This window comes from Phocoena sinus, chromosome 7 (assembly GCF_008692025.1).
Source record: "Phocoena sinus isolate mPhoSin1 chromosome 7, mPhoSin1.pri, whole genome shotgun sequence".
Taxonomy (NCBI): domain Eukaryota; kingdom Metazoa; phylum Chordata; class Mammalia; order Artiodactyla; family Phocoenidae; genus Phocoena; species Phocoena sinus.
In genome coordinates, this window is record NC_045769.1 from 3,359,099 (window position 1) to 3,503,277 (window position 144,179).

The following is a 144,179-nucleotide window of genomic DNA, read 5'->3' on the forward strand; positions in this document are numbered from 1 at the left end:
GGTTAACATGTTCCCCCAAAGTTACTTATTCAAGGTAAATATAACATTCCTCTTGTTAGGCAATTCTTTGCAAGAATGTGCATTGTTACGAGGTGTTTCCCGTGCACTTAAATTTGAAAACTCTCTTTAGGATGCAAAGCCCTCCCCCATGTCTTGCTGGGTGGAGGCTTTGGAGAATCCACTGAATCTCTAGTTTCCATGGCAGGCTTTTGAGTCCATGTGACACGCAGTGGCAACACTTTCTGTCTGTTTGATTAGAAAAATGGCTTTAAGAAAAATTAAAGAATTAATGGAAAAGAATCTGAAAAAGAATATTTATATATTCAGATATATATCTGAATCACTTTGCTGTAAACCTGAAACTAACAGAACATTGTAATTACATCGGTTATACTTTAATTAAAGAAAAAGAAAAATCAAGGAAAATAAAGATGAGGTACATTTTTATTGCAGCAGACGTAATCATAGAATTGCCATGGTCATTATTGCAACGGACTGACTGATCTGCTAGCCTAGGACTTAAATTAGAAGGTTGCCCTGTGAACAATTTTTATTAGTGCATCAGGCAAGACTCTTTTGGTAGCAAGTCTTGAGATCCTAACTCGAGTTAGGGTAAAAATGAATACGTTTTGGCTCACATAATCAAAGGGAGAGTTGGGATGGGTAGGATGAGACCAAACAAGGGGGTAGGCTCAGTCTTGGGGCATCTGGAGCCAGGAAGCTGATGGCACTCATTCTCCTTCTCTCCTCTCTGCTTCCTTCCCTCTGGCCGCCTTCCTCCCCATGGCAGGAAATGTGGCAGCTCCTGGGATCCTGAGATGGGCTGGCTGTAGGAGCGAGCTGGAAACCCCAGGGAAGGGCTGTTTGGACCGCTTGTGTCACATGCCCATCCCTGCATCAACCAGTGGAGGTGGTGCTGGCAGGTTCTGCAGGAAGAGGGCGGCTCCCTGTTGAAGCACATGATGAAAGCAGGGAAAGGGCCTTTCCCACAATAAGGGAAGTGCCGGTCTAGACAAATGACATAACAGATGTCCCTCCACGACCCGCAGATATTTTCCTTTGTAGCCTGCTATACTTTATTTTTAAAAAATTTTTATTGGAGTATAGTTGATTTACAATGTTGTGTTAGTTTCAAGTGTACAGCAAAGTGAATCAGTTATACATATATCCACTCTTTTTTAGATTCTTTTTCCATATAGGCCATTACAGAGTATTGAGTTCCCTGTGCTATACAGTAGGTCCTTATTAGTTATCTATTTTATATATAGTAGTGTGTGTATGTCAGTCCCAATCTCCCAGTTTATTCCCCCCCACCCCCCTCCCCCTTATTACCTGGTAACCATAAGTTTGTTTTCTACGTCTGTGACTCTACTTCTGTTTTGTAGGTAAGTTCCTTTGTACCATTTTTAGATTTCCACATATAAGCAATATCATATGATATTTGTCTTTCTGTGTCTGACTTACTTCACTCAGTATGACAATCTCTAGGTCCATCCATATTGCTGCAAATGGCATTATTTTGTTCTTTTTTATGGCTGAGTAAGTATATATGTACCACATCTTCTTTAGGTAGCCTGCTATATTTTAGTAATTGGAGGTGAGGTGTCATTTAGCTTTAGACTCAAAAATTGCTGCAACAGCATTATTTGAACAGTAGGCCAGAGTGGTGGGAGGATCGCGTCAATGCACACGTACCAAGTACACGGGGAGCAGGGCGAAGGGCAGTGAGCCCACCATGATTTCCGTCCTTGCCCCTGAGCCTGGGGTTGGGTGGGGCTCAATCTGGAGGTGGAGAGTCCGAGTTTGCAGCCCGGGGGCCAGGGAGGAAATAGAGGCTGGAAATCAGGCCGAGGCAAATGTGCTGATGCAGCCCCAACTCCCCCGGGGCCGATGCTGGATCGTCCTGGACACCTTGGCGCACAGCTGCCCTTGGTCTACAGATGAGGAAGCTGAGCCGCCCTGCCCAAGACCTGCAGTTCATTAGTGGCAGAGAAGGACTAGGGCCTCGTTCCTAGCCGGGTGGCCCACTTCCCACGGTGCTGCTTATGGAGGCTGAAAACCGGCATGGGGATGGAATGAGGAATCCCAGCTGCCCTCCGGCTGCAGGGTCAGTGGAAACCTCAAATCCTCCCCATTGGTTGGACTCACAATCCTTCTTCTCTTGAAATAGTAATGCCTCTGTGAAAATTAATGTGCGGTTGGTGACAATGTGCTTTTCCTTTTAGTTTAGGATTCTTACGATTTTTTAAGATCGGGACATAATTATGCAGAATTGGGATGCTTCTTTTCCCACAATGCTGTAGCCGCCGCGTCTACTTGTTATTTGCCAAAGCTATGGTTGCCTGTTGGGAAGAGCTTTTTGGTCCCAAGCAGCATCCTGGGGGCTGAGGACTCAGGGATGCTGGCTGTGACCCAGAACAGGCCTTTCCAGTGTGGAAGCCATCGAGGCACCTCCCGACTTGTCAAGGGACCGTGAGCTCAGAGGGCCAGGCCCCCGGATCACATATCTCTGAACTGGAGACCAAAGTCACAATGGCAGGCTTCCGGCTCCCGTCAACTCTGTTAGGGCTACCAGTGTCTATTATGGGATGCTGGTTGTTATGACAATGGGGGCTGGGGGTGGCAGTAGGGAACTGATATGAGGGGGGTTATTAAAGATGTAAAGTGGGAAAGGGCTCAGCTCACATGCACTTAGAGAAGCTCACTCCTGTGAGCTGGGTGTGAATCATTCAACCCCTTCCTCCCAAGGCATCTGCCAGGGAAATTTCTTAAGATTCTCATGAGCTCCCCGGGGGTCCTTCTCAATGGAGATACCAGTTACAATTTCAGGGTCATGCGAGTTGTGTTATGTACGTTCTCCTCTCCATCAGCATGGACTTACTATGTTGAATTAAAAGAGAGAGATGGCACTTGAGGAGAAATCATTTCACATTTCTTCTAAAAATGTACTAAAATTCCATTTAAGTGTAGACTTCCACATGTACGATAGTATAGCTGAGACATGACAATTCATTGTAAGAGTCTGTGTCCGTGCGGGCTGACTCCGTGTGTCAGTGTGGTGAAGTCTGCAGATGGCAGAGAGAATTTATCAGCAGTAGTGCCAAGACAGAAGTACAAGAAGAACAATAAAGGCCATCTTCTTTTTTTTGTTTCCTATTTTTTTTTTTTTTGGCCACGCCATGCGGCATGCGGGATCTTAGTTCCCTGACCAGGGATCAAACCCACACCCCGTGTAATGGAAGCATGGTGTCTTAACCACTGGACTGCCAGCGAAGTCCCTAAAAGCTGTCTTCTAGGGAAGAGACTCAAAGGCAGAGAGGCCACCAGTTACAGAATCTATGTATGACTGAGCCAGAGACTAATTAAATACAATATTACATCTACAATCTCATTTGGGCATAGTGCTATTTTCGTTTTGTTCTGTCATATAAAATATATAAGCACAGGCTGTTGGAACTGAAAGAAGCTTTAGAGCTGATGTAATACATCTGTTCCAGTCGGGGTTCCAGGCAGGAAACAGAAACCGCTTTTGCTACTGTGAGCAGAAAGGGATTCTTCGCCAGGAATTATCAGGAAGGGCCAGGGGAGTGGGTTTGAGGCGGGGCCTCCAGTAGTAATTCCCAGGGCATCCCAGCTTGATCCTCTGGCCCATTCTGGGAGGGAGGGAAGCAGGGGGCTGCACTGCAGAGCCTGAGTTTCGGATCACAGCCGGCAATCCAGGGATAAGGGAAGGAAGACGGGGGAGGGTCACTCCCCAGCCACCACCCGGATGCTGGGCTGAGGGGTCTGACTGCCGCTACTGCCTTCACAAATTCCCTTCAACTCACCCTCAGCACCTGGGAAGCTGGCGTCTCCCTTAGACCTACCACACACATCCCAGCCTCTCCAGAAGAGGCAGCTTCCAGCAGGAAAGAGCAGTCCTCCAAAAAGGGTGCTGTGTTCCAGCCTTGGAAGGGGTCTGGGAGGGGCTCCCTTAGGACCCCCGCACTATACTTGCCAGGAGGGAAAAGACCAGCCAAAGTAGTAGAGAAATCGCCATGCCTCTCCCCACCTTCCTATATATCACAGCAGTGCATAGGGAAGCCCTAAGTACAGCGGAGCCTGGGAAACGGGGTTTGTAACTTTCTAACTTGTGCAGAAGGAAATGGGAAGAGGTACCCAGGTTCAACACAGCATTTAAGAAGAAACTGGACTGAGAGATTCTGTAAGGTCCCTTGGGTGGCCAGGCCCAGACCCAGGACCCTTGATGTTGAGGTCAGTTCTCACCTTTGAGATGGTTTCCTCTTGGGACCAGATGGCAGGAGGAACTGGTCGTTTCACCGAGAATCCCAAATCCCGGTGATTGAGAAAATCATAGGAGCCATAATGCTCTCTCTGGTGAGTTCAAGGGAGGATGTGGGAGGTTTTCCACCAACGTCTGCCAGCTTCCAGAAGTTTCTGAGGCCACAGACAGTGTTGGCGAGGGTCTAGATTGTCAATGCTTAGTTACAGTTAAATATTACAGAGAACCATTCCTGCTTGAGCACGGGTTTATATTTCTTTAAGTCTTGTTCTAAACGATGCATCACCCTTGCCATTGAAATAGTAGAAATTCCTAATAGCAAGGAATGTGTATTCCTAGCTATCCTGAAAAGCAATAGTTGTATTGGTATTTGGGAAAAGGAACCACTGAATGGAAGTACATAGGCCACACTTGTTCCATTAACCTCTCTGAGCGGAGCTGCTTGGGACAGAAAGTTGTAATCAAACATTGCCTTCATTTGCAGCAGGCGATGTGCCTTGGAGAAATGGTTCACTTGCAGATGCCAACCGATGAAGTGGCAGCACATGTCCCAGCTCCTCGGGTCCGAGTCCATCCCTGCCACGTGGAGCGGGGACTCTGGTGGGAGACGGGCTGCCCTGCATGAGAACATTGTCTTCCAACACGTCACACGGGCAATGTGGCTCCTACTCAGAGCCTCTGCTCATTTCTTCTTCCTCTACAGGTGATGGACAGGAAAACCCTCAATCCACGTCTCCATCCCCATTCTGGCATTCTTTGAGCTGAACCCCCAGGGTGTAGAGAGGGGGTGAATCTTCCTGTGGATGAGTAAGGGAGTCCTGGAGCTGCAGGAGGGGAGCAGGCACTGTCTCTCCTGTACCATCTCCCCTTCCTCCCTAAACCGGAAGGACATCGTCTGTGCAAAGGAGTTAATGATACCTTTACTCCTCAAACTTGGCTTTGGAAGGATCTCCAAGTCAAAAGTATCCTTCAGATGTCTCTCTCTCTCTTTTTTAAAATTTTTATTGGAGTCTAGCTGATTTACAATGTTGTGTTAGTTTCTGTTGCACACCAAAGTGAATCAGTTATACATATACATATATCCACTCTTTTTTAGATTCCTTTCCCATATAGATCATTATAGAGTATCGGGAAGAGTTCCCTGTGCTATACAGTAGCTCCTTGTTATTCATCTATTTTATATATAGTAATGTGTGTAGGTCAGTCCCAATCTCCCAATTTATCCCTCCCTACCCCTTACCCCCTGGTAACCATAAGTTTGTTTCTTCAGATGTCTCTTGATATCTCACATGAACCGAATTTTCAAGGGGGGGCCGTGTGATGGGTGAGCAGTGAGCAGTTTGGGGGTGTCCACGGTCAGGGTTCTGATCTGAGCTCTGCTACGAACCCAGATTCTTCTCATCTGTAAAATGAGACCATAATCTCACTTAAGAAAACATGACACATATCTCTTTAACAGGTGGAGACGTTCCTGGTGCAAGAGATAACGCATATCGAAGTGCTGGGAAAGGTACAAAGCCTTGCAGAAACACAAATTCTTTCTCAAGAATTTTCCTGTAAATCTGAGCACGATAACCATTCTTGCTCCTCTCGTATGTGTCCTGGAATTGGGACCATTAGCTTCATGATCAGAATCATTATATACAGAATTACAAAAAAAAAAAAAAAAAAAAAAAGCAGTCTTTTTTCCTTGTCTTCTCACCGGCAAACAGAACTTTGGTTAGCAGAATGCCAAGGTGATTTTAATGGCTGGTTTTTTATATTTGAAACGGGAGGTTATTAGGAGAAGTCTCAATTCAGAAACTTCAAGAAGAAATGGGAGGGCGTGGTGAGGGGGGAGGCGGGAGACTGCATTTCCTGTTTTCCTTTCAGATGGTGTTGGAAAACACTGCAGCAAAACCATGGAGACCCACGGAAACATTCCAAAATTCATTCTCTTTGCGGCCAGGGACCCAGCCCCAAAGGTGATGAGTAGAAGGGGTGGATTTTTTTTTTAAGAGTTTTTTTTAAGAGTTTTAAGGTGATGAGTAGAAGGGGTGGATTTTTTTTTTTTAAGAGTTGCAGGCATCCAGCTACGGGCTCGTAGGGTGAAGACAGCCTTCCGAGGTGACATCAGCCCGTGGCTGGGCCAGAAGCAACAGAGTGAGAGTCTGGTTTTCATTTACAGTGTGGGGCAGGCCCGAGTGGGGAGGGGGAGAGGAGGGGCTGGAGGGAGCCTTGACTGTATCCCTGGACACGGTCCAGTTTGGAGCTCAGTCCTCCACCAAAGGCCGCTCAGCTCTCCCGCTCAGCAGCCCCCTGCAAGGACCACAGGGGGAGTTTTCTGCCTGCTCGGGGTCCCCTCTCCTGCAGAAGGAAAAGGAGACGCAGCCAAGTGGGGAAAACATGTGTCAGATTCGCACATAATTGAATATCGAAGCCCAGGGACACACGCTTCTCCAGGTTTGCTCAGGGTAAGTGCCACTTCGCCCCTGTTCCCCCTGTGTTGGGTTTGTGGCCAGAGGGAAATGCTTTAAATCCCGCTGACCATTTCTCGATGGCTCTCAGGTTCGCTCCTGTAGAGTCTGTTTTCTGTACACGCTGCTGGTCTCCGGAAGATCCAGCCGACTTTTCTTTCTCAGTTTGTGCCACCTGGGTTTCCTTAGCTGGGCCGAGGCCCTGGTTGCCCACGAGTTGTGCCGTGTCCCCCGTTACCTCCCCCCCACCCCCATCACCCTCTGCTCTCCTGACTGCGGTGCTTTTCGGCTCACGGTTTATTTATTGGACATAAATAAACTGAAGCTCAGCTGGAATCTGAGAATCTGCTTTGTTCGCAGAAGTGTCTTTCCGAGGATTCGAGAGCTACCTTGGGGAGACTCTGAGTTCTCCCATGTCCCTGGGGCGTGGGCTGGTTGGGTATATCTGTCACCTCCGGGGGATTGCGGTGACCTTGGTGTCCAGGAACAGGACCAAGTCAAGAGTTACTCAGCTATTACCATCAGGGCTCCATCTTTTCAGGAATCTGAAGTTACTTCTGGAGCCTCAGTCCTCTGGGGTTGCTTAAAGGAGCTGCAGGGGTCAGAGGAGGAGAAGGAATTTGGCGTTTGGGCAGCACGCCCAGGGGATAGGGCAGGGCCCCTAGGGCCACGGGCTGGCCTGTGTTGCCCAGAAGTGGAGCAAGTACCAAGTCCGGAGGCCGGGAGCCTGTTCCCCAGCCAGGAGGGTGGAGCTCCGGCCCTCTCGCCCAGAATGGAAAGTGTTATCTGACAGTTGCCAGTCTACTCTGGGGACCTGTTTCAGGGGCTACCGTGTTAGAAAATTAGGACTGAAGCAGGGGTGGGGTCCCTAGGAGGCCCCAGAGGGGTACTGGGGGGTGTAAACAGAAACTGGCATTTCACAGCCTGCCCAAGGAGTGAACTGAAAGGCTGGTCTGGACCCCAAGAACAAGTTGCTGTAGGCGGAGGGGAGTGTCCCCCACAGTGGGGACTCAGAGGATCTGGCCCATGCCGGCCTACACACAGCTGCCTCCACATGAGAACTGCAGGGTCCTAGAGCTGCAGGGCTGCTCAGAGCTCATGCGGATAGACTATTCTCACACTGGGGTCCCCCAACTTCCCAGGGGACCCATTCTTAATACTCCAAAAAACTGAAGTGGCTTTAAAATCAGGTATTTTTTGTTCCTAAGCAAAATGATGTTGAAAACCACCAGTTGGCTGTTGGACATTATTGAAACTTCTGAGTTCTTTGCTGGGCTAAAGATAAAGGAAGAGATTCTTGGTTAGGAGGCACTGAAGTGTGGTTCCCTGGCCTTAAAGATGAAGGTTTAGGGGCTCTGAGATGCTCAATTACTTGCTGAGGCCACAGCACCAGTAGGTGGCTCAGACAGCAGTCAAATCTTTACCATTTCAGGAAAGCAGATGGCCCAGCACTGGAGGATCCTGAGCTAATTTACACCTAGATTTGGAACATACTGTGTGATTGGTTCTCCCAGAAGACAGTGTCCTCCTATCATATTCTATTAAAAGCGATGGGGAAATTGGGTTATGCTTCCCGGGGCCTCTACCAACTAACGGGGAAAGAGGTGCCAGAGAAGAGAGCTGGTCCCCAGGGACCGACACTGGCTCTGTGACCAGAGCAGCTGAGCAGGCATCCCTCATCCAGGCCACCTCTGGGGATGGGGGCCTGGAGGGACGGCACCAGCGTTTTGCTTCATTCTTTTTTTTAATTTAATTTAATTAAATTAAATTATTTTTTATACAGCAGGTTCTTATTAGTTATCTGTTTTATACATATTAGTGTATGGATGTCAGTCCCAACCTTGTGTGGGCTTTGCTGAGGGTAAAGGCAGAAGGGTGGGGAGGTGAGGGGTTTTGTAGGAATTCAAGCTATACGAATTATGGTCTTGTGGTCTTCGTCTCTTCTTCGAGGAGGCATGGGTTTTCCATCACCATAAGGTTTATTTTTCTCTTTCCCTGCTCTCGGCAGTGAGGAAGCCGTTGAGAAGATACTTGGTGGAGAGGAGAACTTGGGGAAGAATCCCATAGCAGGGTGGTGAGCGTGAGTGTTCTGCCCTTTTCCAGTGGGGGAATTGGAGGGTGTAGCTACTCCCACCTTCCTGGGAGGCAGCTGGGGAAGTCTCTAGAATGTTAGCCCTTAGCCCAGGCTCTTCCAGCCCTTGGGAGGGTGTGTGCCCCACCCCACCATGCTTTGTGGTCCTTAGATGACGGAATGTATGGTGAATGTCCAAACTTGGGGTCTTAAGGATACTTCTGATGTAAGGCAAGAAGAATTCCTATCTTTCTGAATAGAATTGTTTTTATTTCTGCACCTCCCTCTATTTTCAAAGCATTGAGGATTCACTGCATCTCATTCTGTCATCATAAGTGCTTTCTGTGATTTTGTGCCTTAGATGATACTGATGATAAAGTAGGAAGAAACCCCTCACTTCAACTGATGATTGATGATGGATTCATGACTCAAGTGAGGCTCCCCACCTGACCTTAGTTTTAGGTTAGGAGGTTACAGATGCCGCCGCTAAAGCCAGCTTGAAATCAGACCTCCTTCCCTTTTGAAAGTTAGTAGACTTTTGCCATGGAGGCTTCATCTGTGCTGTTGCTCAGAGTATTTAGACAAGTGGTTACAGGGGTCTTTGTCATTACACACCTTTTTTAAAAAAAAATTAATTAATTTTTTGACTGTGTTGGGTCTTCGTTCCTGCGCGTGGGTTTTCTCTAGTTGTGGCCAGTGGGGGCTACCCTTTGCGGTGCGTGGGCTTCTCTTTGTTGCAGAGCACAGGCTCTAGGCACACGGGCTCAGTAGTTGCGGCTCGTGGGCTCTAGAGCGCAGGCTCAGTAATTGTGGCGCACAGGCTTAGTTGCTCCACGGCACGTGGGATCTTCCTGGACCAGGGCTCGAACCTGTGTCCCTTGCATTGGCAGGTGGATTGTTAACCACTGTGCCACCAGGGAAGCCCTCATTACCCACTTTTATGTGAAATTCCACATTTAGGGTTTAAAATACACTGGCAGGTCACGAATTCTGTTGCATGAGACTGTCTTGCAGGTATGCTAATCATTTTAGGCAAAAGTTTTATTTGAAAATTAGCTCTTGTCACTGTTCTTTTTGGAAGAAACTGAGGATTTGTTATCTCTTGGAGAAGAATAGTGGGCTGGTTCCTATCTGAAGGGGACTTTGTGTCCCGGGCAGCCTTTCCACGGAAACCCACAGGAGCAAACTTTTCTTGGTGTCTTAGCTGTGGAAAGCAGGCTGTAAAAACCACACCACTGCTACGTAAATAGTTGACGATTTGAGGAGTGACCTGGCATTTAAAAAAATCCTATTAGTAGCTCTCACTGAGGAAAGGAAAGCTCAAAATCATTCAGGTTTTTAAGTAGGGAAGCTTTAAAAATTTCCTGCTTCTTCAGACAGCCTTGAGCGAGACAAGGAAAGGTTCTTTTCATCCACATTTCTAGATATGGATTCCCTCTTTCCAAAACTCTGGGAGATAATCCTACCCTTTCAAGAAAAGACACTGCTTGTCCCCTCTAAACCATGGGTGATGGCCGTGTCACACTCAGGGAGCACCTGCAGCACGCTGATTTACAAAGAGGGGTTCTTTCCAGGAATTCATTATATTAATTTTTGAAAACGTAATTTTAGTACCTTCTGGTCTCATCAGACTATTTTAGGAAGCAGATGAAATTGTGAAGTAGCACCTTTGTCCTGATATAGTCTTTCCCGAAAGTGTAGAGGAAAGATGCATCGTCCTCTAGAGGACGATGCCTCCCTCTGAGCTCCAGAAAAATCTCCGTGAATTGTAGGGAGTCCCTGGGGTGGGGTTTCTGGGACCGCAGGGAATCTGTTGATACACATCTCAGCAGAGCTTGTGGGTCACTTTGGGACTCACCTGGAGACTGCTTCAATACATAATTTTTAAAAATGTGACTGTAATATCTGAAGTAAATGTACATTTAGAATTTTATTTTTTCCCTATGCTCAGGTATGCATGTATTGAGGTGAACTTCTGCTTGCAATGAAGCATTCTGCTTTCTAAAATACGTTCATGACAAGGGCATGAACCAAGTAAGAACTTTTAAAGGAAACATTTTACTGATATCTACTGAGAAAAAAGTTTAAATTGAATGAACACAAAGGTGTTTCAGAACCAGAGCAAGGCTGCCTATTCGTGCAATGCTGTATCCCTGTAGGAGTTTTGAAGTTTACAACTGGAAGAGATGTTAAGATGAACTAATCCAGTAACTCCCAAACTTTTCCTTACCTGCCCTTGGTCTCTGTGTCTCATATTCCTTTAAGCTTAATAAACCCCTTTGTGCTCCAGGGCGTGGAGCTTTGGATCAAGGGAGGGGACAAAAATGACTAAGACTTAGGCCCTGCCCTCTGGTTGGCAAGTATATGATTTCCGTTTGGCTACTGGAAATATCCCCAAATTACTACCTTGGTGGATGGTCTCCCCACGCCCTTGACACCTCAGATGAAGAAATAGAACACAGGGAGGTGAATTGCTGGTTTGAGGTCCCAGTACTAGAAGGAAAGCAAAATCAGCATTTCCTGGGCGCTCCAGCACATGCTCACGTGTTCTCACAGGTACGTGTCTAAGGCCAGGAATATCAAGGGAGTACAAGTCTTCAAGAGTATATTTTGGAGTTTCACGTGAAGAAAGGCACTTTTTGCCATCGACCAGTCTTTTATAGAGTAGCATATTTTAAGTTTGTTTAGCAGAGAGGTAATTGTTGTTTCAAAAAATCTGGAAAGAGAAAGCAAAGCAGAAAAGTAGGACAAATATGAAACGTTCTGCCAAACCCTCTCCCGGAGGCAGGTTGTTAGTCTTTCGTAGGGGTCTGGCTGCGTCTTGCATAGCGTAGTCCTGCTGTTCTCCTGAATTTTAAGACTCGTGAAGTACAGAGAAACATTTGCGAGGTAAGAATGGCTGGGGAAAGGTACAACGGCAAATGTTTCTGTCAAATCCCCCTGGTTTGACCCATACCTTCAGTTTTCAGGGACCCAGAGCATCGAGAATTGGCCGCTAGATGGAAGAGCTCGTGGGTTGGTTGCATTTCAAAATTAAGAACTGAACAGCAGCTGGAGATGACTCAGGTCTCAAGAGAAGCCATTCCAGGAAACTGGTTTTTCTTTTCTGGAATCCTCATCATTTGATTCGGCAGTGCAGTGCCAGCGCCCAGAGCCAGTTCAGCTAAGCCCACAGGCTGCCCCGCCGTGCACTGCGGGCCTCTCTGTCTCTTGTGGGGACAGCAGGAAACCCACCGGTGGTCAGAGCCTAGGGTAATAGATGAAAGAAAGTGGTCACAGAATCACTGCCGGTTAGAGCATCAGGCAATCAGCCTCATTTTACACGTAAAATTAGTGAGTCTGGGAGAGATTAACTGACCTTTACCGATAGAGACAGGAACTAAGTAGAATTTTCCCCAGATATTACACTAAATAAGGTGTGGGTGATACTTCATCTGAGGTTTCAATGTCATTTTTTAAAAAGTCTCTTTTAAATAATTTTCTCTTCTAGACTTGATCACGAATCAGACTAGAAAACAAGATGTTTAGTTTTTCCTTACAAAAGGAGGACACATTAACCACTGTGTTTGAACAGTTCTACAATGGAACACCATGGTTTTGGAGAGGCCAGTAGCCCCAAAAGTCTATGGCCAAGGCAGGAAGGGAAGATAGCGCTGGGATCTACCCTGGAGCCGATGGCCCTGTGTGTGTCACGGGGCAGGAATGGAATGGGTGTTTGTGCAATTCCTTTTGAAGCGTCTTCTAAGGCATTCTCTGCCCTAACATTAAATCTGAACTAATCTCTGCCTAATGTTTATAATTAGCAGGAAAAATGGAGGAAATGCTCTGTGGGGCTGCCTTATATTTAAGAGGGTAAAATGTCTTTTACATGTGCATCGTGGTGTCTAGCTTTTCCAACTATAGCAGATATGGAACTTTCTGCTTCATGTTTATTATCTCGGACCCTAGGAATACATCTTTAAATAAATTTCCAAATATCGGGGCAGTTAATCTGGAGGTTCTTCAAGTTGCCTTTATGGGGAGAAGGAAGGTAACCCCAGATGGTGCTCAGCACATCCTCACGTGACCTCATTCCGGGAGGAGGCTAACTTGCCAAGGCTCAGCCAAACCCTCCCTTTCTGGATTGTTCTGTTCTACTGCATGAGCTGTTGAACCGTCATTGTTTATAAACAAGATAGACACTTAAAAAAAATGGAAGTAGAGTTGATTTAAAATATTGTATTAGTTTCAGTTGTAGGGCAAAGTGATTCAGTTATACGTATGCATATATATATATATTCTTTTTCAGATTCTTTTCCATTATAAGTTATTACAAGATATTGAATATAGTTCCCTGTGCTATACAGTAAATCCTTGTTGGTTATCTATTTTATGTATAGTGGTGTGTATCTGTTAATCCCAAGCTCCTCATTTATCCCCTTTCCCCTGGTAACCATAAGTTTGTTTTTTATGTCTGTGCGTCTGTTTCTGTTTTGTAAATAAGTTCATTTGTATCATTTTTTAAGATTCTCTATATAAGTGATATCATATGGTATTTGTCTTTCTCTGTCTGACTTACTTCACTCAGTATGACAATCTCTAGGTCCATTCGTGCTGCTACAAATGGCATTATTTCATTCTTTTTATGACTGAGTCATATTCCATTGTGTGTATATATGTATATATATACACATACCACAACGTCTTTATTCACTCATCTGTTGATGGATACCAAACGTCTACAAATAATAAATGCTGGAGAAGGTGTGGAGAAAAGGGACCCCTCCTATACTGTTGGTGGGAATACAAATTGGTACAGCCTCTATGGGGAACAGTGTGGAAGGACCTTCAAAAACTAAAAATAGGGCTTCCCTGGTGGCGCAGTGGTTGAGAGTCCGCCTTCCGATGCAGGGGACGCGGGTTCGTGCCCCGGTCTGGGAGGATCCCACATGCTGCAGAGCGGCTGGGCCCGTGAGCCACGGCCGCTGAGCCTGCGCATCCGGAGCCTGTGCTCCGCAACGGGAGAGGCCACAACAGTGAGAGGCCCGCGTACCGCAAAAAAAATCCCAACCCCCCCCCAAAAAAAAAACTAAAAATAGAACTACTACATGACCCAGCAATCCCACACCTGGGCATATATCCAGAAAAGATGAAGACTCTAATTTGAAAAGATACCTGCACCCAATGTTCAGAGCAGCACTATCTATAATAGCCCAGACATGAACAGACACTGTGTTACTTGAGGCAAAGATCTTGGGTCCAGTTCTGAGTGTCTAACGAGGATACCAGTAGGTGGCAGTGAGACCAAGTTGATACACAGGATCAGAAGACTTAAGTTTTGCTCTCACAGAACACACCTTCAGAGCCTGGGTCGAGCAGATAATCGTTTACAGATGTGTACACGTGGCTGCTATTTTCTTCTCTAGCACAATTTCATAGAATGGAAATGCGAGATTCAAGTTGTAAAATAAACTGTAGAAAAGCAGCTTCCGATGCATTTCTTTGGAGGAATCTTCTTAGAGTTGTTCCAAATGGATTGCTTTTGAGGATTCCCCCAAAGCTCTTTCAAGTAGCAATAACATGTTAAATTCCGCTCTCCTCCTTCGCTAAGCTAACCGGAGATTAAGTCCTCTCATAGCTTCCTCTCTGGGGACAAGAATGGGGGCTCTTTTCCCAGGATTCAGGCAGGAAAGAGAAGAAGGGTAAGAAAAAGAGAGAGAACTAGGGTGGCTGCAAGCTAGAGACCCCTAGGGTTTACTGAAATGTGACTTTTCATTTCACGGCAGGTGGACATAGTTCTGTCGCTGCAGTCTTCCACTATTTCTGCAGCTCCCACTTAAAATGGGACAGTTAGGAGTTAACAGAAGTCCTAGAACTTGTTAGGAGGACCAGCCTGATTCTAAAAAGCAGGGCTTGGAGAAGACCAAATAAATGACTTCAAAATGGGAGCTCTGGATGCATTTAAGTCTTTGTTTGAAAAATATTGCCTTGTGTGCATGTGTGTGTCTGTCTTAAAAAAGATTTCCAGACATGGAAAATGAAAAAGCTTCTGAGGAGACTTAATGAAAACTAATTTCATGGAATTGCACAATAGCTGGGGAATGTCACTGGACTCTGAATACAATTTTGAGTTGAAGGCCCATGTAGAGCAGTCTTCATAAGAAGAGATATCTTTTTAAGTTTCAAGTGGACAGCTACAAAAAGGTAAAAGGCATCTCAAATTCTTTTCAGAATGAGGCTGAGTAAAAAAAGGAATGACTAATGCTCAATAGAAAGATAAGAATTTAATGAACTTCTCTGGTTGAATCCATTGCCTTTGGGACAGAATCTGTGACACAAAGCAGCTTGACACCCACCCAACGCGAGGGTCTCAAGCAGCGAATTTTGACTTTTTTCATATTTGAAAGACCAGCAGCAGACCAATGGCGTCTGTTGATACAGAATCTGTGGTTTGTCACCACCAAAGAAATTTAGTGTATTTTTTCCCCGAAAGATGTCGGGAGTTTCCTTGAGATTGGGGCCAAATCTGGCACATCCTCTTAGGGTTTCCTGGGGTTCTTCCCTTGGGCTTTGGAAACACAAACTTTCATTAGGATTCTGGTTCAATTTTTTTTTTTTAATGTGGCAGTGGGCAAAACACTATGCCTCACCTGCTTTCAGTTTCCCAGCAGCTATAAGATGGGGGAAAGTGCAGCCATTGGGCTCCTGGGAGAAGGTCGTGAAATCCCACCCATGAGACAGGGGCCCAGAAGATATGACTTGTGCTCTTTTGTCTCTATTTCTTGGGGGTGGGAGGGAGAGTTAAGGAAGGGTAATGGGAGGGTGACTTGTTCCCCCTTATTAAAATGGACAAACTGGTTGATCATTTGGGGAGATGCTATTTGACGTCTTTTAAATCTAAATGAAAAAAAATCTCCAAGCTTTGTTGCCAGGAACTGCAGTTTTAAAAAGTGGGATGCCATGACATGGTAAACACTAGGAGAGATTTAATTGCAAACAAAAACATTAACAAATATTCACCAGCTGGCCTAGGAATGCTTGAGCCCCATGACTGGCTCCTAAGCCCTGTGGCAGGAAAAGTGTGTGGATCTAAAGGCCTTTTCCCCACCTGGGAATTCAGCTCAACTGAACATGTGAGTCCATTAATCATCAGTGGAGCCTGGATAACTCATCATCCAACAAACATCATTTTCTGTCCTTCACTTTCAGGGTTGAAAGAGCTTCTCCCCTCTGCCCTCCTGCGCCCCGCTCTGCCTTCTCCTCCCCTCCCCCACTTCCCCTCTCCCCTCTTTCCCTTTCCTCAACACCTGGATAGGTTTTAGAAAAGATAATTCCTGTGCACTGAATGTTTTTTCATTACTTTGTGTCCCAATGAGAAGGAATTCATTTAGGGGTCTACTCTTTTATAAGATTAAGATCTTGGAAATAAAAATCTTTACATATAATTTTCAACCAATTTAAAATTCATTTTCCTTAGGGAATAGTTGAAGTAACTCATTAATGCCTCAGAAAGACATTAAGACTTTGTTCTATCATGATTTTGATTTTATTGAGCTCTACCAAAGACTACCAAACTTTGGAATTTGTTAATAGAGATCCCACACAGGGATATAGGGATAGTATAGGGATAGTATAGGGACAGTATAGGGATAGTATAGGGACAGTATAGGGATAGTATAGGGACAGTATAGGGATAGTAAAAACAAAACAAAACCAAAACCAAAACCAAAACCAGTGAAACCTACTCAGTGCACAATTCACCCATGTTCTCTGTCAAGGTTGTCTGCAGAGAAGCCTGAAGCTGGTCCCATCCCACACTCAGCAGTGGTCATGTCCTATTTTTTCCACATGGATTACATTGTCCAATGCTTTGCAGTGAGGTCCTATACTATTTTTTTGCCCTCATTCCAAAACAAAAATACTACTTTAAATCCTGCCTCTTGTGCACGGATCAAATATTTAAAACAATTGAACTGGATCTCCCTGAAGAGTCGCATCAAATCTTTTTCTCGAATGAGTTGTGCTTGAACTTTAGTGGGGAGTTAGAATAGAGGCGGTTAGAATCACATGTGAACTTGGATGCTATCTCCAGAGACTCCCACATACACAGAAACAATGTTGTACACTTTTGGGGGAGGTTGACAGATCCTTTGAAATCTGTGGATCCCATATTAAAAAAAAAATCTGTGGATCCCACATTTAAAAAAAAGTTCTCGACCAATTAGAATATTACAGGCTGTCTTGGAAAGGACAGTATATATTTCTGTAAAGAATCCAGTAAAATTTAAATAATGTGGGCTGACAATTTCCCCACAAAATAGTTTTCTAGTAGGGTGCTTACTGCTGGTAAAGAAACCTGATGCTCAGTTTTAATGGAAAGAATCAAGAATAACGCATGTATGATGTACTTTTACATTACTCTAAAGTGTATATCCTCAATTAAGAAAACTTAAAAAGACCACAAATACTGCATGTGCTTTTCTTTTCTTCAAAAGGCAAACTCAGGAATAGGTCTAGCAGAGTGTGGGGAAGAAAGGTATGACTGGATGGAAAGGCCTAGAAGATTCCTAGAGTAGAGCATGGTCTTGCAGGATTTCTAGAGAGCAATGGGGCAACATTGGGGCGGTGGCTTGGGCATTCATCCTCAGTGAAGAAAACAGACCAACCAGCCAAGTGTGGGTTTCTATACTGCCTGAGGGGACTCCCCTGAGCACTGGCCAGGACTTGGGGGCGCTGTGGAACCAAAGCACGGCGAGCTGAGGACAGCCTTCCTATATCGCGCAGATCCGTGCCTAGCACGTGTTGACCATTTCAAGCCAAGAAGATTGGGCTGTGTTTTTGGAATGGCACCATTATCACCGCTGGCTGTCACTTCACTGTAGGAAGAAATACGTTCTCTTGATGACTGACCTTCTGAACATCAGAAAAACCTTTCCTTCTCACTGTTGATACATTTCCAAGAGAAAGTTGTATTGACAGGTGGTTTTGTATTAGGTGTTGGGGTTGTATCTTCAAGCTTTCAGAATTTGAATAACAGGGTAAATTTGTTTTATCACAGGTGATACTTTTGGTTTGACCTCCCTGGAAAATCCAAAGCAACAGTGGGTCTTGGAATCCATTCTCTTGTTTATGGTTTTGTCTTTTTCTATCCCACCAATTTGGCTGACTGGGCTGGCCTGGGGCCCACAATCTGTTGTCTTGCTGTTCCTCACAGCTGGGCCACAGGATCTGGACCCCAGCTCCTCCCTCCGGGCCTGATCTCTGGCAGGAAAAATCATGGGACTGAGCCCACTTCATCCACGTCCTTGGGTGACACCTTCGATAAGGGGCTCCTTGGCCCTCTGTGCATCTTGCTAAGAAGTCCATCTAGACACTAGTCCCCTGCCAAGGCCAGGTCGCTAATTAACCAGACAGATTTTCCTTTGCTGTCATTATTTCTGTTGCTCTAGATGGAAAGGTTGAGAACCTTAGACCATCCTTAACATTGTCTTCCTTAGCAATGAGGGGAAAATGGGATTCCTGAATTATATATACAACAAACAACCACAAATAGAATCACCAGGCCCATGGAAGGCCTATGGTGAGAGGAAGGTCAAGGTAGGAAGGTCATGCAGGTACAAAAGCCTAGGCCTTAGGCGGATCTGATTTTGTAGCTCTGATGACATTGGTTGGGGTAGAAATAACTTTTGTACCACATCTCAGTGTTCATATCAGATTCTTTTCAGTTTCCTGGGACTGAAGTCCTCTTCCCCAAACCTTAGTATTTTGCTGCCAAATACTGCTTTTCTTCTTCCATTCCAAATATTATTTAGGAGCAAGGACAAATGTTGTGCTATTTAATTATAGGGGCACATACATATGCTTTAAGAAGGTATGTGCTGTTGTATTGTTTTCCCATTTTAGCTCTTAAAGACTCATGCCTCAAAAAACAGATGCCACATTTATACCATTCCTGTTAAACTGATGGCCACATTTTAGGTGTATGGAGTAATCCACACTTTTAAAAATCTCAGGTAACTTTTCCTATCCTTTGAAAGATTGTAATAAAACACACATGACATAGAATTTACACGATTCTAAACTGTATATCCTCAATTAAGAAAACTTACAAAGACCACAAATATTGCATGTGCTTTTTTTTTTTTTTTTTTCCAAAGGACAAACTCAGGAATAGGTCTAGCAGAGTGTGGGGAAGAAAGGTATGACTGGATAGAAAGGCCTGGAAGATTCCCAGAGTAGAGCAAGTGAGCAAATTTAATCATTTTTAAGTGAATAGTACAGTAGCGTTATCCACATGTACCTTGTTGTGTAACTGATCTCTAGAACTTTCTCATCTTGCAGAACTGAACCTCTGTACCCTTTGGACACTAACTCTCCTTCCCACGTCCCCGTCCCTCTAGCGACCACCATTCTATTTTCTGTTTCTAATAGTTTGACTATTTCAGATGCCCCACGTAAGTTGAATCTTGCGGTACGTGTCTATTTGCGACTGGCTCATTTCACTTATCATGATGTCCTCAGGGTTCATTCATGTTGTAGCCTATGACAGAATTTCTTTCTTTTATTTCAGGCTGAATAATATTTCATTGTATGTATATACCACATTTTCTTTATCCATTCGTCCATTGATGGGCATTTATGTTGTTTCCACGTCTTGGCTATTAAGAATAATGCTGCATTAAACTTGGGTGTATATATATAGCTTCAAAATCTTGTTTTCAATTATTTTGGATACGTACCCAGAAGCTGGATTGCTGGCTTATATAGTAATTCTATTTTTAATTTTTGGAGGAACCTCCATACAGTTTTCTAAGTGGTTGCAGTGTTTTACATTCACACCAACAGTGCCTAAGAGTACCAATATTTCTACATCCTCATTAGCACTTCTTGTTTACTCTTTGTTTGATAGTGGCCATCTCAGTGGATGTGAGGCAATATCTCATTGTGGTTTTTGTTTGTTTTTGCTTTTTTTTAAACATCTTTATTGGAATATAATTGCTTTACAATGTTGTGTTAGTTTCTGCTGTATAACAAAGTGAATCAGCTATACATATACATATATCCCCATATCCCCTCCCTCTTGTATCTCCCTCCCTCCCACCCTCCCTATCCCACTCCTCTAGGTGGACACAAAGCACCGAGCTGATCTCCCTGTGCCATGTGGCTGCTTCCCACTAGCTATCTATTTTACATTTGGTAGTGTATATATGTCCATGCCACTCTCTCACTTCATCTCAGCTTTCTGTTCCCCTTCTCCATGTCCTCAAGTCCATTCTCTACGTCTGTGTCTTTATTCCTGTCCTGCCCCTAGTTTCTTCAGAACCACTTTTTTTTTTTTTAGATTCCATGTATATGTGTTAGCATATGGTATTTGTTTTTCTCTTTATGACTTCACTCTGTATGACAGACCCTAGGTCCATCTACCTCACTACAAATAACTCAATTTCGGTTCTTTTCATGGCTGAGTAATATTCCATCGTATATATGTGCCACATCTTCTTTATCCATTCACCTGTCGATGGACACTTAAGTTGCTTCTATGTCCCGGCTTTTGTAAATAGAACTGCAGTGAACATTGTGGCACGTGACTCTTTTTGAATTATCTCATTGTGGTTTTGATTTTCATTTCTCTGATGCTGAGTGTTTTTTCATATGCTTATTGGCCATTCGTATGTCTTCTCTGGAGAAATGTCTATTCAAGTCCTTTACCTATTTTTAAATCAGATCTTGTTGTAAAGTTGTGGGAGTTCTTTATGTGTTCTGATATGAACCCCTTATCAGATATATGGTTTGTGAATATTTTCTCCCATTCTATAGCTTGCTTCTTCACTCTGTTGATTGTTTCCTTTGCTGTGTAGAAGTTTTTAAGTTTGATATAGTACCATTTGTCTGTCCTTGTTTTTGTTGTCTGTGCTTTTGGTGTCATATGGAAGAAATCATTACCAAATCCAATATTATGAAGACTTTCTCCTATATTTTCTTCTAAATGTATAATAGTTTCAGGTCTTACATTTACATTTTTAATCCATTTTGAGTTAGGTCTTTGTAAGTGGTGTAAGGTAAGGGTCCAACTTCATTTTTTGCATGTGCATATACAGTTTTTCCAGCATCATTTGTTGAAGAGACTATCCTGACCCCATCGTGTAGCCTTGGTACTGTTATAGGAGCTTATTTGACCATATACTTGAGGGTTTGTTTCTCGGATCTTTATTTTATTCCATTGGTTGACATGTTTGTCTTTATTCCAGTCCCATATTGTTTTGATTACAGTAGCTTTGTAATATGATTTGAAATCAGGAAATATGAGGTCTCCAGCTCTATTTTTCCTTTCTCAAGTTTGCTTTTGCTCTTCTGGGTCCTTTGAAATTCCGTATGCATTTTAGGATTTGTTTTTCTGATTCTACCAAAAAATGCCCCAGAGCGAGAGGTTTTTGATTTTTATTTATACTGATGATGATTACCTTTTCATGCTGTAATTCTCAAGGCCGCCTTCTTAATCTTCAAACCCTAACAATGAACTTTAAATTATGATGGTAACCCAATCTCTCCAGATGAAAATATTTAGGTTTCTTAAACCAAATGGGATTTCTCGCTTGACTGTAGTCTATACTACATAATTTTCAATATTAAATAGTACTTCTTGAAACTAAGGACAAGAAAAAATAACCAATAATTTTGACCGGCACACCCCTCCTCTCTGATGCTGTTACCCAAGGCTCTGATCAGGGAACCCCTGCCAAGTCTGGGTAAGGGTAAGAAGAGTCATTGATACACATGCACAGCTGTAGCCAGGACCAGCTCCAGAACCTGTGGGCTCCATGCAAAATGAACATGAAGGGTCCTTGTCCAAAAGTTATTAAGAATGTTAAGACAGCAACAACAAATCATTAGATCAAGCATGGGGTCTAGTGGGTCTGCACAGGTCATATACCCAAGACCTAAGAAAGAGTTGGGGGAAACCAGAGCCTTGGATCAAGGGGAAGAGAAAAGAGGTGATGTCCTGCAAGGGGACCTAAGCCCAGGTGGAGAAGACCTAGGCCGGCTCTCTGGAGGGTCATAAGGAAGAGCCCAGACTCTCAAGTCACTGGAGACTGGAGGGTGAAGATGCTGACCTGAAGGTTTGGTGTGGGTCAGGGTGCTTTCAGATGTGGCATGGGGAGAAAGTGGTGTTTGCTTGAAGGGAAAAGTGATGGTGACACAGCCCACTGCTCCCATCCAGACTTGAGCCCGGCTGGCTGGCAGTTAAATTTGCATGGGAGACCACGCTATGTGGCCGTCAGCCCTCATGACTGGCTTCGGTCTTGCTAATTCAGTATCCCAGGGTGTGCTCCATCCTGTGATTGGCGTTGGACACACAGCAGGTTTTTGGTGGAGGAAAAGTGCTAAATATTAACAGAGAATGAGGGCAAGATTCGAAATGGTCCCAGCTGCCATGGTTGTGTTGGCACACGTTGTGATTTGGATGAAGCCCGTTCCCTCCCTGAACGGAAGCTTCCCTGCGGGATTCCTTTAGACACGATTGACAGTTAGGCTGGGTGCCACCAACCTGCCCCTTTGTGCCTCTGAGCACCTTTTCTCCTGACCCTTTTTCATTCTGCCATTTGTTTTGTGATATACTATTTTTGCCTGCCTCAATTTGAGAGGAAAGAAAGTTGAGCTGCACAATTTTTAGCTATGGCCAAAGTCCTACAATCACTAGATTCAAAGATTCTCCTGTCTATGTTTAGTCAAAACTATTTTTCATAAAAGGGATAAATCCTTGATTCATTCGTTAGTAATTGGGGAGTCAATGCCTGATCATTCTCCTTTGTCCTGTTTTCTCTCGTAGGTTCTCACTTGGTGCTTAGACAAAATCAAAATGAGGAAGCATCGGCATTTGCCTTTAGTGGCCATCTTTTGCCTTTTTTTCTCAGGCTTTTCCTTTACTTGCGCGCAACAACAAGCAGGTAAGATCCAGAAACATCTCTTCATTTCATTAAAAGGAACAGTATTCTCTGATTTTAGATCTTAGGCATCATGTACTGAATATAGAGCTTAGATAAGCTTTGAAGAGAGAGCCAAGCCATTGACTACAGGATGTTCATTTATTTTACAGACTCTTTGCTCCTCTTTATCCAGTGAGAGAGAGGTTCTTTTTACTGAAACTTGAGTTTGATATCTTGGCGGTGGTTGGCAAGTGGTTTGTTTTTACCTTGGGTGTGAGCAGAAAGTTTGTGTTGAGAATGTTTTACCATCTGAAGAGCTTTTCCATATTTCTGGCACTGGTTGATGTCTGAGCACATAAAACCCAGGGAAGACAATGGTTGACAGCAAAAAATTATTTTCCCTGAAAAAACAACAAAAACAAACACAAATGTCGCCATTTCTTTCTCACTCTGGACAGGAAAAGACATTTTTCATCTAGAATCATCAAATCTTTAAATATCAGTTTCCCCAAACTACTTAAAAATGGATCCCAACTAATTCTATTAAGAACTTGCTTGCAGAGTTTTAGAAAAATGAGAAATGGTTCGTGTATTATGAGCTGGGAAGGATTGACTTGGGTCCCTCTCCTTTGCTTGGAGAGCTGAGCTTCTGATGGGGATTCTCCCTCCAGACCTGGTAGTTCTTAGATGGCGGCCTGGTGAGGACCACCTCAATGCCAGGGGAGCATGGCTTGGGGCATCGGGTCAGCCCCAGGTGAGTAGAGTCCAGGGGTCTGCTGTGCACAGCCAGCCTGGCCCAGTGCAGAAGGGTACTTCCCAGCCACCCACAGCCTGGCACCCGGAGCCTCTTGCTCCTACTTTCAAGAGAGAACTGGATTTTCATCTTTGAAAGAGATGAATACCGTTCAGCATCTAAGAGGGCTTAGATGGCTCTGAAGATGTAGTGATGAGTCAGGGTACCTTTCTTCATGCTAAAAAGTCTGAAAACAATGAGACTTTGCCCTTCCCTACAGTTATACAAGTCTTCTTAAGATGTATTTATAATACGTATTTTTCTGGCAAATTACCCAAAGCATGGGAGGTAAAACTGTAGTAGATTTCAGTATTCCATCTTGTCAGGGCCCAGTTTCAGACCCAAAGCTGAGGAAGGAATTTCTAAGATGATGCTTGGTTACCTGTGATAAGATATCCTTCCCACCTGAGCAGGTGGGTCTTGGGGTTCAAACTACCACAAAGAATCATCTAGAGTTAAAGGACATGCCGGGGAATGTTTTTCCCCATTGTGGAACCTGCTACTGGTCCATGTATGGCAGTCATTGCATATGGAACTTGGGTCAATGACTGGGCAGCGGCAGCTGTTGGGTCCATGTGTCCAGGTCCCTGTTTCTCAGGTAAGTCAGCGTCCCCGCCTGTTTCACGCATGAGGTGTAAATTATTTAGTAACAGCAGAGTGGAAATGAATGAGTTGAGGAAGGCTTTGCACTGGTGGGAAGTCATTTCTTGGACAGGAGAAACATCTAAACCAATGTCTTTTTTTAAAGATGTCAAAAATGGTGCTGCTGCCGATATAATATTTCTAGTGGATTCCTCTTGGAGCATTGGAAAGGAACATTTCCAACTTGTTCAAGAGTTTCTGTATGATGTTATAAAATCTTTAGCTGTGGGAGAAAACGATTTCCGTTTTGCTCTGGTCTGGTTCAACGGCAGCCCAGATACCGAGTTCCTGTTAAATACGTATCGTTCTAAACAAGAAGTCCTCTCCCATGTTTCCAACATGTCTTATACTGGGGGAAGCAATCAGACTGGAAAAGGATTAGAATACGTAATGCAAAATCACCTCACTGAGGCCGCCGGAAGCCGGGCCAGTGATGGAGTCCCTCAGGTTATCGTAATGTTAACTGATGGACACTCGAAGGATGCCCTTGCTCTGCCTTCAGCGGAACTTAAATCTGCTGATGTTAACGTGTTTGCAATTGGAGTTGAGGATGCAGATGAAGGAGCGTTAAAAGAAACAGCAAGTGAACCGCTCAATATGCATATTTTCAACCTAGAGAATCTTACCTCACTTCATGACATAGTAGGAAACTTAGTGGCCTGTGTGCATTCATCCATGACTCCAGAAAGGGCTGGAGGCACAGAGACCCTTAAAGACAACACAGGTAATGGCAACATCGCCAAGCTGCTGCCTGCCTCACTCTTCTTTGGAGATAAGCTTGGCAACCGCTGGCATTAAGGCAATATTACGGCTAAAAGATGGTGGGCGGATTAGGGAAGAGATGCCTGTTCACAGGTCTAAAAACAAAGGTTTGAATATTCTCTGTAGACTCCTTCCAAAACAGAGCAATTCATCTCCCTTCAAGAGGAATTCTTTGCTTTTGAGACAATTAATATTCTAACTCTAAAAAAGCACATCCTGATATTATGACCCCACAAGAGGTTGCTTCTACCTTCCTTGGACAAGACAGACTCAGCGTGGCTGGGCAGGTATCTAACAAAAATCCCTTCATTGTTCCTGGGATAGAGAGCCTGTTTCCTTTAAAGAAATCTCCGTGTCTGTCTGAAAGAGCTTGAGTGGAGGGGGAAGGGGGGGTCCACTTTGGGTCCAGTGAAGCAGCATGCAGAGCTCATCTCTTTGACTCAATGGGATTTATTTCAGAGATTTGATGGAATTAGAATTGTGAGAGGCCTTAGAGATGATCCAGTCCAAATCTATTTTGAAGAAATTGAGTTTTAGAGCTGGAGGCCCTTACATGTTGGCTCTGGAGTGGGTTTTCCCACTTCTCCTCCATGCTGTCACCGTGGCTGTGCCCATAGAGATGCTTCTGAGATTCCAATGGTCCTCATCAGTGCCATCGGAAGTACCAATGATGCAGCGACTTTACATGGATGTGTTCATGCATGGTGATGTGCATGGAACTAATTGTCTGGCAAGTCACTTAACCAGTCACGCCTATTAGCTCTCTTGCCAGTGCTAAGTGCCTAAAGACTGACAGGGAAGGAATTCCACAGGTAAATTTCAAATGTATTGCATCACAGCAATTCTGACCAGAGCTAGGCTTCCTCGTCAGGGACGAGCAGGACAGAGGGAACTCCCTGTGCCCCAAAATGAGTCCATGTCGCCAACTGACAGTGGGTAGCAGAGAATTCTAGGAGAATGGGCAGAGAGCTAGGATGGGAGAGCTCAAGGGAGAGATGAGCTCCAGAAGGAGAGACATGTGTCCCACAAGATGAAGGGAAAGGAGGAGAAAGGTATCATATTTCTAAGATACTGAGGTGGAAAGGGGAGACGTTGAGAGTGTTCAGGTTGAGTTGGCATCAATCATCCAATAAGAGAAGATGACAGAGGGAGAGAAGCAGTGGTGCTTGGGAGCTTGGAGGAATCAAAGTTATTTTTGAATAGCTGCAACAGGGCGAGGAGGAAAGGACCACAAAAAAGGATCAAGAAGAAACGGCTGACTTGCAGTGATGTTCAGTTGTCATCAGAGACCACAGGCTGGGGTCTTGTCCATGAGCGTGGCTCCTTGGTGTTCTGAAGGTATCTCAGGCACTCTAGGAAGAAAAAAGCTACCAGGTTGGAGCTTGCAAAGAGGGGATGATAGAGGGACAAGAAGATCTTCTTGGGAAGGAAATTTATCATTGCTAAGATGGTAGCTAGTAAATTCCTGAAATAGCCCGCCCTGGGGACCTGGCTGGGCGGGGAAGCAGATGAGAGCTGGAAGGGGCTGGGAGACTTCTGGAAAGCCAGAGGAGCAGGGACCAAGATGGGGCAGAAGGGACCTAGAGGCAGTTGAGGAGGAGTCCAGAGAAAGGCTTTCTGGGTTATCATCAGAATAATGGTGTTTTTAGGCAAATAGTACTAGACATCAGTTTTTCATAAGAGAGATTCCGAAAACAAGGAGTGGGGAGCAAGATGGGTAGATGTCATTAGATAGGAGCCGGGCAGGCAGATCGTGGTTAAGAGAAGGGTTACAGAACTAACCAACCCCAAGGCATTTTAGGAGATTAAAATGGTTTCCCCAATGGTTATCCGTGATTTCAGCTTTGATAGGGGTGGGAGGGCTCATGACCCTACCAGTGGGTCTACTTCTAAGAGAGGGGTGAGGCACAGTCTGGATTATTTGCATTAAACCTGAATAGCATTCCCTACTTCAAATGATGTGTCTCACCTCTGCATTATGACGCTAGTGTCGATCCTGCCAGATTACAGGAAAAGAAGGTGGACGCTGAGAGCACCCCAAACCAAGCACTGCAGGTTACAAGGAGGTTACAAGATGGCAGCTCTAATGACCTTTACCATTTACTACAATGTTCTCAGCATCAATAATTCACTAATCATTGCCTTTCTGAATATAGGGATAATAACTCATCCATGTCAAAAACAATGAAAGGGATCAGGAGAGACATGGAACATCTTCTCTTTATTGGTGTTTTGGCCAATTCAGGAAAAAGGGTGGATGAGTTTGCCATTATGTTTAACTGTTATATAAATGGATAAATGCTTAGATTACCATATGAATGCTAAATGAGCCTGTCAACATAGTCTGTTTCCACACAAATGACAAAACCTTTGTTTTTATGCCAAGAAAGCATCTCTGTCTTCTAGTGTCCAAGCCGCTAGCAGCACCGGGGTGGGATATTAATCCATTTATGTTGTCTTTTCTAATTAACTTCACTCTGCAATTCTGCCAGTATCATGTCCCACTGCATGTTCCATAGCAAAAAAAAAATAATAATAATAATGAAAATTCTCTGCTTATAGTTTTTGGGAAAGGTAGTCAGGAGGGCATTATGGAGATTGCTAATAAGTTAGGGCCATTTCTTTCCATTTCCTGCCCACTAGGTAGGTAACTTTTCCCCATGAATATATATATGACGGCGCTGTTCTAAATGAACTGTACTGAAGTAATCACTGAAAGTTGTGTTTTTTTAAATCCCTTTTATCAATGGATATAAAATACAAAAGCTTTGCTAAAGCAAGAGCTAAAGGTGACCTATATATCCGTGAGGATGAGCTTTCTTTTCTTTGCAAAATACAAAGATTTAGAAAACTCGCAAAACCTATCTGCAGTTTTGTGTTTGCATAGGAAATACAAATGTGATCTTTAAAATTCTGCTTGGAAAAAGGAAGCATCCCATGAGCTAAGGAAAGCATTGTGCCCACACCAGTGTGCTCAGGAAAGTAGTGTTTCCAACGATGTTGAAGGAACCTATGATTTTTCCATGGATGTTTCGAAACTTTTCCATAGAAATTGCTGCAGATGGTGTGATACATGAGCCATAAAAGCAGAAAACCAGACAACTTCACATTTTGAATTTTAGAAAGATCTGATTCCTCTTAGAGTTAATATCGATCCCTGGTATGCCTTGCTGTACACAGGAACCGGTCTCTCTTGTGTCTGTCTGAGGCTTCGGCTCTCCTGGATAACAGCATGCCCTTGTGTGTCCCATCATTGTGTGCGTAAGAGGACAACGTGGTTTTTTCAGTGATGACAAATTATCCAACATTTTTCTATGACCTGCTGTGGTTCAGCTTTTTAGAAGAGCAATAGTCAAGGGTTTTCCCTCAGTGTTTGTTTATTTTATTTATTCTATTGTGAACCGCAATCAAAAAGTAAGTAATAAATTAATAAGGAATGAGTCATCTGTGATTTAGGGATCGTTCTTCTTTTATTGATCTTAGGTTCAGAGTTAGTCCTTCCTTTAAAGGTCTCGGTTTGCTGAGTAAGGGGCAAATCTTCCTTTGTCCCTCAGGGTCATTGGTTTAGGCCTGGGAAATGTTGAGGAATTTTGTGGTATGGTTTGCTGAACCTGGAGCTCCCGGCACCATGTGGGCTATTTCTATGGCTTGCAACATAATTCACACTGCTGATACCGCACCATCCCACAAGATCCTTCAGGAACCTTACGGTTTGGTTAAAGAGTAGCAAATGCTTTGCAATTCTTAGCAAACGCTAAGTTAATATCTTATAAAACCTTACAAGATATTTTCACATTAGTATCTTTCCCTATGAAAGGAATCCCTCTACAAAATTGCTGTTAGGGGTTTCACGTATGTAAGGGGAGAAAGAGAGCAGTTCTGATTCCAGTAATCCCAACTGCAACCATCCTTGGCTGAGATTCCCCAAGGGGAGAGCTTGGGTAAGAACATCATTTCACTCTAGCAAAATTCCTTAATTCCATGAGACAAGATGTGTATCCTGTTTCCATTGTGGAAATAAAAGCAATTTTGTTGGTACCAGGAAAAATTAATTTTATGTATAAAATGTCCACTGTCATTAAAAATATCAGAATGAATGATTGTACATATAATATTACAATTATACTCCAAACATAGCTTCCTAAAATCCAGAATATAAATACCATATATGCTCACATAAAATCTCTTCCTATTCCTAACATATACTTATGTTATTAAAATATATTTGCTAGAATAATTTTACTTTCCATATCATTTAACTCAGCCAGATTTAAACATTCTAGCAGATGAGGCTTTGAAATATTCCACCCAGGTTCATAGTTTATTGATTGCTATTCCTTGCTCAGTGCTTCCGTGAAACCCCCATTCTCAGTAACAGAATGGAAGTGTCATGTTTGCCATTGTGGGGAGCAAAGAGACCTTGGTCAGCCTTTTTATGTCCATTTGTATAACTCCGGAGCTAATTCTGATTCAGGGTTTACTAGATGCCCATGGGCTTGCCAGGCACTCGGTCTACGATGTCATAAAAATAAGGTTGGATAATTATGTCATGACTGGTTTCATATCACTCTGCTTAACATCATTCTGCATTATGTGACCGAATACAGAGGCAACGGCAAAAATAGATGAAGAGAACATTTAGCTGAATCCCAGACTTGCATTTGAGTTTCACGCAACTAAACGTCATTTGAGAAACGAAAATCAAACCAAAATGTATCAGAGCACTTTGGAATCAAAACTGTAAATGTTGTCTGAGTTCTTCTTTTCGTATTCCCAAAGTGGTAGATACACAGCCACTCTGGTTTTTAAAGTAAAAAAGAAGGAACAACAGTTGCTCAAGGAATCAAGTGTTTAACATACTGGGAGGATGACTCACCAAACCCTAAATCTGGGATGCTGTTTTGTGCTGTGGATTTGGACAAAGAAAATTCTTATAATGACTTGAGGATTATACGAGAAATGTCCTCAAATTAGAAATCATCTTTGGACCTTTGTTAATATACTCCTTTACTTTCTCCTGTAGGTATGGTAATGCATAATTCCATGCAGCTACAGTTCCCTCCAAATTTTGTCGAAAATTTCAGAATATACCCAGAAAGTGAATATGTGTTGAAATTTGACTACAAAGATGGCACAGAAGAAAATTTGATATCAAATGCCCTACTAAACACCATCATTTCTGTTAAGAAATGATGTTAAGAGGTTGCCTCTTATCCATTCAGAATGCAGAGCTAAAAGAGAATTTCACATTCCTTAATCAACGTGTGTTTTGTTTGTCCATATTTCGTGTTTCTTATTGGTTTCCCAAGAAACATGTCAGAACACTGAACGATGCATGTGGTCACTTGTTCTAATGCTTTCACATTTTTTGCATTTCTCTCTTTTAAAGCACAAGACTCTGCTGACATTATTTTCCTAATTGATGGATCAAACAACACCGGAAGTGTCAATTTCGCAGTCATTCTCGACTTCCTTGTAAATCTCCTTGAGAGCCTCTCAGTTGGAACTCAGCAGATCCAAGTGGGGGTGGTCCAGTATAGCGATGAGCCCAGAACGCTGTTCTCCTTAAACAGCTATTCCACCAAGGCTCAGGTTCTGGACGCAGTGAAAGCCCTGGGGTTCATCGGTGGGGAGTTGGCCAATGTCGGCCTGGCCCTTGATTTTGTGCTGGAGAATCACTTCACCCGGGCAGGGGGCAGCCGAGTGGAGGAAGGGGTTCCCCAGGTGCTGGTCCTCATAAGTGCTGGGCCTTCTAGTGATGAAATCCGAGACGCGGTCATAGCACTGAAGCAGGCTAGCATTTTCGCGTTTGGCCTCGGAGCCCAGGCCGCCTCCAAGGCAGAGCTTCAGCACATAGCTACCAATGACAACTTGGTGTTTACTGTCCCGGAATTCCGTACCTTTGGGCTCATCCAGGAGCAATTACTGCCGTACATTGTTGGCGTGGCCCAAAGGCACATTGTCTTGCAACCGCCAACCATTGTCACCCAAGGTACGTATGCTTTTCTCACCATCTGTGTGGTAGTGGGCTGTCTGTGTGTGCTTTTGTAGAAGTCAGGTGGGCACCTTGCAGAATGATTCGCCTCGGGAGAACCTGTAAGTACCCACAGCCGAGTCCTTCCACGATGAGCTAGTTCTTGGATGTGGTGTCTGTGACGGTTGCAGTGTTCCAGAAAAACCAGAGATCTGTGATTGAGTGGAAAGTTCTTTTTAGAGCATGAGTTGTCAAGAAAGTGTGCTTTTAGGGCTAATTTGACAAACCTGTTACGTTGGTTATTAAACATCGTCGTATGATCTACTTAAAATGCAGTCATCCTAAAAATGGATCTCTGGGGATCATTATGGTTCTGAGACAGTTACTCCAGGATGATGGCATTGAGCTCTAAAAGTCAGCCCGATAGAGTGTGCTGACATGTGAGAACTGTCTCCCCAAAGTCAGTTTTGTGATGCATAGCAGGAGTGGCATTTCTGGAGATAAGAAATAACAAAGCACTTGCTTGGGGGGATGTTAATGAAAACCGTTTCTCCTGTGTTTACTGAGTAGTAGAGTAGCTCTGGTGACGGAGAGATTATACACTCAGATGGGAGGCCTTTGGCAAAAGAGCCCGACTGGAGTCATTTTAAAAAAAACATATAAAGCTGATCAAGTCACATAAGAAAATACATTTCACGGACATGGGAGGTGGGACGTGTATTTAAAAATTTCAGTAAGAACCCAGTGGTGCTTGATGCTGTGGCAGGTAAAAATCTGGCAGATCCAGGTGGACCAGGTTACATCACTGGTGATCTCACCCATCCGTCAGGGATTTTATTATTAATGGTTTTAGGCATATTGCTGGGTGGGGTAAATTAAGAATTGATGCAAAATTACATCCAGAAAATTCTCTTGATATTTCCAGACTTCCCTCTGATTGGAATACAATCTATCAATATTAAAGTTTCTCTGGGCTTGCATGCTTTTGGAAACAAAAGAATGACTTCCATAGGTTTTGTAAACACTCAGGGAGCGCCATGGCTGCTGTCCGAAGAGCGGGCCTTTGGTCCTAGGTCTTATGTTAACGAGCTGTGTGATCCTGGGCAGCCCACACAGACTTTCTGGGCTCCAGTTTTTTGAACTGATGACAGAGGATGAAAGGATATTTCTGTTCCAGGAGAAGTTTCAAGTTCATTTTTATGTATGGCAGTCCAGGCCCTTATTTCAGCTTTCCCTAGCTGACTTTCACTCCTCACTTACAAAACCGTCTTTAATCTTTGTGCTTCATCTGTAAATATTCAACAGATATTCTTAGCTATCAGGTATGTGCTGGACACCAGGCCAAGCACTGGGGACCCAGACTGATGTGGCCGCTGGCTCGTTGCAGTATAATGGGGAGATAGATCACGAAAACGTAAACCAACGACCAGAAAACTACTCCCAGAGTGTGACAGATGAGGACACTAAAGGGGGCTGTCATGGAAAGAACGGGGAAAGAGAGCTGTAGGTCAAGTGGCCAGGGAAGGCTGCTGCGAGGAGCTGCAGGACAGAAGCAGAAGGAACAAGGTGCCAGGTGTGGCGGTCAGTCGTGCAGCACGAGGGAACCTGGCCGCACCCAGGACTGTCAGGGGGAGGTGGGCCTGGAGCTCACTGATGCCTGGAAGCCTGGAGAAGCCTCTGGGTTAGGGCGCACGCATCACCAGCTTGGGTGAACTCCTCCAGTGGCTTCTTTCTCAGTGAAGCTGGCGGGGACAGGAGGACCTGCTTTATTGGAGGTCAGGGTCCCCAAGTCACTGAGAAGAATCACCTAGGAGTAGCCTTGAGTCACCCTAAGAGGAGGGTGCAGAGGAAGACAGCAGCGAGGAAGGGCGATGGGGGCTGGACGTTTGCTGGAAGAGATTTTGCCTGGGAACAGGAGCGTGGGAGAGCGAGGACTCTGCCACCGGTCCTGAGCTTGCAGGGGGCTTGGCATCCTGTGGGTCAATAGGGAGGTGAGGGCTACAGTCGACTGGTTACAGGACCTTCAGGGTCACCGTGGTAACGGGGGTTCACACCCAGCCCCAGCAGAACCCTGTGAAAGAGGGGAGACGGCTCTGTTGCCATCTCGCAGCAGGAAGAGGAGAACTCTTACTGGAGGGGGAGGGAGGAGACGGGGTGGGGGTGAGTCAGCCCAGAGACCGGGGGGTGAAAGGGATCTGCCTTCCTCTCCATCTACCCATGTGTTGCATGCACCTTATTGAATTCAGGAAGCTCTGCATTTATCGTTTTCAACTCCTACATCCACAGTATGGAAGGCGCGTTGTGAGGGTGGGTGTTTCCGGGTGAGCTCGCTCTCCTTGTATGTGTCTAGAAAGCACACATGTGGTTAGCTGCACAGCTGTGTATATGGCTTTTAGGTGTATATGGAGAGAGGGAGAGGGAGGAAGCAGGGGGTGCGGCTCTCAGGGTCTCTCAGCAACCCCCGGGTAGGGAGAATCCACGTGTCTGCAGGCTTCGATGGAGAGTTGGAGGACTTGGAACTCACTGTTTACACCACGACTCAATGCCAAAGCAGTGGTCCCCACGTGCCTGTCCCTGAATGCTTTGTATCTATGGTACATTAACATGTTTTCTCTTAAAGAGGAGAGTTTGGGCCAGTGCTGTCAATATAATCAAACATCAAGGGAACTAAAGTGCTACGTGCCATCCATCTGACTGCAGGGGGTAGTGAGGCCTCCTCATATGCAGATGAGCATTCAATAAATCGCAAGCACTCCTGCCTCTGCTTGGACCATTTACGATCTTACGAGTCTCGGAAGCCTCTTCTCCGTTTTCTGGATGGGGTGCTGTGGTCCGATATGAGCCTCGGTTCCCGAGACTCAGGTGTGCTGCCTGGGTGTCGATACAGCAGGTGGACACAAGTTCATAGTCACTTGGAGGCAGTGATCTTGTTAAGGTGTTTTTGCTTCGTGATTTGTCTTTGGATTATCATAACCTTAACATGTGACGTGGGACCTGCACAATGCCTCTCTCTTAAATGCAAATACTTCTGGGCCACTTCCTAGTTTTGACATTGATTTCCTTTTTATAAGTTTATGATGCCAAATAATTGGTGTTTTTTTCCCCTTGCCTGAAAAAATCAAGGCAGGGACAAGAGTACCAAAAGGAATAGAGGCGCTTATGCTTTTTCAAGTTTTGCACTTGGCAGTAGGTGTTCATGAAATCAGGATTGTGAAGCACAGGGCTCTCCGAGCAGACACTGACTGCTTCTTTAATTATTTGAGCTATGGCTTCGTTCTCACCTCTAAAACCCAAGCTATGGGTTTATGGTAGAAAAGAGTTTTCTGACATTTTTAGTGACAATAGGGTAAATAAGTGGTGAATAAACCTACATTGATTTTTGTGCAACTATTTTGTAAAAAGTACTAAGAGAGGGTGGGGGGTTGGGGAGCCCCACCTGCTAGCCGTAGGGAAGCTATAAGTAGCGCAGCTATAACTCATGTGTGTGTTAGGACAAATTCCTCAGGGGCTCCCATGGACTTGACATTGGCCAGGGCAAAGGGAACTCCCCTTGGGTGGTGTTAGCTGGGTAGACAGTCATACTGAACGTGATGCGTAAGGCTATTCTACTCACCTTGTCACGTTGCTACCTACAGTCATTGAAATCAACAAGAGGGACATAGTTTTCCTGGTGGATGGCTCTTCTGCACTGGGACTGGTCAGCTTCAACGCAATCCGCGACTTCGTTGCCAAGGTCATCCAGAGGCTGGAGATCGGACAGGATTATATCCAAGTGGCAGTGGCTCAGTATGCAGACACAGTGAGGCCGGAGTTTTATTTCAATACCTACCCCACCAAGAGGGAGATCATAACTGCCGTGAGGAAGATGAAGCCCATGGATGGCTCGGCCTCGTACACAGGCTCTGCTCTGGACTTTGTTCGGGACAACCTGTTCACGGAGGCGGCCGGTTATCGGGCCGCCGAGGGGGTCCCTAAGCTTTTGGTGCTGATTACAGGTGGTAAGTCCTTAGACGAAGTCAGCCAGCCTGCCCAGGAGCTGAAGAGAAGCGGCATCATGGCCTTTGCCGTCGGGAACAAGGTGGCCGACCGGGCTGAGCTGGAAGAGATCGCTTTCGATTCCTCCCTGGTGTTCATTCCTGCCGAGTTCCGAGCCGCCCCTTTGCAGGGCGTGCTGCCTGGCTTGCTGGCGCCTCTCAGGACCCTCTCTGGAACCACTGAAGGTGCGGTGGGGAGGGTGTCAGACACGTGAGGGGGCTGTCTCCAGGCAGAGTCTCTGGGGAAAAAGCCAACCCAAGTTATATTTGTGTTCAGCTGAGAGACACCTTTTAAATGATGGAAACCATAGCAACCAACAAGATTTATTTCGGGTTTCCTTTTACCCCGACTTGGGAAAAATATGACTTAAAACACCATGTGATACAACTGCATGTCTTAAAATGTCATAAAATAAGAATCATGTGACTTAGGCTATAGGGCCAGAGACCACCTGTCTTTGAAGCTTCTGGCCGAGAGATCACCTCTCTGTTCCGATCCCTCTTGAGGTCCTAGTGTTCTGTCTCTACTGGTGACTCCTGTCCAGCCCCCTCCCGCCTCCACCAAGACGAAGCCTGGCTCTTCCTTTCCCAAGTAGACAGTTTACTTCTAAATGGTCCAAACCTGAGCCTTCATCCTCTGTCCTCTCTCTTTAAGGGATTTCCTTCAATGGGGAAGCATAGTGAGGGGATGCTTGTGCAGATAAAAACCCAGTGGTTCCCCAAACCCCTCATTTATTACGGTTATCACTGAACAGTTATTTTTAAAGACAGGATAACAGTCAGTGAGCTTACGAATTGAATCAGTGCAATTCACCGTCCTTAAAGAAGATGGATATCACAGAAACAAGCTTTTCTGCCTCACAAACTTCACCACTGGAAGTTCGGTGCATGACCCACAGTGCGTGGACGCATGCTTTCTCCTCAAGCTCTCTGGTCTTCTAAAATCCTCTCTCTCTCTTCTATTTCCTTAAGACTTCTAATCCACACTTTCAGAGCCAAAGTTCAATTTGACAGAACATAGGATATAAGTAGTTGTTAGGCTTCAATTTTAGTGAAACATCAGGGAAGAGATGGGAAAGAATTTGGTGGCATGTGTTGGGGAAAACACTCTGATTTGAGAATTGTACTTTCGATTCTTTATGAGCACAACCTCAGCCCAGCATAGCAAGGAGTCTCTTTGCATTTTAATGTGTTTCCATGATCCTGTGATCTCACTCAGGAGGAATCCCATGGGCACTGTTGGATTATTGCTTGCCAATGCCGTGACTCTTCTATGGGAGAGTCAGTAGAGAATGACAAGTGGGCCTCCCTAGGAATATTTCAAGATGAGAACGGCCTAATTTTGTTGATTTTTTTTTTAGCCGTAGGGAACTCATGTTCTCAGGTTAACTTGGGCTAACCCTTCTAATCTATCTGTAAGTGGAAATTTATCTGTAAATGTGTAGAGGGAAACCCAGGGAGACCCAGTCTCGCCCAGGTAAACCTGGCTCTGACCGTGGTCGTAAGCCGAGTGATGCAGAAAGGAGCAACACCCTTGCAGAATTCATTTCCAGGGAAGGAATGTTCTGTTTCAAGGATTCTGATCACTTTTGTTGGTTGTAAACATTCTAGCTTTTGGCACTGTATCTCTCTGTGAGCCAACTTGGTTTCGTAACGTTGGCTATCAATACTCCTCACAAACACCAGCCCCCACTGGAGGAAAATATGCAGCTTTCTGCCATATTTTATGAGACGGACGTGCTTGGCCTCACTGATGTTCTCTGTGTTCTACATGTTGGCATGTGTGCCTGGGCTGTGGGCACACATGAGGAAGCCCTCTGCGGTTGTGTATGTCTCACTTTGTTTTCTGTGCTCCACTGCAGTTCACGTAAACAAAAGGGATATCATCTTTCTTTTGGATGGATCGTTCAACGTTGGAAAGACCAATTTCCCTTACGTGCGGGACTTTGTCATGAATGTAGTTGACAGCCTTGATGTTGGAAGCGACCATATTCGTGTCGGTTTAGTGCAATTCAGTGACACTCCGGTGACGGAGTTCTCTCTAAACACCTACCAGACCAAGTCAGAATTGCTAGCTCACCTGAGGCAGCTGCAGCTCAAGGGGGGTTTGGGCCTGAACACGGGCGCAGCCCTAAGCTATGTCCATGACAACCACTTCACCAAAGCTGGCGGCAGCAGGATCCGGGACCGTGTGCCGCAACTCCTGCTCTTGTTCACAGCCGGGCAGTCTGAGGACTCTTATTTGCAAGCTGCCAACGCCCTAGCACGCGCAGGCATCCTGACCTTTTGTGTGGGCGCTAGCCAGGCCAATAAGGCAGAGCTTGAGCAGATAGCTTTTAACCCGAGTCTGGTATATCTCATGGATGATTTCAGCTCCCTGCCTGCTTTGCCTCACCAGCTGATTCAGCCCCTAACCACTTATGTTAGTGGAGGTGTGGAGGAAGTGCCACTCGCCCAGCCAGGTAACGCTCTCCGACTGTTCCGGGCTCCCTCTTCCCCCCTGACACCACTTTGGCAGGCAGATGGCCCGATCTGAACTCCAGAGCGTGGCAATAAGCTATAGAAAGATGATGGGCTCTCTTTAGTTGAAGGATTTTGAAGGGGGGCTTGAGACACTCTACCAGCAAGCTCAGATGCTCTGTCTAAAGTCTAGAAAATCCAGTTTACGTTCTGTCCTGGTTGTCCCACTCTTGATTCAGAAGCTTTACTTATTTATTTTTTTTGCCCCAATACCCCTGAAGATTCTGGTGAGCAAATCCAGATGGAGATGGGAGAAAAACAGAGAAAGAGAGAGAGATGGATTCCCTTTCATACATGAGTATGAATTGGGAGCATTTAAAAATGGAAAGGATTTTCCTGATATGATATTTTTATGCTCCAAATCTGCTGTATCTAGAAAATTATTTGTCATAAACCCAATGAAGGCTGTATTTTTATGTGATGGCAAAATGGAAAATGGTTTCCAAAGGAAGTCTGGATGATGATGATGACGCAGATTACTAGGGTGATGAGATACAGACTCTTAGATCTACCAGTCGCTGACATCACAGATGGGTAGCAAGATAGATCCCACTGAAACATAATCAAAATAGTTCTAAGAACCGTGTGTGCCGAAAATAATGTTCACATGACATGCCGTAGCCCCCTATGTCCGTGTTTTCTGTTGTCTGATCACAGCAGATTGGAAATCACTGACAGAGATCCTGACCCACAGACCGATAATGGACACTATTTTGGGTTCTAACCCATAAGCTCAAATTTAATGAAAAGAGGATCTAATTAGAGCATGTCTATGTGTCAGGTGGATAACCCATATCAGCCTTTGTCACTAGAGACAGATCAATTTTTAAGCAGAAGAACAACAGGACCATATTTTCAATAGTTCTGTTTATAACAATTTGAAAACACTGTCTGTTCTCCTAGAGTGGTTGCCACCTGATATAAGAACAGGACCCTCTGGGCTTTTCCTTGGCCTGCTTTGTTGAGGAAGCATGATGTTAGGTTGGGCAGACCGATCTAGTTGTCCTGATCCTGTGCATGGATGAGAGGGGGCATTTGAAAGACACCTGGTGTGGGTTTTCTCTTCCCTTGCTGGTGCAGTGATACCAGATGAATTTTGTGAATTCCCATTACCAAAAGCTGGTGGTTCTGGGCTGAGGTCAGTTTGGTGCTTGTTGTGTTCTTGTCCCTCACTGTGTCCTAACTCTCCTTCGTTGTAGAGAGCAAGCGAGACGTCCTGTTCCTCTTTGATGGCTCAGCCAATCTTGTGGGCCAGTTCCCTGCTGTCCGCGACTTCCTCTACAAGGTCATTGATGAGCTGGACGTGAAACCTGACAGGACCCGGATTGCGGTGGCTCAGTACAGTGACGATGTCAGGGTGGAGTCTCGTTTTGATGAGCACCAGAACAAGCCTGAGATCCTGAATCTCGTGAAGAGAATGAAGATCAAGACGGGCAAAGCCCTCAACCTGGGCTATGCCCTGGACTACGCGCAGAGGTACATCTTTGTGAAGTCCACTGGAAGCCGGGTCGAGGATGGAGTGCTTCAGTTCCTGGTGCTGCTGGTGGCAGGAAGGTCATCCGATCGTGTGGACGGGCCAGCTCTCAACCTGAAACAGAGCGGTGTGGTGCCCTTCATCCTCCAGGCCAAGAACGCAGACCCTGCCGAGTTGGAGCAGATGGTACCATCCCCTGCCTTTATCCTGGTTGCGGAGTCTCTTCCCAAGATTGGAGACCTTCAACCACAGATTGTAAACCTCTTAAAATCGGTGCAAAATGGGGCGCCAGCAGCAGGTAAGGCATAGAACTTCTGGTTGCTTCTGCAGCCCAGTTGTCCCATGCTTGAGTCGATGGTAGGCGGCTGGCTCCTGGTCTCCGGGTAGAAGCCCTCCTTGGGTTTCCAAGAAAGATAGGTGATTTCTGCAGGAACAATGGAATATGGCTTTTCTTTCCCCCGAGGTGACTCTCTAACTGCTCTCTAGGGCAAAACAGGAGAGTCAGGGTGATTATTTTTAAGGACATTATAAAATTTAGCTATATCAGTGGTTAAAAATAATCCTTTTCTTAAAAAAGAACACAGTTTTTACTATATATATAATAAAAGCCATATAACACGGTCACATTAGAGCTAACACAGTTTTCATCTTCATATATTTCCCCAATTTCTTATTTTAAGTGGGTATCACTGTGTCATAATTCATTCTCTGCATTCATGAAAACCATAAAGCATGAAGAGAGGCAGGCACATTCCCATTATAAACGCTGCATTAAAGTTTCTCGGTACTCATCTTCGTTACCATGACTTCATGCTCAACCACTTTGCATTTGGTGATAAAACTGCAGCAAAAAGAGTAATTAATTTCACATATAATCCCTTTGATTGAAAATAGAACAGCTAGAGCTTCTCTACATTGACTGTTGAGCACGTTCGCTGTGGGTTTTGGGTTGTAACCTGGACATCTGGGTCACGTTTTCCCCCATTTATCCGCTGTGACTTGCAGTACATCATTTGAAACCCCTCATCTATAAAGTGCTAACGGTTGTGCAGACTCCGCCGACCATGTCTCTCTCCCTGCCCCCAACATTCCTTCTTGAGGACAACGTTGAAACTTAACAATACTGTTCAAACGTGGAAAAGTTCTAAAGTAAAAGGGCTATCTGTATGTATTGGTGCATCAGTTTCCTAATCCTGCTTTAATAAATTACGATAAATTTAGTGGCTTAAAGCAGAATGAATTTACTATCTTAAGTTTTAGCGGTCGGAAATCCAAAACCTGTTCTACTGGGCTAAGATCAAGGTGTCAGCATTGCTTTCCTTCTGCAGTTTCTGGCCGATTACCCACTTCCTTATCTTTTCCAGTGTCTAGGGGCTGCCTGCATCCTTGGTCCACGGCCCCCTCCTCCATCTTCAAAGCCAGCAGATCCATGGCCCCCTCCTCCATCTTCAAAGCCAGCAGATCTTCAAAGCAGATCTTCTCATATCTCTGGCCTCTTGTTTCCATCCTTACCTCTTCTCCCTCTAACTCTAATCCTCTTATCTCCCTTTTATAAGGACACAAGATTGATTACACTGGATCTACCTGGATAATCCAGGGCAATCTCCCCATGCCTCTAATCCTTAATTTAATCACAACTGCAGATTTTCTTCCATATAAATTCCAGGGATTAGGGGTTGGATATCTTAGGAGTTATTCGGTCCACCACAGATTGGTATGAAATTATCCCTATTGTGTCCCGTGTGAGCCACAGAGGCTGTCTTCCTTCTAGTTTCAGGTGAAAAGGATGTGGTGTTTCTGATCGACGGCTCCGACGGTGTCAGGAACGGCTTCCCGCTGTTGAAGGAGTTTGTCCAGAGAGTGGTGGAGAGCCTGGACGTGGGTGCGGACCGGGTGCGCGTAGCTGTGGTGCAGTACAGCGACCGGACCAGGCCCGAGTTCTACCTGAATTCCTACATGGACCAGCAGAGCATCGTCAGTGCTATCCGCGGGCTGACGCTGCTGGGCGGGCCAACCCCCAACACCGGGGCCGCCCTGGACTTCGTCCTGAGGAACATCCTGATTGGCTCCGCCGGGAGCCGCATAGCAGAAGGCATCCCCCAGCTCCTGGTCGTCCTCACGGCCGGCAGGTCTGGGGATGATGTGAGAGGTCCCTCCGTGGTCCTGAAGAGGGGAGGAGCCGTGCCCATCGGCATCGGCATTGGGAACGCTGACATCACGGAGATGCAGACCATCTCCCTCATCCCGGACTTCGCAGTGGCCATTCCCACCTTCCGGCAGCTGGGGACCATCCAACAGGTCATCTCCGAAAGGGTGACCCAGCTCAGCCGCGAGGAGCTGAGCAGGTTGCGGGTGTCTGTGGTCCCTGTAACGAGCCCGGGTAAGGAGCGGATTCTTTGGCTCTTCATTCCTTGAAATATCTGGGGCTACTTGTTTGGACTGTGTGTTACAAAGTATTCTCAGTTTTGTTTCCTCAGCTGTAGGGAGTGAAAACCAGAGTTACGCGAAGAATCAGGAACCACGTGGGCTTGGTGCCAGAAATGGCTTGCGAAGATGCTAAGATTCATGTTTTTGGCCAAATTCAAGTCTCAAAGATGGGCGTAGGCTTGGCTTTCAGCCCAGACCCCTAATTCTGCATAAAGGCTCTGTATAACCAACCGAAAAGAGAGGCCATCTAATTGATAGTTCCAGTTCAATGCCGGGTCCAGACTTCCCCTGGTCGGTCCAGCTGGCTGTCTCCTGTGATCGAGGAGGGAGTTTGACCACAGGTGGCCTATCAGGCTAGAGCACAGTCTCTGAAACATTGTTATCTCCAGACCCAATGTGTCAAGATTGCTTTTTTTTTTTTTTTACATCTTTATTGGAGCATAATTGCTTTACAATGGTGTATTAGTTTCTGCTTTATAACAAAGTGAATCAGTTGTACATATACATATGTTCCCATATCTCTTCCCTCTTGCGTCTCCCTCCCTCCCACCCTCCCTATCCCACCCCTCTAGGTGGTCACAAAGCACCGAGCTGATCTCCCTGTGCTATGCGGCTTCTTCCCACTAGCTAGCTATTTTACGTTTGGTAGTGTATATATGTCCATGCCACTCTCTCACTTTGTCACAGCTTACCCTTCTCCCACCCCGTATCCTCAAGTCTATTCTCTCGTAGGTCTGTGTCTTTGCTTGGTTCAGAGAAGTAAGTGTCTTAACTGGCAGGAAGGCCACCTGGCTGTTATGACCTCGGCTTATTCTATCTCCTCCTTCCTGTTCCCCTTTCCTAGGCCTGATACAATGAACTGGAAAGTGGAGGGAACCTTACTTGCTCAGAAGGAAGGGGGCTCAGATAGACCCACCCTTCCCAAAATGCCCACAGAGCGCCTGCCCTCCCTGGACACTCGGGTGGGGAGGGCACAGCGGTGAACAGGCACATGCATCCTCACTCCCGTGTGGTTCACATTCTACAGAACCGTCCACATCAAGGCTTGGGGAGCGGAAACTAGGAAGGGCTCGCGGGGAAGGGGGAGGGAAGAGTAAAAGCAAGTGAGAGGAAAGTCGACGTAGGACACAGTGCTGTTTGGGTGGGTGAGGGAGGGAGGGTGACTGGCACGGTGCTGCACAGAGGGATTGCTTCCCTCGCTGATGTCCATGCAGAGTGCGGCTCTCCCTGCAAGGCTTCCCTGGAATGTTCTAGAGGGCTTGCCATCAAATAAATTTGAGAAGGCAGTGGGATAAATGAAGTGAGGGTCTTTTTGGTTTTGGTTGGGCCCTAATTGATATGTGTTGTGTATCCCCAGTACAATAAGGGAACACAGCATTTCCCAAACTTGTTTGGCTGCAGCAGTCCTTTTTCTTTCTTTCTTTCTTTTTTTTTTTTTTTACTTTATACTGGAGTCTAGTTGATTTACAATGTTGTGTTTGCTTCAGGTGTGCAGCAAAGTGATTCAGTTTTACATGCACATATATCTATTATTTTAAAAATTCTTTTCCCATTTAGGTTATTATAGAATATTGAGTAGAGTTCCCTGTGCTATACAGTAGGTCCTTGTTGGTTATCTATTTTAAATACAGTAGCATGTCTATGTCAATCCCAAACTCCCAATTTATCCCCCCCGCCATCTTTTTTTACGGTGCATTGCAGGTACTGGTACTCCCAAGAAGGCACTTCAGAAATGCTGTCATCGTGTGTGTGCAGCTCACTTATACACAAAAGCCTATGTTTCTACAACAGTATGACTCCTGGTCTATCAGCTCTCCCGCTCTTCAAGATGACTGTTTTCTACCTTCTCCTTCTCCTGCTTCTTCTACACTTCTCCTCCCACAGCTTACTCTGAGCTGGTGATCTTGATTCCCATTTCACTGAGAAAATATAAGTAAATTGGAAAAGAACTTCCAGAAGCCTTACTGTCTGTCCCAGCATCAGTGTCCATGTCTTGGCTTCCTCCCGTTACTTGGATGAACTGTCCCTGCTTCCCTGGGCAGCCTCACCACTTACCTACTCAAGGGTGTCACCTGCAACTCTCTTCCTCTCTCCTGCGTCATCAGTTCTCTGACGTACTGGGTGATTCCTTTCATGATACAAACGCAATGCCTTTTCTTTTCTCGTAAAAACTCTCCCTTGATGCCCTGCTCCCACCTGCAGCAGTGCTCCAGGCTCCTTTATAAAGTGTTGCTGTCTACAATTCTTCTCTGGACACACCCTAACCTGTTGTTTGCTCTCCCTGCTCCACAGAAGGTGCTCTGGTCAAGGTCCCTCCATCTGGCAAATCCCAGTAGTCAGTTGTCGGGCACTGTCCCACTTGACCTATGAGTGTCATCTGTCACAGGTTCGATCCCCTCCTTCCCAAAACCCCATCCCCACTCGGTCTAGACCTGGCTCCTGTGTGTCTAGGTTCTTCCTCCCGCTGACTTACTTTTCCTTGCCCTTTGCTGCTTCCTCCTCTTCCCTCTGACTTTTAATCACTGAAATGCCCAGGACTCTCTCCTGGGACTGGTATTCTAACTCAAATAGCCTGAATTAGGATACCTTACCAGTCAGGTGGTAATTCTCTGACAAATTGGGAGACTGTTCATTAACACTAAGAATTTGGTGTCAGTGAAGCTGAAGCCCTATGATAACGTTTGATTCACAGGTGTCAGCGGCAAGAGGGATGTGGTCTTTCTCATCGATGGGTCCCAAAGTGCCGGCCCAGAGTTTCAGTACATCCGTACCCTCATCGAGAGGCTGGTTGACTACCTGGATGTGGGCTTCGACATGACCCGGGTGGCCGTCATCCAGTTCAGCGAGGACCCCAGGGTGGAGTTCCTGCTGAACGCCCACTCCAGCAAGGACGAGGTGCAGAACGCGGTGAGGCGGCTACGGCCCAAAGGCGGGAGGCAGATCAACATTGGGGCCGCCCTGGAGTACGTGTCAAAGAATATCTTCAAGAGGCCTCTGGGGAGCCGGATTGAAGAGGGTGTCCCTCAGTTCCTGGTCCTCATTTCTTCCGGGAAGTCTGATGATGAGGTAGATGAATCGGCAGTAGAGCTCAAGCAGTTTGGCGTGGCGCCACTTACAATCGCAAGGAACGCAGACCAGGAGCAGTTGGTGAAGATCTCCCTGAGCCCTGAATACGTGTTCTCAGTGAGCACCTTCCGGGAGTTGCCCAGCCTGGAGCAGAAACTGCTGACACCCATCACAACCCTAACCTCCGAGCAGATTCAGCAGCTCCTGGCCAGCACGCGCTACCCTCCTCCAGGTAAGATTGGGCGTTTCTTGTTCTTTGTTGTGTCTTTTCAAAAAAATATAAAAAATAACAGGCTCTAAGGCCATGGTGCTCACAAGTAAAATTAAAATAACGGGACACCTGAGATTGAACCGGCTGGGTCTATTGCTTGTGGCAGGGAGGAAGGACACACATGCTGGTGAGCCACAGGGCATCTCAGCGAGAGGGTGTTAGGAAGGACTTATGATAGGATTTGAACTCATCATAGATGATTTTGTGGAAGGCTTGAGGAAATGGGACTTTGCCCCGGATCGAATGCTGTCGAGAAGGAGTAATTTTATGATTGGATATCTTACCAAATCTCACAGCTAAAGCTGAAATTGATACAGAAGCAGTGGTCACGCCTATGATCCAGGATGGGGAGTGTCTGGTGATTTTTGTTTTCTTTTTGTCAGTGTTCCGATATGATCAGGGCATGGCTGTCTCTGATACTGATGTTCTGTGAAATCTTTTATGTGCCACTGGAGAATCCAAGTCCTAGCTGTGTATGCCTGGCCAGCTTTTCTCTCTCTCAAGATAAATGGTTCAATTCCATGACCTGCTCAGCTTTTGCTGTGCTATGTTTCCACTATAAGTAGCCAGTGATTTATGAGGCAAATGTCGAATTTGTTGAGAGGCAAGGTATGAGCTATTTAATAAATGGCATCCAAGAAGTACCTAGAATTCTAATTAATAGGAAGCCATGGCTCATCTTTCCTAAGACTTTTGATTAATTTTATAGTTAAAAATGGATTCATGCAAAGAAAATAGGGGTATAATAGTGAAAATAAAAACTTTGCATAAATGCTAGAGATATGTGAGAAAAAGAAATACTATGAATCAAACACGAGGAATGATGGTGTGGCCTGCTGGAGCGAGCTGGGATTCTCCGGGCCGTCACTAGCTAAGTGGTGGCCTTGGATGAAGTGAGGGCCTTTGTCCTCAGCTATCTCTTTTCTTGCACAACAAAGATGTTGATGCTGGTGATCTCAATACCTTCTGGTAGTAACAATTCATGATTCATAGATTATGGTAACCCAGGATTCGTTTCTAAGTGCTGTTTATATTTTTGAAATGAGTTGTAACCCAGACACCAAAGCCAAATTAAAATTGAGTAAACTCAGAAAGAGAAAGTTTTGGAGAACTTAAAATATTTCAAGAAGCAGAAATTGTTTTGATGCAAAAGGCCCAATGTGTAATGATTGATTAAAAAAAGCCAAAGAGTTAAACACATACACATCGGCTTATAATTTTCATGTCAGTTGATATTCTGGTGCAACATGGAGCGAAGTTCAGAAACGAAACCAAATGTGTGCCAGTCTTGTCCTGAGTTTTCTTTTTTCCTTTTCATCCGCAGCCGTGGAGAGTGATGCTGCAGACATCGTCTTCCTAATCGACAGCTCTGACAGTGTGAGGCCGGACGGAATTGCACACATTCGGGACTTTGTTAGCGGGATTGTGCGGAGACTTAACGTTGGCCCTAATAAAGTGAGAATTGGGGTCGTGCAGTTCAGCAATGATGTCTTCCCAGAGTTTTACCTGAAGACCTATAAATCCCAGGCCAGTGTGCTGGATGCCATACGTCGCCTGAGGTTCAAAGGGGGGTCTCCGCTGAACGCTGGCAAAGCCCTGGAATTCGTGGCAAGGAATTTCTTTGTCAAGTCTGCCGGGAGCCGGATAGAAGACGGGGTGCCCCAACACCTGGTTCTGTTTCTGGGTGGCAAATCCCAGGACGATGTTTCCAGGTATTCCCAGGTGATAAGCTCCTCGGGGATTGTGAGTTTAGGGATAGGAGACCGAAACATCGACAGAACGGAGCTGCAGACCATCACCAATGACTCCAGACTAGTCTTCACGGTTCGGGAGTTCAGAGAGCTCCCCAACATAGAAGAAAGGGTCATGAACTCCTTTGGACCCTCCAAGGTCACCCCTGCACCTCCGGGAGTGGACATGCCCTCTCCCTCACGGCCAGGTATGAGCTGTGATACCCGTGACTGCAGAGCGGGACACCAATTATTTTTTTTTTTAATTGAAAAAAAGCAGTTAGCATTCATTTTAATAATTTTCTTCTCTCAGGGTTGTGGCTGCCATACAGTTAGAAACTAAATGCGAGAAAAATAATTGAGTTGAAATTGTAGGAGGAATAGAAGGAAACGCATCTCAGAAAGCATATGGTCATTGATTCTTCCATGAGCTTCCACGAGGCTAATCATAGCCCCATTGAAAGGTTCTATAAAGGTGCATTGAGGGTTAGCCACAGACTCATTGGCTCTCAGAATAAAATGGCATCTTTGAAGTTGTTCAATCTACGCCCCTCCGAACATGATTGGAAGTCAGCCTCTCTCCTTGGTGGGGTCATGGTCCAGTCAACCCTCTTCCTTTGGACTGGTATCATCGGGAATTTAGAGCTGTCCGCCTATAGCTTTGACCTCATGCTCCTGGGTCTGACCTTTGGGGCTGCCAAGAGCAAAGTGAGTCCCTCCACCAACCCACGTCTTTCTTAGCTCCTACCCCAGGTGATAGCCCCTCAGACACCTGGAGCAAATGATTAGGGTTGGTTTTCCATGGGGCATCTGCACTCCGCTTAGCTCTTTCATGTCTTCCTTCTGTGCTGGTGGTGGAACATCTCACACTGCTCCGGATTCCCTTCTCTCTACTCCAGTCTTGATCCCTTGATTGGAGTCAGGGAATTATCTCCAAATGTCATTGAGTGTCACAGGCTCCAACAAAGCTCTCAGCATGCTGGCTGGTGATCCTCCAAAGGTGCACGGAGTCTGCTTCCCATTTTCCAATCTGTTTCTCCCAGCCCTCCCTTTCCCTGTCTCTAGCACACCTCTCCCAACTCCTTCCAGACACTATCATTTATTTTTGACCAGGAGGAAAGTGTGCAGTGGCATTTCCTAAAACCCCTGATATCACGGACTGTTGAATCCATGGCACAATCTCATTTTGCACGGGATAACTGGGACTCAGTTCTGCTGAGCTTTCATGTCTCCTTTCCTTTTGTTTAGGTGATTTATCATTTATCACCTAAACATGTTTTGAGGACTGTGAATTCAGGAACTCTAGAGTCATGGAACAGAGTCCAAGGTGTCCACTGTGAATGAATTACAGGAATGCCTTATTTTAATCATTTTACGTTTTGTGTTTTTGCTCTGGATATAGAAACCAGATTTATCCTTTTTTCTTTTTTTCATTGTAATCATCTTTAGAGAAAAAGAAAGCAGACATCGTGTTCCTGTTGGATGGTTCCATCAATTTCCAGAGGGACAGTTTCCAGGAAGTGCTCCGTTTCGTGTCTGAAATTGTGGACACGGTTTATGAAGGGGGAGACTCCATCCAAGTGGGGCTGGTCCAGTACAACTCTGACCCCACCGACGAATTCTTCCTGAAGGACTTTTCCACCAAGGAGCAGATTATTGATGCCATCAACAAGGTGGTCTACAAAGGGGGGAGGCACGCAAACACCAACGTGGGCCTGGAGCACCTGCGGCTGAATCACTTCATACCAGAGGCAGGCAGCCGCCTGGATCAGAGAGTCCCACAGATTGCCTTTGTGATCACCGGAGGAAGGTCAGTGGAGGATGCCCAGGAGGCGAGCCTGGCACTCACCCAGAGAGGCGTCAAAGTGTTCGTGGTGGGCGTGAGGAACATCGACTCAGAGGAGGTTGGGAAGATCGCGTCCAACAGTGCCACGGCGTTCCGAGTGGGGAGCGTCCAGGAGCTGTCGGAATTGAGCGAGCAGGTTTTGGAAACTCTGCATGATGCGATGCATGAAACCTTATGTCCTGGTGTGCCTGATGTTTCCAAAGGTAATGCCCTTTAGGTGCATATTTTCAACCATGTCCTGTCGATGTTGGTGAGTTACCTGTTTACCCAGATCCCCAGCGCTGGCCTCTGGGCTCCTATAGCATCTGGTGTGTCAGGCATTGACTTATATCCACGTGGGTTGGGTCCTGGTTGTCACCTACCACTGTGATCGGATGTGGTGCCAGGATAGGAGTGGATGTCTGTCTTTTCTTGCTCTTACCAGATTTACTCCCCATCCCTTACTCTTTAATCCCCTAAATAATTCAGACTGATTGATGCCTGTTTCTGTTTGTAGGTTTATCAGATCAATTATTTGAGATCAGAGGGTTTGCGTTCTCAAGTGTGTTTAGTCTAAAGCACAAACTCGGGATGCACTTAGATAGACACTGACTGTATACGTTGCCAAAGTTGATTAATATCAGGAAAGCAAACGTACTGAATGGCCAACAATTTTGGCTCCGAAGAGTCAGTGTGAGTTCTCCCAGTGAGAGAGGTAGATCTAACTGCTTCTCAGAGCTCATACACAGAAGGCCCCATTTTGCATTTGAGCGTGGTGTCCTGGTCCACGCCCCGAGCTGTGCCTGTAGGTTGAACACATCTCGGCAGCTCGACTTTGAGCTCACGGCCTGCTTTTCCCTTTACAGTCTGTGACCTGGATGTGATTCTGGGCTTTGATGGTTCAAAAGATCAGAACATATTTGTGGCTCAGAGGGGCTTTGAGTCCAAGGTGGACACCATCCTGAATAGAGTCAGCCAAATGCAGAGAATCAGCTGCAGCGGCAGCCAGCTGCCCACAGTGCGGGTGTCCGTGGTGGCCAACACGCCCTCAGGCCCCGTGGAGGCCTTTGACTTTGCTGAGTACCAGCCAGAGCTGTTTGAGAAGTTCCAGAACATGCGCACCCAGCACCCCTACATCCTCACTGCGGACACGCTGAAGCTCTACCAGAACAAGTTCCGGCAGGCCTCACCAGACAGTGTGAAGGTGAGGATGGCCGCCTCGTTTCCGCTTCCTGTGTCATCTCTGGGTTTTACTGGGCAGGGGCAAACCTCAATGCCTGGAAACCCCCTCCCCAAACTGTTCTTCTATAGATGCTCTTCATGTTTGATGGGGTTGGTGATGCCTGTATGTAAGAGTCCTTTATTATCAACTGGGCTGAAATGGAATATCTTCTTCTAGTTTTACTAAAGCTCTAAAAAAAATCTTGGAAATCAGTAATTAAGCTTGAATGCATTGAATTTTTGAGTAATTCATGTTTAATCATAGTCCTGACCATTAAGTGCATTATGTTCTCTATTTGTATTTACTTTTATCTCTCTCTTTCTCTGTATTGGTTCATACACACACACACACACACACACACACACACACACACACACACACACACATCAGTTTGCTAGGGCTGCCATAACAAAGTTCCACAGGTTGGGTGGCTTAAACAACAGGAATTTATTCTCTCACAGTCCTGGAGGCTGGAAGTCTGAGATCAGAGCGGCGTCAGGGTTGTTTTTCTGGAGGTCTCTCCACTTGGCTTGGAAACGGCGCCTTCTCCTTCTGTCGCCACGTGTTTTTCCCTCTGTGTGTGTCCTAATCGCCTCATCTTAGAAGGACACCAGTCGTATTGGATGAGGACCCACTCTAATGACCTCAGTTAACTTATTTGCCTCTTTAAAAGTCCTATTGCCAAACATGGTCACACTCTGAGGCACTGAGGGTTAGGACTTCAAAATATGAATTTTGGAGCACGGGCTACACAAACACACACGCACACATGTACACGCCCACACATACGCATGATTTCTAGAAACTACATCTCCTAAATAAGAGAATGAGATAAACTTTTTATTTCCATTGTTGATTGTGCTTTTTAATAAATCAAGTCCTACCCTATACCCATTTATTTTATACCTCATTTATTGCATAGTATCAAGGAACTATGAACATGGGGTGATTGTTTCTCAGCCTTGGCCCCCAGTTTCCTCTGCTGTAAAGTGGAGGCTTTGAACTGGCTAATCCTTCTCTCAAGGGTCTGTGATGTTTCTTTTACTTTTGGCTGGCGCTTGACGTATCTTTTATCTTCAGGTGGTCATTCATTTTACTGATGGGGTGGATGGAGATCTGGCTGATTTACAAAGAGCATCGGAGGAACTCCGACAAGAAGGTGGGTTCTGGGGCTTTCTATGGGAGAAGTAAACCTGGGTGAGGCAGGCGCACTGCTGGGCTAGAGAGAAACAACTCCACTAAGGGACCCTCTGGGATAGCGGCTTCTCTTGGAGGACACCTCATCCCAGCATTTTGGTCCTCTGTCGCCTGCCTGGGGCTACAGGATGGGGCAGCAAGGATCCCATACTTACACAGACAGCTCTATTACCAAGTCCTGGCACAGACCCCATGGGGTCTCAGGCTCATTCCTGTGGTAGGACATCTAGAAAGCATGATGCTTTTGTAAAAGAACATGAAGTTTTGACTCATTTGGCTGTATTATATAAGCTAGGAATTAATTTTATAGCAAAAAATCTTGCTGTATTTTCCGTTTGCTGTTATCACAGCTCAAAAATACTCCAACGTTAAGAAAAGATACACTTTTCACATAAAATTTGGAAAGCATACTTTACAAATTTAAGGTGACTGGTTTGCAATGATACCTGTTATCAGATGTACTATTTGTTCATCTGCTTTGGAATTTGGTAGCACTGGCTATCAAAAAAGTGGATGTCAACACTAGAGGTTTAAGGAGAATTTGTTGAAGCAAATTTATCATAAGAATGTTGTATTTATTAGCTTGCTTTTCCAGAGCAATGGAGATGAGACTGCTATCATCTGACTTGGGAGATGTGGGATTTCAATTCTTCCCACAGCATACCTGTGTTACGTAAGACCAGAGCTTGAGAATTTATGTATGAATAAACTTCATGGTGGTGTTTCCTAGAGTTACATGAATTCACTTACTTACTGACAAATCAGAAACAATTGCTCGGAGGAGTCCAGAGTTCCAGTGTTTCAACTCTTCGGAGCAGCTAATCAGTGTGATTACGCAAGTTTCAGTTAAAGGCCAAATTTTATACTGAAGTTTTCTTTAAAAAATAAAAGAGAGTCAGGAGGAAAAGTACTGAGGCTCTTGAATGCCTAGGTGAGGCTTCTTACGTGTACCTGTCCCCGCAGGCGTCCGAGCTCTGATATTGGTGGGCCTTGAACGTGTCGCCAACTTGGAGCAGCTGATGCAGCTGGAGTTTGGGCGAGGATTCACGTACAACCGGCCCCTGAGACTGAACTTGCTGGACCTAGACTATGAACTAGCGGAGCAACTTGTGAGTGTTTTATGTATCTACACACAAACTGGTTTAGATAGCACAATATTGGGCATCTCAGGATAACGCAGTCCGTTATCACCAGGCAGATGGAGGAGAGACCGCTGGGTGGGCAATTTAATTCACGTACTTTACTTGGGACCTACTTTGTTGCCATGACATGAGTCCTGGAAATGGAGCTATCTGAGAACTGGAAAGACAGCCACCCGGGCATGGGTGTCGAGGCAGCTGTCGCCTTAGAGTTTCCTCTGCTCCCTTTAAAGAGACTTCTTTTCGTTTATAAGATTGTTGAGAAGCCATAACATTGAGATTTGACCCTTCCCTCTGTAAACAGGAAACAGGGAAAACAAGAATATGCAGGAAACGAAAGACCATTTCTGGGTGGAAAGGGGCTTCCGTTGTCTTCTCTTCTAGTTTCCTTTGGAGCAAATGAGGGCTCCCCATAGGCTTCCTAATCCTCTTGGGTTCAGCCTCTCAGCAGGTGGGGTTAACGCCTGGGTTTGGGGGTGAGGCTGGGGGCTTTTGGGACATGAGGGTGCTGAGCATTCAACTCAGAGGTTCTTTGGAGGAGGCAGCGGTGCCCCGTGGGATGAGCTGGCTCCCTCCGGTCCTCCGACCTTCTTCCCAGGGCTGCAATTCGGATTTTTTTATTGAGTGGAAGGAAGTTGAGTTAATTGACAAACCTAGGACATGGGAGAAAGTGCAAGCTCTAGGAAATTCACTGCAAGGGAAAGCATTGGCCATCATGAGTTTGGCAGGTAGAAATGTACTTTGGGTGTACGCTTTCCTGCATGAGGCCAGGGGCTGGGATGGGAGGGAATGTCCAGGGTGTCTGATGGGTGCTGGAGTCATTGGTGACTGGCGGTGCGGTGCTTGAGGCTCAGAGGCAGGGATCCCACCCCGCAGCTGCTCCCAGGCTTCCTCCAGGCTGGCGCCATGTTCCGTGACTCTGACCGGGGTTCTGGGGAAGGGCATATGGTCTCTGCTCTGAAACCACCTTCCATCCTGGCCATCTGCAATGGTTTGTTAGGTTTTGCTTTCTGGAGCTTAAAAATATGTAAGCTGGGCTTCCCTGGTGGCACAGTGGTTGAGAGTCCGCCTGCCGATGCAGGGGACGTGGGCCCGTGCCCCGGTCCGGGAAGATCCCACATGCCGCGGAGCGGCTGGGCCCGTGAGCCGTGGCCACTGAGCCTGCGTGTCTGGAGCCTGTGCTCTGCGACGGGAGAGGCCACAGCAGTGAGAGGCCCGCGTACCGCAAAAAAAAAAAAAAAAAAAAAAGTAAGCTATACTTAACATCTGAAGCTTGAATATCTATGTTGGAAACTTCTAGAAATAAGGCCCAGCCTGAGCTGACATTGTGAATAAGATGCATTGTCTTTGGTGGTTCTTCAGAGTCCATTTGTGACACTGTATCGCCCACCCATGGCTAAGCCTTCAAGGGAGTGCCGTAGGAGGTGACTATCTCTTGCTGTGGACGCCGCAGTCCTCAGACGGCACATTTATGCCTTTTTTCTAGACATTTATTGAGATCTGAACTTCGTTTTCTGTCTTGGTAGGACAACATTGCCGAGAAAGCCTGCTGTGGGGTTCCCTGCAAATGCTCTGGACAAAGAGGAGACCGAGGGCCCATTGGCAGCATTGGGCCGAAGGTACGGTGGTTTTACCCTTTTATTATGCCTGAGACTAGATTTCAGAGACGTCATTACTTCGGCTGGGGAATTTCTCTGCTATGATGGTGGGGAGATGGAAAAGGGAGGAGAAGGAACTAGCTGTGCTGTAGGACAGATCTGAGGTGCAGACCTTGTCCCTGTGTCTGCTCCCTCCTCCCTTTCCACTGGGTTCTTTTATGCATTGGTTCTTCATTTTATAAAATTATGTTAAGACCAGTGGCATCATTGACTGGCAGCCTCACTAGGACGGCCAGCAGGGATGCTTCCCATTTGCCTCTAAGTTATAGGAAATGCACAGGATTTCTTGGTAGATCAAGAGCCTTAAAGATCCTGATAGAACAATTGCACTGAAATAATGAGTAGGAAACCGTCACGTTCCAGGGACACCGAAAGCACCGCTCTACCAAATGAAGAGGGGTGAAGAGATGCTTAAATAGGAAACAGAGAAAACCACAGCATTTAACCAAGGAAACGATTTACTTTCTTCTAGGGTATTCCTGGAGAAGATGGTTATCGAGGTTATCCTGGTGACGAGGGTGGACCTGTAAGTAAAGGTTGTTTTATTCCTTAAATCTTTACTCCCTCCTTGTTCTTTACATGTTGGGATTGAATTGTGCGGTTCCTCATCTGTTCCGTTTCCAGTCTTTTCCACCAGAAAAAAATTACTTTCTAACTTTCTTAACAACTTGACTTAGATTTCTACACTACGGAGACCAGTCTGAGAATCTGAGGATGACAAGTGTGGGTAGGAAGTGCAGGTTTTTACGTGTTCCATCTCAGAGGGCGGGACTAAATGTCTCCTGAGACAGAGGACCACTGAGGATGGCAAACCCAGCATCTACCAAATTCAGACTTCCAGGCAGAGATGAGAGGCCGCTGGAGCCGGGGTGCAGGGGAAACCCAGTCAGGATTGTAGCGGTGACGCCCTTTGAGGGCAGCCTCCCAGAGGGCGGTTGCCGGTATGGGTTATCAGTCACCAAGGGGTCCATTTGGGGGTGGGTAGAGCCTGAAGCAGGGCCTTCGGGAAGCAGAATCCTGCCCAGAAGTGGTTTGAGAACTTCTGAGACACTAGAACAAGGCCCAGCCCTGGGGTGGGGAGAGAGGGCCCCAGTGGGAGGAGTTGAAGCCCCCAGGGTCCCGTCAGGCAGTGCCAGGTGTCAGGGTTGAGCCTGGACCCCATAGAAGAGCTGGGAGCCCAGGACCATATGGAGAAGCAGCCAGCCCGAGGGGTCTCCACGGGCCCAGCCCCCACCCAGACCCAGCACCCTGAGGCCTGCTTATCCTCCGCCCACCAGGAGGCGCCCTCTGTGCTGCAGACACTCCCAGACCCCACTCCCTCCAGGGGAGGGAACTGCAGGTTCAAGGCCCTGTGCAGAGGTTGGCCTGCGGGGCCCGCAGGCGGGGATGCTGGAGGCCTCGCCTGGCACATCAGCCCGCCAGCCAGTGGACTGCTTCCTAATGCACGCCTTTCACAGGGCTCCCTACTCAGTGGAGACACGTGACATGAAGCTCCAACTCGCAAAATGCCTCTGTTTCTCCTGACAGGGTGAGCGCGGCCCGCCTGGTGTGAACGGCACTCAAGGTTTCCAGGGCTGCCCCGGGCAGAGGGGCATAAAGGTACAGTGACCCCCATGTGTGGGGAGGGGACCGTGGCACCGGGCCCCAGCGGGGAGAGGGCGGTCGGTGGCGCGTACAGGAGGGGGACACTTTCTCCAGTGCCTCCTGGGGAAGGAAGATGTCTGCCCCAGCTTCTCTGCTCAGCGCTGGCAGCCAGTGGCCTCTCACAGAGGCAGCCCAGGGCCTGGCGGGTTCAGGAGCGCACACCGTGACGGGAAGGGAGCCTGAGGTTGGAGAAACAGTTTCGTATGGCAGTGTGAAGCAGTCAGGACACACTGATGAGGACAGACAGGATGTGGGCCAGGGCAGAGAGAAGGCCGGTGCCCCGCAGCTTCAGCCCCTGGACCTGGGAGGAGTGAGGGAAGTGGAGGGGGCCAGAGACAGAGGGAAAGGACTCATGTGCTGGAAGGTTCTGTGTGTGACATACTTGGAGTCAAGGGCTGATGAACTTTCTCCTCAATCTGCTGCCGTTTGAGAGACAGGCCACTGCAATGTTATAAAGGGGCCTCCTCGGAGCCCCTGTCCCGGGCCTTCACGGCCCAGCCCTCATGCCAGAGAGCCAACACTACCCAAGTGCTCAGGTCCAGGCAAGTTAGTTTTATGATCCCCTCATGACAGAGAGAGAGCTAGCCAAACAGACGAATCTCTAACACTGAATTTTCAGACACTGACTTTTCTTTAATATAAATTTATTTTATTTTTGGCTGCGTTGGGTTTCTGCTGCTGTGTACAGGCTTTTCTCTTGTTGTGGTTTGCGGGGCTACTCTTCGACGCGGTGCGCGGGCTTCTCACTGCAGTGGCTTCTCTCGTTGCAGAGCACGGGCTCTAGGCGCACATGCTTCAGTAGTTGCAGCACACGGGCTCAGTAGTTGTGGCTCGCAGGCTCTAGAGCTCAGGCTCAGTAGTTGTGGTACACGGGCTTAGTTGCTCCGCGGCACGTGGGATCTTCCTGGACCGGGGATAGAACCCATGTCCCCTGCATTGGCAGGCGGATTCTTTTTTTTTTTTTTTTTTTAATAAATTTATTTATTTATTTATTTTTGGCTGTGTTGGGTCTTCATTTCTGTGCGAGGGCTTTCCCCAGTTGTGGCAAGTGGGGGCCACTCTTCATCGCGGTGCGTGGGCCTCTCACTGTCGCGGCCTCTCTTGTTGCGGAGCACAGGCTCCAGATGCGCAGGCTCAGTAGTTGTGGCTCACGGGCCTAGCTTCTCCGCGGCATGTGGGATCTTCCCAGACCAGGGCTCGAACCCGTGTCCCCTGCATTGGCAGGCGGATTCTCAACCACTGCGCCACCAGGGAAGCCCGGCAGGCGGATTCTTAACCAGTGAGCCAGAGGGAAGCCCTAGACACTGACTTTTAAGTTGGGGACGGGGAGAGGGGAGCCCTTAGCCTATTCTAGCCTATTCTATTCAGCCTCCGGGAAGGAGCTAATGTTTCTTCTTTCCCTTCCCTTTTAGGGCTCTCGTGGATTCCCAGGAGAGAAGGTACTTAAGCTTGCTTTTCTTTTTATATTTAAAACTTTCCCAGTGTTTTGCCATATTTTATACTCACCTGTGTGTCTTGTCCCCTCACAGGGTGAATTAGGAGAAATTGGACTCGATGGTCTTGACGGTGAAGATGTAAGTGATTTTGGACTCTGAGTGCAAATTGCTTTTGGTCCTGAAGACTCCAGTGACTAACACCTCAGTCTGTGGTAGAAATTGTGCCAGGAATGACATTTTATCATTGTCTTTGGCAGGGAGACAAAGGATTGCCCGGTATTTCTGGAGAGAAAGGGAATGCAGGAAGAAGGGTAAGTATATTTCTGCATTGTTACTGTCATGGAAAAACTATGAACATTTCACTTAGGGATTATTTCTTTTACTTGTGTATGTTAAGACCGCTTCCTCCAGGCAGCCTTCCCTGACCTCCTCCTGGGGTGCATCCTTGGCATCTCCTATGTCCCTTGTCAGCTGTGACATATTTACATTATATTTTCTTGTTTGGAGAGTCCCATTGGGCAAGGACTGAGTGCGTTTTGTTGAAATAAATCCCCAGCGCCTGGCACAGAATGGGTCCCCAATAAATACTTGTGGGTTACCTGAAGTATCTGGAAATAATTTTACCTTCATGGAAAATGAGTAAATGGCAGATGCTGAAGCACTGTTCTTTTTAAGATTTGTGATTGGAAGAATGCAATGTTGAGGGTGAGATAAATATGTGAAACTCATCTAATTCTCAGTCTCTGCTTGTGGTTTTTATTTAGGGTGACAAAGGACCCAAAGGAGACAAAGGAGAAAGAGGGGATGTTGGGATCAGAGGTGACCCGGTAAGGGGAAATCCTTGTCACCGATTTGAGACTTGAGTCCGGGAAAGGGGTTTGTGGGGAGAAGTGGGTTGAAAGGAAGAATTTTATTCTTGAAATTGCTTTAAAACATGTTGGCAAAATATGTGGTTTGCCCTTTTCTTAGAATTTTGGGGTGGCTGGAGATGTCTTTGCCCTCTCGCTGCAAAGAGTAGTCTTTGCAAAGCCTCTTATGTGAAGACCCGAGAAGTTTCCCTAAAATGTGGTCTCAGGACACTTTAAGTTCGCTTTAGGAAAAGGGAAGAGTTTGCAGTTTTTCTTCCTTTATGGGTCTATAAAACCTGTCAACAAGTGACCATCGCTGGGCCAGCCTCTTCTGGCCCAGACCAGGACAAGGCAAGAGCGAGCCTGGCCACCATCCTCCCGGGGGGAGGAAGAGCCATCTCCCCCACCCTGTTTGGGGTTCAGAATGATTGCTGACCCCACGGCAGGCATTATCTGGAGATGGGATGTGGCCAAAGCGACTGGCATTCAGACCACCACTAATATTTTCCTGGTCACTGACCCAGCGGCAGTGGCTTTCCCTGCACACGTGGCTTATTCCCCGACCTGTTCTCTTTTCAGGGTAACTCAGGACAGGACAGCCAGCAGAGAGGACCCAAAGGAGAAACCGGAGACATCGGCCCCATGGTACAGCACTCTGTGTACCTAGACTCCCCCTGTGCCGAGAGCCCGAGAAACTAAAGTCAAGCTGGTTCACTGCCAGCCCCGGAGGCCACAACGTGGTCTTTAAGGCTGTGGATGTACAAGGCTGAGGTTGGGAGCAGAAAGCCGCGGGAAGCCAGTGTGCACACTCGCAAAGGAGTCTCCAAGAGGAACAGCAACAGCCTCTCCCAAGAGGGGCTTCCTCTCGGCAGAGTTGTGCCCCATAGATATTTCCAGAAAGTGCTCATCAAGCCTGAGCCTTGTGGGGGGCAGAGTGCACCTGGGTCTAAGGCACCCCCAGAGTGTGCGACTGGCCCTGTGTGTATCCATTCCTTTTCCCCAGCGTCTTGTGCAATATTTGAGTTACAAGTTCTTCTTTGCAGACGAGAATCTTACGTTAATTTTCTTTCCCATGACAGGGTCTCCCTGGGACAGATGGGGTGTCTGGCGGGCCTGGAGAACCCGGGAAAAGCGTGAGTGCCTCTTGGGGTTTGCGGGGGCTCTGTGGTGATATTTACTTAACTCTGCTAGACACCTTTTGGGGCAGAGCTGCTCAGCAACGTTTTATTTAGGGAATTTAAGGCCATTTCGGAAACCATTGTCCCCCATGTGCTGCTGCTTCTGCAGACCCTTCATTCTTATCATTCACTCTGGACTCCCCCAGCCTGCTTCCCTCCCCTTCTAAAACATACTGAATAGACGCTTTTAAAAGTAATATCTTTGCTGCTTTCGAATATTTGGCTGGGCTTTATCCCACTGAATGTTTAAAAAAATCTAAACAGAAACACAAATACAGAGGGAGCGAGGGGGCAAAGGGCGGGGAGGCTGATGGGGTGTATGCTTGTTTTGTTTGATAGTTGTTTTTCTCGTACTGCTGTAACTCCAGCAGTGAAACCAGAGTCAATTTTCTAGTGAATTGCATCTCGCAATTGCTTTTTCAAGACGTTTCAGAAATGCCTGTTGTAGACCGCTCAGTGCATGCCTTGTCTTTGTGTCTTGTTGAAGAATTGCTGAAGCCAAAGGAAGATGAATGATCTTTGGGAAGCTGTTTGAGTGCTTCCAGGGCCCAGGGTTACACAGAGCTCAGACCTCCTAGCTGGGAGAAGATGTGTCTGGAAGTCTGTAAATTCTCACGGCTAGTTCAGGGCGCTGGTGGGTGCCTGAGAAAGGTGTCTGCTCAGCATCTGGCTGGGGAAGGGGGCCAGATCGGGGCCCCCTCAACCCTTTCTCCCGTGGCAGTCGCATGGTTAGGGATCTTCAGTGGACGATCAGAGGGTGTGTGCTGACAAGGGCTTTTAAAAGAAACGGCTCTCGGCCCTAGGCACGTGATATACTATGGGCATAACCTTGCTTTGAAAATTCAGAAGAAAACTTAAATTTTGAAAATGCTATCTTAAAAGCTTTTGAGTATTATTTTTGAATAATGTTGTTGATTTCTACAATGAAAAAAGAACATGAGGAAAGCACTCCATTGTTATAACGTGCTGAACAAGTTAGCTTGTCCGTAGAGCCAAAGCTTGTTTCCATGAAGAGACTTAAAATACAGTCAGACACACAGTTTGTGTTAATTCTATGCTCAGGGTGTCAGTTTGGGTTTGAAATCAGTGTGGTCAAGTTAGGGCTGTCTTCCCTTAGGATATCACTAAGCCAGGCTCACGCCCAGATGAAAGGCCTCCTTCCCCTGGGCTACCTCACTCCTCACGTGGCCTGAGCACAGGTGGCCTCTGGTCATACTCGGTGAGGTCCCCTTTGGAAGCGGCAGGCAGATTGCTACTCTGTGGAGAGTGGCCTGGCTGCGCCCCTCCCCCTCTTGTCCATGTGTCATCCCTGGAAGGAGGCCAAGGTCTTCCATGAAAGAAGCTGCCATTACAGTGAATCAGGGCAGAGTGGTGGCCCCAGAAGATCATGGGGCTTGTTCCCTGGGAGAAGAAAAGCTGGTTCTTGGGTTGATGCAGGAGATAGGCCAAGCCTGTAACAGGCTGGTGCGTTACAGGCTCCAGAATTCAACCCCTAACCTTGCGAAGTTATATCCAGGATGGATTCCCACCCCAAACCTTTCCACTGAAGAGGAAGCCATCTTGAGGTGGGAATTCATGGATTACTTAAGAGCGAGCCCACGTTTATTTGAACTAAGGTTCACTTCTGGAGCATGGGGGAAGATATTGCCAAGTCATGAGCCCAGACCAAGTGCAGCCAGGATTTTAGGTTCACATACGCCCACGCTGAATACTTTACTTAACCGAGTGTGTGTTATATTTGGCCGGGACAGTGTGGAGAGTCTGGGACTCCCTTCCATTATAATTAAGGTCTTACCTCTCCCTCCAGTTAGGAAAATGGAAGAAAAATAGACAGGTCGACCTTCCTGTTTCACATTCCTTACTTGAAACTGTCTGGGGCCATGCAGCCCGAGGGGTCCTTATTTTGGTTGGCAGGTCTGAAGTCATCCTCAAACCTTCCATGTGGATGATTGACAAGGGCAGCGTGGAAGGGCTGGGCAGGAGGGGAGTGCAGGAGGAAAGGTGTCCCTTCACGAGAGTTTCCTCTGGGCGGGGTAGGCACAGTGTCTGGGGCCCAGCGGGTGTCGTGAAGGTGCGGGTTAAGTCCCAGGGAGCCTGGCCTCCCCCAGCCTCCCCGCCTCCCTTTCACCGTTGGTGTCATTTCTTCCTCAGGGCGGCTTTGGCCGAAGGGGACCAGCAGGGGCTAAGGTAAGCCTCAAAGTCACCATCTCTTTGCTCTCATCACAATGTCAGTCACTGTGTGCTCTCGAGAGAGGGTCCCCACCCCACCCACAAGTTAAAAATTACTCTCTCCTTCACCATCAAAGCTTGTAGCTCCCATCTTTTCTACCATCTCCTTAAATGTAGCCTCTTCTATAAGACTTGCAGAAACGATGATGGCGGTGGAAATGATTATCAAAATGAAAGTGACGGTGGGGAGGGGAGAAGGGAAGGGAGATGATTGGGGAGGCAGCGTCCTGGGGACCTCTTGCCCGCGATATGCCCACTTACCTGGTCATCAGCAAGTCACATGTCTTGGTGGCTCTGTCCTCTCACCTGTGCGAGACAGGTTTGGGTCCCAAATAGCTTCATGTCATGAAGTCATCCTGAGGAAAAGGTGAGGGAAGAGTGAGAATCGATGCTAAGAGTGCAAAGTGGCTCCAAGTATTGAATGTCTGTCCCTGGAGTTATGGCGCTCTCCCTTCTGACCCCTGGTACAGCTGTGACTATCTCCCTGCACCCTTGTGCAGATATGACTGTAGAACAGAGGGCTGACCCTTCCCTACATCTTCTCTTGTTTCAAAGGGCAACAAGGGCGGTCCTGGCCAGCAGGGCTCTGTGGGAGAGCAGGGGACCAGAGGTGCACAGGTCAGTACCCCCGGTGTGGTTACGTGCCTTGTGACATGTTCCCAGATGCCCTACCATTTTTAAAAAATTGAGGTGACCATTGCTTCTACAAAATTGAGCACAAAATTAATCTTTTAAGGTGGCGTTTAGCACATCCCCAATGTTGCATGACTGTCATCTCTATCTAGTTTTGAAACATTTTCACCGTCCCCCAAAGGAGACCCTGTACCCATTAGGCAGTCATGCCCCTCCCCCAGCTCCTGATAACCAACTAACTTCCTTTCTGTCTTTGTGGATTTGCGTATTCTAGACCTTTCGTATGAATGGAATCATTTAATAGGTTTTGTGTCTGGCTTTTTCACTCAGCACCAGGTTTTTGAGGTATATCTATGCTGTAGCCGGTGTCAGTGTTTAGTTCCTTTCCATGGTGGAATGATATTCTGTTGTGTAGATACTATGGCAGTCACGGTGTGTCACCTCCACACGGCACTTCTGTTGGCATTTTACTTTTTCAGGGTCCTCCTGGTCCCATCGGTCCTCCAGGCCTGATCGGTGAACAAGGCATTCTCGGACCTCGGGTAAGTCTTGATCCCACCCCTCTCTTTAGCTAAATGGATAGCATGTTGCCCCAGCAGGCTGAGAGTTCCATGTTTCGTGAAGGGAGGAACAGGAGACAGACCCCTCAGCCCGACTCTGGCAGCACAAACCTGGGGCCAACCTCAGTCCTGGGAGCAACTGGCTCATTCACCCTGAGGAAGTTAGAGGGCGCTTTTCTTGATGCTCCAGGGGCTAAGTCCCAGTGCTGCCCCTTCCAAACACAGGCCACCTGGGAGGTGAGCAAAGGAAGGAGGCGCCTCACTGCAGAAGTCTTAGGGTGGATCTGCAGGAAATCAGATGAATCAACCAAAATTCTCAGATTACTCTGTGTTATTTCATATTTGGCCCCTGGAAATTGCCACTGCGGCCTGGTATTTGTGTAAGGAGTTCCCCATCCTCAAGTTCGACATGCAAGATGTCCCTTAAACTTGCCGTCAATGCAAACATCAACATCTATCTTGGCTGTTATCCATGATGAGCAGAAACATGATGTAGCTGAGCTAGGACCGGGTGCCCATACTCTGGTGTCCCTTGGGTCTACTAGGAACAGGGAGCCATCATATAATTTGTTACAGAAATTAGTAATGACTAATAAACTGGCAATGAACTGGCCTGAGGCTACATAAATGCGCAAAAATGTTTTACAGGGGAAGTAGGAACTTTGTGAGAGCCCCTATTTGCTTGGAAAGTCCTTCCCAAGTTTGAAATCTGATAGATACCTATTTTGTTTTAAATATTTATTTAAGCTCTGCTTAGTCAAGACTTTAAGATGGTGCAGGGATGAGTTGAAGCTCTTCAAATAGTTAACAGTACGAACAGCTGCTGCATCTGTCAGGGTCATTTCTGGGCTCTGTAGGCTGCACTGCATTTGAAGAGCTATGTTCCTTTGTTGACTTATTCACTCACTCGATGAGAAAGTGTGTGTAGGTTTCCAAACCTGTAAAGTCAGGCGCTCGTTGTGGAGGTGTGGAAAGGGAGAGGAGGTAAAGCCATATAAATCCGGGTGTCAGTCCCCTAGTCGGTAACTTAGGAGGTGAACGTTAATTACTGAGACGTGTGCACACCTGTGAAAACTGGTCCCACTCATATTTTAGGTTTGCACAAGCCATCTCCATGCACGTTTGCACTGGGGTCTCCAGGGCTGAGAGTGGCAGAGAGCTGCAGGATCTGACCTCCACTCAGGAGCAGCAGGGGGTGGGGTGGGGCTTGTGGGAGGCGGGCTTCCGCAGCTTTGGCTTGGAGGGTGAATGTTTCACTGACTGTCTCCTCTCCTCATGCTCCAGGGAAGCGGGGGGACCGCAGGTGTTCCTGGAGAACGTGGCAGAACCGGGCCCCTGGGAAGAAAGGTTTGTCTGGAGCTCGTGTTTCCCCAGGCCGGAGCCTGGCCAGACACCATGTCACCGCTCCCTCGTTTGTCAGTCTGTCCAGCTGCTTGGCTTGCATATCCCTTCTCCTCCCCTCTGGTCTTTTCCACTAGGCCTCCCCTGTTAACAGTGGCTGCACCAGTGGGATCACTGTCCCCGCCTTGAGAGCACCCATGGGCTGTGTGCAGTGGGTTGGCCTGCGTTCTCATAACCAGAACTGCCAGCCGCTGCTGAACTGCCCTATCTTTTCGAGCACAGGCTTGTGAGGACAGCTCAGCATCCCCAGGGCCCTTGGAGCACACCAGCGGCACTAGGACCACTTCCGTATTGCACTGAATATTCTCCAGATATTGACGCTGTGCACAGCAGCCCCGATGGCCACGTGCAGCTAATCCAAGGGTCCCAGCGCCTGACTGCTTTGGATAACAGCCGCTTGCTATATGCAGGCTGCCTTTCTGTGAGCCTTGAGAACGACTATTCAGCATAACCAGTCTGAGAGGCAGCATTTTCTTGGGGAAAGCAGTATGTTCATGTGACTCCAGCCTTGCCTCTCCGCCCCTTGTGGGGCCACTGGCTTTCACTGCTGACTCCACGCCTTCCTCTATCCCGTCTCTCTCTCTCCTCCCCGTTGGCACGTCCCCGTGCCATGATTACAAAAAGAACAAACACAAGCCTTCCTGGATTCTCTTCCAGGAGTCCACACGTGGATGTTGCAGTTTAAAAAATCATTAACATCAAAATCTAAAAGGTGAAGTTAGCAGCTTGTGGCAACCCTACCGATGATGTCACCCAGAACAAGTGCAGGGCTTGGAATCACATTTTAAATCGTCCCAGACCCACAGGTGTCTCAGCCCTGTTTCTTATGTCTAGGGCGAGCCCGGAGATCCAGGACCCAAAGGAAGCATCGGGAACCGGGGTCCTCGTGGGGAGACGGTAAGATCAACACGTGCACGGGGCCCAGGCTGCCGCTGACTCCACCGAGATGCTCAGGAAGCAGGGAGATGTGGCCTTGTGCTGGGTTGGGCTTTGTCATTGCAACTTCGGTTGGTTCCACAAAGAGACAGCTTGATAGCTGCTTCTTATATTACTGGGGATGTGATTGAAAATAGTGAAACCTGCTGCTTATGAGTTTCAAAATAATTTTTATTTCACTGGAGGAGGAGTGAATAGAGACATTTTTTCTTGATTTCTTTCTGAGAAGTGAATGTGGTGGTTTACTGACCCTTGAACCACCTTCATTTCAGGCCTTGCAAATGCTTTTGGAGCTCAACTAGATGGAGCTTTTCTGCAAAGAAATAAATGTCCTTGGTTTAAAATGGAATGGGCTTTGATAAGATCTCAATTCAGGTTGAAACGGTTTGTTTTGAATGAGACATCCCAGCAATGGAAATTCTAACTTTGAGAATTCATTTTAAAAAGTTATTTAAAAACACCCTAACTGCTCTCTTGCGGGAAAAAGAAATCTCCAGTACATTGGGAATGTTTCTGTAAAATGAGTCATTACACCTAAAAACTACATTAAGTGGACCAGGTTGATCTGATTCACAATCCCAAAGCTTGAAAATACTTTTCTTGTGTTTGTAATTTCCCTACAGCTAACTGAAATTTAAAAATCCATGGCTATTAATGTCTCAGAAGAAGAGGGGAAAAAAAACCAGACTTTAAAATCTACTCAAACCGTTGAATGAAATCTCTTCCTGATTCTGTTTCTATAAATTTGGGCCAACAGCTCTTTAGCTGTTTAAAACTGTAAATTAACTAAGGAGCATGTTCTGTGAATGTTTTAGAGATATTAATGTATATTTCATGCAAATTCTTTGGATTCTTTTGAAATAATCAACAGTGTCCAGTTTGGAAAGCCCCCCAGGAGAGAGTGATAGGGGCAGATCTCCGAGTACAGGGAAGTGGGTTTGGGGAAGGAAGGCAGGCTAGAGGCATGACCTGGATGGAAGGAAGGGAAGGGGCACCGGGGAGAGGGGAGTAAGGACTGAGCACAGAAGACTCAGGAGGGTGCGAGACTGAGTCTTGCGTTCTTGCTTTGAAGTAGAATCAAAGACTCATATATGCATAGATCAAAGAGTCCTATCAACTCTAAGATTCCCTCGTTCCATGCGTCTTTGATTCTACATCCAAACGGCATCTTTACCAATAGCTCGTAGTAGTTCTTTAGTACAGACACGGTCTTGTTTGCACTGGAGGGTGGGATAGGACTAGGAACTCTTCCTTGAGCTGTACCTTGATCTGGGAACATTCCAGGGACACAAAGACCCACTGCTCAGGGCTTTAGAAAAAGAAGGTCATGGTGTGCCTGACAGGGGCACCTGGAGTAACGCTGTCTTTCCACTCTTAGGGAGATGATGGACGAGATGGAGTTGGCAGTGAAGGACGCAGAGGCAAAAAAGTATGTGTCTGCCGAGGATTCTCGAACTTCTGACATGCTGTATTTTTAAAGAATTATCTCTCAAAATTGAATTGTAATGTAGTGAATTTTTTCTCTTGGCTATATTTTTTTCTGCTCGAGAATAATTTGTTAGATGATTTTAAGTTGGGATCAAATATTGAGTCATTTATTTTTTATAGGGAGAAAGAGGATTTCCCGGATACCCAGGACCAAAGGTAAATATTCCCCTAGGGGTTAAACAGCATCATTGTTTTAGGATGTAGGTCTGATGTGACCATGGACTGAAGGTCACCATAGCTTGGGTCTAGTCTTCAGTCAGACACTTACTAATCAAGTGACCTTGGGAAAGGCCCACCCTCTCCAAGACACTCCCTCATCAGTCACATGGAGATGACAATATGTCCTTGTCATGGTGCTCGTGAGGATTAAATGAAGTGGCACTGCAATAGAGTACTTTATAAACCTTAAGATGCTAGTAGAATCTGTATGATGTTACCATTAATGTAACTGCTAAGTCCAAGCTCAGTAAGCTTAGACTGAGTCTGCAAATGCCACAGCTGTGCCGGTAACTTGGTGGAAAATCCATCAAAATTAGCCATTTGGCCGCTCTGGGAAGTGTGGTCCCGAGGCCCCCAGGGACCCTCAGCTAGACCTGCCTCTCAGAGCTTAATGTGCTGCTTCCTGGCTCTCTTCCCAGGGCAATCCTGGTGACCCGGGGACAGACGGAGCCCTGGGACCCAAAGGCATCAGAGGCCGAAGGGTAAGTTTGCCTGCACCTTCCTGGTAGCAGGTCTGAGCACTGAAGACTCCATTGCTTCTTTGAAAGTTACCCTTCTTCACTTGCAGCCTGGCCAGAGATAGTATGGGGTGGGAGTAGAGGAAACCTAAGCCTTCGACGGGATGTACTCAGGACACCCTGTGGCTGTGTCTGTGCTGTCTTCCTTTGGTCATGCTCCCTTTAGAGGGAGGTCTGGAGGGCCCCCTCGTCTAATACGTCTCAAGGTCACTAGCCCATGGTCCACTCCGCGCATGGTGCCAGGGGACTAAAGTCTCACAATGAATGACATCAGAAGTCTGCGCAGACATATTTGGTCATGCCCGCCAGACGGTGCGGAGACAGGATTTCACGAGCTGCACGAAGTGCTTACTAGGGTTCCAAGTTCAGGGGCGAGCCAGGCTGAGACCATGTATTCTCTCACCTCCCCACCATGAAAAGACTTCTCTTTCTTTTTTTTTTTTTTTTTTTGCGGTACACAGGCCTCTCCCGTTGCGGAGCACAGGCTCTGGACACGCAGGCTCAGCGGCCATGGCTCACGGGCCCAGCCGCTCCGCGGCATGTGGGATCTTCCCAGACCGGGGCACGAACCCGTGTCCCCTGCATCGGCAGGCGGACTCTCAACCACTGCGCCACCAGGGGAAGCCCAGCCTCCTCTTTCTTAAGCTACTTTTCATTCTGGATTATTCTCCGTAGTGGATGTTTACTCATCCTTTTAAGATTGCCCTGAGTCTTGAATTAGCAACTTGGCCTAGAATCGGGTAAAGGCTTCTAACAGTTATATTTAGCTTAAAATATAGTGAAATTCATTGCAATTATCCTGTTAATTTTCTCAGTGAGGACATTCAAACTCGATCATTTATTACTCACGGTAGAGTTTTAAAACATTGGATTGGTTATCTACATTGAAAAGTGAGCTAATTAATTGTCAGTTACTGCTTTCTTATGCATCCATAGTGGTCTTATTAAAGGTTCTCAGGCAAGCATCTATCTCACCTTGACCTGCCAGAGAATAGAGTTGTGGGAGATGCACATCAGTTTTGTCAGGGCCACTTGTCCCTATACCTGAATTTTGGAGACACTTAAGGTCTCTTAAAGTGAGAGATTCCTTGTGGTGATGGGGGACATTAGACAAGATCATCTCCACCACCCCTTCCAACTGCAGAAGCTGAGAAGTCTCCATCTTCTGCCACAATTGAGCAATGTTTGTTCTGCTTCTAGGGAAATTCGGGACCTCCAGGGATAGCTGGACAGAAGGGAGACCCTGGTTACACAGGACCATCTGTGAGTACCTACCCATTTCCAATCAAGCTGCCTGAGGGCTGGGTGCCTTACACATGGTCCTCCTTGAAAACTTTCCACTATCTCTTTTCCTCACGAAAGAGCTGCCTGCATTTTTGTTGTTGTGGTTTCTTTGTTTGTTTTTTAACCACTTCCCTTCTGATACCACAGTGGAGAAAAGAACTTTTGAGCTTTAGTGTACCAAGAAAATTTTAAAGCAAGTTTCACATGGAACTCTATAATCTAGGGTGTATCGTAATTTGCCTTTACAATTTCCTGGTGTAGGTTTGCTTGAGGTTTGTGTTGAGGACAAACTAAAGAGAACACATTTGAATACCTCTTGATTGCATCTTGTGGAAGGAGTATAGTATAGACCTCGGTTTGGGGAAGATTCCCTTTGGTGTATAAAATCCCCAAGGGAGCTACTGATTTGTGGTTGAGCCAGGAGGGCACCTTTCTCCAGCCCTTCCATATCCTTCATCATGAATGCCTTTGTTTCCTTGCTTGAATTTCTTCCTGTACTGTCTCCTGACATTGAAATTGATGAGGTTCACAGAAGAATGGAAAAGATAACTCAGGAAGTGGAAAAATCATCCTTAGAAAGAAAGGTTAGAGGGTTGGATTGGTTGAACCCGGGAGAAGATACTAGAGTCAGGTGTTTAATCTGGAGAGGAGCCTTTAAAGGGAGATGGTTAGTCCAGTTGCAGTGGGGGACAGGTGAGCAGGGGCGACTGGATGGAAAGACGCTGGCTACCCATGAGGTGACAGCTTGACCCTCGGTGGCCACACATTGGGATGAGATGCCGAGGGCAGCCATGAGTGTATCCCTGGGGTGGAATCCTGGGATGTGTAGACCTGGAGCCTCAGGGTAGCTAAGTGACTCCTGGGTGTCCCTCCTCTGACAGGATGTAGGAAGCCAGCAGGGGAAAGGCAGCTTTTCTCTCTGGAGAAGCAGCGTTTAGACTCAAGTTCAAATGTGTGATTTACGTTGATTTGCAATGAGTATCCTGGATTCCAGGGCATGGAGCTATTTATCTTACAGGGGAAACACTTCTGTCCTCAAAGTCTCTCCTTTGCTCTTCGAGCAGTTAAGTCAAATTTATAAGGAGAGCCTGTAAACGATCAAGGTCAGTCAGGGCCCACCTTGTTCTCTCTGTCATGCGTCTGTGGGCCCCGGGCTGTTCCTTGGTGGGAAGCTCCACAGCCCTCACGTCTGCGAGGTCTCAGCCCCCGTCCTTGTTTTGCAGGGTTACAAAGGCCGCAGAGGTGACTCGATGGACGTAAGTTGCATGTGTGCCTCGCGAGCCCTTGCCCTGTGAGCTTTCTTTGTCTGTTCTCTTACATCTTCTTTCCTTTTCCAGCAATGTGCCCTGGTCCAGAGCATCAAAGATAAATGTCGTAAGTACACGATTTTCTGCTGTCTGTGCCTCATTTTTATCCTTATGTGTGAAATTCGCACCTGGTGGACCAGGCTTTCACTCTCTTCTCTGTTCTCTTCTAGCTTGCTGCTATGGTAAGTCATTTCAGTAATTGAACTTCCTTCCAAGGAAAGCAGAAGATCCCTTTTCCAGGAAGTAGTTTGTCTGTGAAAACCCTCTCCCTTCCCACAGGGCCCCTGGAATGCCCTGTCTTCCCAACGGAGCTGGCCTTTGCCTTGGACACCTCTGAGGGAGTCACCCAGGGCACATTCAGCCGGATGAGGGATGTGGTCCTGAAGATCGTGGACGACCTGACCATTGCCGAGAGCAACTGCCCGCGGGGTGCCCGCGTGGCCGTGGTCACCTACAACAATGAGGTCACCACGGAGATCCGCTTTGCTGACTCCAAGAAGAAGTCCGTTCTCCAGGACAAGATCAAGAACCTTCAGGTGGCTCTGACGTCCAAGCAGCAGAGTCTGGAAACTGCCATGTCCTTCCTGGCCAGAAACACGTTTAAGCGGGTGCGGAATGGATTCCTGATGAGGAAGGTGGCGGTTTTCTTCAGCAATAAACCCACGAGAGAGTCCCCGCAGCTCAGGGAGGCCGTGCTCAAGCTCTTGGATGCTGGGATCACACCATTGTTCCTCACGAGCCAAGAGGACCGGCAGCTGGTCAACGCCCTGCAGGTCTGTGCTCTGGGCATCTCTGACTCTGAGAAGGTGCTTGGGTGCAACTGTACCCTCCCTGATGGGTTTGCACCCCTTAGCTTCTAGCTGAGGCTGGTCTCACTTGCGAGACTTCCAGAGCATCCTGATGGCTCTGGCACTAGATGGACATCCAAATGCCCATGACTTATTCCCACTAGGTCCCTCTTTGCTTCTTGGATGAGACTCTCCCAGGCTGACCCTGGAGGCCTACAGTCTCCTTGGGAGGTTCTCCAGATATCAGCCAGCCCAACACCCAAGCTGCATCCCTGTTCAAATATTTCTCAGCCAGACTGGCACCTAACAATGAAACAAGTTATTTAAGCATAGGACAAGGAAGCATTAGCTCCAGCCTATGAAGCAGCTAAGTGTTTCCTTATTCTTTGCTTAAATGACTTGTACAATTGTTATACTACTAATATATATATATATATATATATATATATATATATTAATTAGTCAATTAATATTTACTCAGTGCTGATTGTGGCTTTGCAGTCCAGGATGGGTGGATGATGGGTAGGAAGGGACAGAGCGGGACCAGGAGTGAGGAGGTCTTGGCTCTAGTGCCAGTCCAACCACCTTCTAGCTTTAAGTCACCAAAAGTAACATGGCCCTGTCACTTATGCTCTCTGTGTCTCAGATTTCTCACCTGTAACAGAGGCTGGTGGATGAGATGGTCCCTAGCGTCTTCCTTTCCAAACTGGATGTTCTACAGTTTTATCACTGCCACGTCAGCAAGAGACAGTTGGGTCACTGGCACCATCTCTTAGGGTTTATTCTGCCAAACTCCAGGCCAATTGGAGAACATAGTATTGGGCTTTTGGCTCTGGCTTGGGCTATCAGCCTTATGTTCCTATTAGGGGATCATGTATACATCTCCTCTTGTGAGGGCTGAGTGATCCAGAACCACGCATGTTTCCTAAAAAGCATAGTTTCAGCAAGTTCAAAAAGTCAAATATTCATTCATTTATTCAATTTAATGATGATGTGCCAGGGGCTGTGATGGGCAGGACATTCTGAGTTCTCTGGAAGTGATTTCATAACTTGCTTTGTTGTTAAATCCCTTTCTAGACCTGGGCCCATGGGAGAAGGATGGACTGAATATTTGTTAGTCCCTATTATTGTTGCTAGATAACAATGACATTTAGGTCCCTGCTATTTGGTAGAGGCTATACCAGGTACTTTACATACATTATCCAATTTAATCTTCCAAATAACTTTGTGGGAATTTACCATTATCTCCACTTTGCAGCTAAGGAAACTGAATTCCAGAGAAATTAAATAATTGCGCTTCAGGTCCAGCAGGAGTGGGATTTGAACACCGGTTCATCTCATTGGGAGAAAACCTGTTTTCCTATCATAATCAGTGCCTTCCTTCCTAACCCTGTTTCCCAAGAAAGAGAAGATATTGATCTATTGGGGGTTTATTTAATTGATGTGTTTATTAAATAATTATTTAATTTAATTATTTAATAATTATTAAATAATTATTTAATTGATGTGTTTATTAAATAATTGTGTTTATTTAATTGATGTGTATTCTTTGGCTACATTTTCTAATGGTAACTTACCCTGTGTACTCCTACTAAGGATTTCCTTTTGTTTAAACCAGATCAATAACACAGCGGTGGGTCATGCCCTTGTCCTACCAGCTAGTGGAGACCTCACGGACTTCTTGGAGAAAGTCCTGACTTGTCACGTCTGCTTGGGTAAGGTGCTTCTCTAAGAGAGAAAAAATCTGTCCGGCTGCAATTGCAAAACACACTATCTACAGAGGGACATTTGAGTGAATAATCATCACCTGTACAAAGAGCTTGAGTTAAATGAAGATTCACATAGTCTTATATTTACCAGCGTATATGCTGCGTAAGTAGTTTCCATCCTAAAAGCCGACTGCCCCCAAACAGAGCCTCTCTTCGTTAAGAGAATGATTAGGTCTATAGGTAACAAAGGAGGAAGTGGGCTCTGCTTATATTTTGACCTTGGAGTCCAGAATTTTATTATCTGGTTTTGTTTTTTATTATCTGGTAATGTGTTTCTGGAACATATTTCTTCAAGGAGTGGTAAAGAAGCAAGGTAGTTTTCTTTTCTTTTCTTTTCTTTCATTATGCCAATGCCATAGTATGTTAACAAGGATTTCAGCTTGATTTGTTTCCTCTAGTAAGTGCTAGGTGATAAAAACTGAAATCTGGCCATGATATTGTCAGCAAGGTATACATAGGTTTCTACATTATGTGACAATTCTAATGACCCCAGACTCCCCGCAGACTGATGTGCAGTGTCTCGCCAGGAGAGTCACAGAATAAACGGGCTGCCGTGCTTCTTTCTAGACATCTGCAACATCGACCCATCCTGTGGATTTGGCAACTGGAGGCCTTCCTTCAGGGACCGGAGAGCAGCGGGCAGCGACGTGGATATCGACATGGTTTTCATCTTAGATAGCTCCGAGTCCACCACTCCGTTCCAGTTCAATGAGATGAGGAAGTACATACAGTACCTGGTCCAACAGCTGGACATGAGCCCGGACCCCAAGGCCTCCCAGCACTTCGCCAGAGTGGCGGTCGTGCAGCATGCACCCTATGAGTCCGTGGGCAACGCCAGCGTGCCGCCCGTAAAGATGGAATTCTCCCTGGCTGACTACGGCTCCAAGGAGAAGCTCCTGGCCTTCCTTGGCAGCAGGATGGCACAGCTCCAGGGCACCAGGGCTTTGGGTAGTGCCATCGACTATACCATTGAGAACATCTTTGAAAGTGCACCCAACCCACGGGACCTGAAGCTCCTGGTCCTGATGCTGACGGGCGAGGTGCTGAGCCAGCAGCTGCAGGAGGCCCAGAGAGCCATCCTGCAGGCCAAATGCAAGGGTTACTTCTTCGTGATCCTGGGCATTGGTAGGAAGGTGAACGTCAAGGAGCTGTACAGCTTCGCCAGTGAACCAAACGACATCTTCTTCAAACTCATGGACAAGTCTACTGAGCTCAACGAAGAGCCTCTGATGCGCTTCGGGAGGCTGTTGCCATCCTTCATCAGCAGTAAGTCCTGTGCACACTTGGCCCCCAGGGATGGGGCTGCAGGCATGGGAATGATAGCTAGTGTGCCCATGTTGACCTGTCCATTCATTCAACAAGTATATACTGGCACCTACCACATCCCAGACACACTGTTAGGAGCTGGGGTCGGCAGTTGACACAGACGGGAATCCTGCCCTTGTTCACTCGTTTATTCAACCAGACTTGACTAGACCCCTCCCAGCCATGGACTGTGTCCCTGGGAGTTTATAGTCTAGGTGGGTGAAGGGGTCAAGTGCACATTTATTAGGCATGACATGATATGCTGTTATGTCACATTGAGTGTGCCCTGATGGGGATCAGGGAAGCTTCTAGAAGGAGCAGCATTGATCTGGGCTTAGCCCCCAACCATACACTTGGATACCTCTGAGCCTTTACCCGATATGTCTCTCCCTCTGCTAAATGATCTCCACCCTTGCTTCAGCAACAAACCCGCATTCATCTTCAAAACTTATCTCCAGACCCCCTGCTCACTGCGATGGTCCCCACTCCCAAGGCTCGGGCAGCAGTGTTAATCAGGATGTTGTACTCACTGCATCTATCACATGGCCCGTTGGTCATTCATTTATGGGTATGTGGTCCCAGTAGACTGCACATCCTGGAGGAGGTGTGTCATTCATCACTGCCTTGATGGAGTCAGGCACAGGAAAGCATCTAACAAATGAGGGAGATTTATAAAGTGTGACCTGTCTCCCTAAAGTTTTAGGGGAGAAATGTGAGGCAAGGGTAGGCCAGCGAGTTCACCCAGGAGCCACTATTACCGTCTTTGGAAAATTAAAACAGAAGTTTTGTTAAACAGCACTGAGAAAATGTTCAAAGTAATTCTATTATAATGTGATGTTCTAGAGCTTGGAACTTGGTACATTCTGCACTTGATTTTTCTTCTATTCCTGTCTCCCCTCACATTGAGTAAATGCTACCGTTAACCTAATCACCCAAATATTGCCAAATAGGAGATACTGGCTTAAGGTGTTTTATGGATCAAGCACCATTATGCTTCATGTTTCAAATCACTGGACTTAGATTGTCTGGAAGAATGAATTAATCTGACAAATGTTCACGGACTACCTATACGTGATCCATTTAAGTCCTTAGCAGATTGATTTTAATTTGCATGTGGTTCACATGCCCTTAAATATTTCCTTCTCTCTTTTTCTCTAGGTAAAGATGCTTTTTACCTGACCCCAGATATCAGGAAACAGTGTGATTGGTTCCAAGGGGACCAACCGGCAAAGAATCTTGTGCAGTTTGGTTACAAACAAATGTAAGTGATTATAGTAACTGTCTTAGAAATTAGAGCGCTAGAGGGAATGCAGAGGTCCTTCAGCCAATGCCTAACTTTATGGGGTGAGGATGTTGAAATCCAGAAAACGTGACTTCCCAAATGTCACGTGGAGCATTTCAGAGGAAGAGTCTGTTGTATCCATTAGCTTTTGTTGCGTAACAAATTACCTGAAACTTAGTGGCTTACAATAACAACTGTTTATGTAGTTTGAGATTCTGTGGGCTGGTGGGTTTTGCTTGGGCTCAGCTGGGCAGTTCTTCTGGCCTCTACAGAGCTCATTTTCATGTTTGTGGTCAGCTGCTGGTCAGCTGTGGACTGGTGGTCTAGGGTGGTCTCATGTGGCAAGCCTGGGTTTGTGCACAAGGAGACTGGGAGGGTTCCGTGAGAGAAGGTGGAGGTGAGCAAGTCCTCCTGAGGTCTAGGCTAGAGCTGGCACACTGTTGCCTGTGCCTTATCCTATTGGCCAAAGCGTGTCCAAAGCTGGCCTAGCTAGATTCAAGAGTGGGGAGCTGGGCTTGTTGGGGGAACCTGCCACATCACATCGCAAAGGGTGTGGGTACAGAGAAAGGGGGCCACTGGGGCCATACGTCCCAACAGTCTACTCTAACTGGTGTGCAATGATTTCATACAGAAAGATTGGACACATTAAGCAAAAAATGGACTCCCCTTCTCTCAAAATGATTAATGCTGTAATGACACAGGTGATGGCGTTAGCAAAGGCGGGGGACATGCATGGTCTCCTAGGAAGACCGATGAGATGGATGGGAGGTGGGTGGGGCTGCAGTGCCCATGGTGATGCTGGCTGCTCGGCACATGCTCCATAGCCTTATGTCCAGTGCCGTCGTTGGTGCCAACTCCAAGAGTAGAGAGGAGGCCACTGTGGCTGTGTGACAGAGGACTGGGCAAGGGGGACATGGTGGCAGGAACTGAGGTCAGGCACTGTACCAGCAATTGTGTCCCTCAAGAGAAGGCCACAGAGGATCATGCTTTGGGAGAGGGGGAGGTTCTGTCTGTTGCATTCAGATGAGATGCAGATTCGAATTATCCTTGTAAAGTGACTACCTGCCTTACTCTTGGCTGAGCCCCAGGGTGACCTCTTCCAACTGCCCATGCTTCTCCCTATACCCCTTAACTCCTTCAGCTTTTGCCATTGTCCTCAGAGGGAACGCTTCGCATTTCAGCCTAGTACGTTGAAAATCATTCCCAAGGCAGCAGTGACCCTTCTCTGGTGCTGTGATGCTCATTCTGCGTGATCTAGGTTCACAGGTTCTGTTTTTCTAGCCTTGTATTATCTGTACAATTTCCCTCGAACATTCCGTCAGGTTGGCTCAACTTTATCTTTAGGAAAGCAGAATGAACAAAGCAACCTGGTATCTGAAGTTTTATGACAGCAACTTGCAACTATACTGCCTATGCCATATAGCATGACATTTCTATAAAATAATGAACGTTCATCTCAGGGCAAGTAATGAACAAAATTGGGTCTGCCCTAGCATGTCTGATGGTTATGTTGCTGTTCTCTTTAGGGATTCATAGTAAATCAAGAAATTGTGAGAAAAACAACCACATACACAAAAATTAATACAAACGAAAATACACAACACGCCCTAGGAATGAAAGCGTATGCCGATTTGATCATTTTCCAGCTCAACACAGCAACTTGCTTATTTTTTTATTTAAACGTTTTAATGGAAGTATAGTTAGTTTACAATGTTGTGTTAATTTCTGCTGTACAGTAAAGTGATTCACTTATACATATATACATTTTTTAAAATATTCTTTTCCATTATGGTTTATCACCGGTTATTGAATATGGTTCTCTGTGCTATACAGCAGGACCTTGTTATGTATCCATCCTGTATATGATAGCTTACATCTGATAACCCCCAACCTCCCACTCCATCCCTCCCCCAGCCACCCCCCCTCAGCCGGGGGCAACCACAAGTCTGTTCTCTATGTCTGTCTATTTCGTAGAAAGCTTCATTTAACACAGCATCTTGTTGAGTGGCTACTTTCTTATAACGAGCGTAGCTATTAAATGACCTCAGTTTTTGGTGTATGTGTTTCAGTTGGTCAATTTTTATAATTAGAGCATTATTTAAATATTTTATCTTTACTATTTATTATGAACAATAAGTATTATTATTATGACAATATTTATTTCTGTTTCTTTGCTCTCTTCCAGCTTTCATAAATTGAAAATAAGATTTCAGGTGTATTTATAGTACAATAGAGGCTTCATTTTTGATAATTCTATTTTTTATGTGCTGTTCGATGTCTTTCCGTGGCACAGGTCCTAAAAGGAAGGAATTTAGTATATGCAATGCTATATGTAATAGGTAAAAGCTACTGCATGCATGTTGGTGAGATAGCAAATTTTGTATAGCACATGGAGTTATGTCTTTGTCTATTTTAGATAGCAGGAGAAAATATGTATGAGTTGAAATAATATTTAATATGTTTTAACAGAAATGTTCCAAATAATGTTACTTCAAGTCCTACATCTAAACCGGTGACCACAGCAAAGCCAGTGACCACCACCACCAAACCAATAACAGTGGTAAACCTGCCGGCCTCAAAGCCAGCTTCCACGAGACCTGTGGCCGAGAGACCCGTGGCTGGGAGACCCATGGCCACCAAGCCCGAGGCTGTCAAGTCCACGGCCACCAAACCTGAGGCCGCCAAGCCCGAGGCCGCCAAGTCCTTGGCCAAGCCAGTGGCCACCAAGCCCGAGGTCGCCAAGCCTGTGACCACCAAGCTCGTGGCCACCAAGCCGGAGGTTTCGAAGACAGCCACAGTTAGACCCGCACTGGCCGCGAGGCCCGCAGCAGCAAAGCCGGCCCCTGCCAGACCCCCTGCTGCTGCCAAACCCATGGCCGCAAAGCCCGAGGCCCCCAGGCCCCAGGCAGCCAAACTGGCCACCACCAGGCCAGCCACTGCTAAGCCCATGGGTAAGAAAGCCACCTACCTGGGATGTCTCATTTACTGTGTCCAGGGCTTGTCCCTTGAAGCCTGTTTACAAAGCAATCCAGACACGGTCCTTGATCTGCAATCTGACATCTAGATGATGTATTTTGAAAGGTGCTGGTTTGAGCATGGAATTACCAAAGCATCCCTTTTTATCTATATTAGAAAGCAATCTTTCTCTTCTCCGCCCCCCCACCCCCGCCCGCCGTGAGGCTGGTGAGTTCCAAGCAAAGAGCAGGTGAAATACCCACCCCTCCGCCGCCTCTGCTGCCCGTTTTCCCACTCCCCACTCCAGCCCCAAACCCCCATCGGGGCAAGCATGGGAGCAGCTCATTCTCTCAGGGGTGTCAGTGGGCGGCCACCACCCACCTCTCCTGGAAATGCAACTGTCTTCAGTTAAAGGGATGAGTTCTAAGTAGATGTAGGGTTTTAGACCCCATCGAGGGAGTGAGAGAGAGAGAGAGAAAAAGCCTGTTGTCAGCTCTTAAATGGTGAAGCTTATGCTTCTATGCTTTAGTTCTGGAGCCAGACCCGCCTCCCTTAGAATATGACTCCCGAAGGTCTGGATGGAGCTTTGTAATTGCAGAAGGCTTGTCCCTGCTGGGAAGCATGTACCCATAGAGAAGAGGCCCAAGCCTCGTGCTGTGGCAACATTGGGGCGTTGCGTTTAGCAAATTGAAAAGTTAGAGCCCAGACGATTGTTCCATCCCCACAGACTGAACTACGTGCTGGTACTGCCCCTGGGAAGAATGCATTCCAGGCTGGATTAGATTTGGGGGTTGGGGGTTGGTGGGCTTAATGGGACTCAGACTATGTTATTTTATTTTTCCCGCAAAGAAGATGCTAGAAGTTCCTATAGAGTCACAAACTGTATAGAAAAGTGAAGGCAGGATGTATGTGCTCCTGAGAAAATGGAGATTGTCTTCATTTTATGAAGAGAGAGAAGCAGGGATCCCTTGAAAGAATTTCATGTCATACCCTAAAGTTCCATGATGTATATTTAATATATTTTAAGTTAGGGGCCTCATTCTGTCTTGAACGCTTCAGATTAAGCACCCTGGACCACACATTTTCAAAGTATTTCCTTAATAAGAGAGATTTTCAACAGGAAAAAAAAAGATAATCGTGTACCTGGCCGATGAACAATGAGATTTTTGATTACTGTGAATTTCACGTTTCACATATGCTGGTAGGTTACAAGATCAGTATTTCTCTGGAGCTTGAAAGAGAAACTAGTTGTCTGCCTCACCTAAATTTCAGATCGACCGTCTACTGGTACATCTCTTTTAGAGTTCATCTCCGGCCTGTGTGTTACAGTCATTTAGGGTTTTATTTTCTGTCTCCTGCTCTCAGCACTCCATCTTGCAGTTAAGGCACCCCGAGAGGTCCACGCGTCTGAAATCACAGAGAACAGCGTCAAACTCCACTGGGAGAGGCCCGAGCCCCCCAGCCCTTATTTATACAACCTCACCATCACCTCGGCCCACGATCAGTCCCCGGTTCTGAAGCAGAACCTCACGGTCACGGACCACGTCATCGGGGGCCTGCTCCCTGGGCAGACGTACCATGTCACGGTGATCTGTTACCTAAGGTCTCAGGTCAGAGCCATCTACCAAGGCAGTTTCAGTACAAGTAAGTGCCCTGTCGGTTTAAGGGCGGTTGGCACCTGTCTCTGCATGGGATATCCAACGGCGCCATAAAGGGAACAGTGCTTATTCACTGACCTTTTTCTGAAGCAGCAACAAGGTTAAAGCAAAATCCTGTGTGTTTCGGTTGCACCCAACTTGATAACTTAACGAAATGGAAAATGGGTTCCTTGTGAACTGTTGTCCTGCCTTGGGGGTCCTGGGCTACTTGATGCAGGAAACCAGATCCATGTGGCCTGAGTGCAGCCCCTTCCCAGGGAGGAAGAAATATGGTCATGGAACCTGGCTGGGTCTTGGCTGCCCACCATGTCCCGTGTCGGAAGCATGTCTCCATGGTCATTGAACAGAAAACACCACTGAGTCATGGCTCCTTAGGGATTCTCATCCCAGGGGCCACGGGATGTCCACAGGCACAATCAAAAGGGCACCAGCGTTTCCCTCCCCTGGTCTCATTGTGCTCAGGCTCTGCCCTCTGCTGTGTTGGCCCTGTGGCTCCTTTGCTGCCCCAAGTCCTGGCCGGCATGACTTCCCAGCCCCCTCCCCAAGTTCTCCTGGACCCTCACCCCCACCCCTGACTCTTCTTGACCCCTGCTGTTCCTGGGACGTGGAGGGGAGGCTCCCATTCTTTTCTCTTGGACCAGAGTTATTCATATCAAGGAACTATAATTGAGGAAAGGCAATTCCCATCAGTTACCATACAACCCATGAAGATTTGAGTCCAAAGACCCTTCAACCCTAGGGCTCTACTTCCTTGGACGGAAGCAGAAGATGTTCTGTGGAAAAATGTGAGGATCTCTTCCAGGTTCAGAAATTTCCTCCGTTTGCTTGTTGAGATGAATCAAACGTGCAGACAACAGACATAAGCAGTGTGTGTGGAGACTTCTTGGGTCTCTACGTTTCAGTGGCCCCTCCTTACATAAGACATGACCCAGAACGGCAGGCCTGCCTCAGTCCCATAGGGTTCCTAAGCCTTTCATTTTCTGAGTTACCTATTAGTGGTGTATCTTCTTCTTTTATAGAGAAAATTCAGCCTCCATCTCCACAAACAGCGAGGTCAGCTTCTAGTTCAACCATCAATCTAGTGGTGAGTGCCGAACGGCTGGCTGGGAGTAAAACAGGTGAGCTGTGAAACTATCAGGTCCACTGCAGCACTAAGAAAGCATTCTTCTGAACAGTTTAATCTGCTGGGGTTCTAATTCTCAGACCAGGAGTGACTTGTATGGAGAAAGTTTCAAAGTGGCTCTGTGTGGCCCCTCCTGGGCTTATTCTGCACATTCCAAGTTGCCTGTCCCCAGGATCTTAGAAAAAGTTGAATGGGGGCTGCTTTGGGAGCTGCAGCCAGGAACTCATGTGTCCCTTAGTCATTTCACTGGTGCCTCATCTTGGGACTCGAGTTGATTTGTGGTGTGTGATGCAGTGAAGCATAGGATTTCATCCACTTGGTGATTTAATCTAATAAAAAACTGCTTAGAAGAATACAAGACAATTCAGACTGGAATCCATGAAATAAATGGGTTTGGAAGTGACCCATGGGATCAATGTTCTGGTCCCAATTTCCTAAGCACATGCCCTGGCTTAGTCTAGCCTGCCATTCTCTATGTGTCTGACCCCAAGCATGTGCACATTTTATGTGAAATCCATGATGAGTCAGATGTGTTTCTGGAAGTGACAGTTGTGACTTGCTTTTGTCCTGGGCAGTGGAACTCTGGGGGACCCGTAACCTCTTCTTCAGGGGAACATGAGCTATGATTGTTCATCTGTGGGAAACTGGTTATTGAAATAGCCAATATGCTTTGCTTAAGAGTATTCTGCAAAAGATATTGGTACTAATTCCACAGTCAAGGGTATTTAGATATCTTATTGTTTACAGACCCCAAAGCAAAGGGTTTCCACTAGTTATAGGGACAGTTCATTCGTTTTTGATATATTGGCCACAGTCAGGAGAAGGAAGGCATATCTCTTTACGTTGTTAATTTCTGCAACGGATTATGACGAAAGCCATATATCGAGTGCCCAGCTGCTTTCCTACAGTGCTAGATTTAAAAGCAGCCGTGCTTTCTCGATATGCCCTGCATTGTCAGAAGCAGCAACAAATTACTTTTTGAGCTGTTGGCAAGGACTCCCTATTTTACTCTTTCCAGTTTAAGTTTTAAAGTGACCCTTGTTTCTCCACCTCATCCTTTTTGTAGAGTTTGCATCGTATCTCATCAGTGTTTAAATGAAATTGGGTGGTTTCTGACTCCACACACCCATCTCTTTGGGGCCACTTGGAAATACAGGGCTCTCAATTCTTTTAGTTATTTCTAGAGGGAATCTTCTCTATTACCAGAATAGTATTTTTCTTTAACATCTTTATTGGAGTATAATTGCTTTACATTGTTGTGTTAGTTGCTGCTGTATAACAAAGTGAATCAGCTATACATATACATATATCCCCATATCCCCTCCCTCTTGCGTCTCCCTCCCACCCTCCCTATCCCACCCCTCCAGGTGGTCACAAAGCACCGAGCTGATCTCCCTGTGCTATGCGGCTGCTTCCCACTAGCTATCTGTTTTACATTTGGTAGTGTGTATGTGTCAAGGCCACTCTCTCACTTTGTTCCAGCTTCCCCTTCCCCCTCCCCGTGTCCTCAAGTCCATTCCCTACATCTGCGTCTTTATTCCTGTCCAGCCCCTAGGCTCATCAGAACAAATTTTTTTTTTTTTAGATTCTAGATACATATGTGTTAGCATACGGTATTTGTTTTTCTCTTTCTGACTAGCTTCACTCTGTATGACAGACTCTAGGTCCATCCACCTCACTACAAATAATTCAATTTCGTTTCTTCTTATGGCTGAGTAATATTCCATTGTATATATGTGCCACATCTTCTTTATCCATTCATCTGTTGATGGACACTTAAGTTGCTTCCATGTCCTGGCTATTGTAAATAGTGCTGCAATGAACATTGTGGTACATGACTCTTTTTCAATTATGGTTTTCTCAGGGTATATGCCCAGTAGTGGGATTGCTGGGTCATCTGGTAGTTCTATTTTTAGTTTTTTAAGGAACCTCCATACTGTTCTCCATAGTGGCTGGAATAGTATTTTATTCCATTGATGGACTTTCCCTGTGTCCATGTATACATGGTTTATCTATATCTGTACTTCTACATTTACCTACCTACCTATCTATCTTTTAATTCATCCACAACCCATACTGACATGTGGTATCAGGAGTTACTAGAAAGAAGATGATGAGTCAATGCAGGAATTATGAAACTATTACATACACAGATGTGTGATAAGGGTCAAAAAACCAACTACTTATAGAGCTGCAAAGTGTTTTAAAATGGTTTACTTTTAGAAACAAGTTTAGGAATTGGTCTTTGTTAGAGACAGCCACGTGTTTTATAGACTCCTTTTGCCTTTCCAATGGAAAGACTGACAGAAAAACCAAGAAATTCTCTCCTCTTGACACAAATTTATGGGAACAGTTCAAGAATTCATGGTAGATTGGGTAATTAAGTTTTAACTTAAGAGTTGTATAAAAAGATTTTATAAAAACTTTTAATGCTATGATTTTTAACTCAAACTAAAAAAATGCCAGTATGGATGTGGCATGGTGGTTTGGGATGGAGAAGAAAACAAGTCTCAACCCCTTTGATTTCTTATTTTTTAATTGAAGTATAGTCAATTTACAATGTTGTGTTAGTTTCTGGTGTACAGCAAAGTGACTCAGTTATGCGTATATATATATATATATATATATATATATATATTCTTTTTCATTTTCTTTTCCATTATGGGTTATTACAGGATATTGAATATAGTTCCCTGTGCTATACAGAAGGACTTTGCTGTTTATCTATTTTTTGTATAGTAGTTTGTATCTGCTAATCCCAAACTCCTAATTTATCCCTCCCCTGCCCGTTTTCCCCTTTGGTACCCGTAGGTTTGTTTTTATGTCTGTCAGTGAGTCTGTTTCTGTTTTGTAAATAAGTTCATTTGTGTCATATTTTAGATTCCACATATAAGTGCTATCATAGGGTATTTGTATTTCTCTGGCTTACTTCATTTAGTACGATCATCTCCAGGTCCATCCATGTTGCCGCACATGGCATTATTTCATTCTTTTTTATGGCTGAGTAGCATTCCATTGTGTATATGTACCATGTCTTCCTTATCTATTCATCTGTTGATGGACACTTAGGTTGCTTCCACGTCTTGGCTATTGTAAACAGTGCTGCTATGAACATGGGTGCGTGTATCTTTTTAAATTAGAGTTTTCTCAACTCCTTTGATTTCTGCTCATAATCAAGGGACAATAGATAAGCCTTTGTCCCCTGCACTGGGGGTTCCCTGCAGGCCCTAGTGCACCCCAGCTACCTTCCTGAGTCATCTCCCAACACAACGCTTGAGCTCAGAGAAGCCACAATGGACCACCAAATGGATTTCACCAAAGATATGGGTCAGAACAGATGACATTCTGACTTCAAAGTCCCTGAAATCTGTGCATATCATTTGCCACTTGCTGGTAACTTCACCCCTCACAGAGTGTGGGAAAAGTAAAACTTCTAGCAAATTCAGTGCTTCACTGAGAGAAAATGATTAGGAATTAATTACACAGTGAGATTTGGGGATGTTTTTGGTTCTCTTATATATGGTCCAGAGGGAATAAGAATATATAAACAGTGTTGAGTTAATATAAACAACACAAACTTTAAGCAAGAATCTGGCTGAGCTCTCTTGTTTTTTAAGACTGAGTCACAGATTCAGATGTAGGAAGGTGTTTTCAATCTAGACCTTCAACACTTAGGTCTCCTCTCTTCATGTGACAGACAGAAAAGAGATTTTGAGACTGGGGCTTTTGTGTCCTTCAAGGCGATGGGTGGTAGTTACATACAGATGAGTCCAAAACCTTTCTCCTTCCTTCTGATCAGTACAGAGCCCTCAAACCCAGGACTTGAATGTTCTTTCGCCCTTCCTTTCACGTGTGTGTGCACACACACATGTATATATTTCCCCCCTAGTGATTCAAGTCAGCCTGAAAATATAAATTACTTGCTCTTCTTTATTTTTTTAATTTTTGTTTATTTTATTTATTTTTATTTTTGGCTGCATAGGGTCTTAGTTGTGGCACACGGGCTTCTCACTAGCTGAGGCGTGTGGGCTCAGCAATTATGGCGGCACGTGGCATCTTAGTTCCCCGACCAGGGATCAAGCCCGTGGAAGGTGGATTCTTAACCACTGGACTACCAGGGAAGTCCCTTACTTGCTCTTCTTAAGAACAAGTTTCTGCATAATTCATCTCTAGCCTGCAAGTAACAAAACAGCGCTTTGAAAAAAAAAAATAAAAGCCCAGCACTTTGCCTGGAGAAGTCGCTTAATAAACATCTGCTAAATGAACATATGTAGGTGTACACACACACACACACCATTTTGAATGCTCTTCTTCAATGAAATTAATTGGATATTTACTTTAAAATGTATAAATTGAAAATGGGTAAACAGGATTAGGAGATGGAAGCTTGTTTTCCCTCCTCCCTACCAACCCCTCCCGCATATAATCAAGGCATCTTAGAAATTTTTTCCAGGGGGTGAAACATTTTAATATATTCCTATTTTTGCAGATAGAAAAGGAGTAACAACAAATCATTGTTTATAAGAAACTTTAAAAAATATACTAACTATATTTTTCCTCAGTAGTTTCAGGTATATTTCACGTCTAAATATCAATTGCCACAATATGCATTATTTCTCCAAAGACGTATTTTCTAGACAATTCAGGCAAAAATAAGTTTTAAAACTAGCTTTTATATGTGGACGTGAATGCAGTTTAATTCCAGCACCAGTTCATTACAGTTCATCTCTGTAAGCACAAACACAGTTTGTGCTTACAGAGATGTGTTCCTTTCTTAGTTTTAAATGCTAGATACTATTTTTGTTTATTGACCTTGGCATGCAGCTTGCAGGATCTTAGTTCCCCAACCAGGGATCGAACCTGGGCCCACAGCAGTGAAAGCACCGAGTCCTAACCACTGGACCACCAGGGAATTCCCTAGACACTCTTCTTTGCTTTTTTACCTCTATGAATAAAAGATTTACTGGGTTTTGATTCTGTCTTTAGGAACTGAATTTTGTCATAGTTTACCACTTGGGGTTTAGAAAACATGGTGACCAGTGTTTGAATCTATGCAGGAAATTGTGGGCAAAAATCCTGTGAAATAAAAGGTCTTTGGTCCATGGCATCCAATGAAGGGGGAGAAGATTGAGCAGTCCTAATATTTGAGTTCTCATATGTTAATATTTGCCCCTTTTGAAATTCACATTTAATAGGTACTTCTTTACCAGAAATTTGACACAGGCATGTAATGGGAGGATAGCCTAGTGAGGGGATTCTTTGTCCCCCATCTGAGGCCTGGCCCTGTGTCACATGGAGTGTGAGGTGTGGCAGTAAGGCCTCAGCTTGAGATGAAGGTTGATTACAACAGCAAACCAATAGCATCATTACTAACCATTCAGGATTCCAGACTTTGCAATACTACATGATTCCATTTTAAATGGTTAATACTTGTATTTTCCTCAACAAAACAAGCCCTGCAAAAAGAAAGATCCCACCCCACTTTTTGCTTTCCTCAGCACCTAAGGGCATCACACCCACTTTTCTGAGATACATTTGCTGCCTGAAAATGGCAGTTAGCAGCAATTAAACAAATCTTTTGGTGCTTGTCACAGTCTTAAAGAAGTACCGACTGTGCTAGGCATTTTTGCGGTATGTTTTGTGGCTGCTAGTTTTGAGGATGCTGTATTGTTGCTAATGTTGGTTTTAGGTTTTTGTTACCATCTCTCTCTTTCTCCTTCTTATTTTTGGCCAAAGAAGACTTGGATGAATATTTTACATGCATATGATTAGTAAAGTTAAGACTCTGAAGTTTCTAAACAGCAAAAAAAAAAAAAAAAAAAATTTAACTCAGAAAAGAATGAATCCTAAATTATTGGCCCACCCATGTGTGAAGAAATGTTTCAATGCAGAAGAGAATAAAAATAACTAACACAATGTGTAACATTCTTTTCTACTCACCCTAGAAATTAGCAATCTGTAGAAATGACCATATTTTGTCTGATCAGGCATTCCTGGGTCAGTTACACAGCTCTGAAGGAAATAAGTTCAGCAATGTTTTACTTACTTTGTTGATTCTAAGATGTACAATTTTCCCCATTGTAGTACCTCTGAAATTGAAATATGACTTGAAGTTGATGACATGTCATGGCTTATTGGCAGCATTTTCTCTTACTTAGTGGATTATAAAACGATAGTACATTATAAAATTAAGATGCCTTAGATTTGATGAAATCCAGTATTTGCTTGGCTGTGTTCCACCATGAATATACAGCATTGGCTGCCATAAAACGATGTGATGGGGAAAATATATGACTTTATGTTGATAATAATTTAAAGAACTAACGTAACCCCAGAAGTTGAGGTACATTCAATGGCTACAAATGTTTTCTCTACTTTGAGGAGACGTAGCCGTCTTCAGGGCTGTGTGTTTACTGCTGCATGAGAATGTAGCTAAGTCAGCTACCATGTTTGGGTTATGACGGGTCTCCAAGGGCATTTGGTATTTTTTTATTGTGAGCTATAAAAGTCTTATGAAAGAAAACTCTATTGGTCAAGACCTGAAACTACATTTAAAATGCAACTACAGCTACATTGAAAATAAGGTTAAAAGTACAAAAAAAGTTTCTCTGGTACTTTTTGAGCCAATCCACACTCAAAATGTAGACACGGGAAAGTTTTATTCATTCCTGCCAATTATATCTGCTTCAGAGGTTTGGAAGCACTTTATATCATGTCAACAATGTCTGATCCTAAGGCAATTAAACCTTCTTCTTGTTTTGAAACCATTAAACTAACGAGGAACATATTTACACATATTCACAACTGCAGCCTAAACCCTTTGCCCTCCTCTCAGCTCCCACGATTTTGCTTAAGAAAGAACTTAAATACTGATGACTTGCTGGTTTGGAAAATGTCAAATTGATGTCTTTAAAAAGGCTGCTTTGCTATAGAGACACAGACATAGAGGATAAGCGTATGGACACCAAGGGGGGAAAGCGGGGTGGGATGAACTGGGAGATTGGGATTGACATATATACACTAACTAATATGTGTAAAATAGATAACAATGAGAACCTACTACATAGCACAGGGAACTCTACTTCACTTCGCTGTACGGTAGAAACTAACACAACATTGTAAAGCTACTATACCCCAATTAAAAAAAGAAGTTTAAAGAAATAAATAATGATAATTTTAGAATCACAGAACTAAAAAAAAAAATGCTGCTTTTAGACACTATACAAATCTCAACTGATAAAAAAAGGCAAGATTTTCCAATTCAACATGTTTTTGGTTTCAAACACTTTTTCTAGTAATAACATAATAGATATTCATTGTGAAGAATTCAGGACATACAGAAAAATGTAAGAAAAATATGATTCCCATAATCAAACACTGATGGCCATTTATGGCCACCATTAATGATCCAATGCATATCTTTCCTGTTTTTTTCCCATGAATATTACACGTGCACACACACACGTCTTTCCTACAAAAGTAGGCTGTGTTTCTCTGGGTGCCTTCCACCCCATGGCTGTTGTTCCAGAATGTAGGTTGGCTCCTGTGGTTTCTGTGAGCGTGGGATTCCTTGGACAGGGTTTCTCCAGGCATCACGCTTGCATCACTTTCCTCTCATGTTTGGAAGCTCACTGAAGCCCAGTAACCGTTGACTATTTCACCAGGAAGTTTCACCAGATGGGGATCTGAATCAGGCAGCCTTTCAAGTCTCTCTTTTAAAATGAAACTTATTATTATTTTCTATACATTTATTTATTTATTTTTGGCTGCGTTGGGTCTTCGTTGCTGCGCGCAGGCTTTCTCTAGTTACGGCGAGCGGGGGCTACTCTTTGTTGTAGTGCACGGGCTTCTCATTGCAGTGGCTTCTGCTGTTTTGGAGCACTGGCTCTAGGCACGCGGGCTTCAGTAGTTGTGGCTCGCGGGCTCTAGGGCGCAGGCTCAGTAGTGGTGGTGCACCGGCTTAGCTGCTCCGCGGCATATGGGATCTTCCTGGAGCAGGGCTCGAACCAGTGTCCCCTGCGTTGGCAGGCAGGTTCTTAACCACTGCGCCACCAGGGAAGCCCTAAACTGAAACTTATAAAAAAATTGAAAAAAAATAAAATGAAACTTATTTACATTGTTATTCTAGGCAAAAGTGAACCAGGAAAGGTTGGTGATAATTCTCACTCCCCATGGTCTCTTAGGCTCTGGTTGGGTTCTCAGTATAAGGAGGAGAAAAATCAATGAATGTGTAGCCAGACACTTCTCTTGGATCAAGGACCCCAGGTTCCCCCAGGGCTGGGCCCCAAGGGGAAAACTCTTTCTGGAGGGAAACATAAATAGCTGTCATGTCCAAAGACTTGTTCTAGGGAAAAACTCAGTGAGAGCCAACCATCCTTCTTTGGACCCTAGGACACTTCAATGTTGTAGACTTTGACACCATTGTTCTAGCATATGCAGACATAGCTTGGGTGAGTCCAGCCTGCGTGGGTCTCAGAGATCAAATGACGGGAGTTTAAAACTTTCTCTTCTTAAGAACAGAAAGCCTCCCATTTTCATGCTTTAAAAATGGAGAACCCCAGGCTCTTGTCTTTGTATAAAGTTGAGGCCCACATTAACATATTTCTCTTGGTTCTCCAAGAATTTACGTGTCCAGAGTAGTAGCATCCTCATATTCCATTAGTAAACCTTAAAGGTCTTGGCAGTGACTCCTGCTGGAATAAAGGATGTAGAATGCAAGAGCTGTAGTTTGGTACCGCAGACTGAAGGTGAAAATCAAGGGAAATTGGAAAAGCCAGTTGGTCAGGGAGCAGTGTCCTGCTGCTGGGCTGCCTCCAGGCTGGGTGTCCTTGGGTCTGGGAAGACTTCCGTTGCTTCAGAAGAGCACAGGGGAGTAGGACCCGAAGAGCTAAACACAGATGGCCAGGACTGGGTGCACTTGGAACAAAGTGGAACCAACCTGGGCCACTGGGGGATGCTCTGGGGAAGAAAGGGGAGGGGATGAGGCGACCATTTGGCCAAGTTCCCATGCTAACAGGGGACCCACCGGTAAACAAGGGATGTGTGTTGGTGCTTGAACGATCTTGCCTGGCTCAGTCCCCTCATTCCTTCAAACCAGGCCTTCTCCTCTAGCGTTGGCACATCTGAGAGGAAGCAAGTTGTTTTTGTAAGTTGTCATCATTTTATCCTGGCCTCATTTGGGTCTTCAAAAGCTCTTGGTAGCACTGCTGGCCTTCTGGGCCTCTGAAAGTGTCTGCAACTCAGAGATGCTGTAGGTGTGGGGTCACTTTCCTCCTGGGGGCGGGGATGACAGCCTCCCCAGAGTCACCAGGTAGCGTCTTAGACCAATTCTGAGCCTGAATCCTGTTCCTGGGAGTCTGGTCCATTATGCTTGACCTGAGCTTTGGTTTTCGACCTGAGCTTTGGTTTTCTACCTGAAGACCTAGATTTTCCTTTTACTTCTTGTTACCCACCATCCCTGAAGATGCCTACCACCCCTGCCATCCATGGAGCTGGGGAAAAGGCCCCTGGAAATGTCAGCCCTGTGTGGGGAGGGCCGGTGATTCACGGGTGTTAGTTACGCACATAAACATGTAACATTGTCCACTCCAGGGGTTTGTTTTACGTTTTTCAAACTTTCAGATAACAGTTGATGTTAATGTTTCTCTTTTCCAGCCAGATGTAGAGTTTGCCAGAAAACACTGTAAACAGAAGTTTTACTGTGTGTGAACTGTAAAGTTTTCTTTTTTTCCAGGCGTGGTGGAGAATGTAGCTTTTACTCTGCAGCTGGACTGCATCAGAAGCATGCATTTAAAACATAAACTTCCTTAACTGGAAAAAGAATGCTGTCTTCGGAATAGCTTTGCAATGTGACATTTTTGCTTCTGTGAATTTTGCATCAGTGTTAGCTCTTCTTTTGGCTTGTTAAATTTGACTGGTCACAAAGGTAGTAGCTACACACACACAGACACAACACATGTGTGCATATACACACATTTAAAAATTTTATTTATTTATTTACTTTTGGCTGCATTGGGTCTTTGTTGCTGTGTGTGGGCTTTCTCTAGTTGCGACAAGCGGGGGCTACTCTTCACTGTGGTGCGCGGGCTCTAGGCACTCGGGCTTCAGTAGTTGTGAAACGTGGGCTCAGTAGCTGTGGCTCGCGGGCTCTACAGTGCAGGCTCAGTAGTTGTGGCGCACGGGCTTAGTTGCTCCATGGCATGTGGGATCTTCCCAGACCAGGGCTCAAACCCATGTCCCCTGCATTGGCAGGTGGATTCTTGACCACTGTGCCTCCAGGGAAGTCCCTACACACATATTCATAAAGGATTTTCTTTTTGCACTTTGACTTTTGTTTTTAATCTACCCGGCTTGTAGTGAAATGGAGAGTCTTGTTTTTGAATGGCATTCTGACAGAACTTAATTGTTATTTTGCAAGGAGTAGAAAACTCCAAGGTTTTAAAATTAGGTTTCTTCTCCAGGGGTTGAGCATTGAAAGAACCGGAGACTAAGTGACCCAGTGATTGGAAAGGGGAAAACACAGTTCATTTAATCTGAAATCATCCAATAATAATTGCCAACATTTGGGATTCCAAGTGTAGTTTATGAAGTCCTTTCATCGATAAGATTGTATTTATTGCTCTCAGATCTGTAGGTGATTATTATGTCCACTTGACAGTGAGGAAACTGAAGACTGGGGAGGTAAAGGAAGTTTTCCTCTGGAAACTCTTCTGTTTTCTCTCTCTGACAGCACTGTGATTAGAGCTTCAGCCCCTCACGCTGGGAGCACAGTAACTTACACGTTCTCATTAATCCTCTTTCCCCATCTTGTTCTTCAAGATATATGTAAGTTGCCAAAAGAAGAAGGAACTTGCAGGGACTTTATATTAAAATGGTACTATGATTCCGTTACTGAAAGCTGCGCCAGATTCTGGTACGGAGGCTGTGGTGGAAATGAAAACAGATTTGATTCGCAGGATGAATGTGAAAAGGTTTGCCCTCCTGGTAAGTGATTCTTCTTTTGTGTTGGTGGTTTTTGCAGGTAAGGGATCCAGGCCAATAATTCACCTTTTAAAGATATTTGAATGATAATAATGATGATAGATTTGAAAAAGAAGATAAATTGGATTTTCAGATGAGGAAAGTGTACAAATAAAACACACGGGGTTAATTTTCTGAGTTATTATGGTTTCCTAAAAACATACTTGCATACTTGTATTTTTGCCGATGAGGAAACATACGGTGGACCACTCCTTACCCTTCAGAAATATTACTAAGTTTCTGTTATTCATAAAATACTGTAACAGACATGGTTATTAGGAAAATAATATAATGAACAATTAATAATAACTGCTATATAGTCTATTCAACTTTAAATAATCTTGCTTCCTCTAAATGATAATGTGGACTGCCAGGCCATGCGATATCTCCATTATGCTGGGCAGCGTGATTGGTAATAAAATCAGAACAGCTGCACAGAGATTCTGGGGCTGGTGCGGAATGGGAGCGCTGGGTTTGCTTAAAGGCCAGGCAGGTGATGCCAGGGGAGAGAAAGGGCTCAGATGGCACAGAAAGCCCCAAACCCCAGGCCAAGAAGCTCCAGGGGAGCCACTGAAGGAAATGAACTGAAAAGTGAGATTGGTGATGAAAGCCAGAGGCCATGGATATTTTCATGAGAAATACAGTGTCCTTTTGGGTCAGTAATGTGACTTTCCCCCTCCTCTTCCTTTCCACCCTCACCCGCCGCCCCCGCCATCCATGCTCAGTGCTCATCAAGCCCGGAGTCATTGCTGCGATTGGGACCTAAGCGCGGCTGACCAGTGACACATACCTCTTGAAGAAGAAGGAGTCCGCCATCGCCAGTCGTCTTTGTAGAAGCTCTGGGTATAGATTCCCTTGCACTGTACCATTTCATGCTTTGATTTACACTCGAACTTGGGAGGAAACGTCTGCTGCATGACCTATCAATATGGTGCTAAATGTGTCTGTGGAGTCAACCCTCTTTGTCTCCGGGCAATTACATTGTATACTTTGAACGTTGTGTAATAGTTATCCACTGCTGGTGTTTATGTGAACATTCCTATGAATTCAAATTCCCTCTGGAGTTTCACGTTATGCCTGTTATAGGCAAGTGTAAGATTAGAAAATAACCCCCAATTTCACAGCTACTCTATATACTTCTGCTTGGTTCATTTTTTTCCCCTCTTAATTAAGCATGACTTTAGATGGAAAGCCTGTGTATGGAGAAAAAACAAGAGTCTAACTTTTCCATTTCCCCCCCAATTTCCTGGATTAGATTTTGAGCGAATTTCCTTTTTCTAGAGCTTCTAACAAACAACCTAGCTAGAGGGAAGCAAAATCCCCTAATCTTTGTGCACTGTTGTGGGACCAATGCGTTAATTAAAGGATGTAAAGAAAGTCATAATAGAGATTTTTTTGGCATTCCTCTAATGTTGTGTCTGTGTTGCTTTTTTTGGGGGGGGGGTGTTAATTTTAATTTTAAAATTTTTAGGAAATTTATACAAAGAAACTTTTTAATAAAGTATATTGAAAGTGGTGTGGGTTTGGTGTTCTTGGCTGTGTCGTTTCCCTAGCACCTGTTGTCAGAATCACCCCAGGACAGGGGAATTGGAGCCCGTTCAAGCCCCCAGTCTTGGGTACCACCCTTTGATTTCCAGCGAAGGGGCAAGGGCGCTCTATCGACAGTGGGAAACCCGGTGGATCCAGCTCTCCATGGCCGGGTGGGTCACGTTCCTTGCTTAAGGCCCCTGGAGTCTTCCTAGTCTGAAGAACCAGGCTGGCTTTCATGCTCTCCTTTAACTTCTAGCTGTGTCCCAGAGATGTGGCCTCCTTCCCTGCCCCTTTAAGATAATTGTTTCCTGGGGGTCCCCTTTGCTCCTGCCTACAGTGGCTGAGAGGTGGGATGTCACTGGCCCAGGAATCCCCAGTCCCCTTTCTGGAGTCTCAAAGATGAAGCATAAATTTTCTTTTTTCTTTAAAGACCCTTTTGCTCCTGTCTTCAGAAATAACACAAGAAACAAATAAATACATATTTAGGTGGTACCTGAACTCCACTTGGGAAGGAAAGTGAATTTGTTTGATAAAACACATCTACTCTGACAAGTACTTCCGGCCGAGCTCTAGGGACCTTGGGTGTGGACAGAACTGTTTTATGTAAGATGGGGAAGGATCTGTCAGTTAATCTATTGGTCAGAGGTAGGGAGGAGGAGAGAGAGGGTGTGTAGAGCCATGGAGATGGGTGGGGAGAGGCTGGGAAGTTACAGAGACCACTCCTTGTGATTTCCACCCAGATCTTTGGGTGCAATTTCTAAATTCACAAATGCGCTCAAAATGAGCACATCTGCATAGCAATTGGAGGAAGAACTGAGCTTTGTCCCTGAGTCGGTGTGTCAGACAATGCAGCCAAAGGCAGAGATGGAAGGAAGATGCTGTGGGCAAAGGACCCCTCTGCTGGAATCTGCAGGAATCTGGGGGAGGACTCAGCACTTCACAGTCCAAGACGTTGGGCACCTTGTCGGGATGGAGAGAGCCTGGTTGAATATCAGGGTAGCCCGGGGTAGATTGCATGGCTTTGAGGACTCCTGAGAAGCTCTCACAGTCAGGGGGCCCCTGGACCACGTCTGCCCTCTAGGCCATGCTGACTGCCTCCCCACCTTTGAAGGGCCCCCTTTTTAGCGTGAGGCCAAGCCAATGGAACTACCAAGAGCCCCGTGATGGCTATGAATCCCTTTCAAACAGGTACTCAGCCTGAGTGGGAAATGTTTCTTCTATGACTTTCTTAGAGATTTTTCTCTCCAGCCCCACAGGAGCAGCCCCCTTCCACAGAAACAGGCCTGCGTGCCTCCCCTCAGGCTGTGGGTAGTCAAGCCAAGTGCATCCCATTCCACTGGAGCAGAGAAACATTTGCAGGGGGATTGGGAAAGGCAGCTTCACTGGTGTAGTGGATGGGACAGTCTGTGTGCATTTGTCCTGGGGCTGCCATAACCAAGTGCCACAATCCAGGTGACTTAAAACAATAGAAATGTATTCTCTCGCAGCTCAGGCGGCTGGAAGTCCAAAATCAAGGTGTTGGCAGTGCCATGCTGCCTCGGAAACCTGTAGGGCAGTCCTTCCTTGCTTCTTCCTACTTTCTCGTGATTCCCTGACTTACAGGCATCTGAGTCCAATCTCTGCCTGTTTTCACATGGTCATCTTCTTATAAGGACACCGGTCAAACTGGATTAGGGATCCACCCTGCTCTGGTATAACCTCATCTTATCTAACTATATCTGCAATGACCCTATTTCCAAATAAGGTCACATCCTGAGGTCCTGGGGGTTAAGACTTCAGCACATCTTTTTCGTGGGGGACACAATTCAACCCATAACACAGTTTTAGGGTTTCCAATACCAGTTCCCAACTCTGATCTGTCGATCCACTGTTAACAGCAAGGTAGCAGCTGTAGTTAAGAGATTTCAGTTGAATGCTGCCACTTCCTCACTGGCATTGGTTATTGAAACCATCACTACTGGATCTTCAGGCTGGGTCCTATTTATTTCAAAACTTAAATCCCAGATGCTGAATTTTTGTTTTTAATGTGATGGGGTGAACCGATCCCACGTGAACAGTGCAGGAAGAAAGATGCCCACCATTCTACCCTCTCTCGGGCTGTGGTTTTCCCAGTCGAAGTGCCCCCACCGAGGGGAAGACCTGAAAACTGCTGTAAGGACGGATGCTGTGCAGACCCTTTTCCCTGTAGACCAGCACAGGTACTGGATGATTAGATTGGAGAAGCCCATGGCTTGTTCCCTCCCACCTTCCTTTTTCTCCCCAAGCCTGTGGAGTTCTGGGCTGGAGCTCCTTCCCAGGCTCCATAGGTGAACTTGGAGCTGACTTTCTGTTGGCTTCTGTTCTCTCCTTGACTTCTTTCTGTGGTAGGGTCCCGTGCTGACTCTCTCGGGGTGTATGTCGGTTCTCTGGCGGAAGCTGAGGGGCCCTAGCCTGGCAGTTTTGTGAACCTCTTCCGCCCCTCACAGCCCCTTACTGGGGGTCGTCCTCTTCACAACCCTCGGTGCTGGGGTCTTTGTGCAGGAGAGCATCCCCTTGGAGAGCAGTGTAGGCCAGTTGGCTCAAGTCCAGCCACCTTCTCGGGTCACTTAATCCATAGGAAAGGCTCATGACCTTACCACATCAACTGCCACATCCGTCTCTCCACTAGACCAGGGGTCAGGTGTCCTGCGGGTTCAGGGGTCAGGAACATGGTCAGTTGAGAGCTGGTCTCCAGCCCCTGACTTGGTGGTGGTGGGAAGGAATGATTCAGACCATCATCTCCAACTTTTGAGTGGTTCTTTGTCTTCAGGGACAGGGTCCAGTGGACACCCCTTCCTGATGCCGCAGGGAGTGAGGGAAGAGGGTGGCCTCTTCATAAGCGCTTTGTTGCTCTCGAAAGGCCCCCACCACCTCTCCCTTGGCCCTGTTTTACCTCATTAGTGACTGGCTACTGTGCTCTAAGCTGGGGCCCTTAGCCGTCAACTCTGGGAAAACAGGACCCACCAGGCACCCACCACCAGCCTCTTGTAGGAACTTGATGAGTGGAGAGCTCTGAGCCCCAGATCTCTAGTGCAGGCTGAACACTGCTTTTCCTCCTCTGCCCCTCGATTTCCTAGAAGTGAGCCTCGGCACCCCAAGGCACCCCACTAGTGTGTGTGAGTCTGCCTCACCACACGTTAGTGACTGAAGTCTCCTCGAGGGGATGAGGGAGAAAGCTCATCACATGTTCATGGTTTGGCTTCACACACACCCTTTAACAAGCTCTCTCAGCCCCAAAGTTCCTCTGACCAACAGCGACCTCAAGTCTCCCCTCCTCTTCCTTCCCCCTGCTGTTTAAAATTCCCTCCGTCCTTACAGCAGTTTTCAGGTCTTCCCCTCGGTGGGGGCACTTCGACTGGGAAAACCAAAGCCCGAGAGAGGGTGGAATGGTGGGCATCTTTCTTCCTGCACTGTTCACGTGGGATCGGTTCACCCCATCACATTAAAAACAAAAATTCAACATTACTTACAATAAAACGCATCCACTTCTGTGTGCTGCTTGATGAGTTTTGACAAATGAATACATGCACAGAACCCTCACCACGCTCGTGATGGCCATCAGTCCCTTAGCCCCATCCAGCAATGCGTGCGAGTGAACAGCATTTAAAGTTATCATGACTTTTCTCCCAGTAAATTTATCCTAAGGAAACAATCGGAGATGCACAAAAATTTATGTTTAAGGATATGGCTTTATTTGCAATGACAAAAGTGAATGTGAGATCATCAGAATGGCCAACAAGAAAAGGATGCTTACATACATCCTGCCTCACCAACAAAAGAAAAAACATAGCCATTAATGTGATTGATATATATATACACTACTATGTGTTAAATAGATAACTAATGAGAACCTACTGTATAGCACAGGGAACTCTGCTCAGTGCTCGGTGGTGACCTAAATGGGAAGGAAAACTAAAAAAGAGGGGATATATGTATACAGATAGCTGATTCACTTTGTTGTACAGCAGAAACTAACACAAAATTGTAAAGCAATTATACTCCAATAAAATTTAATTAAAAATTACATCATGTTGCTGGTAAATGGTCGATGCCATTAATCAGTTGATATATATGATATGATGTTAAAAAGATAGAAATCTGTATATTTAATATGATAGTTTCATATATATGTGCACACGCACACACCTGTATTTCCCTTTTGTGAAGGAAAACAACAAAAGCAAATACAACAAAATTTAAGCAGTGGTTGTTTCTGGCGTGGCAATTTAAGTGTTCTTTAAATGTTCCTACACTTAAATTTGTTTCTAAAAGAAACCCGTGTATTACCCTTATCAAACAGTTATTTTCAACTTGAACATATTTTTATATACGAATTGCACTATTCATAAATTTAAATTGTTTTAGAATCTGTGTTGTGTGGATGTACGTAACCACTCATCCTTCCTTCCTTCCTTCCTTCATTCCTTTGTTCCACAAGTGTTTACTGAACATGTGTCATGTGCTAGATCCAGGTCTAGGCACTGGAAATGCAGTTCCGCTGGAACTGACCTACTGGGGGAACCAGACAACACAAATGCATCTATAAAGTATGAAGACGTGGGAAGAGCTGAGGAGAAAAATAACCGCAGCCGCCTTTCCAATTCCCTCGGTTTCTTACTCTGCCCGTATGCAATTAGGCATGTGGTGGTCCCCAGGAAGAGAAAACGTGGACTTTAGGAGAGCTTGAGGGCACACACATCACCTGTGGCCCCAGCTTACATCCACACCCAGGGATGCTCAGATGTGCAGAATCAGACACCACTGGAGGGAGGGTCCTAGAAACCCCACGGCCACCAGACATGTCCCCTACCCAGCTACAGCACTTACCCTTCCCAATGTCTAGGCCCTAATCTTGAAGTTGCATTTTACCCCAATGTTATTTATAAAATAGAGTGGAAGAGTCATTAATGGGTTCATTCCACCCCTGGAAAATCAGGCTGATTTTGCATCTCACACTAAGATCCCATTTCCACATAATTCTGCCTTGTTCAATGGAGACAGATGGTTACACTAATTCATTTGACACCTGAGCACATTGTATGTATTCCTCTGGGCTTTTAGGATAAAGTGTTGAACAAACCAGACAGGGTCCCTGCCCCCGAGGGGCTTACATTCTGCTGGTGGGAGACAGAGAGAATGCAAGGGCCATGAAGAAGAAGCACATGGTAGAAGTGCTTTTGCAGGAAGTGACGAGGCTCTGGGGCAGGGAAGGTGGGGTAAGGGGCAGGCAGTGCTGTGCTGGGGCAGCCACCATGTTTCAGTTGCGCGATCACCGTGGGCCTCGCTGAGAAGGAGACTCTGAGAAACACCTGAAGGTGGTGAGTCAAGGAGGTAACTGAGGAGAGAGCTCAGGGCAGATGGGACCCCTACAGCAGCGTGTTCCTCAGATGGAGGAGAAGGCTCTGGGCTGGGTTCTGTCAAGTGAGGGCAGGGGCCCAGGGGCCACTGGTGGCCTGGGTCGATCTACCGGCTTTTATTCAGTGACGTGGAGCCATCATTCAGCAGCTCCATCAAGGGACTGACAGGAACGTCCTTGAACTCTACAGGATCCACTAGCTGCTCTGTGCGGACAAGACCTCAGAGCAATGAGGTGATGACACCAGTGATGGGGTGGTAACATCGGTGGTGAGGCCCTGGAAGAAATTCAGGTGAGACGCGATGGTGACCAAGACCAGAGCAACAGCAGAGGAAATGAAGTGTGGACTCTGGGTACATTTTGGTCTAAAACATGCAAGAATTGAAGTAATGTCTGTGTACCGTGTTTTACACATTATTTCCACAAAGGAACTAGAACCAAACAGATGTTAGATCATCTGTGCTGACTTTGTGTTCAGCAAAGCGTGGTCTGAGCTGCACTCCTGACCTGAGACAGCTGTGGACCTCTTTCTGAGGCCTGTTCTTTGTCAGACGGTGCCACGGTCTCCACATCCTTGCCTGTGCTGTAGCATGGCCCTGACCCGAGGGTCCACCCAGTGCTTTATGGGGCAACCTCGGACAGCTTCCAGCCTGGCTGTGTGCACGGAGGTGGCTTGCACACCTGTTTTGAATTTTGTGAGCAAAACTAAACTTCTACTCGGGTAATGCACTGAGTTTTTGGGCTGTTCTAGAAGATGGTGTAATCTTAACACAATTTACCTCTACCCAGTAGCAGTTGTCACCCACATTATCTCAGGCAGTGCTGTCTGGTAGCAGTCACTATACTAGTTCTTTAGATGATGAAACAGAGGGTCAGAGTGTTCCAGTTCACCCAGTTCCGACCTAATGGAGGCTGTATGTGAGAAAGTCACCATGACCCAGAAGCACTCCCTGAGCTCCCAAAGGTGTACTGGTTCCTGCGGGATCCTCGCTGTCATTCCCCAGGGGCTGTTTCCCTGGAAGTTGGATCTCATCTCAAGCTCCGTATCTCCTTCCAGCACAAAGCACGCCCTACCCAGTCCCTTTCTAAGACCTTCTGAAACTCTCAGCGGGCAGAAAGTCCCTCTCTCCTTTCCTTTTCCTTTAACGACAGTTTTCCCATCTCGTTTTCATTATCCGGAGCTGCTCAGGGGAGGACTTAGAAAAGCTAGCCATTCTGGGCTTGTGCCTGGTTCTCCGAGGCCAGGTCATTGAGACATCTGTTTGGACTGTACTATTAGCACATTTCGATCCTTTCGTCAGCTTTGCTGGATCTGTGAATATAAGTGCCTTCTACTCCTCCCCCCCACTCCCACCCCCTTTACAACTTTCTACATAATTTTTAAAAAATCACAAGGAGTGTGAATGGGCACCAGTCTTTCTGTAGGAAGCCAATATCCTGAATCCTCAAGATCAGTTTGAGATTTCTCCCCCACGGTGATTCATTTTTAGGGAATGGTTCAGATTTCACTGCCAAAGTTCCCTCGTTGTCACGTTTCCAGTTGGACTTGGCTGTTGATCAGGTTCTCGGAGTCCCGCCTTCTGGGTGTGGCTTCCGGGGAAATTGGGGTCTGCTGACGGTGCTGAGCTGCTAGGCCCCGGTCCAGGGGCTGCCCAGGGGTCTGCTCCTTCTCCGATTTTAGTTCAGGGTTCTGACCTTTGATGCTGCGTGTGCCTCCTGTCTCTCCCTGGAGCTGAAGTGCTATTCTTAGTGCCATCGGATTCCCAGGGGGTCTTCCTGTTTGTTTGGAGTCAGGACTTCAGAATCGGACAGTCCTTCAGAGGTCCTGAGGCCCAGCATGAACAAGTTCAGAGATCCCTTTCCGCACTATTCCTGATTCTGCGACTCACGTGGTGGGCACAGAATTGCCCGAGAGTGAAACACTGAAGAAGGAGTGTTTAAAAACCCAGTCGCTCCAGCCCAAAGACACCTGGTAGAGGGTAATGGGAAACAAAGAAGAAAGGGACTCTGTGCATAAGGGTGACACTTTCCAAGCAAGACTCAACCTGGAAAGTACATATGATTTTCCTGCCTTAAATAAGAGGTGTCTATGAAAACCTTCAGGCTACTGGTACAAAAAGTCACCTAGTGGAAGGGATTCGGGGAGCTGCAGAGAAAACCAGCCAAGCATGTTTGAATTCAAGAGGAATACAGAAGTTCCAGTGTCTGCACAAATTTTCCAGGAAAGGTTAGACAAAGAAATAGTGAGACAATATGAAAAAACTGGTGGAGCCTCTATATATTCGAGGGAAAAAAAAAGTCTATTTATTTATTTATTTATTAGTTCAAATAATTTTTTTTAAAAACATCTTTATTGGAGTATAATTGCTTTACAATGGTGTGCTAGTTTCTGCTTTACAACAAAGTGAATCAGCTATACATATACATATATACCCATATCTCCTCCCTCTTGCATCTCCCTCCCACCCTCCCTATCCCACCCCTCTAGGTGGTCACAAAACACCCAGCCCATCTCCCTGTGCTATGTGGCTGGTTCCCACTAGCTATCTATGTTACTTTTGGTAGTATATATAAGTCCATGCCACTCTCTTACTTCGTCCCAGCTTACCCTTCCCCCTCCCTGTGTCCTCAAGCCCATTCTTTACGTCTGTGTCTTTATTCCTGTCCTGCCCCTAGGTTCTTCAGAACCACTTTTTTTTTTTTTTTAGATTCCATATATATGTGTTAGCAATATGGTATTTATTTTTCCTTTCTGACTTCACTCTGTATGACAGTCTCTAGGTCCATCCACCTCAGTACAAATAACTCAGTTTCATTTCTTTTTATGGCCGAGTAATATTCCATTGTATATATGTGCCACATCTTCTTTATCCATTCATCTGTTGATGGACACTTAGGTTGCTTCCATGTCCTGGCTATTGTAAATAGTACTGCAATGAACACTGTGGTACATGACTCTTTTTGAATTAAGGTTTTCTCAGGGTATATGCCCAGTAGTGGGATTACTGGGCAGTATGGTAGTTCTATTTTTAGTTTTTTAAGGAACCTCCATACTGTTCTCCATAGTGGCTGTATCAGTTTACATTCCCACCAACAGTGCAAGAGGGTTCCCTTTACTCCACACCCTCTCCAGCATTTATTGTTTGTAGATTTTCTGATGATGGCCATTTTGACCGGTGTAGTTTTGATTTGCATTTCTCTAATGATTAGTGATGCTGAGCATCCTTTCATGTGTTTGTGGCAATCTGTATATCTTCTCTGGAGAAATGTCTACTTAGGTCTTCTGCCCAATTTTGGATGCGGTTGTTTGTTTTTTGATGCTGAGCTGTATGAGGTGCTTGTAAATTTTGGAGATTAACCCTTTGTCAGTTACTTCATTTGCAAATATTTTCTCCCATTCTGAGGGTTGTCTTTTCGTCTTGTTTATGGCTTCCTTTGCTGTGCAAAAGCTTTTAAGTTTCATTAGGTCCCATTTGTTTATTTTTGTTTTTATTTCCATTTCTCTAGGAGGTGGGTCAAAAAGGATCTTGCTGTGATTTATGTCAAAGGGTGTTTCTGCTTATGTTTTCCTCTAAGAGTTTTATATTGTCTGGCCTTACATTTAGGTCTTTAATCCATTTTGAGTTTATGTTGTATGGTGTTAGGGAGTGTTCTAATTTCATTCTTTTACATGTAGCTTTCCAGTTTTCCCAGCACCACTTATTGAGAGGCTGTCTTTATCCATTGTATATTCTTGCCTCCTTTATCAAAGATAAGGTGACCATATGTGCATGGGTTTATCTCTGGGCTTTCTATCCTGTTCCATTGATCTATCTTTCTGTTTTTGTGCCAGTACCATACCATACCATACTGTCTTGATTACTGTAGCTTTGTAGTATAGTCTGAAGTCAGGGAGCCTGATTCCTCCAGCTCCGTTTTTCATTCTCAAGATTGCTTTGGCTATTCAGGGTCTTTTGTGTTTCCATACAAATTGTGAAATTTTTTATTCTAGTTCTGTGAAAAATGCCATTGGTAGTTTGATAGGGATTGCATTGAATCTGTAGATTGCTTTGGGTAGCACAGTCACTTTCACAATGCTGATTCTTCCAATCCAAGAACATGGTATGTCTCTCCATCTGTTTGTATCATCTTTAATTCCTTTCATCATTGTATTATAGTTTTCTGCATACAGGTCTTTCTTCTCCTTAGGTAGGTTTATTCCTAGGTATTTTATTCTTTTTGTTGCAGTGGTAAATGTGAGTGTTTCCTTGATTTCTCTTTCAGATTTTTCACCATTAGTGTATAGGAATGCAAGAGATTTCTGTGCATTAATTTTGTATCCTGCTACTTTACCAAATTCATTGATTAGCTCTAGTAGTTTTCTGGTTGCATTTTTAGGATTCTCTATGTATAGTATCATATCATCTGCAAACAGTGACAGCTTTACTTCTTCTTTTCCGATATGGATTCTTTTTATTTATTTTTCTTCTCTGATTGCTGTGGCTAAAACTTCCAAAACTATGGTGAATAATAGTGGTGAGAGTGGGCAACCTTGTCTTGTTCCTGATCTTAGAGGAAATGGTTTCAGTTTTTCACCACTGAGAACAATGTTGGCTGTGGGTTTGTCATATAAGGCCTTTATTATGCTGAAGTAAGTTCCCTCTATGGCTACTTTCTGGAGGGTTTTTGTTATAAATAGGTGTTGAATTTTGTCAAAAGCTTTGTCTGCATCTATTGAGATAATCATATGTATTTTTTCCTTCAGTTTGTTAATATGGTTTATCAAATTGATTGATTTGCATATATTGAAGAATCCTTGCATTCCTGGGATAAACCCCACTTGATCATGGTGTATGATCCGTTAATGTGCTGTTGGATTCTGTTTGTTAGTATTTTGTTGAGGATTTTTCATCTATGTTCATCAGTGACATTGGCCAGTAGTTTACTTTTTTTGAGACATCTTTGTCTGGTATCAGGGTGATGGTGGCCTCGTAGAATGAGTTTGGGTGTGTTCCTCCCTCTGCTATATTTTGGAAGAGTTTGAGAAGGATAGGTGTTAGCTCTTCTCTAAATGTTTGATGGAGTTTGCCTGTGAAGCCATCTGGTCATGCATTTTTGTTGTTGGAAGATTTTAAATCACAGTTTCAATTTCAGTGCTTATGATTGGTCCATTTATATTTTCTATTTCTTCCTGGTTCAGTCTCAGAAGAAAAGTTTCTATTTCCTCCTGGTTCAAATTCTTCTAAGAATTTGTCCATTTCTTCCTGGTTGTCCATTTTATTGGCATATAGCTGCTTGTAGTAATCTCTCATGATCCTTTGTACTACCGCTGTGTCAGTTGTTACTTCTCCTTTTTCATTTCTATTAGAAATGAATTTCAATTCTATTGATTTCAGTCTTCTCCCTTTTTTTCTTGATGAGTCTGGCTAACGGTTTATCAATTTTGTTTATCTTCTCAAAGAACAAGCTTTTAGTTTTATTGATGTCTGCTATTGCTTCCTTCATTTCTTTTTCATTTATTTCTGCTCTGATGTTTATGATTTCTTTCCTTCTGCTGACATTTGGGTGCTTTTGTTCTTTTTTCTCTAATTGCTTTAGGTGCAAGGTTAGGTTGTTTATTTGAGATTTTTCTTGTTTCTTGAGGTAGGATTGTATTGCTATTAACTTCCCTCTTAGAACTGCTTTGCTGCTTTCCATAGGTTTTGGGTCGTCGTGATTTCATTGTCATTTGTTCCTAGGTATTTTTTTGATTTCCTCTTTGATTTCTTCAGTGATCTTTTGGTTATTTAGTAGCGTATTGTGTAGACTCCATGTGTTTGTATTTTTTACAGTTTTTTTTCCTGTAATTGATATCTAGTCTGATAGCATTGTGGCTGGAAAAGATTCTTGATATGATTTCAATTGTCTTAAATTTACCAAGGTTTGATTTGTGACCCAAGATATGGTCTATCCTGGGGAATGTTCCATGAGCACTTGAGAAGAAAGTGTATTCTGTTGTTTTTGGATGGAATGTCCTATAAATATCATAAGTCCCTCTTGTTTAATGTGTCATTTTAGGCTTGTGTTTCCATATTTATTTTCATTTTGGATCATCTGTCCATTGGTGAAAGTGGGGTGTTAAAGTCCCCTACTATTATTGTGTTACTGTTTATTTCCCATTTTATGGCTGTTAGCATTTGTCTTATATATGGAGGTGCTCCTATGTTGGGTGCATAAACATTTATAATTGTTATATCTTCTTCTTGGATTGATCCCTTGATCATTATGTAGTGCCCTTCTTTTTCTCTTGTAATAGTCTTTATTTTATTTATTTATTTATTTATTTATTTTTGCGGTACGCAGGCCTCTCACTGTTGTGGCCTCTCCCATTGTGGAGCACAGGCTCTGGATGCGCAGGCTCAGTGGCCATGGCTCACGGGCCCAGCCACTCCGTGGCATGTGGGATCTTCCTGGACCAGGGCACGAACCCATTTCCCCTGCATTGGCAGGCGGACTCTCAACCACCGCACCACCAGGGAAGCCCTACTTTAAAGTCTATTTTGTCTGATATGAGAATTGCTACTCCAGCTTTCTTTTGATTTCCATTTGCATGGAATATCTTTTTCCATCCCCTCACTTTCAGTCTGTGTGTGTCCCTAGGTCTGAAGTGGGTCTCTTGTAGACAGCATATGTATGGGTCTTGTTTTTGTGTCCATTCAGCCAGTCTATGTCTTTTGGTTGGAGCATTTAATCCAATACATTTAAGGTAATTATAGATATGTATGTTCCTATTACCATTTTCTTAATTAGTTTGTGTTTGTTATTGTAGGTCTTTCCTTCTCTTGTGTTTCCTGTCTAGAGAAGTTCCTTTAGCATGTGCTGTAAAGCTGGTTTGGTGGTGCTGAATTCTCTTAACTTCTGCTTATCTGTAATGGTTGTAATCTCCATCAAATCTGAATGAGATCCTTGCTGGGTGGAATAATATTGGTTGTAGTTTCTTCCCTTGCATCACTTTAAATATGTCCTGCCACTCCCTTCTAGCTTGCAGGGTTTCTACTGAAAAATCAGCTTTTAACCTTATGGCGATTCCCTTGTATGTTATTTGTTGCTTTTCCCTTGCTGTTTTTAATATTTTTTCTTTGTATTTAATTTTTGATAGTCTGATTAATATGTGTCTCGGCATGTTTCTCTTTGGATTTATCCTGTATGGTACTCTCTGTGCTTCCTAGACTTGACTATTTCCTTTCCCATGTTAGGGAGGTTTTTGACTATAATCTCTTCAAATATTTTCTCAGACCTTTTCTTTTTCTCTTCTTCTTCTGGGACCCCTATAATTCGAATGTTGGTGCAGTTAATGTTGTCCCAGAGGTCTCTGAGACTGTTCTCAATTCTTTTCATTCTTTTTTCTTATTCTGCTCCCTGGCAGTTATATCCACCATTTTATCTTCCAGCTCTCTTATCCATTCTTCTGCCTCAGTTATTCTGTTATTGATTCCTTCTAGAGTATTTTTAATTTCAGTAAGTGTGTTATTCATCACTGTTTGTTTGCTCTTTAGTTCTTCTAGATCCTTGTTAAGTTGAAGTTCAGGGCAGTGACTGGGGCTAAGGGTATAAAGCTGGCACTTCGGGAGAGCATAGGATATTCTAAGCCACGGGTCCAAAGGAGATAACCCAGCTTGCGAGTGTACATAGAGAAGGGAAAGGAGGTTAGAATAGACCTTTCAGCACACTGACAGTTAGATGGTGAGCAGAGGAGAGGGGCCCAGGCAGAGTCTGAGAAGGAACATCTGGAACAAATAGAAGAGAACCAGGAGAGAATATGGTATCTTGGAAAGTATGAAAAGCAACTATTTCAAGAAAATAAGCATGTTCAGCTGTGTTGAATGCTGCTGAAATGAGGGCAGGGGAAATCTTGAGAAGATTCGTGCAGATGTTGACATGCGTATTAGGTGGCCTCAGCAGCCAGGAATAGAATCCCCACATCATATCAGCTTTGCCTATAGATATTTTTTATCCCCACCTCACAGGAAATCCAGAGCATGGGCTGTAGGGTCAGTCAATTAGATGGTTGAATGATGTCATCAAAGAGCAGGTGCTCTTCATCTCTCTGTGCTATTTTCAGTGTGGGCTCCACCCTCAGGTTGGTAATGAGATGGTCCCCTCACTTGGACATGGCAATATTTAAAGGAAAAGGAAGACCATCTCTTTCTGTGGCTCTCTCGGGAGTGACAGCATGTTTCCCAGCAGCTCCCACCCCCCGAATTCCAATGTTTAGAATTGGCTGAGGTGGCCTTCCTTGAGCCAATCATTTGCAAGATGACTGACATTACTCCCAGACAAACAAGCCCACTTCCCTTAGGCCCATGACGTGAAGGTCAGTGGGGCTCTGGTCAGGGGGATGGGGGCTGAATGTATTCATTGCTGTGCGTGCGTAGGTTTGTGAGTGTGTGTCCACGACATAGCAATGTGCCATTTAACAAACCGTGTGTACTTCACCCAATGCCGTAATCTTTATTCTTCTAAATTAACTCCTGATAGTTTCCAAAGCAAAATAGAACAGCAGAAACAAAACACTTGGACTAATGGTGCTTACTGACATTTCCTGTCTATTGTGGTTCCCTCACTGTGGTCCAGGAAAAGTCATGACTGTCAACTTAACTGTATCAGCAAGGCAGCTGCTTCGCTGCATCTCTCAACGTGGATGTCAGTGGTCCGTGCCCCACGCCTAATTCCCCACCTTCTGAACTTTTCTGGTGGCCTTACCTCATCCCTGCACCAGACCTAATGCTCGTGACCCATGGCAATGCTTGGAAAACAGTAGGTGAAAAAAGACTTCAAACATTTCTCCATCATTGTTTTTCTCTACTTTAGTGAGGCAAAAGAGGGATTCGGTGTTAGAGTGTTTGGCCCTTATTTATATACAATAAATAGTTTGTTAGATTTCCCACTTCATCAAGGGAATTTATGCTACTCATGATACGACACACTTCAGGATAATAAAAATAAGTATTAATCATTTCCAGAAACAAAAACTTATGCATGCTTTATACTATTCAGAATAAAGGTCCTAAATTAGAATATATTCTAATTCTGTTCTGTTGTCTTCTACTTTATTCTGTTCATTTTATTCTATATTAGAATATATTCAGAAAACTGTTTCCTTCTGTGGAATTGCCCTGGGAAAGGCTTGAGCTGAGACTGGGTCTGTTTAGCATCCAACTCCAACCAAATGGCCAAACAGCTTTGATTTGTGTAGTAAATGTCTGAAGGGAATTTATATGAGCGGCTCTCAAGTCCCTGCCACAAATGAATCACACAGGGGCAGTCTTTCCTTGGACGACCAGAATGCAACATATATCAGCTCAAATTCTCATCCTGATTTCAGTTTCAAAATGAAAACCCGTCTTCACTGAAAGGATGCTGACACGCAGGCTCTTGTTAGTTTCCTGGTCCCCAAAGAGCTCTCTGAGATGGAAATTCGCCGTCCGCTTGGAGTCCACGCTCCTGTCCCTGTAGCCGTCGGATTTGACATTCTCATGCCTTTTAAGGGAACACTCGGCCGCTGGAAGTGGTCCAGTCTGCACACATGGATCCCATTCCCTGCCATGTGGCAGCACGGCCTCGCCAGCATGGCAGAGAGGAGGCTAAAAATAGCAGGCGGGGTGAAGCCGGCTTCGCTGCGACAGCCATTCTCAGCTGCTGTGAAAATATAAGAACCGCTGCTGGGTCTCGCTGGGACTCTGTGATTCCCTTGTTTGGCAGAAGCTGCTACTCCAACCCCACCTCAAATTAATTTTTGCTTTTCAGAGAAGAGCTTCACCAGCATGGGGCTCTCAGGCCACGCCCTCTTGTAATCGCCATGACAGTGAGGTTCACGTCTTCCTAGGCTTCTGGGCCCTGGGGTCCCCACCCTTCAAAGTGGACAGAATGGGACAGTGCGGAGGAAAGGTGTCCTTTCAAAGCAGCCAAAGCAGCCACCGTGATGCATCAGAGACCTACCCTCAGTCCCAGCCCCCATATTTGTTTGGAGCTCATTCAGTATGTGGGGTGGGTGGCCTCATGGACACACATACCTTCAAGGCCTGGCAGGTTTCATAGGTGAGCAAGGCCAGGGGAGGGACTGCTAGGGCTTGGGGTGTGGAAAGGGGGGTGTCCACCTTACGGGCATTCAGGTTTATAGCTTTAATACACTGCTATACCACGTCAACTCGGGCCACCACTTTGCAATCTCCTGTTTAGAGGCACTGAGTTAAGATTCATTGTTGCTGTGTCTGTTCTGCTGTACACGACTATGCAAAACGTTGAGCTGTGGCCTGGAAATACACCCCAACTTGACCTCAGAATCATTGGATGTGACCCCAACAGGAGGACAGAGCAGATGACAAGGTCTGCAGGTCTAATGGTAAATGCGCGCCCGACCGTGAGAGCTGTCAGAATTGTCTGACGATTCCTTATGTTCAGCAAGGCTGTTTTCACAGAGAACAGAGTACATGATACAATGCAGGGAGTGTCCTGGAGGGCATTCAGGGTCGCGAGGAAAGAGGAGGCTGACCTGTCACATGAGCCAAATGCTTAAGATGTTATCATAAACGAAGTGCCTGGAGGAAGAAGCTTCTGGGAGGGAAGCTCAGACCTGCCCCTCCTTCTCACTCCATCCTTGGGGATTTTTCCCCTTTTAGTCATCATCATAGCTAATAATTACAAAATCCAAACAGCTCTAAGAACAGTCATGCTGGCGTGCATGGGGGTACGTGTGAGTCTGACAACTGTTTTGGTGCGTGCTGTCAGACCCTCAGGGTTGGGGCTGTGTGTGCATCGCTCAGCTGGACTCTGTGTTGACAGCAATGGAAATGCTGGAGCCGTCTTCTGTCTGGTCACGTAGGGGAGACAGACAAGCACGCAATAATTGCAGTGCAAATGAACTTATCTACAAAGCAGAAGTAGAGTTACAGAAGTAGAAAATAAACTTATGGTTATGGGCGGTAAGGGCGGGGAGGGATAAATTGGGAGATTGGGATTGACACATACACACTACTATATATACAATAGATAACGAATAAGGACCTCCTGTACAGCACAGGGAACTCTACTCAATATTCTGTAATGGCCTATTTGGGAAAAGAATCTAAGAAAGAGTGGGTATATGTTTATGTATAACAGATTCACTGTCCTGTACACCTGAAACAAACACAACATTAGTTTGTGAAACATAACTAACATAAATCAACTATACCCCAATAAAAATTAAAAACAAAATATTCTCAGTGCAATATGGCAAAACCTTTTTTTTTTTTTTTTTTTTTTTTTTTTTACTGTACAGCAAAGTGAATCAGTTATATGTATACATATATCCCCTCTGTTTTGGGTTTCCTTCCCATTGAGGTCACCACAGAGCACTGAGTAGAGTTCCCTGTGGGCAAGAGCTTTGATAAAGGCATGCACGCGATGGACACACCGCCGCCATCGGGCCCTGAGAAGGGCGGTAGGACGAGAAAAAGAAACACCTTGGCCCTGGCTCTTAAATAGCATTTAGAGGCCAATGTACAGACAAGATACAAGATATTTGTTCCAATGGAGGTAAGAACGCTGTGTGTCCGGGAGCGTGTGCAAACACTTGATGGCTTTGAAGAGAAGTAAGTGTTCAGGGGACGTGAACTTTGTTATTGCTGGACCTTCCTGAGATGGTAGAGATGAGGCTGGACTGAAAGCCAGCTAGTAAGTCTTCAAGGGCCCTGCTGTCACTCAAAAGAGTGTGTGTTTAATACCTTCAGTGTCCTCTGAAGGCAGAGGACACTGTCTTGAAATGTAAGCAGGGAAATGACACGATTATATCACAGCACAGCTGGACAATCTCCTCCCACTTTCTGTTGTTCAGAACTGTTAGGTTTATGTCAAGGGGAGCAGGGAGGTAGGAAAGGAGCCTATTAACAGCGCTTCATTTTGTAGGCAGCGCAATGGAGGCTCAGAGAGGTTTTGTGATCTCCCTTAGCCACACAGCTGCTAGTGGACAAATTGGCTTTTGAATTCAACATGGTCTGAAAGTCTGTCTTGACTTCTTGTCCTCTTTGCCTGTTTTCCTTTTGGCCTATTTATTGTTCTATTTGAAAGATTTCTTTACTTATTAAGTGACTTTCACAGATATTGCCAATTTTTAAAGTACTCACCATTTTCCTTTTATTTATGAGGCTCTACACTTTTCTGAACTCATATCTATCTTTATTTTCCCTTATAAACTTCATCTTTGCTACCATACTTATAAATGAAATCTCTATTTCAGGTTATAAAACTGTGTGTTAGATGCTGCTTGGCCATCTGCCCAGGCCCTGGGCCCCTTCTGTGACAACTGCTCTGTGACCTGATCCCCCCAGCCCCAGGGTCAGAAGCCATATCTCACTCAAGGAACCACAGCAAAGGGCAAAACCCCCAGACCAACTGTTAACCAGTAGAAGCAAAGTGGTTTTGATCGTTGCATTAGGCAGTCAGGGGCTTAAGAATGGCTGGCTCAGAGATGTCCTGCCGTGGCACAGACATCACAGGTACCACAAACTGAAGTTGAGAGGCAGCTCACCAAGGTTCTGTAGCTGGGGAAAACCCAGGGGTCGTGAACAGGGGCCTTAGGTTGCTCAGCATCTTGGTCATCCTTGGGCCCAAGAACCAAGTGTCTGACCCCAGCTCTAAGTGGCCTGCATGTGGAGAAAGAGAGTCCTCTGGAAATGGGGCCACAGCAGCAGTAGTGCCATGGCGTCACGTGGCTGCCCAGCCTCACCCCTCTCCTGGCAGGATGCCCAGACCAGGAGCACATCTTCCTCTTTGCTTAATGCAGGGCATGGCAGAAGTGGTGCCTCGTCCATCTTCTGTTTCTTGACTCTGACACCTCAGAGTTTTGGTTTCTTTTCCTTTTGGTAGGGTCTGGAAGAGTGCCTTACTTGGTTGAAACATGCAGGAGCATGGCTGCTTGTAAGTTTCACAAGCAGCCCAGAAGCCTTTCTGAAGAAGCTCCGGACTAGCTAGTGTGAGGCTATATCTTATCGCTTGTTCATGAGAGGTTTTCTCATTCATCACTGCGCACAGTCTCCTCCCACACGCTCTTTACATCGTCCAATTAGACTCTTCATCCTCCGCTTCTTCCCTGCTTCCCAAACCTTTCCCGTGTCTTCTGAATCATGGCTACCATCAGCAAACTCCCCTTGTAACGTCAATAAAGTTTTCAGAGTGATTTTTTTTTTTCTTCTATTCGCCTTACTTGAAGACTGGTTTTCTGCTCTGGGGAATGCTCTCTGCTTCCATTCTTTCAAGGGTTTTTTTTTTTTCTTTTTGAATCCCATTGATGCCAGTGCCGGAGGATGAGTTTGCTGTCTTTGCTCCCCATCACCACCTCCCGGGGCTGTTACTGCCCTGCCCCCAACCTCACGAGGACGCCTCCCTTCCATCTGATTTGTTGTCATCTGCCCACCTCTTTATCACTGTCTTCACCGCAGTCTCCTCCGTCCTAATAACTGTGACCACTCTCAGAGATGGCAGAGTTGATCCTCAGAGCATGTCCCAATAAATAACCTTTCTGCCAGCAAGTCTCCACCTCAGATACAGGTCTGGTGTCCCTGACCTGTGGCAGTCAGGAAGCACCCAGTGGTCGGGTACCAGGAAAGAGATCTGGTGAGCAGGTGTCTGACTTTTTCAGTGAAATGCTCTGTATGTAATGCATTACCTCTTCTGAGCCAAAAACATTTGAGTAAAACTATAACATAGGAATATCAGTTCAAAGTTGGTGTGGACCCAAAGCAAAGACCCTTTTCCCATGCAGATGGGAAAAGCTCAAGGTTGGAGGTCAGTAGGGGTGAAGAAAGCAGACATTTGGGTTCCAGGAATGTTTGTGTATAACTCTTGTTCCTAATCATTCCAAGAGTCTTTGGGAGTGAGGGTTTGGATTAGTTCATGTGTGTGTCCCTCGTGACCCACAGGACCTCTTACTCAACGTGTATGCATGAAATGGAGAATGAATGTGTGCATGCTGGCTGCTTGGCAGTGAAGGCTATTAGGACATCTCTTGGGACACATGCGGCTATGTGCCAATGTCCCACTGAGGGCAAAACTGCCTCAACCACCAAGGCTTCCAGCTTCCAAACCCTTGCTTATTCAAAGGCAGGGAGCCAAAGTGTTTGATTGGATGCCAACTTGAGGACATTGCCTGGTCTCCCCTCTAAACTGGAGGTCAGAGGGTCCATGTAGACCATTTGAAGGGTCCTTCAGTGGGTTCATCTTTGTCAAGTAAAGCATTCGAGTTTGAATTGCCATCTTATTTCCTTACTGTCTTTCTGCCCTTTTCAGCTTTATTCCCTAATCCTCCATCTTTCAATTATTTTTATTTTAATCCTCTTGAATCATTTCAGAACTTTGTGTCATTTTTTAATCCTTTTTAATAGCATCTTTGTTGTTCATGATCTCAGTTTATGCTACTTCATTTTTCCTTTTCAAATGTAAAAGCTTTTTAGGTTGTTTATTTACTCTTTCCATTTCTTCCAAAATTTACTTTGTAAACTTCAGGCCTTGGATCTTTTAAATTTATTTTTACTGCTATTTGCTTATTTTCTTTAAAGACTTTTGAGTTTATCATAAGACAGACACATGGAACCAGCATATGGGGACCAGCTGTGAGGCCCTTACGTGTGTCTTTGGTCCAACATAGCCTGTCCTCCCCAAACGCTCCGTGGACATGAGGGAGCTGTGAAGAGCCAGTGACAACCCCCCGGGGGATGGAGTCACCACAGAATCCCATGGAGATTGGAGGCATCCCCATCCCCTTGACGATGTAAAGGCTCTCCTTTGGAAGCAGCTCCTGTCATAGTAGTAAATGCAAGGTGACAATGCCACCTAGGTCCCCAGTCATGAACCAGCTGTTTCCCAGCCTACCTAGGCACCCACCTAGTCAGATGTGCTCAGCATCACTCCATCATTCAGTGGAATATTTGGGTCAGCACAAGCAGGTCTGCAGACACTGGACCTTGGTGTGAGCAAGTAGCTCATGTTCCTACTTCTGCTACAACGGCACCACCTCTTCAACCCACACCGATAACAGTTTACAGAGAAGAAAAATAGAACATGGTGTATAGATGTTTCTGCAAGATGTGTCAATGCCATGTGACAGTGGGTGGATGCTGTGTTAAGCTCTTATTTGGGATGTCCTCAGCAGAGAAGGGAAACCTTCCTACAGGCAGAACTCTGAACCATTCCCTTATCCACTTAGCATGAAGTCACCCTAGCAGGGAGGAAGGTAACCACCAGCAGTTGTGTGCTAGGTACCACATCCTCTTCACATTTACTTCTTTCGTGGTAACCAGAGGGGAGACATGGCAAAAGATGAGGCTCTACACTGATCCATGGACCATAGTGTGAGAGTCATCAACTTCAAAATGAGCATGCCTGGAGGATTAGAGACAACGACACCTGGAGAAAAAGGTTGGACCTTTTGAGATGAGCCCAGAAGCTCAGACTATTCACATCCTGTCTGAAAGCCCACCCAAAGACCCTGGGGCGTCTTCGTTAGCTTCTTTCCTCCAGCGATCAATGGCTGAACAAACCAAGTGGCCCTGGCGCTTGTGATAAATCCTACGTGTGGAAACCGTGGTGTGGGTTCCACTTCATCAAGTCTGACCATTGCTGTTGTGGTGTGGTCTACTTGCCAGTCAAGGAAGGCTGACCCCGATCTCCTGATGTGGCATCTTGAGGGACCAACCAACAACTCCATGAGGGTTGATAGCACTGGTCTCACTCCACCACAAGGGAGCAGTGATTTGTCCTACTAGGAACAGACACTTGTTCTGAATTTGGGTTTGCTTTTCCTGGTTACCATGCTCTGCCAGCACCACCATCCATGGGCTTATCAAATACCTTATTCATTGTCACAGGATGCCACACAGGCTTGCTTCTAAAGGGGAGCTCTTGGGAATTCCCTGGCGGTCCAGTGGTTAGGGCTCCGTGCTGCCACTGCAGCGGCCACGGGTTCAATCCCTGGTCAGGGAACTAAGATCCCACAAGCCATGTAGCATGCCCCCCTCTGAAAAAGATAATAATAATAATAAAATTAAGGGAATCTCTTTATAGCAAATGAAGTTTCACTACTTTCATCATGTACCCCATGGCCCATAACAACTGGCCTTTAGAGAAGAAATGGTGAGTCAATTAGAATGGGTTAGGTTATGGTGACATAATCAACAAGCCCAAACACAACAATGGTTTATTTCTCACTCACATTTCAGGTTCAACTCAACCTGGACTTAGGCTGACAGAGGTTTCATCTTGGCAAATGCGTCTACAGTTACCGAGGTAGGACAAAAAAAGGTAAGGCAACTCACACTCTGGCATGAGTTATCTATTCCTATTATATGTCATTGATCAAATCAAGTTACAAGGTTAAACTTGACTCCCAGGGTGTGAGGAAGGACCTTCCTACTAGGTTTCGGGAAGGAGAGGAGAACCAGAATATATGCGATCAACCTAATGATTAAAAGAAATGTCTTACTGAAGATCAGATCTGTCCTGGCTTGTGATTTTGAACAGCTGACCTTCAGCCTGTGTTAAATTCTCTTAGCCAGAGACCAATATATGCTGCTGTTTCTTCTGCAGTTAATAAATATGAATCTAAGAACAATGACGTGAAAAGGGATGTGCAATTTCCCACAAGTATCCCCGATACCCCGACTGCCTTTTTTTCCTTTGTGTTACATGACTCTGGGATATTCTGGGTTAGAGATTTCAGTACCCTAGGAAGGACTGAGTAAGATTTCCATTCTTTCAATAATGGTACATCCACTGAGTAGGAAATAGTGTTGCCACTTGGCCATTCAGGACTCCTCATGCTACTGGATTAAAGCAAAGAAGGGTTACAGTGCCTACGTGATTGATCCTGACCCTCAAGGGTAAAAAGCTGTTTGCTACAAATTAGGTGGAGAGGAGTATGGATGCAGCCCGCGGGATGTTCTGCTGTGCCTCATTGAACTGCCACGTACAGTGAGTGAGGTCCATTGAAGATGACTGCTCTTCCATGGAGGCAGGACCACCAAGGGCTCAGACTCCTCAGCCAAGATAATTAAGGTTCTTCCCTGGCTAAGAACCTCAACCAACTGAATTCATCATTATAACAAATGCACCATAGTAATGCAACATGTTAATAATAAGGGAAGTGTGTGTGTGTGTGTGTGTGTGTGTGTTGGGGAAGGGATCCAAGAGAATTCTCTCCAATATTTTCTGCTCAATTTTTTTATAAACCTAAAACTGCTCTAAAAAATAAAGTCTACTAATTAAAAACAAACAGAAAAACCAAAACCCCAAACCAAATGACATCCAAATAGGAAAACATTAACTGGGAGTGTTGTTCTTTGGAGAAGGCCCCTGTTGAGGGTGCATGGACAGTGCGTAGCTGAACAGCTTACTGCAGTGCATGGTTGTTGTTTGTTGACTGCCCAGCATTCTCTGCTCTTCCAGACAGTCATTTCTTTCTTTGCTGTTGGAACAACAAACCTGGTGCCCACCTTCCTCCATGGTGGCCAAAAGGGGCAAGAATTTCTCACTGTCCTGGTTGGCCAGAGGGTGGCTGTGATGTCACGAAAGCCCATCACAAGCCACGGTACAGTTGACCTTCTTTGACACTTGTAGGCTGGGAGTCGCCACGTCATTGGCTTTGGCCAACGATAAGGTGGGTGGAATCGGCAAGCTCACTTTGAAGCAGAAGGTGGAAGAGGGCACGATGGCCTGACTCCTTTTTCCTGCCTCTACAATTGAGGAAGTAAATACAACATGGGTCTCCATCAGCCTGGATCCCAAGGGCTAGGGTTAGGAGAGTTCCCTGCGTGGACACATTGCATGAGTAGGAAATATGGTGGCTGTAGTTAATTTGCTGCTTGGAAGCATCAATTGCTACTTAAGCTCAACTAGTAAACTACGAAACTGAGAACAATTTCCAGTGATAGATCCTGATTAAAACGCAACCTTGAAGGATCAGATTAAGGGTAGAGCCATGACTCCCTTTGAAAATGCAAATAAACATACTTAAAAGCAGGAAGGAAAGGCTCACTGCAGTACTGTCCCTGGTTTCAGGAAAGTAGGGGATTTTCGTTTCTTCCCTGTGTGTTTCTCTTGGAAGATTCTGTTTTATTTGATATTTTCATATATTGTTCATCATGGATTTTCTTGCATTTATTTTGTTTTTAAATATTATTTATCTTGATTGCTGAGGTTTTTGGTGCTCCCTTAAATTTTGTGACCAAAGTCAGAGACTCATCTGCCCCACCCTGATCTCATCCTCCCTCTGCCCATCACCAATGTCCTTTCATGGCCTGTACGTTTCCGTGGTGGCAGAGACCAGACTGCTTCCCTTACCATTGTATAAACACCACTTGGTACAACCCTTAGCTTGTTGTAGGAACTCAATGAATCATTATTGATCAATGGACATATAATTCTTTAATAATAGTGATAATATTATTAATATAACAACAACAGCAATAATAATAAGGCACAGTGGTCACAGGGCAGAGGTGAAGAGGGTGATGCAGGTTGGATGAGCTCTGAGTTCCTTCTTTCTTGACCCTTCCTAGCTGGGCTCACTTTGACCTCCTCCCTTGGGTGGATCAGTTCTCATGCTTCCTGGGCCAGTTCTGACCAGGGCAGGGACTACGTCAGCATCCTTGCCTCCTAACCTGGAAGGATCCTGACTTATTCTTCTGCCTGGTATCCTATGCCCGCTTCCCCAGCCCCTAGTGAGATACACTTGGAGTGACCGCAGCCCCCGCTCTGTTTCCCTGCCTGATGTTGCCATTCACCCCGAGTCTGGAGCTCAGCCTCAACCCTTGTCTTGGCTGAGGTCTTGACTCCTGCCTGACCCCGCCCCCTCCAGGAGCGCTGGGTCTTGGTTCCTCTGCTCCAGACCCTGGCTGCAGATGACCTGAGCCCAGTGCACAAGGAGCTCGAGATCCTCCTGTTCGGGATGTGAGCGGACCCACACGCGAAACAACCTGATGGCTCTTCCTTGGTAGCCTCATTTACCTTATTTGGGTACCTTTGAATGCATTTTCCCCATTTGGACACGAGCCATGGGGCTTCCTGGCTTCCCCCAGCCATGTCCTATTCCCCCCTAACTCCACAGCCTGTGTGACCCGTATCCTCATCTCTCGCGTCCGAGTACTCTTCATCGTAACCAGACAGGGAAACATCGGTGGAGAGAGCTCAGAGAGGCATTTTCAGTAAAAGTCGATGAAAATAATTGGAAGCTGTCTATAATAAAAGTAGGGCAGTGTTTTTTTATCTGAGCCAAGCTGAGGACTACAGCCCGGAAGCCAGCCTCCCAGATAACTCTGAGGAGCTGTTCTGGAAGAGTACGGTTTTCAGCATAGTTGCATACCTTGTCAGAACAGAGAGCGTCAGACAAGTCAGGGAACCACCTAAACGTCCACTGACGGAGGAATGGATAAAGAAGATGTGGCACGCACACACACACACACACACACACACACACACACACACATATACATATACAATGGAATACTACTCAGCCATTAAAAAAGAAAGAAAGAATGTCATTTGCAGCTACCTGGGTGGACCTAGAGATTATCATACTAAGTCAGAAAGAGAAAAACAAATACCATATGATATCACTTGTAAGTGGAATCTAAAATAAGACACAAATGAACTTATCTATGACACAGACTCACAGACCTAGAGAACAGGCTTGTGGTTGCCAAGGGGGAGGGGGGCGGGGGAGGGATGGATTGGGAGTTTGGGATGAGCAGATGCAAACTATTACATAGAGAATGAATAAACAACAAGGTCCTACTGTATAGCACAGGGAACTATAGCCAATATCCTGTGATAAACCATAATGGAAAAGAATATGAAAAAAAAGAAAGAAAAAACAATGTCAGGGATACATTTCTTCAAGGTTTCAAAAAAACAGACCAGCATGTACACAGAGAGTCAGCATGGCCTTGGTCCTGGGAAGGGAGTCTTATCATCGAAGGAGGACCGGCATCGGCGTCCCAGGAAGGGAGGCATTGAATCTTTATTTTTAACACGGACATTCTTTACTTCTGGTCAATGCACCCTTTTCTTTAATGATTGAAGCAGATGTACAATGTATGTTTGATAGACTGCTTTAGTTAGCATAAAATTCAAGTTAACTCGTGTATAAGCCAGAACAACTTCCCCAAACCTCAATACGTGGACATTGCTTTTATCAAGTAATAGGGAAGAAAGTGGCAAGAGGTGACTTAAGAGCTTGGAGGCAGTTTGGCGTACAGGAAAGTATCTGCTGTCAGAGAGAAAAGGCACGGGCTTTGGAGTGGAACAGATTGGATTCGGGTTTCGGCTTGAGCACTGAACATCTGCGTAGAACTGAGGAAGCTTCCTAACCTCTCTAAGCTTCCATTTTCTCATCTTCAGAAGGGGTTCACTGAGCTAAGGTGTATGGAATGTTCTCAGTAAATTGCACAGATCAATATATATTTTTTTGTTTTAAATCTTTAGTACTTACTATTCTACTACAGAACACTATTTTTCTTCGTTATCAAAAGATATTATACACACTACTATATATAAAATGGATAATTAATAAGAACCTGCTGTACAGCACAGGGAACTCTTCTCAGTACTCTGTAATGACCTATATGGGAAAAGAATCCACAAAACAGTGGATATATGTATATGTATAACTGATTCACTTTGCTGTATACCTGAAACTAACACAGCATTGTAAATCAACTCTACTCCAGTAAAAAAATAAAAAAAATAAATAGAGAAATAAATAAAACTCAAAAAGGTATTACAAATATTACCATTGAAGCTGGAAGCTACTCTGCATTTCTGTTATTTCATATCTTAGTTAAGAGTGAATGGTCTCACTGCTCCCTACTTTTAAGTGACTTCTTACATTTGGGATTTTATTATTGCAAATGCAGACAAGGTCAGTTTATTCGGAAGTGTTTATACAACATACAAGGTTTTATTTTAGCCCAAAGTGGATATGCTGGGATTTTGGCATATTGACTGAAAGCTCTGACACCACAATGAATGTTAAGCTGGAGATCAAAGGCAATGTTCATCTGTGGAAGTCGTCTGTGGAAGTTGGTCTTGTACGAATTAGCCATGATTCATCTCAAGGAAAACATTTGTTGCCGTGTTAGTCTTGGAAAATCCTGTGGTCTAGCCTGGCATTGGGGTTGGCAATTTCATATACATTATTTCACTTAACCCTCACAAAAGCTCTATAAAGAAGGTGCAGTGTGGAGAATGCACAATGAACCCATTTTACAGATGAGGAAATTAAGTTCTGAGACTTGGAGTGGCCCCGTCAAGGTCACACACTTGATGAATGAAGAGTGCTGGTCTTTTGCCTATTATGTTTGTTTCACCACATTTCATACACCTCAGGTCCCTGCTCTGTGTGTTTAGATGAGAGTTGGAGAAAACAAACCCTCATCCTCTGTGTTGGTCATCTCTCTGGTTATTGAATGGTGCTAAACTAGCAGGTGTGACCACACACGTATGAAAGGTATCCTTTCAATGTGATTGGCTAACTCTTTTCTTTGGACAAACCAACCCAAGGATGCCACAACTACGGCTTAAGCACTTTCACAAATACAAATTCGGTTGTGAATTAGAAATTGTTCTATTAAAAGGATTACCTTTCTCTTGGGATTAGTACTATTAAAGTTTTCGGCTATATGAATTGTATTTTTTTAAATTCATGTATAGTTAATTTACAATGTTGTGTTAGTTTCACGTGTACAGCAAAGTGATTCAGATATATATATATTCTTTTTCAAATTCTTATCCATTTAGGTTATTACAAGATATTGAATAGAGTTCCCTGTGTCCTTGTTGTTTATCTATTTTATATACAGTAGTTCTAGTTTCAATAAGTTCCTTAAAACTGCACCTACTACATATGAACAGTTTGGAAGTTAAGAGCAATTCATATAATAAAACATAAAATACATGAATTGTTCTTAACTCCCAAACTGTCCGTCTGTAGTAGGTGCATTTTTTTTTTTTTTTTTTTTTTTTTTTTTGCGGTACGCGGGCCTCTCACTGTTGTGGCCTCTCCAGTTGCGGAGCACAGGCTCCGGACGCGCAGGCTCAGCGGCCATGGCTCACAGGCCCAGCCGCTCCGTGGCATGTGGGATCCTCCCGGACCGGGGCACGAACCCGCGCCCCCTGCATCGGCAGGCGGACTCTCAACCACTGCGCCACCAGGGAAGCCTGTAGGTGCATTTTTAAGGAAATTATTGCTACTACAATTCACCTGAGGTTTGCACCCATACGTATGGCGTTCCCAAGCTGGTTGAGGATAATGAGACAGGGCCGTGAAAGGTGTTCTCGGATAATGTCAAGGTCACCTTAAATGCATAGCGCTGTGGCTTTCACAGTGCAGGTTCATTATCTTGGCTAAATTGATAGTCACCACAGCCCAGGGAGACAGGCACAGCAGATACTACGTTCGTTTCATTGACAGAACACTGACATGTCCAAAGGCATCGAAGGGAGACTTGGTTATATGACTCTGCTCTTTGATTCTATAATTTCCACAATACTAAAAAAAAAGATACTTGTAATTTTGTGTAAGGTGACTGGTTTGAAAATATTTCTATAACTGCATTTCATTCACTGGAAGATCTGGGGAAAATAGCTACTCGATGTACAGGGTCCACTACCCAGATCTCATTTCTTTCTTTCATAAGCGTTTAGCTGGGAAATGTTGTCAGCATAGTGAATCATCTCTTCCTTGTCAAGGTATTTGACCAGTTTTTATGATCTTCTTGTGGACATGCTGAAGAAATATGGGGTGGAGTCTGGGATAATGAGGTGAATTCCTAGCTGGCTAATGGTGTCCGAAAGAGCTGTTGACTCAGTCACCCAAAGGTTTTTGGTCTTTGTGTTGTAGAACTCTCTCCAATTCTAGACTATTGAGCATTTTTATCAGAGCCATGGACGGAAACAGAAGTCACTATTTTTACATTTATAGGTAGCGTGAAACTGGGAGGGAGACCATGACTGAAGGGGGCTGAATCTGTAAAAATCCACTTTAATAGGCATACATGTGAATACTTCTGTTTGGATCTGCTCATCCAAATCACACAAATAAACTACCTTCCAATATAGGATAAAGGAATAATAGTAATAGCATGTTGCAAGTATCTGAAGGACTCTAATCAATGTTACTATCAGTTAAATCTGAGTAAACACTATGAAATACCCACTGAATAGCTAGTTTGATCTCACATGAGTTTAGAGAAATATGGTGTCTAGGTGGACGTCTGGTTAGACCACACCAAAGGAATTGCTACTCCATAAGGAGCCCACTGGTAAACTTGTATGTGCAGGAGAGAATGCCCACGGTGTGGAGGTGGTACCAGTCCCTGGTCTGTGAGGATGCCTGGAGGAAACAGAGCTCTTCTACGTGGCAAAGAGAAGACGTGGCCTGAGAGGTCATTGGTTATTTCCTGCATATATGTGAAAAGCTTTCCTATAGAAGAAAGATTATTCTCGTCCTTTTCACTCCTAAGGTTTAAAACCAGATGGGTAGGTGGTAGAAGATGAAGTGGCCTGTGTAAGGCTGGGTTCCAGTTATCCCAGACTCTGCAAACACTTGGAAGGGAAGATTACAGATGGGGGTTTGACCATGGCTTTGGTGCTCAGGAAATGCTCCACGGCAGAGATGAAAGTCACGCTGAGCTTTGAAGAATGAAGACGTCTTGGATGCAGGCTTGAAGTGTCCCAAGAAGTCATTCAAGGGGCAGAAACAGCAGCATGGTAACCAGATGAGAGGCTGGAGAACGTCATGGTTATGACTATGAGTTTTGTAATTGGACTCGTATTTGAATGCAAACTCTTCTACTTGTTAGCTGTTCAACCTTGATGCAGATAGAATGATGGACCCCCAAGGATGTCTACGTCCTAATCCCTGGAACCCATGACTATGCTCCATTACATGGCGAAGGGGAATTGAGATGCAGATGGAACTAAGTTTGCTAAACAGCAGATAGGGAGAGTATTTTGGATTATCCGAGTGGGCCCAATATAATCGCAAGGGTCCTTAAAAGTGGAAGAGGGAGGCCGGAGATCATAATCAGGGAGTGAAGCATGATAATGGAAACAGGTCAGAGCGATACTGTGTGGCTGGCTTTGAAGGTGGAGGAAGGGGCCATGAGCCAAAGAATGCTAGCAGCCTCCAAAGAAGGAGAGGCCAAGGGGCCAGATTCTCTCCTTGAGACCCCAGGAAGGAGCCCAGCCCTGGGCTGAGACATTGCCCTGGACGTGGACTGAAAAAGGCAGATTTCCTGTGGTGTGTGTGTGTGTGTGTGTGTGTGTGTGTGTGTGTGTGTGTGTGTGTGTGTGGTGTGTAACCACTCATTCTAATCCATTCCCGGGGTGCATGGAAGATCAGGAAACATGGGGGTGAATCCTGGAAACTGATGGAAAAATCTCAAGACTCTTTTAGCTAAGCTGGAGAGTTTTCTAGTGACCTATGTACTTAAAATATTGCCAAGGTTCCTTTCTCTTCTATTTTTGGGGTATACACTTGTAAATCTTTAATGCGAGAAATTTTGGATAATCATGATTTTTATTCGTCCGGCCCCCTAAAGGGAACTGCCCATACTTGGGCAACTTCGTGGCTTTTGAATCTCCTTAGTTCTGAATTTAATGATCTGCGGGAAGTACACATGGGGAGATAAACAGGGTGTGAGTCTGGGGTAGTTTGTTCTCAAATATGCCCTGGACTGTAGCCCAAGCCTTCTCAGGTTACATTCAAATCAAATTTGCTTATGTTCATATTTTTCCTTCATTTAAAATGAATTTATCGAATGTCTACTATGTTCTAGGCATTGTCCTAGGCATTGTGCATATAACCGTGAACAAAAGAAAGTTGCCGTTTTCAAGTAACTTACATTTTAGTGGAAGAACATTGTATAGAGATTGGAAGCTGTTCAGCAAAATCCAGTCTCCTCTTCTTTGGATGCACACCAAAACTCTGCTTTCCAATGACCCTTAAAGTTATGTATGGACATATGGCCAAGTCCTTCCCAATCAAGAACTAGAGCACAACTCACTGCCCTTTGCCTTAATTCACATTTTCATTTTCTTAGTTTCCTCTGAAATAATTATGACCATAGGAGAAACATCTGATTGACTTGGTCAATTTTTAGCTAAAAATATTTTGACATTCATTTTATTTCTCTTATGAGATGTTGGTTAAGAGAAACCTATGCATCACATGTTTCTGTGAAAAATATGAAAGTGGAAATAGTTTTTTAAACTTTAATTCTACAGAGAAGAATTAAAAGACTTCTTGGAAATTTAGTGTAAACCCAGACAGAGAGCGCAGCACTGAAATATACCAGAAATACGAAGGAAAGAGACAATGTTTAGAAAAAGTTGAAAATAGCTACAATGGCTTCATTTACTGAACTTCTCTGTGCCTTGGTTTCCCCATCTGTGAAATGGGAATAAGTCTATAGTTGAAGAAAATAAGAAGCAGTTGAATCTGCTGTCTAAGAAAGTAGGTTCTGGTGCCAGACTGTCTGGAGTCTCTTCACACGACTGCCACTTACTCAATGTATGGGCAAGGAATTTAACTTTTCTGGGCCTCCGTTTCCTCATCTGTAAAACAAGGTTAATAGTACCTGTTCTGAGGTAATGTTGTGAGAATTAAATGAGTTAACATTCTAAGCACCACCTGGCATATAGCTATGATCATGTGTGAACACCTCTACTTCTGAAAAGTTTAAGATATCAAATATTTTATTAACACAATATACGTGGTCCTCCAATTTTTCACTACTTGTATTATCATAAAATCTCATGTTCTGCCAAACTCGAGTTTTGATACAATTTATTTCAATGCCCTATCAAAGGAATTCATTCTCCTTTTGTCTACATTTCGAAAATAAAAATTGAGAAACTTACCAACGTAGAAGATGGCAGCCAACTTGAAACAAAGTGGAAGGGAAGCAGTTCTTCTAAAAAAGGAGATACGCTGAGTAAACAGTCCCCAAAGTGGTCCTGAGTGTGTTCCAGATGAGTCATGATTTATGAACAGGAAATCTGGGTCGGCTGGGCTTCAGTTAAACAGTGCAGGGAGATGGAAACCAGATGTTTAAACTTCATCTCAGAGGCTCACAGAGCGAGGGCAGCATAAAGAAGAGGGTGAAGGAGGGAGGAAAGGGAGAGACCAGCAGACGGGAGACCATGGGGAACACATGTGGCAAAGGGAGCACACGGAGAGGAAGGAGGGGGCGGGAGAGAGGAGGAGAGGGGAGGGAGGAGGGGTGGCCAGGCAGGCAATGATGGAAATGAAACTCCCACCCCCCCAAAGTCAACTCATAAAGTGTTTCATCAGCCAAAAAGCCTGGTACTTGTTTAGGATATACGTTTTGTTTTCACCTGTGTTCCCATGGAAACCTGGAAACCAGCTGAGAAAGTTCGGACATTTTTGTTAACTTGGAGTACAGAGATCATATGTGTGTGAGTGTCTGTAAATATACACAATGTATTTCAAAAGTTATTTCAATGAAATACCTCTTCTCTTTCAATTACATCTCTGAAAGAGCCCAGTTTCCTGAAAACCTAAAAACAAGATTGACTTTTAATGGAAGCAAAGAGAAAAAAGTTTAAGTGTGTATTCTTCTTGATGCCAAACTGTCTAATACAAAGGAAATAAGAGAGTAGAAGAAAGGTCAGCAAACTATAACCTTTGGGTCAGTTTGGGCCCCTAGACTGTTTCTGTATAGCCCACAGCTTAAGAATTAAAAAAAAAATCTTTAAAGAGCGGTGAAAAAAAATAAAAAGAATATGAAACAGGATTGTGTGTAGCCCACACAGCACAAAATATTTGCCATCTAGTCCTTTACAGAAAAGTTTGCTAACCCCGGATCTAAAATACAACGTCATTGCAAGTGAAGCCAGGAAATAAGATAACAGGTCAGCCTGATAATAATTGCCACAAACAAAACAATCTGAGACATATTTTTATAGCCCTACGCAGTGCTGATTTGGTTAAAGCTCATATGGTCCCTTCATGCAAATCCACTGTACCCCATCCTCAAAAATGGGCAAAGCTAACAAGCAGCACACATGGGCGGAAAGGCAGGGACGGAAAGGCTCTCTGGCTGCTTCACAGGGAAAGCACATGATGCCCTGGGTCTGCACAGAGTTGTCCAGCTTCCAGTGTCAGAGCTGGCACTCACCTTTCAGACCTCAGAAAGGAGAATGAGCAGTGACTGTGAAAAGTCACAGAAAAATGTGCCCGGGTCTTTGGAGAGACCCAAGGAATAAGGCAAAGAGAAGCAGTTACCAGATTATACCTTTGCTTAGATAAAAGTGGCTCTGATCAAATAATAATGAAAATAATAATGTAATAAACAAAAAAATAATAGTTAAGCTAACGGCAACTACAATTTATTGGGTGTTTATAAGGGGCCAGACATTTTGCTAATCACTTCCCTGGAATTATATTTAATCCTCATCATAAATTTCTGAAGATGAAGAAACAGACTCAGAGTCAAAGTAACATTTCCAAAGTCAGAGCTGTTAAGAGGGAGAGCCATGGACTGAGAAGAGTCTTAACCACTACCTTATTCCTTCTTAAATGTAGAAAGGCTCAGTGTAAAGTGTTTGAATACAAATATGCAGGGTGCAAATGGAACTGAAAAATAAATCTTTATTATCCATATTCTATTTCTCTTTTCTTTTAAAAACCACAATAATAAAACTCTAATCATTGAGAGGTCACAAAATTTCATTCTAGATTTTATTTCCCATGGAGTCTGAAATGTGCTGCATTAGGCCAACCAACCTCAGTATTCTGGACTGGAATACCTCTCCTTCAGGGATACTCTGATTTTGTCTTTTTTTCCTGCTGGAAAGTCTATTCTTTGGTGCCCAGGTCAGCTGACTATATAATGTATTTTGACTTGACTGCACTTGGAAATGAAATTTAATTATCAACAGCATTTTCTTCTGTAACTGTTTCAGAATGTTCCCTTATCAAATAAGTGTGCAAAAGCCCACATGTGCCTCTCAGTAGAGGCCCTGCATGGGAGAGTCACTCTGTGCTTGAGGAGGGGTGAAGGTGGTCACTCTGTGAGAGCCATGAGTCAGCTTGACACACAGAGCTCAGAGGTTAGTAGTCAGCTGCGACAGTCAAGATCAGTCTTTCTCTCACTCTGTGGCAGTTACCTTGCATGGTTTTCAATAAGAAGTCCCCTGATTCTCATCTCTGTTCTTATGTTGGTCATGTATCTGTATCTGATGCCTACAAGGTTTCTTTCTTTATTTTCATTTTTAGGTGGTTAGAATATGATGTGTCTATGTGTATTTTCTCTTTGTCACTGTGGGATCCTTTCAGTTTCTTGGATCTGTGGTCTAATGTCTTTCTTTCACTGTTTCAATAAGTCCTTATCCATTATTCCATCAAATATTTCTTCTGATTCTCTCTCTCCCTCTCTCTTCTTTCTGGGATGCCAATTACACTTATGTTAGACTTTTTGATATTGCCCCAAAGCTTTTGGGTTCTCTGTTCTTTCTATTTTTTCCATTATTTTTCTATTTGTGTTTTAATTTGGTAATTTACCATTGAGCTTCCATTATGTTCAGTGATTCATTGGCTGTGGGTATTTTATTTTATTTATTTATTTTTAACATCTTTATTGGAGTATAATTGCTTTACATGGTTGTGTTAGATGCTGCTGTACCACAAAGTGAGTCAGCTATACATATACATACATATATCCCCATATCCCCTCCCTCTTGAGTCTCCGTCCCACCTTCCCTATCCCACCCCTCTAGGTGGTCACAAAACCCTGAGCTGATATCCCTGTGCTGTGCGGTTGGTTCCCACTAGCTATCTATTTTACATTTGGTAGTGTATATATGTCAATGCCACTCTGTCACTTTGTCCCAGGTTACCCTTCCCCCTCCCTGTGTCCTCAAGTCCATTCTCTACGTCTGCATCTTTATTCCTGTTCTGCCCCTAGGTTCATCATAACCTTTGTTGTTGTTTTTTTAGATTCCATATATATGTGTTAGCATACAGTATTTGTTTTTCTCTTTCTGACTTATTTCATTCTGTATGACAGACTCTAGGCCCATCCACCTCACTGCAAATAACTCAGTTTTGTTCCTTTTTATGGCTGAGTAGTATTCCATTGTATATATGTGCCACATCTTCTTTATCCATTCATCTGTTGATGGACACTTAGGTTGCTTCCATGTCCTGGCTATTGTAAATGGCACTGCAATGAACACTGTGGTATATGACTCTTTTTGAATTATGGTTTTCTCAAGGTATATGCCCAGTAGTGGGATTGCTAGGTCATATGGTAGTTCTATTTGTAGTTTTTTAAGGAACCTCCATAGTGTTCTCCATAGTGGCTGTATCAATTTACATTCCCACCAACAGTGCAAGAGGGTTCCCTTTTCTCCACACCCTCGCCAGCATTTATTGTCTACAGATTTTTTGATGGCCATTCTGACTGGTGTGAGGTGATACCTCATTGTAGTTTTGATTTGCATTTCTCTAATGATTAGTGATGTTGAGCATCCTTTCATATGTTTGTTGGCAATCTGTATATCTTCTCTGGAGAAATGTCTATTTAGGTCTCTTCCCTTTTTTGGATTGTTTGATTTTTGATATTGAGCTGCTTGTATATTTTGGAGATTAAATCCTTTGTCAGTTGCTTCATTGACAAATATTTTCTCCTATTCTGAGGGTTGTCTTTTCATCTTGTTTATGGTTTCCTTTGCTGTGCAAAAGCTTTTAAGTTTCATTAGGCCCCATTTGTTTATTTTTGTGTTTATTTCCATTTCTCTAGGAAGTGGGTCAAAAAGGATCTTTCTGTCATTTATGTCATAGAGTGTTCTGCCTATGTTTTCCTCTAAGAGTTTTATAGTGTCTGGCCTTACATTTAGGTCATTAATCCATTTTGAGTTTATGTTTGTGTATGGTGTTAGGGAGTGTTCTAATGTCACTCTTTTACATGTAGCTTTCCAGTTTTCCCAGCACCACTATTGAAGTGGCTGTCTTTTATCTATTGTATATTCTTGTCTTCTTTATCAAAGATAAGGTGACCATATGTGCATGGGTTTATATCTGGGCTTTCTAGTTGTTCCATTGATCTATATTTCTGTTTTTGTGCCAGTACCATGCCATACTGTCTTGATTACTGTAGCTTTGTAGTATAGTCTTAAGTCAGGGAGCCTGATTCCTCCAGCTCTGTTTTTCTTTCTCAAGATTGTTTTGGCTATTCAGGACCTTTTCTGTTTCCATACAAACTGTGAAATTTTTTGTTCTAGTTCTGTGAAATATGCCATTGGTAGTTTGAAAGGGATTGCATTTAATCTGTAGATTGCTTTGGGGAGTATAGTCATTTTCACAATGCTGATTCTTCCAATCCAAGAACATGATATATCTCTCCATCTGTTTGTATCATCTTTAATTTCTTTCATCAGTGTCTTATAATTTTCTGCATTCACATCTTTTGTCTCTTTAGGTAGGTGTATTCCTAGTTATTTTATTATTTTTGTTGCAATGGAAAATAGGATGTTTCCTTAACTTTTCTTTCAGATTTTTCATCATTGTGTATAGGAATGCAAGAGATTTCTGTGCATTAATTTTGTATCCTGCTACTTTACCAAATTCATTGATGAGCTCTAGTAGTTTTTTGGTAGCATCTTTAGGAGTCTCTATGTATAGTATGTCATCTCCAAACAGTGACAGCATTACTTCTTCTTTTCTGATTTGGATTCCTTTTATTTATTTTTCTTCTCTGATTGCTGTGGCTAAAAATTCCAAAACTATGTTGAATAATAGTGGTGAGAGTGGGCAACCTTGTGTTGTTCCTGATCATAGAGTAAATGGTTTCAGTTTTTCAACACTGAGAACAATGCTGGCTGTGGGTTTGTCATATATGGCCTTTATTATGTTGAGGTAATTCCCTCAATGCCTACTTTCTGGAGAGGTTTTTTTTTTATCATAAATGGGTGTTGAATTTTGTTGAAAGCTTTTTCTGCATCTATTGAGATGATCATATGGTTTTTCTCCTTCAATTTGTTAACACGGTGTATCACATTGATTGATTCGCATATATTGAAGAATTCTTGCATTCCTGGGTTAAACCCCACTTGATCATGGTGTATGATCCTTTTAATGTGCTGTTGGATTCTGTTTGCTAGTATCTGGTTGAGGATTTTTGCATCTATGCTCATCTATGTAGTTTGCTTTTTTTGAGACATCTTTGTCTGGTATCAGGGTGATGGTGGCCTCATAGAATGAGTTTGGGAGTGTTCCTCCCTCTGCTATATTTTGGAAGAGTTTGAGAAGGATAGATATTAGCTCTTCTCTAAATGTTTGAGAGAATTCGCCTGTGAAGCCATCTGGTCCTGGGCTTTTGTATGTTAGAAGAGTTCTAATCACAGTTTCAATTTCAGCGCTTGTGATTGGTCTGTTCATATTTTCTATTTCTTCCTGGTTCAGTCTCAGAAGGTCTTGCTTTTCTAAGAATTTGTCCATTTCTTCCAGGTTGTCCATTTTATTGGCATATAGTTGCTTGTAGTAATCTCTCATGATCCTTTGTATTTCTGCAGTGTCAGTTGTTACTTCTCCTTTTTCAATTCTAATTCTGTTGATTTCAGTCTTCTCCCTTTTTTTCTTGATGAGTCTGGCTAATGTTTTATCAATTTTGTTTATCTTCTCAAAGAACCAGCTTTTAGTTTTATTGATGTTTGTTATTGCTCCCTTCATTTCTTTTTCATTTATTTCTGCTCTGATGTTTATGATTTCTTTCCTTCTGCTAACTTTGGAGATTTTTGTTCTTCTTTCTCTAATTGCTTTAGGTGTAAGGTTAGGTTGTTTACTTGGGATTTTTCTTGTTTCTTGAGGTAGGATTGTATTGCTATAAACTTCCCTCTTAGAACTGCTTTTGCTGCATCCCATAGGTTTTGGGCTGTCCTGTTTTCATTGTCATTTGTTCCTAGGTATTTTTTGATTTCCTCTTTGATTTCTTCAGTGATCTCTTGGTTATTTAGTAGCGTATTGTTTAGCTTCCATGTGTTTGTATTTTCTACAGTTTTTTTTTTTTTTTTTTTTTTGCGGTACGCAGGCCTCTCATCGCTGTGGCCTCTCCCGTTGCGGGGCACAGGCTCCGGACGCGCAGGCTCAGCGGCCATGGCTCACGGGCCCAGCCGCTCCGTGGCATGTGGGATCTTCCCGGACTGGGGCACGAACCCGTGTCCCCTGCATCGGCAGGCGGACTCCCAACCACTGCGCCAGGGAAGCCCGAGAACCTCTACAGTTTTTTTCTGTAATTGATATCTAGTCTCATAATGTTGTAGTCAGAAAAGATACTTGATATGATTTCAATTTTCTTAAATTTACCAATGCTTGATTTGTGATCCAAGATATGACCTATCCTGAAGAATGTTCCATGAACACTTGAGAAGCAAGTGTATTCCGTTGTTTTTGGATGAAATGTCCTATAAATATCATAAGACCATCTTGTTTAATGTATCATTTAAAGCTTGTGTTTCCTTATCTATTTTCATTTTGGTTGATCTGTCCATTGGTGAAAGTCTGGTGTTAAAGTCCCCTACTATGATTGTGTTACTGTCGATTTCCCCTTTTATGGCTGTTAGCGTTTGCCTTATGTGTTGAGGTGCTCCTATGTTGGATGCATAAATATTTACAATTGTTATATCTTCTTAGATTGATCCCTTGATCACTATGTAGTGTACTTCTTTGTCTGTTGTAATAGTCTTTATTTTAAAGTCTATTTTGTCTGGTATGAGAATTGCTATTCCAGCTTTCTTTTGGTTTCCATTTGCATGGCATATCTTTTTCCATCCCCTCACTTTCAGTCCGTATGTGCTCCTAGGTCTGAAGCGGGTCTCTTGTAGATGGCTTATATATGGGTCTTGTTTTTGTATCCATTCAGCCAGTCTATGTCTTTTGGTTGGAGCATTTAATCTATTTACATTTAAGGTAATTATAGATATGTATGTTACTATTACCTTTTCTTAATTGTTTTGTGTTTGTTATTGTAGGTCTTTTCCTTCTCCTGTGTTTCCTGCCTAGAGAAGTTCCTTTAGCATGTGTTGTAAAGCTGGTTTGATGGTGCTGAATTCTCTTATCTTTTGCTTTACTGTAAAGGTTTTAATTCCTCCTTTGAATCTGAATGTGATTCTGCTGGGTTGAGTAATATTGGTTGTAGATTTTTCCCTTCCATCACTTTAAATATGTCCTGCCACTCCCTTCTGGCTTGCAGAGTTTCTACTGAAAAATCAGCTGTTAACCTTATGGCGATTCCCTTGTATATTATTTGTTGCTTTTCCCTTGCTGCTTTTAATATTTTTTCTTTGTATTTAATTTTTGATATTTGATTAATATGTGTCTTGGTCTGTTTCTCCTTGGATTTATCCTGATTGGGATTCTCTGCGCTTCCTTGATTGACTATTTCCTTTCCCATATTAGGGAAGTTTTCAACTATAATCTCTTCAAACATTTTCTCAGTCCCTTTTTTTTTTGTCTTCTTCTTCTGGGACCCCTATAATTCGAATGTTGGTGGGTTTAATGTTGTCCCAGAGGTCTCTGAGACTGCCCTCAATTCTTTTCATTCTTTTTTCTTTTTTCTGCTCTGCAGTACTTATTTCCACTATTTTATCTTCCAGTTCACTTATCTGTTCTTCTGCCTCAGTTATTATGCTATTGATTCCTTCTAGAGAAATTTTAATTTCATTTCTTGTGTTGCTCATCATTGTTTGTTTGCTCTTTAGTTCTTCTAGGTCCTTGTTAAACGTTTCTTGTATTTTCTCCATTCTATTTCCAAGATTTTGGATCATCTTTACTCTCATTACTCTGAATTCTTTTTCAGGTAGACTGCCTATTTCCTCTTCATTTTTTTGGTCTGGTGGGTTTCTACTTTGCTCCTTCATCTGCTGCATATTTCTCTGTCTTCTCATTTTGCTTAACTTACTGTGTTTGGGGTGTCCTTTTCACAGGCTGCAGGTTCATACTTCCCATTGTTTTTGGTGTCTGCCCCCAATGGCTAAGCTTGGTTCAGTGGGTTGTGTAGGCTTCCTGGTGGATGAGACTGGTGCCTGTGTTCTGGTGGATGAGGCTCGATCTTATCTTTCTGGTGGGCAGGATTGCATCCAGTGGTGTGTTTTGGGGTATCTTTGAACTTAGTATGATTTTAGGCAGCCTCTCTGCTAATGGGTGGGGTTGTGTTCCTGTCTGGCTAGTTGTTTGGCATGGGGTGTCCAGCACTGGAGCTTGCTGGTCATTGTGTGGAGCTGGACCTTAACATTGAGACAGAGATCTCTGGGAGAGCTCTTGTCAATTGATATTATGTGGGGTCAGGAGGTCTCTGGTGGTCCAATGTCCTGAATTTGGCTCTCCCACCTCAGAGGCTCAGACCTGACACCCGGCCAGAGCACCAAGACCCTGTCAGCCAGGGAGCTTCTTGCCTTTTGGGAAGTCTGAGTTCTTCTGCCAGCATTCAGTAGGTGTTCTGTAGGAGTTGTTCCACATGTAGGTGTTTTTTTGATGTATTTGTGGGGAGGAAGCTGATCTCCATGTCTTACTCCTCCGCCATCTTGAAAGTCTTCCTCCATTAGTTGTGTTGAGTCTAGTGAAGAGCCTGTGGAAACTTTCTTCAATTAAAATTTTGTTTCCAGCATTTTCTTTTTTTAAAAAAATGGAAGATGAGTTGGTTTACAATATTTTGTTAGTTTCAGGTGTACAGCATAGTGATTCAGTTTTTTTTCAGATTATATTCCATTATAGGTTATTACAAGATTTTGAATATAATTCCCTGTGCTATACAGTAAATCCTTGTTGCTTATCTATTTGATGTATACTAGTTTGTATCTGTTAATCCCGTACTCCTAATCTGTCCCACCCTCCCTCTCAAGCATTTTCATTTGACTCTTTATAGTTTCTATCTCTCTGTTGAAATTGCTCATCTGCTCATGCATACTGCCTACTTTTTCCACTAGAGCCTTTCATATGTTAATCATAGTTATTTTAAATTCCCTGATAGTTTTAACATCTGGGTTATCTCTGAATCTGATTCTATTGATTATTTTGTCTCTTGGTGGTGGGTTGTTTATGTCTTGCTTTTTTATCTATATCTCGTAATTTTTGATCAAATGCCAGATATCATGCATAAAACAGAAAAGTGTGGAGTCAATACTATTTATTCCTGGAAATGGGCATACCTTTTCTTTAGATAGGTTACTAGTTTGGGAGTTGAGTCTGTCTAGCCAGGAGTTGAACTACAGTTTGACTTTGCTGTTGCTAGGGTTACCTTCAGTGAGCCTCCTGCTTCAAATTCCTCTAATATTCCTTTGTGCTTAGAGGTGGGGCTCAAGGGTGTTTCTCAACATCCCTGCTCTGCTTTCAGCCTTCTCTGTGAGACTGATCCTTTGACAGGCTCTCTGTCCATGGCCTTGCCCTTCTCTAAGCTGTAGACTGCGATTTCTCATTTCTTGGTGGTTTCTAGCTTGGTGGGGGAGATGATGGGAGTTCTTTGTTGTCCTGGTCCAGGCTTAGTCTTAAGCAGACCCTGTGTGTATTAGGGGTGGGTATTTCTCAGTGGTCCTTCTTCTCCTCATGGCAGCCAAATTTTTTAGTATCCTGTCCCTTTCTCCAATAGCAGGAGACATCTAATGACATTGGTATAGAATTCTGGGCCATGACTCTTTCTGTACCTTCCCCATGGGCAGAAGGATTTCTTCTTACTCTTCCAAGAGGTACAATGGGTCTTTACTTATGCCCTGAGGGTGACAGTGGTTTCTGCCCTTTCCACAGTGGTTTAAAATTTTTGTACCATGTTCTAGTCCTTCCTTCAGTTCTGAATCAGCCCAGGGTGGTTGATGTAATGCACCTCCACCCCCAGTTTCAGTAATGAACACCAGGTGGAGGTCCATGGATAAGAGCATTGACGGTGACAACCTCCCTTTTTATCTGGAAATCTCAGGAGCTCCTAACTGTCACACCCCACACTTTGCTCTAGAAAAGTGTTACAAAATTTATCTGAATACCTCTTATCTGCTTGTATGGTACCTGGAATGTCTTCCTCCCGTGTTTGCATTCTGCTTCTTTTATGGGGGGACCAATTTTTCCTTGGATTTTAGGCCACTTGATTTCCCTGCAACCTCAGCCCTCTGATTGGTTGAAGGATGTTTATGACTTTGTAATTTATCTGGCTTTTCTTGTTGTTAGGGTGGGATTGGTGCTCTTTCCTACTTTCTCCATCCTAAGCTGAAGCAGCATCTCATTTCTCTCAGAATTTAAATTGAGAAATTTTGGTAATTCACAAGTTAACCATGAGAAGAGAACACACCCAAAAGAGAAGCAGAAACGGAGGAGTGGAGTAGACTTCTGCTACTGAGAGGCCAAAGAAGCAGCTTGATCAAGTCCCTGGAGTTGTCCTAAATCCAACAAAGTCCTGAATCTTGTCTTGGTCAAATCTGTGAGTCCTGCCTGCACTTCAGGGATCTGGATTCCTATGAGATGTTTGTATTCTTTTTTTTTTTTTTTTTTTTGCAGTATGTGGGCCTGTCACTGTTGTGGCCTCTCCTGCTGCAGAGCACAGGCTCCGGACGTGCAGGCTCAGCGGCCATGGCCCACGGGCCCAGCCACTCCACAGCATGTGGGATCTTCCCAGACTGGGGCACGAACCCGCGTCCTCTGCATCGGCAGGCAGACTCAACCACTGCGCCACCAGGGAAGCCCAGATATTTGTTTTCTTTATGGTTGTGTTTGGATTGTCCATTTATTCACTCATTAAAAGGTAGAGCTTTATTGAGGACGTCTTAGTCCAGATTCTCTACTGGGTGCTGAGAATTTACCAGAGAACAAACAGATGTAATTCTTGCCCTCATGGAACTTACAGTCTGACTGGGCAGACAGATATTAAAACAAGTAAACAATTAAATATCTAATGAGCTGTATAAAGAAAGAGTGTTGGGTGGTATGGGAGTTCTAAGGTAGGGTCTTGAGCTAGTATGGATGTCTCCCTTAGGATCTGCAGGCTGTGGAGACTGAAAATGTACCTCTTAGATCTCCAAAGATGGGGACCTTAGTGAACTGATGCCCTAGCTGTTGCACTCTGAAATCTACACCATGTTCCTACTGAAACCATGCTTCTCCATAAGTGGGCAGAGCAGGAACTCTAAGGCATGCTGTTCCAGGAGAGATTGACTCTTCTGAAAGCTGATTTTGGCCCAGGAACTCCCCATTGGCCTTACCAAACTTTCTTGAGCTGCACTGCAGTCTCTGACTATTCCACTGGCCTCCATTCCTGCCCTCTTTCCTTGACAAAAGATTAAACATTCCTCGTGGTCTGATGGCTCCCCAGCCTCCTCTTGTCCCCTCCCCATTTCCCCTTGCAAACATTTCTCTAGTAAGTGTTTTTCACAAAGGTATGCACTGCTCCACACATTAATATATGATTATCCCTGTAGACATAACTGAAACTGCAGATCTAGAAAGCTTTTGGCATTTAAATTGTGGTTGGATTTGTAAATCCTATCATCCATGTCCCTGTGTGTGGGCTCCTTTGTCTTTGAGACGAGACATGAGTGATTTCCAAACTGAGGTCAATGAACTAGGAACACTTTTCCTGGGATCATCTCCCACAAACCGGCCTGTTTTTGAGAAGTCCTACCATCGAGAAGTGGCTGGGTTTCTGCCTGGGCTGTGGTCACAGAGGCCTCCAGTTCTATTCAATTTACTCCCCAGGGCAAGTGTCAAAGACTCATGCACTGCCTTACCACCTCCATCACTGCTTACCATCGAGTCAGATCCTTTTGGGAGAAAAATGACATTACATTTTACACTGAACCTTTGTTAATAAAAGGAAATTGAAGTAACTCTGAAGCTAAGGCAGCACCCTTTCACGTGCACACTTAGGGCTAGATTTTTGTTGTTTGGTTCAAGTTGTTTCAAAGTTACAGTAATTTCATCGTGATTTTGTCTGTACAATATTAGGAGATGTAGACACGTTTGTCTAGGTCTCTAGAATTTTTCTTGCCGAGGAACCTCTTTTGTCCTGGACTTTTCTAGTCTTCATAATTAACCTGACCCATCTCCTTGATGTTCATCCTTCTGCCTACTCTCTCCTGCAGGACCCTATGTCCTACCCCAAACCATTGAGAGCCTCTGGGCTTTGCCACCAGGAGGATAGACATTAGAACTGTTGCTTTAGAAAGTTCTTAATTCACTTAACACTTTGATTACATGTAGACAGAACAATCAGTGGTCATTCTCTAAACATTCTGATTTTCCATTTGAAGATAATTATTATTCTGTGAAGATGGTAACACCCTAAATTATTTCAACCAATTAGAACATCAATCTTATTAATTATTGTCTCTTTGGAAGAAAAAGAAATAAAAACAAGATTAATATCAGGAACTTCTTCATGTAACAAATATCTATTGTGCACCTCCTGAAGGTAAGATGCTTTTTTGGTTACTAAGGATCCTGTTTTGAACAAGGCAGACATGACTGCTGTCTTCATGGAGCTTGTCTCAGCCAGGAAATTGGTTAGAAATGAAACATACATACTAATGGGGCCAATATCCTTTCTGTTCACCTCCAACCTTTCACCCCTGACTCTGTACTCCTCAGCCAAGGGGGCTAAAATTTGCCTCCTGGATGGTGTTACTAAAGAATGAACATGGACAAACATTTTAGAAACTTTTTTCTTATTGGAGTATAATTGCTTTACAGTGTTGTGTCAGTTTCTGCTCTACAACAAAGTGAATCAGCTATATGTATACATATATCCCCTCCCTCTTGGACCTCCTTCCCACCTCTCCATCCCACCCATCTAGGTCATCACAGAGCACTGAGCTGAGCTCCCTGTGCTATACAACAGGTTCCCACTAGCTATCTATTTTACACATGGTAGTGTATTTATGTCAATCCCAATCTCCCAATTCATCCCCTCCTCCCCTTCCCCCACTGTGTCCACACGTCCATTCTCCATGTCTGCATCTCTATTACTGCCCTGGAAATAGGTTCATCTGTACCATTTTTCTGGATTCCACATATTTGCATTAATAGACGATATTTGTTTTTCTCTTTCTGACTTACTTCACTCTGTATGACAGACTCTAGGTCCATCCACATAGGTTGAAACAAAAAGAATATTTGATTAACCCCCAAATTCAGTCAACTAGAAACTTATTTCCAACCTATTTGAGGTGTTATACATTTCAGAAAGGGCTGAATATACCTTTTGGAGAACGTCCATGTTTGCGAAGACTCCCAGCAGTATCTGTCCTTTGTGCCCCCTGATAACCTGGTGAGGTTGGTGATACAGATACAGATGTTATCAGTCTCATTTTACAGTTGAGTAGAAGCATAGCTTTGAGTGTTTACTGTGTGTAGAGCCCTCTTCTATCTGCTATGGAGGCTTAAAAAGGAAAGTGAGATGAAACACTATGGAGAGAGTGGCCTAGATTACGTTGCTAAAGTGAGTGAGTCTCAGTCAGTTCAAGCGCAGATGTAGATGGTCTGGGGGGTTCTTCCAGCGAGGGCCTGTTGGAGTGACCTCATCCAGAGACTGCAGGTCAGCTGGCTTTGTAGGGCCAACTTTTCATCTCAAGCTATCGGTGTGAGTGACCACAGGAACATCTGCAAGATACAGATAATGGATGACTCTCCTGCTTTGTACTGGGTGCTACTGAAGATGTTTCCTTCCTGGATGATTCAGTGGGAGAATTTACTATGATGTGACATGGACGGAAGTGGTCTCTGGTGTTTTCATTTACTGGAACTTTCCAGTAGATCAGCCCCTACGTGTACAACGCTAGTTGTCAGGTTTCCTCTAATTTCAAACATGTTCTGAAAATTTTAAACTTAAGTACAGGAATTCATATCCATCCCTTTTAAGTCCCAGCTGGTTAGTTTGGGCTCACTTTTCTGGCTTCCTGCTCTGTAAAATGAAGGGATCAGAGTGGAACATACAAGCCTTTTTGCCGTTCTTTCTTCAGTGCTGTACTGTTAGAATCCTGCCACATCACAAGCCACGATGTGAAAGGACATGTGAAATGCAGACAAGATCTTGCCCTGGAACCACCAGTGAGTGGGGACAGTAGAAATCTCAGCGACAGGAATCACTTCTTGATTTTTCTTCAGTGAAGCTTCTGGCTCAGAACCACAGAATGTGTGAACAGCCAACCCCGTACAGACTCCAGAACTGGCATCTGACAGAGAGGCTGTCCTTGGGGTGCCGCCTCATTACTCACTGACCTCCCTGGTCTCCCCTGCTCCCTACCTGTGGGGGCTTGCACCTCTTTCCATCTCTCGCCTTCTCACCTGGTGGTGGTACCTTGCTCCCATCAGATGCAGACCTATCCACCTGTGTTCTGAATCCTCTCCTCTCTTCCTTCTAAGAAACTTAATCCTACAAATCTCTCTCTCTTCTGTGTCATTAGCTATTTCTTCTACACCATTCTATCAGCAACATAAGCTTTAATATTTCCTGTCCTAAAACAAGCAACATCGTCAATTTTTTTTTCATTCCATGAACTTGTCCAGCCACCTCACTTCTCAGCTCTACGTCCTGGTGAAGCTTCCCCTTCTATCAGCTATAATGTAACTACTATAACCAGGCTTCTATATCCACTGCAGTGGCTTTTCCCCAGATCATCAATGCCCTTCATGTTGCCAATCCCATGGCTATGACTCTGTTGTCATCTTACCTAAACTGCTGGGGCTTTTAGTACCCTTGACCTCCTTGAAAACCTTTCTTCCCCCAGCTGCCATGACTCTACTGTCTCCTGGTTTTCCTTCCATTCGCTGCAGTGTCCTGCCTGATCTTGTCTGAGTCTGTGTCTCTGATCTCCTCTTGTTCTCCCCCTAATGCTTCTTGCCACCCCCCCCCCCACGCATCACACACACAGAGAAGCGTGCACACTCTAGTTGTGATTCGGGGGCCTTGGGAGGGGTGATGGTCAAGCTGGAATCAGCCTTCAGATCTGAGAGTCAGTAAGAGGTTAAATTAGAGGGGTCTCTGCTTCCAATTTAAAGTAAACAAGGCCCTAGCAGAGGCAGTAGGACTTCCGTGTGTGGAAATACAGATTACAAATGTAGTTTAGGCTATGAATTAAAGGCTCATTCAATATTTAAATACACTGCAAAACAATTCTAAAGCAATGTCACGAGGTTATATTGACAGTGATAGCAGGGTAGGCAATCTCTTTTCTTTAAAATCATTCTCTCCAAGGTGGGTCATAAAATGGATCACTGGTCGGCATTCTGGTAATCGCTGGGTGTAACACTTCTGAGCGACGGGAAGCAGTGGCCTCATTTGGTAACCAGGACTAATTTAACTAAAACCAGGCCAGGCCGACTGTGAGAAATTGTGATGAATTTCTATGAGATTCATGTCCCGTGAGGGGATTTTACAGATCACATCATGGCTCAGAAAGCCTGGTAGTCAAGTGAGAGCTGTCAAAACAAAATAAAAAAGATCAAAAGTCTAGGGCAAAGCTTTGTAATTTGGGCCACTGAACAAGCTGCAAAAAAAAAAAAAAAGTGACTCATTTCAACAGATAAGATCAATTTGTCAAATTTGTGTGATATTTCACATGGTCACCTATAAAAACAAAACTCTTCTACTTCTTGATTGGAGATGATTTCTTGAATATGATACCAAAAGCAAAAGCAGCAAGACCAAACATGAACAAGTGGGACTCCATCAGTCCTAACAATGGATGGAAGATAGAATATCCTTCCTCTCTGTTTGCTAGATTCTTCTTACCAAAAATATAGACAGAGGATATTCTAGATTTCATCCCGCATTAGGACTGATAGAGGAGAGATGTACACCACTAATCAGTTATTAAAATGATTAACATGAAGGAGTAGCAAACTACTGTTACCCCAAACACAGAGCGAACATGTGGCAGCTTTCCTGTTGCTTACTGTGTTTATAGTAGTTGGGCGAAGTAAGAGCTGAGTCAAAGTGTATGTTTTCAAATATCTGTCTAACCTATGGAATTATTGCGAACATTTTCATGCTCTAATGTAAGTTTCTGGGAAAAAAATAGGCAATTATTCCATGTGTTCAGCTTCATTTAAGTCTAAGGATCTATAACTGTAAACTAATCACCCTACAGAGGTCAACATTCCAGCTCCCAGAAGCTGAGCCGTGTAAGTTCTGAACAATTTTAAAACCAGGCTGTTCTGCGCTGTGACTTAGAAATACAGGCTTGCATTCAGTCCTGTCTTCTAAACACATCTAGGTTCCTTTCCTTAAGTTCTGTTGTGTTTGGGTCCAGAGCCTCACAAAACAGATTACTGTCATTACCCATGTGGGTGGAGGGTCTAGCTGGAGTTTCTGCTCAGGTCACAGGTCTTTTCATGATATTAAAGTTTCCAAGGTGAACGTATGGAAGGGTAGGAGTTTCTGTATACTGAATCTGATCCTGCATTCTCTGTGAAAATAGAAAGTGTGATGGATAGATAATCAAGTGATCCAGATAGATGATAGATGGATGGATGGATGGATGGATGGATGGATGATGGATGGATGGAGGGAGGAAGGAATGGATGATGGATGTTGGATGGATGGACGGAGGGAGGGAGGGATGGACAGATGGATGATAGATGACAGGTAGATAGATGAATGAATGAATGGTTGAATGGACAGATGGTAGATAGAAGGATAGATAGATAGATATGAAACCTAGGATGAACTGTAGGAGGAAAACCAGCTATCATTGCCCATCTGTCAAAGTAACTTTTTCATTTATTTTCTCCTCAGGGACACTCTGATTCATGCACTCCATCGAGTTTTCCTCTCTTGCTGCTGGAAAGAGCAGAACCACGTTTAACCGCAACTGTATCGAGCATGAGATCCTCACAGGCTTCATCTTGGGTGCTGACTTCACTCCTGGATCATTTTTCTTTCTCTATAATTATTATTATTATTCCTGGATCGTTATTATTTTTCTTTTCCCTCTCATACTCAGTTTTTGTTTTAATCTATTCTGGCATTTATCTTTGCAAACTGATTTTTTTTTTTTAAGGGAAAGGAGTTGGGAGGAGAGGCCAGGAGTGCTGGCATGTGGAAGGAAGGGAGATGGCCCAGGGAGGGAGGGAGAGATGTGTAGAGAGAAAGATCAGAAACTGCTACAGGCAGGGCTTCTCCTGGGTCCCTGTCCTTTTCCAACATCCCTTCTGTCTTCTCCCAGGCCCCATCCTTTGCTGAGATGCCTTTGCTTTCTCTCCGGGGCCTCTATTGCAACAGGAAGCAGAGGTTCACAGAGGACGGTGAGCCACCCGTGGTCACACGGTCTAGAAAGTGGCTGAGTCCGACCTCTGGCTGGCTAATAGGAGAGGTCATGGTCACGGTTGCCATGCCCTCCTCCCACCCTAGACGCTGGGGTCATCTCAGGACTGCTCCTCTGACAGTCTCTCCGCCCTCAGTGTCCCCTCCCACCCCTGCTTTGTATCTTGTCTCCATCACGCCCGCTGGCCACCCCTGGTCCTGCCAGGCCCTGCCTACTGCCTCACCTCCGCTCACCCTCCTTCCCCTCTGCGAACGCTCTTCCCCCACAGGGTTTACCCTGCTTCGAGCCTCAGCTTAAGCACGGCCTTCTCTGAGAAACTTCCCTGGCCCTCGGGGTTGTGGAAGGAGGCTCCTGCCTTCCCTGAGTGAGTGGGTAGAGGATGGAAGTTTGAAACCCCGGGATCTGCATAGCTGGATGCCAGAGCAGCCTCTCCCGGGCTCGGCTCAAGTCAACATAAAGGTCTCAGTTGCTCTGCAAGTGATGTGCTCGCCCTCGGGGGGACACACCGTGAGGGGAGCGGGGTCCCCGGGGAGCCTGAGAAACTGTCTTTGGATGTCAGAAGACTCTCCATTGTCATCAGCCCGGTGGTCCTAGGAGTTCATGTTTGCGAGGAGACAAGGGTCCAGGGGACTAGGATTGAATCTCAGTGGAGTTTGCTACAAGGTGGTGGGATGCTGGGCAGCGGGGTCACCCAGGCCTGGAATGGCTGCAAATAGGCTGGTTCTTGTACCATCACCTGCTGCTGTGCTTGGGCCCTAGCTTGTGAACAAAGTTGGTAACAGCAACAAAAGTCCTATCTCCCCTAAAACCACGCAGTCTCTACCGGGGTAGTTCACCAAATTAAGGTAACTGTCATCACAGGCTTGAACGGAAGGAAGATTCCCTGCCTACTGCCACCTTTCCTTTCTAACCAGATCAGCTCAGGGGTCCCCCAACGCGTCCCCGAGGGATAAAGGGAGTCTCCCCGGCTCTCCTAGACAGGAAACTTGTGTGACACTTGCTAGAGAGCAGAGGAAGCAAGTGTGGGGCACATGCGGGGCCCCTCCAGGGACCCTGACACCCACGAGGCTGGACGTGGCAGCCGAACTGCCATCTCAGTACTGGAGGAGAACAAGATGCGTGGGGAGCGGTCCTTGGTTTGGAACTCTGCAAAGCACGTCCCTGGAAAACTCTTAATCCCACTTGAGAATAGTCACATCAAGGTATATGAAGATATAACAGCAGCCCCCTTGCAGGAGAGTCAGAGGACTGGGCGGAAGTCTGGGAGTCAGGCCTGGCACAGGGTGGATGTCTGTGGCTTCATCCGCAGGGCAGTCTCACAGTTGCTTCCCTGCCTGGCTCCAGAAAACTCGAAAGGAAGACGAGGACTGCCCTGTCTCTTGCATGGAGTCGTCACACACTCTCCCACGTGCGGGGCTGAGCCTGCTGCCTGGACTCGACACACACAGAGCGGGTCGTGAGCCCCGCTTGCCAGCTTGCTGGAGCGGGGGAGGGCGGAGCGTGCTCCCTCATCTCCTGGCCTGGACCCTGGCCTCCAAGGCCTCTGCCGGCGGGCAGCATTGGGAGGCCAACTCCTCTCCCCAGTTGGCAGTGACCAGCCCAGTATGGAAAAAAAATTCAAACTCCAAGTTCAAGTTCTGCAACCAACCTTTGCCAAATGAAAGGGCAAGGGAAAAGCCACAGGGAACTCCGTAGCCCTCTTTGTCTATGTTCATCAGCAGAAATACTGATATTTATTCAAGCCATTCAAACATAAGCCCACGTTGTGTTTCCTAGGTGGCTGCATTTACATATTCATTAATTGGTTTTTTTTTTTTTTTTGCAGTACGCGGGCCTCTCCCTGCTGTGGCCTCTCCCGTTGCAGAGCACAGGCTCCGGACACACAGGCTCAGCGGCCATGGCTCACGGGCCCAGCCACTCCATGGCATGTGGGATCTTCCCGGACCGGGGCACGAACCCGTGTCCCCGGCATCGGCAGGCGGACTCTCGACCACTGCGCCACCAGGGAAGCCCTGGGTTTGTTTTTTTTTTTTCATTTCATTGTGATTGTTTTTTAGCCAGGTGAATAAACACTACAGATCAAAGTACCTAATCACACAGTAATTGCACCCAATGAATTGATGGTTCATTTATTTATTTATATAAATACATAACAGAGTGAAGTGCTCAGGCAGATGCTCTGTTGAGGGAGTCTCCTTTACCGTTTGAGTTGAAAAGCCTGGGAAAGCAGAGAGGAGTGAGGACTGCTTGGGACTCCATTAGTCCTGGTGCCCGGGAGTGCCGGCGTGCTGCGGAACCTCTCTGAGCCTCAGCCCTGTGTTGATAATGTACATTTCAGAAGATTGTTCTAAGAATGAACTGGGCTGTACATACAACACCTGTAAGCAGGTGCTCAGGAAATGATGCTACCTACTTCTTTTCACCACGTGCAGGATCTGCCGACCCCACGCTCAGCACTTGAAGATGCCAACTCAAAATGGGCCCTTGCCACCTGGCTCTGCAGGGATTGAGTCATTAGCCAGCGCAGTCATTCAACACACCCTGAAAGGAGTGCAGGGTGGAGATCAGGAATGAGGCCCTCTGTGCTCTGGGAAAAGCTGGCAGAACAGGCCTTCAGATAGGTACTTTGAGGAGAAGATTTTTTGAGCTCAATTCCTTGCATCTCCTCGTATCTGGAAAAGCACTGAAATTATTAACAGTGACGTCCGCTCCTCGTGACGGGCAGCCAGCTTCTGCCAACATGTGTGCCTGACTGCACGTCCCCGTCCACTAAAATCACAGGTAATACTGCCCCCCGCCCCCTTTGGAGCAGCTCCCCAGAGCTCTCTGAGATGCTGTCTCCTGGGCTGTAGTCCTCATTTTTGCCCCAAATAAACCTTAACTCACAGCTCTCACATTCTGCTTTTTCTTTTTCAGTTGACAAAAAGCATTAGCTCT

General features: G+C 45.0%; 1 protein-coding gene across 9 annotated transcripts; it reads left to right on the top strand.

Annotated features, from left to right (window-relative positions):
• Window positions 1-6,143: 6,143 nt before the first annotated feature.
• Window positions 6,144-92,543, top strand: COL6A3 (collagen type VI alpha 3 chain). 9 transcript variants are annotated; one of them, XM_032638038.1, is made up of 45 exons: window positions 6,496-6,735; window positions 8,747-8,818; window positions 22,617-22,734; window positions 24,255-24,872; window positions 30,300-30,902; window positions 34,520-35,104; window positions 36,781-37,380; window positions 38,638-39,210; window positions 40,684-41,292; window positions 44,032-44,637; window positions 46,001-46,615; window positions 47,856-48,455; window positions 49,098-49,435; window positions 50,534-50,612; window positions 51,614-51,759; window positions 53,316-53,408; window positions 53,920-53,973; window positions 54,975-55,046; window positions 56,504-56,530; window positions 56,621-56,665; window positions 56,785-56,838; window positions 57,292-57,354; window positions 57,955-58,020; window positions 58,455-58,508; window positions 60,705-60,740; window positions 61,338-61,400; window positions 61,895-61,957; window positions 63,260-63,322; window positions 64,211-64,273; window positions 65,691-65,741; window positions 65,921-65,956; window positions 66,439-66,501; window positions 67,738-67,800; window positions 69,045-69,077; window positions 69,159-69,195; window positions 69,299-69,310; window positions 69,408-69,901; window positions 71,535-71,631; window positions 72,253-72,951; window positions 74,149-74,251; window positions 76,742-77,223; window positions 78,593-78,871; window positions 79,905-80,003; window positions 90,827-90,991; window positions 91,753-92,543. In XM_032638038.1, exons 3-45 carry the CDS (start codon window positions 22,647-22,649, stop codon window positions 91,791-91,793), a joined length of 9,630 nt encoding a protein of 3,209 aa, XP_032493929.1. In that variant the 5' UTR covers window positions 6,496-6,735; window positions 8,747-8,818; window positions 22,617-22,646; the 3' UTR covers window positions 91,794-92,543. The 9 variants fall into 9 exon arrangements, with proteins under 9 accessions (XP_032493937.1, XP_032493934.1, XP_032493930.1 ...); XM_032638037.1 differs by lacking the exon at window positions 8,747-8,818; XM_032638039.1 differs by lacking the exons at window positions 8,747-8,818; window positions 78,593-78,871 and having other exon boundaries at window positions 6,492-6,735.
• Window positions 92,544-144,179: the final 51,636 nt, after the last annotated feature.

What these genes read in the sequence shown, in the direction of transcription:
- COL6A3 (XM_032638038.1), top strand. Translation starts at nt 22,647, where the DNA reads ATGAGGAAGCATCGGCATTTGCCTTTAGTGGCCATCTTTTGCCTTTTT. An exon ending in GCCCTCTCCCTCACGGCCAG is followed by an intron (nt 46,616 to 47,855) that starts GTATGAGCTGTG and finishes AATCATCTTTAG; the next exon opens with AGAAAAAGAAAGCAGACATC. An exon ending in CTGGAGAACCCGGGAAAAGC is followed by an intron (nt 58,509 to 60,704) that starts GTGAGTGCCTCT and finishes TTTCTTCCTCAG; the next exon opens with GGCGGCTTTGGCCGAAGGGG.